General features: G+C 40.3%; 11 protein-coding genes across 20 annotated transcripts in view; 6 read left to right on the plus strand and 5 right to left on the minus strand.

Annotated features, from left to right (window-relative positions):
- med20 (mediator complex subunit 20) overlaps window positions 1-9,336 on the plus strand; it is an 11,820-nt gene extending 2,484 nt beyond the window's left edge. For 2 of the 3 annotated variants that reach the window (XM_037777867.1, XM_037777885.1), the window contains exons 2-4: window positions 6,495-6,640; window positions 8,480-8,733; window positions 8,816-9,336. In XM_037777867.1, the coding sequence (XP_037633795.1) occupies window positions 6,495-6,640; window positions 8,480-8,733; window positions 8,816-9,037 (622 nt within the window). In that variant the 3' untranslated portion in view covers window positions 9,038-9,336. Of the gene's footprint in view, window positions 1-6,077; window positions 6,234-6,494; window positions 6,641-8,479; window positions 8,734-8,815 lie in introns of those variants that run through there. The other variant, XM_037777875.1, reaches the window with a different exon arrangement.
- On the minus strand, window positions 9-5,559 carry bysl (bystin-like). The gene is made up of 7 exons (XM_037777670.1): window positions 5,136-5,559; window positions 4,013-4,172; window positions 3,746-3,884; window positions 3,514-3,647; window positions 3,251-3,411; window positions 929-1,031; window positions 9-753 (listed from the first exon to the last, which is right to left on the minus strand). Exons 1-7 carry the CDS (start codon window positions 5,410-5,412, stop codon window positions 399-401), a joined length of 1,329 nt encoding a protein of 442 aa, XP_037633598.1. The 5' UTR covers window positions 5,413-5,559; the 3' UTR covers window positions 9-398.
- A 1,387-nt stretch (window positions 9,337-10,723) lies between the features above and the next one.
- Window positions 10,724-20,550, plus strand: usp49 (ubiquitin specific peptidase 49). 3 transcript variants are annotated; one of them, XM_037777512.1, is made up of 7 exons: window positions 10,724-10,916; window positions 14,893-15,015; window positions 15,127-16,604; window positions 17,292-17,499; window positions 18,338-18,446; window positions 18,602-18,807; window positions 18,894-20,550. In XM_037777512.1, exons 3-7 carry the CDS (start codon window positions 15,192-15,194, stop codon window positions 18,995-18,997), a joined length of 2,040 nt encoding a protein of 679 aa, XP_037633440.1. In that variant the 5' UTR covers window positions 10,724-10,916; window positions 14,893-15,015; window positions 15,127-15,191; the 3' UTR covers window positions 18,998-20,550. The 3 variants fall into 3 exon arrangements, with proteins under 3 accessions (XP_037633440.1, XP_037633450.1, XP_037633459.1); XM_037777522.1 differs by lacking the exon at window positions 10,724-10,916 and adding an exon at window positions 10,970-11,167; XM_037777531.1 differs by lacking the exon at window positions 10,724-10,916 and adding an exon at window positions 11,351-11,487.
- Window positions 20,551-23,141: 2,591 nt separating this feature from the next.
- Window positions 23,142-31,614, minus strand: tmcc2 (transmembrane and coiled-coil domain family 2). Of its 2 annotated transcripts, none has more exons than XM_037777642.1 (5): window positions 31,370-31,614; window positions 27,756-28,178; window positions 26,852-27,468; window positions 26,094-26,229; window positions 23,142-24,369 (listed from the first exon to the last, which is right to left on the minus strand). In XM_037777642.1, exons 2-5 carry the CDS (start codon window positions 28,047-28,049, stop codon window positions 24,070-24,072), a joined length of 1,347 nt encoding a protein of 448 aa, XP_037633570.1. In that variant the 5' UTR covers window positions 28,050-28,178; window positions 31,370-31,614; the 3' UTR covers window positions 23,142-24,069. The 2 variants fall into 2 exon arrangements, with proteins under 2 accessions (XP_037633570.1, XP_037633561.1); XM_037777633.1 differs by having other exon boundaries at window positions 31,365-31,614.
- A 4,820-nt stretch (window positions 31,615-36,434) lies between these two features.
- cdkn1a (cyclin-dependent kinase inhibitor 1A) lies at window positions 36,435-42,875 on the minus strand. Of its 3 annotated transcripts, XM_037784653.1 has the most exons (4): window positions 42,578-42,875; window positions 42,465-42,518; window positions 38,629-39,085; window positions 36,435-37,923 (listed from the first exon to the last, which is right to left on the minus strand). In XM_037784653.1, the coding sequence occupies exons 3-4, from the start codon at window positions 39,074-39,076 to the stop codon at window positions 37,868-37,870; spliced, it is 504 nt and encodes a 167-aa protein (XP_037640581.1). In that variant the 5' UTR covers window positions 39,077-39,085; window positions 42,465-42,518; window positions 42,578-42,875; the 3' UTR covers window positions 36,435-37,867. The 3 variants fall into 3 exon arrangements, with proteins under 3 accessions (XP_037640581.1, XP_037640591.1, XP_037640573.1); XM_037784663.1 differs by lacking the exon at window positions 42,578-42,875 and having other exon boundaries at window positions 42,465-42,571; XM_037784645.1 differs by lacking the exons at window positions 42,465-42,518; window positions 42,578-42,875 and adding an exon at window positions 39,807-40,323.
- Window positions 42,876-46,648: 3,773 nt separating this feature from the next.
- Window positions 46,649-53,130, minus strand: srsf3b (serine and arginine rich splicing factor 3b). Its single transcript, XM_037778588.1, has 6 exons — window positions 52,981-53,130; window positions 51,500-51,710; window positions 51,260-51,403; window positions 49,296-49,334; window positions 48,792-48,878; window positions 46,649-47,335 (listed from the first exon to the last, which is right to left on the minus strand). Exons 2-6 carry the CDS (start codon window positions 51,700-51,702, stop codon window positions 47,308-47,310), a joined length of 501 nt encoding a protein of 166 aa, XP_037634516.1. The 5' UTR covers window positions 51,703-51,710; window positions 52,981-53,130; the 3' UTR covers window positions 46,649-47,307.
- A 4,507-nt stretch (window positions 53,131-57,637) lies between these two features.
- On the plus strand, window positions 57,638-72,655 carry LOC119491510 (S-adenosylhomocysteine hydrolase-like protein 1). Its single transcript, XM_037775654.1, has 17 exons — window positions 57,638-58,093; window positions 61,299-61,410; window positions 61,918-62,061; window positions 62,959-63,059; window positions 63,446-63,548; window positions 65,079-65,173; window positions 66,516-66,622; window positions 66,732-66,848; window positions 67,662-67,725; window positions 68,796-68,884; window positions 69,154-69,224; window positions 69,432-69,526; window positions 69,680-69,778; window positions 70,313-70,381; window positions 71,462-71,540; window positions 71,669-71,789; window positions 71,872-72,655. Exons 1-17 carry the CDS (start codon window positions 57,914-57,916, stop codon window positions 71,876-71,878), a joined length of 1,653 nt encoding a protein of 550 aa, XP_037631582.1. The 5' UTR covers window positions 57,638-57,913; the 3' UTR covers window positions 71,879-72,655.
- A 3,038-nt stretch (window positions 72,656-75,693) lies between these two features.
- On the plus strand, window positions 75,694-86,949 carry strip1 (striatin interacting protein 1). The gene is made up of 20 exons (XM_037778282.1): window positions 75,694-75,849; window positions 77,956-78,025; window positions 78,137-78,211; window positions 78,341-78,475; window positions 78,600-78,720; window positions 78,974-79,149; window positions 79,244-79,371; window positions 79,457-79,639; window positions 80,778-80,998; window positions 81,097-81,162; window positions 81,265-81,328; window positions 81,451-81,522; window positions 81,949-82,023; window positions 82,488-82,585; window positions 82,835-82,961; window positions 83,749-83,849; window positions 83,961-84,027; window positions 84,122-84,226; window positions 84,335-84,539; window positions 85,613-86,949. Exons 1-20 carry the CDS (start codon window positions 75,739-75,741, stop codon window positions 85,858-85,860), a joined length of 2,448 nt encoding a protein of 815 aa, XP_037634210.1. The 5' UTR covers window positions 75,694-75,738; the 3' UTR covers window positions 85,861-86,949.
- Window positions 86,950-88,137: 1,188 nt separating this feature from the next.
- LOC119495270 (tripartite motif-containing protein 16-like) lies at window positions 88,138-97,776 on the plus strand. 3 transcript variants are annotated; one of them, XM_037781581.1, is made up of 7 exons: window positions 88,138-88,756; window positions 90,079-90,174; window positions 90,264-90,497; window positions 90,575-90,743; window positions 90,846-90,935; window positions 92,994-93,108; window positions 93,281-94,984. In XM_037781581.1, exons 1-7 carry the CDS (start codon window positions 88,235-88,237, stop codon window positions 94,752-94,754), a joined length of 2,700 nt encoding a protein of 899 aa, XP_037637509.1. In that variant the 5' UTR covers window positions 88,138-88,234; the 3' UTR covers window positions 94,755-94,984. The 3 variants fall into 3 exon arrangements, with proteins under 3 accessions (XP_037637509.1, XP_037637520.1, XP_037637531.1); XM_037781592.1 differs by lacking the exons at window positions 92,994-93,108; window positions 93,281-94,984 and adding exons at window positions 96,287-96,352; window positions 96,889-97,776 and having other exon boundaries at window positions 88,235-88,756; XM_037781603.1 differs by lacking the exons at window positions 88,138-88,756; window positions 90,079-90,174; window positions 90,264-90,497; window positions 90,575-90,743; window positions 90,846-90,935 and adding an exon at window positions 91,361-92,883.
- A 5,201-nt stretch (window positions 97,777-102,977) lies between these two features.
- Window positions 102,978-119,936, minus strand: LOC119498546 (sodium-dependent neutral amino acid transporter SLC6A17-like). The gene is made up of 12 exons (XM_037787513.1): window positions 119,613-119,936; window positions 115,307-115,768; window positions 111,288-111,445; window positions 110,283-110,409; window positions 108,743-108,924; window positions 108,541-108,651; window positions 108,211-108,452; window positions 107,096-107,288; window positions 106,812-107,004; window positions 106,431-106,590; window positions 106,112-106,274; window positions 102,978-104,287 (listed from the first exon to the last, which is right to left on the minus strand). The coding sequence occupies exons 2-12, from the start codon at window positions 115,587-115,589 to the stop codon at window positions 103,880-103,882; spliced, it is 2,220 nt and encodes a 739-aa protein (XP_037643441.1). The 5' UTR covers window positions 115,590-115,768; window positions 119,613-119,936; the 3' UTR covers window positions 102,978-103,879.
- Window positions 119,937-131,157: 11,221 nt separating this feature from the next.
- LOC119491671 (RNA-binding protein 15-like) lies at window positions 131,158-135,793 on the plus strand. The gene has a single exon (XM_037775850.1). It carries the CDS (start codon window positions 131,299-131,301, stop codon window positions 133,813-133,815), a length of 2,517 nt encoding a protein of 838 aa, XP_037631778.1. The 5' UTR covers window positions 131,158-131,298; the 3' UTR covers window positions 133,816-135,793.
- Window positions 135,794-138,252: the final 2,459 nt, after the last annotated feature.

Here is a 138,252-nt window from a genome sequence, read left to right on the forward strand (position 1 = left end):
CGACCAACTTTTTAAGGATTCAGTTTGTTTTTAATCCAAAATTGTTGCTTCAAAACAACAAAGTTACTCTTTATCAAATGAACACAAATACCAGTCCTTGTATTCCCAAGCAATCACTGCCCTGCAACTGCGGGAAAATAGCTCAGAGATTCCTGATATGAAATTACAACATCTACATCACTACTGATGTGCATTTTAAATGTGCAAACTCCTCCAAGCAGGGAACAGAATTATGGCTCCTGAGACACTGTAATGAGACACTGCCATCTTTGAAACTGTCCTTTCGTGTGTCAGGAAGAATAATGAAGTTAGATTTAACACAATTTTCTTCATGCTGAAGAAACCATGAATCATTTGCATCAGAGGAGAAGGAGGAAACGCCAGACCAGACTGAACCCTCAGTCCATCTCAACTGTAACAGGGAGCCCGATTTCAAGATCCCTCGACTCCGAGTTTTGCAGTTCTCTGCGAATCTCTGCAGAGATCACAGGGTGTGTTTGTATCTTGAGCAGCTCCAGCAGTGCGGTCTTCTGTTCAGAGGGCAGGTCAGCCTTGTAGCGCTGGGCCATGGTGAGTAAACTCTGATGCCACAGCACAGGAAGCACACGTTTTTCACTGCGGAAGGACAGGAAGTGCGCTACCAAGGCATCTAGGACACGGAAAGGCAGGGCGTATTTCTTGTCCAGCAAGAGGCGGAGGAAAATGCTGTTGGCGCCGTTGTACTCCATCTCTGCCAACTTAAGCATTGCAGCGCTGAAAGATGAGAACGGTTTTGCATGTTATGCGACCTCCTGTGTTATGCAACTTTGACTTTGCTTATCCACACAATATAAAGCATTCAAGAACACCTGGCTGGATCCTACAGCTAACGATACGATGCTGACATCTGTCTGCAGGTGTGTGTGTATCAGAGAAAAGGAAACATTACCTGGAGTGGAGCACAGGGATTGAGCACTTTGTGAGTATGCTACCGATGATGATGGCTTCCCTCAGAGTACACGTCCCAGATTCACAAAGAGGAATCAGGATACCTGTGTGACAGAAGAGGCACAAATATTAAAAGAGTATTCCAGCACTTCCATAAAAGGTGGGGAACCTGCGAAAGACAGATGCAGCACAGGCCGACTCTTAGTCCTTAGTAAAGGGATTAAACTGGTTAAAGGTGCAGTGTGTAGGATTTGGTGGTATCCAGCGGTGAAGTTGCAAATTGCAACCAACTGAAACTTCCATGTGCCAAGCATTTAGGAGAACTACTGACCGACGCGAAAAATGTGAAAATATGAATGGCCCTATCTAGAGCCAGTGTTTGGTTTGTCTGTTCTGGGCTACTGTAGAAACATGGCGGTGCAACATGGCGGACTCCGTGAAGAGGACCCGCTCTCTATGTAGATATGAAGGGCTCATTCAAAGCTAACGAAAACACAACTATTCTTATTTTCAGGTGATTAAACATTACAGAAAACATACTTATTAATTATCTTATATTCCATTTCTGCTAATAGATCCCCCTAAATGTCACATATTGTTCTTTTAATATAAACTTTTACAGGTACTGCAGTCACATATCAATAGCTGTTCTGCTCACAATAAGCTATTCTGATTCAATAGCACACAGTCAAGACTGATACTAATTTGAATACCTGTAGAATTTTTTAATTAACTGAAATAGCTATTCCATTGTGCCATGATGACATTATATTACGTGTGACAATGTATTGCACACAACATATTAAACTTAATAATTGCCCATGGTATAATTCTGTTTGTCAATGATGCAACACATTAATTCAGAGCCTCCAGGTTCATTGATCAAATGGAAAAAAAAAAAAATTAACTCCTGTAATCAATTTCATTAATCACATACTTAATTTGTTCAGTAAATTAAATGAACCTTGGTAATATAAGAATTAATGGAAAATGCTAATCACTAGTGGTCAGTTCTCTCATGTACACTGTGTGTGGTTTACAGTTCAGCGTATTTGTGAGCAACACTGCCACCTAGTGGTGTTGCCTCATACTGGTGGTTTTGTAATTATAGGTCACGGGATGTTTGAACGAAAGTAGTTCCATTAAACTGGGACGGTTTGTAAACACAGGATCGACAGGATGGAAGAAAAAAATCCCTCAACAATCATTGTCTGAATTTGACCCAATTAAATTTGAGTGTGGTAATTACTGAGCTTCCAGAACCAATGGTGTTATTTACCCTGTGGACACCAGCTAATCCTCCGTCAGTGTCCTCAGAATAAAATTTCTAAATTTAGTGCTGAAATTAGAAACGTGACACGTCCCAGAAAGATGGTATTCTCTTCTATGCAACAAACAGTCAAATCCTCTCTTCCATTCACTTTACCCACTTTGTATTTTCAAGGGTCACGTGACGAGAGCTTAGTGCAGCATGAACTGAGCATTTAAAGGACCAGTGTGTAACAATTATGGGGACCTAGTGGCAGAAATGTAATAAAATATTAATAAGTATGTTTTATTTAGGGTATAATCACCTGAAAATAAGAATCGTTTTTGGCCGCCGCTCTCGCTCACTTCACCACTCACTTACCACATACACTAAGCACTCTACTCTTACAACAACTGGCTCTATAGTTTAGTGTTTAGAAAACTGTGAAAAAATGTCCATCACAATATCTTAGAGCCCATGGTGATGTCATCAAGCATCTTTTTTTTAAATTAGGTTCAAAACCCAAAAATATTGAGTTTTTTAAAAAGTATGAAGATGGGTAAGCAAATTTTCATGTTTTAGAAGCTGGAACCAAAAAATTGACGAATAGAAATAGTTGAAAAATAGTTTCCACTAAATTTTCTGACGATCGATAATCAATTAATCCACAATCATTCCAGCTCTGATATCAATCTTCTCCCCTCAGTCTTAAAAAAGAAAATCAATATCCATTACAATGGTCATACCTTGCAGCTTTTCCCCCCGCTCTCTCTCTACTCAGCCTAGACCTATATGACCAAGATGACCCATATACTTTTAGTAATCATTCCACGCTCCATTTTTTGGGTCTCTCTTTATTTTTTGTATCCTTGTTTTCTTAATTGTTTTTAATTTTGTAGTAAATAATTTTACTTATGTTATTCTTGTTTTTCCATTCTCTTTGGTCTTCATGACTAGTTGATAATCCTATATTTTGTCAGGATGCAGGTGTATTGATATTGTATCTTATATCACTGCCCAATGTTATGTTGTGTGTAAGAACATTGAAATAAATAGATCGCAAAATGGTCTCACCTTTAAACCATGCTCCTGGTTTGAACAAGGCCTTCTTCAGAGCGCTATAGAGATGAAAGTTGAGTTTCTTGTACTCCGCAATATCATCCCGTACTCGGGGCAGCAGCACCAAGTTGTAAAACCTCTGGGCCATTCGCTCTTTCAGATTGGACGAGAAGATTCTATAACAAAAGCATGGGAAAAAAAAACTTAAATTGTACCATGTTGAAATATGTGCAGTAAAAACGATAACTCGCTCAGTGTAAAGCCAAACACAAACCAACCTTGTAGCTTGATACATGGCAGCTGCTGTCCAGGTCTCAGGCTCAGTCAAATAAAGAATCTGCTCCCAGTTTGAGAGTGCTGGGACTATTTTAAAAGCCTTTGGCAATTTCCCGCTGCGATACCTTGACAGAACCTGAATCAAAAGAACAGAAATGATCATTTAATGGCTCACTAGGAGAGATCTTCACATTTACTAAATGGACATTTGCCTCATTTTAAGACGTAACTCACCTTATTGACACCTTTGTACACTTCAATTACCCTTGGGTCGAGTTGTGGCATTGGACGCCCTGACACCTCTGACATCACTGTCCCTACCTCAGTCTGCTTCTCTGTAATCTTCTCCATGATAATATCAGCTAAGGTCCGTCTACAAGGAACACAAAGAGAACACACAGGTAAGCACTCAAAGTAGAAATTCAGCTTGTTGTGTGTGTCATTTAAATTCAAACTCCACGGCCACTTTCAAGATAGAGCCAGGATTATGTTGCATCTTGCCTCATCGGAGGGTTTTTATTCATGAACATCTCCATGGCCTTCTCGTCATCAGGGTCAACGGTGACTTCGGTCTCACACACAACATCGCCATCGTCATCAGGACCTGCTGCTCCCAGCGCTGGCCACTCCTCATCGGAGTCTGCATCCTGAGTGTCAGGCCCTAGATTTGATTAACAAGACAAAGATGGTCATTAAGATACTCACTCCAGCAGTGTACTGTTTAAGATATGCACTTCATAGTTAAGTGATGTTGCTTAATGATCTGAAGTAGATTTACACCATCAAACATATTCTATATGTACACTACACAATGGATTTGTGTGATGTAGTGTTGTCAAAAATATCACAGTATCGATTCTGAATATTGGAAATAGTTTCTATACTCATTTTCCGCAGTATCAATACATGGGTACCAGCTGTCTTTCTGCTCTCTCTTCTCTCCAACAGTGAGTCGACACACACACTATTTATCTTTTAATAAAAATCTAAAATGTGATGCCCCCAATGTTGTGTCAATTTTTTCCCGTGGTGTCGAAAATGGTATCATATATCAATATTTTTCAAGGTATTGTATCAAAGTTAGAAATTCCAGTTTTGTGACAACACTAGTTTGATGTGTCAAGGTTTTTCCTTTAATAAAATATTCTTGATTTATTTGTTTCCTTCACCAATTTCATGTAGTATATTTTTTAGTAAGCACTGCGTAATTAATGTTGAACATGTAAAAATACAAATTACTCACAAGAGTGTGTCCCATTAATTAAATCCTCAATAAGTGTGCCTATATGGATGGACACTTTAAAGTAGAGTAGTCCTGTCACACCACAATCTTATTGTTTATATATTTAATATTATGGTGTATATAAAAAATAATATAGAGTATTCTTTATTTAATTTACCTGTGGTCTAGATAGAGCCTTGGTGACACATTCACACATATTGAAAGATTGTTTTCCTCTAATCAAACGAGCATTTAGTGAAATTATTAGCTCAATCACCCAGACTAAGCCTAAAAAATAAAAAAAAACATCAACTGACTAACTGTTAAATACTTGACATTCAAATATCTCTAACTTTAATGCATTCATGTAACTTATTGAGGAGGACAGATCTTCAACATTACCGAGAACAGTGACTGGTGTTTTCTTCTTCTCCGGTGCCAGGCCATATTCCGTCTGAAGCTCCTCTTGCTGAATTCGTGCCTGTTGTAAGATCTTCCTCGACAGACGCTCGTCCACGTAGTTGTCCTCGTTTTCTGGCCGGCTGTCTCTGCTCTTCACCCGGCCTCGGGCTCGCATGGTGTCCGCCTGGAGGATCTGCTCAGCAAGCGGCACGGCCACCGCTCCTCCTCCGCTCGGCTCTCCTCCTCCTCCTCCTTTGGACTTCTTCACTTTCGGCATCGCTGTTTGACGGGAAGATTTAGCTTCAATAGTTGTGTTTTGTTTGGTTGCATGTGCTGCCAAAACGTTTAGATTTAACAAGTACTGTAAACAGTCGCTTGTTCAACACGTGCTGCGGATGTCCATTTCAAAAGAGGAAGTGACGTAATTTACGTCACGTAACTCCTTCATAACCTAGCAAGATTGTAGAGTTATGTTTTTCTTATTCATTTAATTTTAATTCTCGTGAAGTTCCACATTCACAAGTGTAAATTTACCAAAAAAAAAAGCCTAATTTCTTTGTATTTTTGAAAGAAATGGAATTATATCTGTCAACAATTTCTTCCTCACAAAACAAAAAAGCAATGAAAACAATGAATGTATGCAATATCTTTAATGTTTTTAAGGGAAATTATTGTCATACACTTTTTTTATTATTATTATTATTATTTTATTTTTAATGTTGGTTTTGTTTCATTTCTGTTGTCCTTTTATGTTTGGCACAGCTCTTTGTTTATGTTTTCGCTATGCTTCTTCTGTATGTAAATGTTTTTAACGTTTTCTGCTGTTACTATGGATACTGTCATTTTGAAATAATAATTAAAAAAAAAAAAAAAGAATGTAGAGTTACATTAGCTGTTTTTTTTATATATATTAAACTGTTTTATTATCGACGCTATGTGAATATCATGAATTATCAATAATATTTATTTGCAGTTTAAAATCTTAAATACTTTTATTTAACTTTACCGGAAGTCTCACTTTTCACCCGGAAGTAAAAATGCTGCACCGAAAAACAAGAAAACAGTTGGAGGCAAAGCATCATCAATGGGGGTCACTTGGTGAGATGATTACATTATGGTTTTAGCTATATTTAAAATTATAACAATGTTAGGAACACTATTTACTTAATTTACATATATATTAATCTTCTCGCCTCAATCATGGCACGTAATACTTTGTTATAGTTGTTAATATGTTGCATCGCTCACTCTCATCCACACGATGTGTTTCTGATAACCTCACATGCACACAACAGCTAAAAAAGCTGTATATTACGCTGGTGTTTTGTAACATAACGTGGTGCTTTGTGTGTCCTGCAGTGTGTGCCAGGTGCCTGTGACAGAAGGGAAGAGTGTGCAGCAGACAGTGGACGTCCTGCACAGGAAACTGGAGCAGCTGGGTGCTGTGAAGCAGGGCAGCTTCTGTGTAGACTGTGAGACATACCATGCAACAGGAAATATCCCCGGTAATATTTAATCAAATGCCTTTTTTCTTTGAGCATCAGATTTAACGTAATCGTTCTGATAAATTGTCTAAGAACATTAGAAAACAGTACATCTTAATATTACAGTCAGGGAATGAAATTAGCATCTGCCACCTGCCAAATACAGGGTAAAAATTTCAGGTCACCTGCCACCATGGCAGACAGGTTTTCCTTATAATAAGAAATATTATTTTTTAAAAGCAATTCTAAAGCCTAAATTAAATATTAATTTATACTACTTTTATAATATAAGGTTACACGATATATTCCAAAATTCTATGGTCTGGGTACCGCTGACTCAGTGTTTACTATTTTAAAGCGTTCTACCTATATTTCAGAAGTGGCAGACAAAAGAAATTGAGTGGCCGGTAGAAATCTTTAGTGACCTGCCAATGGGGCAGGTGAGGAAAAAGGTTAATTTCAGACCCTGATTACAGTTCAGTGACATTACTCGCACCCTCATGGTACTTAAGAGGGATAGGGAATATTCCTGCGATTAAGTATTGCACTTCCATAAAGTCCAGCCAGCTGAAGCCAAGATATCCTGACTTTGAAGTCCATAATATTGCTCCAAAAACCCTGGAAATCTCACGTCTTTTAAAGTCCTTATCATCAATTTGTAATACAGGGCTTCCCTTACAATTTTTTTAGTCTCAAGTCTAAACCAAGTTGACCCTGATGACATCATCAGGGTTATTTTCTCTTCAGAAAAGCCCCCTCCAGAGCCACAGAGGATGTAAGACAAATGTATAAAATAGATGGTGTGCTAATATCAATACCAAAATGAAATAATAATCCCTTAAATGCGAAGATCCTGAATTCAAGAATTTAACATTGATGGCATATATGTGTAAGAAATAGTTAAAGAATGTTTTTTCACTGTCTTATAGTATTAGTATTGTTGTAACAAATGATTTACTGTAGACTGCTTTAAACAGTAAGTCATTGGTTCTCATTGGTGCCGACCCTGCAGCGTTAATAATCTGCTCCTCATGCTCTTAAAACAAAAACACACACCTAGCTTCCAGAGCAAATACAGGGCGCCGTGGATTCCCTCTTTAATTTGACTTCAGTATTGTTTTTGCGCGTATATTCGGGGGGTCGTGAGGCCTTCTTGATTTTAAGGGGTGTAAGACAACTTTTTTTTTTTTTAATATACTGCCTATATCCAGTGTACGAAACTAATGTTTTTGCCCACCTGCCATTGTGGCAGCCACTCAATAAATTACCATTGTTGTTTTGGCTGGTGAGAGAAGCAAATCTAGCAGCCACATATTTTACCAGCATTTGGCTGTTGGCTTGTGCTAATTTCCAACCCTGCCTATTTCACAGCATTTAATTCATTTCTGTGAAGAAAAATAAATAAAATTGTTATTTTTATACACTGAATTTGTCAACAACAAAAAAAGATGCCTATTAAATATGTATGACTGTTAAAATAATAATAAAAAAATAAACATATTACAGACAGATAATGGTATTAAAAGTTCCTAAAAATAACAGAAAAACTCATCTCTAATGCAATATTTACAGGAAATAATCTGCTCAAAATGTATCCATATTGCTCGTTTTACACAAACTTCTTGCAGTTATTGCGTTCACTATTTGGTTAATTGTACAGTTTATCAGTTGTATTGTACTGTAATGTACTTAGTCAGGGGTCGTTTACTCAATGATAGAAAACGGGTCCCTTAAGGAAAAAGGTTGCAAAGGGAAAATATTTAAGTGTCAATACTTCCAAATTGTACATAAATACAGTACTGGATTGAATAAACTTCTTTACTAGACACCTCTGACAGTAGTGTTTCCCGTCTGTTACAGGTCAGCCCACCAAGCTCTTATACGTGATGCACAACTCTGAAACTCCCCTGAGCTGCATGGGTCTGTTTGAAGGCGGACCCTGCATGGTAGCCGACGCAAACTTTGACGTCCTCATGGTGAAGCTAAAAAGTCACTTCCAAAATGCCAAGGGGCACAAGGTGGAGTGTCGTGGCACTAGATTCCGCTACTGTGACTTCTTGATAAAAGTTGGTACTGTGACAATGGGCTCCAGTGCCAGAGGGATATCAGTAGAGGTATGTAGTTACATGAGTATCGGTGAGAGTGGAAACACATTTCCCCACTGTGACTGCATTAACTCTTTGTGTGTTCCCTCAGGTGGAGTACTGTCCCTGTGTGGTTCCAGGTGACTGCTGGAATCTCACTAAGGAGTTCATGCAGTCCTTTCTTGGCTCCAGCACCCCCGACCTGCCGTCTGTGTTCGCTGCCAAGCCTGAAGGACTCTTCGCACCATCAGACTGCGTTGACACCATGACTCAGTACCTGGAGTTGTTCAACAAACTTCGTAAACAGCAAATCCAAGGAACTAATGTGCGTTGAGTTGTCAGTGGCAATGGAGAGAACTTTTGTATAGATGTCGCTTTAATTCTGGTCCTATGGATCAGCATGTTTTCCAGACATTTTTCAAAGTCTGAGCTTTCAACTTTGCATTACACCTTCCTTTTTGATGAAAGCATCTTGTATTAAAGAGAAACAGATGCTATAATCTGTGTTTCTGACCAATTCTACTGTGATGATCCTTTTATAATCATACACTCATACTTCAAATGTCCTCTTGGTGGGGTTGTAATCTTCTCTAGAGACATTTTTGCTGAAAATAAAATTACACATAATTGATAGTTTCTTATTGGTTTATCTTATTAGATTTCCTATAACGGGTGGTGGCTAAAGGCTTATTATGTTTAATTAGTTGATAAAGTTTTGAACAGGATAAACCTTATTGAAATATGCACAAGGATGTCTCTGTGTATCTGTGCAGAGACCTGCTGATCTCAGTTCACTGATGGTGTATATTCAATAGACTTTTTCATGGTAGGGACTCTGACTTGTAGAAATAAAATACAGGTAACATAAATTAGGTCTCTGTTCAGTTTAAATTGCCTGTTAAGCCATACTAGTGATCAGCATGCACAATACAGAGGTGTTACTAATACCACCAATAATGACTGATGGCGAAATAGAATTGAGCAAACATAAATTTTATTATTTACACTTGTGCTTTTCCTACATGACATCAAAATGTCATTCATGAAAAATAATGAGAAAGATGTTGTCTAATTAGGCAAAATAAATGAAAGCATCTACAGTAAGGGGATGAATCATGGATGTGTAGTAGTAGTAGACCCCCGCATCAGAACCCATGCAGGAAAAGCGCTACCGGAGAGGCCAGACACACCGCCACCCAACGGTAAAGATCAGATTCAACGCTCTGCACATGTTGACTGTAATCTTTCTTGTAAAATGTCCGGTGTAATCGGTAACACCGGTGTTGTCACAAGTTTATTAACTAGTGGGAAAATTTTCCTCACTGTCACATCCCTACCAACGACCATTAAAGGCATCGTACGGTACCTTCGGTACTGTAGGAAAAGAGTACTGTCCCTTTTTTAAATATTGGCATCTACTTGGTACCGAAGTACCGGTTCTCGTGACATAACTACAGACCACCTTTATCCGCCACTGATTGCACTGCCTAGTTCGACCGTTTGATCAGAGTTCGAGAGTGATTGACAGCTGCTCAAAGACGGCAAGGCTCCAGCGCCGCTCTGATTGGTTGCTTTCCTCCGGTCTGTGAAATCTTGCAGATGCCATTAGGAGCACAGAAGGACACCGAGATTGATTACCTGTCTCATGCACTACTGTCAGGATATAGTGACTGTTTTATAAGAAACATAACTTTTTTTTTTAAATCATATTTGCTCCATTTCCACCCACTGCAGCTTTAACTTGAATCACAATCATTTTGCAGCTATAGAGGCCCTAAATCTAGATTATTAATCAAGTCCCTTCCACATGACAGTTTCAGCACCAGAATCAGCTAATACTGCCTTTAAAAGCTCCACATCCACTAATGCACTTTATATCAGACTACCACAAAAACCAGCTGACACACATTGGGACTTTCAGGGGATAACTGGGGTCAGTTGTCCTTCCTCGCCCGTGTCGGTGTGTCTAGCCTCGGTTATTGTTCCATGTGGCCTCTCTGCTGGACGGACGGACGGAGACGGACGGACGGTCCATCCTTGCTGCCTGTTGTTCAGCCACTCCGCCAATGGGAGCCGGGCTGCCGCGGAGTCCCGGTCCAATGAGAGCAGCCGGGTCTGGGCTCGGATCGAGAGTTGGGTTGTTCAATCTGTGAGAGAGGAGGACAACAACCAGCTCTGAGTGTACCGGATGGATGGATGGATTGTTGGCGATGGTAACGTTACCCTTCTGTTATGAGATGTTAACAAATGTACTACCGATAACACCGACAGATGAGGCCCGGTGTTTAACGGTTATTAACCGGCTCTCTGTGATGATGAAAGTCATCGGGGGAGTTTTTAAACGGTTAACGGCGCAGTTCGCTAGCGAGCCGTTAGTACTTAGTTACCGTTAGCAACAACAACCGTTAGGTTAACTTCGATTGTCCTCAGCCGTTAGCCGTGTAGCTAACTGGTAGCCACTATGGTAAGCTAATACAAATAAGCTACTACAAGCGAATCATGTTGTGTTTAATAAAAGTAGATTATTAGATCAGATAAGACAGCAGAAGGCTTTAGGTGAACGCTAACCCAGCGCAGAGCCGCCGTGTAGCTGTAGCAGGTTAGCAGTGTTAGCTAACTTATGGCTGGCTGAGCTGAGCTGCCTCAGACCAACAAAGTTGTCGGATGTTCCTGGAGAGAGTGGCTCCTCTGACTGCTCTTTGTTCTGGCTCAACATGGTGATGGTGGCGTAGCTTAGCATGGCTTAGCACGGTCTGGTCCAAACGACAGGCTTTAACAAACACGGTAACACACACACACAGTTGGGTTATTGTAACATTTGTTAATATCACATGCGTTAATAGACGACACACACAGCGTCAATAAGCACAACACAACATAGCACGGATTGGTTTGATATGCAGCCCAGATAGAGAAACCAGTTGCATCGGCTTTGCAGGGTGCAATGGTGTGTTTTTTCGTTAAGATTGTAGTTTTTAAAAAGTAGTGGATGATTTACACAAAGAGAAATAGCAAGAAGAATGGTGTAGTACAGCGCCGGTACCGGTAATTACATGGATTAACCACATAATGTAAATGGACAGCCATTCTCCTTCAGATCAACCTTTCTGCCTCTAAGTACTATAAGAGCTTTATATATTGTCTCTATGGATTATACATGTGTTTCAATTAGAGGGGCATATTTTCAATGAACATCAGACTTAATCGTTACCAACACATGTATAACAAATAACATAACAGATATACTGTATTTTCACCATAACAACTATACTCTGTTCTAACTCCAAAGGTTGCCAATGATCTCTACTATTAATCTTAGGTAATGTCAGGTCAAGTATTTGTATAGCCTAATATTACAGCTCAATACAGGTCTACAATATCAATGGTGTAGTACATAATTACATGGATTAACCACATAATGTAAATGGACAGCCATTCTCCTTCAGGTACACTTTTCTGCCTCGAAGTACTATAAGATCTTTAAATATTGTGTCTATGGACGTGACCATATATTGTGTTTCAATGAGAGGACTGGACATCAGACTTAATCATTACCAGCACAGGTATAACAAATAACAAAACAAATATACTGTATTTTCACCATAACAACTATACTCTGTTCTAACTCCAAAGGTCGCCAATGACCTCTACTATTAATCCAAGGTAATGTCAGGTCAAGTTTATTTGAATAGCCTAATATTACAGCTCAATACAAATACAACAATACTCTGTTCTAACTCCAAAGGTCGCCAATGATCTCTACTATTAATCCTAGGTAATGTCAGGTCAAGTTTATTTGAATAGCCTAATATTAAAGCACAATACAGGCCTACAATATCAGTGGTGTAGTACAGCGCTGGTACCGGTAAAGTACTTTAATTACATGGATTAACCACATAATGTAAATGGACAGCCATTCTCCTTCAGATCAACCTTTCTGCCTCCAAGTACTATAAGAGCTTTAAATGTTGTCTCTATGGACCATACATGTGTTTCAATTAGAGGGGCATATTTTCAATGAACGTCAGACTTAATCATTAACAGCACATGTATGAGAAATAACATAAATATACTGTATTTAAACCATAACAACTATACTCTGTTCTAACTCCAAAGGTTGCCAATGACCTCTACTATTAATCCTAGGTAATGTCAGGTCAAGTATTTGTAAAGCCTAATATTACAGCTCAATACAGGCCTACAATATCAATGGTGTAGTACAGCGCTGGTACCAGTGAGGTACATAATTACATGGATTAACCAAATAATGTAAATGGAGAACCATTCTCCTCCAGATCAACCTTTTTGCCACCAAGTACTATACGATATTTAAATATTGTCACTAAGAAAATGACCATATATTGTGTTTCAATGAGAGGACTGGACATCAGACTTAATCATTAACAGCACATGTATAACAAATACACTGTATTTTCACTATAACAACTATACTTTGTTCTAACTCCAAAGGTTGCCAATGACCTCTACTATTAATCCTAGGTAATGTCAGGTCAGGTATGTGTATAGCCCAATATTACAACTCAATACAGGCCGACAATATCAATGGTGTAGTACAGGTAGATAATTACACGGATTAACCACATAATTTATATGGACAGCCATTCTCCTTCAGATCAACCTTTTTCTAAGTCTGGCCGTAAAAGATCTTTAAATATTGTCACTAAGAAAATTATCATATATTGTGTTTCAATGAGAGGGGCATATTTTCAATGAACATCAGACTTAATCATTACCAGCACAAATATAACAAATATACTGTATTTTCACCATAAGAACTATACTCTGTTCTGTTTTAACTCCAAAGGTTGCCAATGATCTCTAATAATAATCCTAGGTAATTTTAGGTCAAGTTTATTGTATAGCTCAATATTACAGGTCAACACAGGCCTACAATATCAATGGTGTACCACAGCTCAAACTCTCTGTGAAGTCAAGGAAAACCCTTAAAAAAAACATAAGTGAAGAAAGGCATTTTATGAAATCGTCTGTTCAAAGTCTCGCATTTATCAAGTGTTTTTTATACGTAATGTTTATCCTGTTTTGGATATCACTGCGACATCACAGATGTCAAACTGTGACACCCCATTTTGTGTAGAAGTTTTGCAGTCATGTTAAATTCTCAGGCTCTGGTACTGTTTTTAATAAGTTGTTGAAATGATTAACTGCATGTTCAAGTTATTAAATGTTTTCAAATCCAAAATTCTGGAGAAGTTCACATTAGAGAACCCACATTTTGATAAACATTGTAAACAAACCATTCTTTTCACTATTGCAAATGATCTAATATTATCCCACACTAGTGGATATCTGTGTGTTTCAGTGTGTGTTTTTGAATACTTCTTAAATCCTGGGTATCCTTAAAGGGATAGTTCGGGTGTTTTGGAGTGGGGTTGGAAGAGGTACTTATCCATAGTAGGTGTGATTACTAACAGTAGTTGATGCGCCCCCAGTTTGGAGAAACAGACTGGAGCACAGGAGCAAAGCAACACAGTGCTGTGGGCGGGGACGGCAGAAAAACGGATTTTAGGCATCTAAAAGAGGCTCACTTAAAAAAAAAAAAAAATATCGGTTAAGTGTACACTATATTTAGAATATTTTCCGATGGCGAACTGAACTGAAAGTGATCATCTGAGCCTGCTGGCTTTGAAGATAAGTTTCACTTTAAGTTCAGTTCCCTGTCAGAAAGGAGAAGGAAATGGCTGTCTGACAGCAGGATAAAGTGGTGAAAATATTCTAAATATAGTGTACACTTAAACTGATATACATTTTTTTAGATGAGCTTTTCTTCTAGGTGGCTAAAATATTTTTTTCTGCCGTCCCCGTCCACAGCACTGTATTGCTTTGCTCCAGTGTCGGTACTCCTGTCTGTTTCTCCAAACTGGGGGCGTGCCGACCGTTCTACTGTAAGTAATGCACCTAATATAGACTTCAAACAACCCCACTTCAAAACACCCAAACTATACCTTTAAGGTGCTGAGATAATTACTGGTATGGTGACCAGTCTTCTCAGGAAATACCTTATTTGTATTGTTTTGAACATTGTTATTTTTTGATATTCCTAGTTTTGCTGCATCGTCTCATTATTTAGTTGAAAATCTGTTAATAAAAGAAACAGAAACGTTTACCAGAGTCCTGATGCAACTATGCTCTATTAATTTGGTTTCTCAGATTGTTCTTGTTGGTGCCAGTGGTGATGGTGGACATGGGGGATCAAGCTGAACATTGCTGTTGAGTTCTCTGCAGATGTTGTGATGTATTGTCCCAAACCTGATCAAGCAAACTACTTTTACAGTAAGTAAACCTTGTCATCTGGATGATTCAGACTGATGTGTGTTTATCTGTCCTTTCACTGGATTGTATGGTCAGATCTGAATCTTTTACAATTTTTTTCCTGTACCTCAGAATGAGGTGCTGCTTGGTTACAGGACGTGTGTCCTATCACTGAGGCCACATGTGTATCGGGAGAGATGGATCGTTGTAAGCACGTGGGACGCCTTCGTCTCAGCCACGACCATTCCGTCCTCAATCCACAGAAATGGCACTGTGTGGACTGCAGCACCACCGACTCAGTGTGGGCCTGCCTCAAGTGCTCCCACGTGGCCTGCGGACGTTTCATGGAGGAGCACTCACTCAAACACTTTCAGGAGTCACAACACCCACTGGCTATCGAGGTGCGTGAGCTGGATGTGTTCTGTTTTGCCTGTGGAGACTATGTACTCAATGATAACGCAGAGGGAGACCTCAAACTCCTCAGAGGGGCGCTATCTACTGTTCGCAGCCCAGGTAGACGCTCACTACGCTCCTCCACTGGGGGAGAGTGGGTTGGGGAAGGTGGGCCGCAGCCCGCCATGCAGTTGGCCTCGCGTCACAGGAGGAAAGCACTTCTAGGGAAGATGCTTCGGATGTGGATCGGTAAACATCAGGAGCTGCAGAATAAGCGTGAAGAGGAACTCGAGGAAGCTAGAAGACAAAAAAAAGAGGTAAAAAGGAGACTCATGGAAGAGCTTGGCAATGTCCCTCCTAGAAAGAGTGCTAGGCTTCTTACTCAGGCGCCCCGTTCAACCATCACACTCATTCCTCGCAAATTTCGAGACCCTCCAGAACGCCTACCTCCTCCTCCTCCTCCCAAGAAGCCTTCCCTTCTAACCCTGTCCCGCAAGGCTCCTCAGAATGGCAGAGCTGCTAAACTGAGGAGGTACTACTCCACACAAGCGGTAACCCGCCGGAGACACGCTCCAGGTGTCACTGGTCTGCGCAATTTGGGGAACACATGCTACATGAACTCAATATTGCAAGTGCTGAGCCACCTGCAGAAATTCAGGGAGTGTTTTCTCACTTTGGACCTGTGTGAGACCGAGGAGCTGCTGGCCAAGACCAACCACTCCCAGGGGTTGAAGGGTGTGACAGGAGGTGTAGTCAGCAGTGGTAACACAGCACTGTCAGGGTGCCCTCTTGGACGCATGGGGAAGGCGGGCAGTTGGAATTTGCCCGTGGGCAAAAAAGAAAGTGCCCCGCCTTCCCCGCAGGCTTCGGAGTTGGTCCAGCCAAAGGAGGCTGGACCAACTCGCTGCTCCACCCGCCAGCAGATGTCTCTGTGCCATGAGTTACATACACTTTTCAGGGTCATGTGGTCGGGCCGGTGGTCTTTAGTGTCTCCATTCGCCATGCTGCACTCCGTGTGGAACCTCATCCCGGCTTTCCGTGGTTACGACCAGCAGGACGCCCAGGAGTTCTTGTGTGAGCTGCTGGACAAGGTGCAGCAGGAGCTGGACACGGAGGGGTCCAAACGCAGGATAGTTATCCCCATCACAAAGAGGAAGCTATCCAAGCAAGTGCTAAAGGTTCTCAACACCATCTTTCATGGGCAGTTACTCAGCCAGGTGAGACATCACATATGTGTCCCTATAAACACTTTGTAGTATGATTACCATGTTTACCACCCAAATATGGCTGCAACTAACAATTATTTTCTTTGTCGATTTATCTTTAGATTATTTTCTCAATTATCCATCAGTGTTTCTCAAAGCCCGAGATGACGTCCTCAAATGTTTTGTTTTGTCCACAACTCAAAGATATTCAGTTTACTGTCATAGAGGAGTAAAGAAACCAGAAAATATTCACATTTAAGTTGCTGTAATCAGAGAATTTAGACTTTTTGTTCTTTAAAAAATTACTCAAACCGACTAATCGATTATCAAAATAGTTGGCAATTAATTTAAAAGTTGACAAATAATCGATTAATCGTTGCAGCTCTTGTCCCAAACCTGCCTTTAAACTTGTAATGGCGAGAGAGGGAGGCAAAGTCATTTGAAAAGAATACAGAACAACTCCTCCTTGTAAATGAGATGTGATTGTAGACATAAAAATAGTCATTCTTTTGTTTTTTTATTTTGAATATCACTCAAAAAAGACTTTCAGGATGCTGCATCCCTGATATAAACCTAAGGTAGTGGGATTATCAAATAATGTGTTCCACAGAGATATATTGGTGAATAATATTGTATATTTCTCTGTCCCTACAACAATTATCAACTGCTCATTGATTTTTTTTTGTGTGTGTTTTTTAGGTGACGTGTCTGTCCTGTAAGCACAAGTCTAACACAGTTGAGCCGTTCTGGGATTTGTCTTTGGAGTTTCCAGAGCGATACCACAGCATAGACAAAGGCTCAGGCTCCACAGCTTACCAGCGCAGCTGCACCCTCACTGAGATGCTGTCCAAGTTTACGGAAATGGAGGCTCTCGAAGGCAGCATCTATGCCTGCAACCACTGCAACAGTAAGTACAACGTTTGACATGATGCAAAGCAAAGGCAGCATTTAGCATTTAATTTTGTTATCTGTTAAGATTCGCCCTCTACAGCTGGAGTTGGAGGAATCTGAATTAATTCATGCGCACAATTTAACATTAACATTTTAAAACCTGATTCTTTGAGTCTTTTTAAACCTTGCATACAAATTAAAAAAGAAAATCCATGTTTGACAAACGGCTTTGTTAATAATACTGTGTTCCATATACTTATACAGATATAGCTCCATCACAAAAGGAAATTTAGCTTGAATGACATGAATTTTAAAAACAGACTTTTAAATAAATAAAAGGTACAAAATCGTTAAAAATCAATTCAGTTGTGACTGTGACAGTGGGCCGACACACACTCTGAGAGACTGAGCAGTGAGCGAGGAGTGAGGAGTGTTAGCCCACTGTCGACAGCCCTGGAGGAGTCAGTGACTTGAAAACTAGGCTGGCAGCCTTTATGAAAGCTACACAAAATGTTTATCTGCTCGCAAAGCCTGATATATTGTAATAAAGTGCATCACCTCTGCATTAAAATAAAGCCTCATATCAATGATATGCTTCTGAATAGAGTGCTGAAGGGATGACGTATCTTTGTAGACCAAACAGGAAGTTAGCATCGCCCTGGTTTCCTCGATAAAAAGCAATGGGATTTTTCATTTGGATTATTGCAGAAAATAAGCTCTGTGGCAAACACACGTTTATGATACTTACACATCTGTTCAGCAACTAACTCATTTCTGGGTTTTAGGACTCATTCCTGCACCACTTTATTGATTTGCGGATTAACTTTTCTTCTCATCGTTTTACATTTTTTCAGAAAGAAGACGGAAATCATCCCACAAACCCTTAGTTCTGTCAGAGGCACGTAAGCAGCTTCTGATCTACCGTTTACCTCAGGTTCTACGGCTGCACCTCAAACGCTTCAGGCAAGTTTCTCTACAGACTGATTTTCTTAAAATTGTTTACTGTTAAATAACTTCATTGTTGTTTTTTCCGTAGCTTAAATCAGAGTGTTTAAGTACAGGAGCATTTATGTTTATCACGGTGCTTGTGAGGCTAACTAGTCCCTGTGTTATGGCAGATGGTCGGGGCGGAACCATAGGGAGAAAATCGGCGTCCACGTGGCCTTCGACCAGGTTCTGAACATCAAACCATACTGCTGCACAGGCTCAGGTCACTCTGTCCACAGAGGAGGCTACACCTACGATCTGTCTGCTGTCGTTATGCATCATGGTAAAGGCTTCGGCTCAGGGCACTACACCGCATACTGCTACAACACAGAAGGAGGTGAGGAAAGAGACCGGACTTGATTCACATCAACCTGTGAAGTCCCGTTGTTCTGTTATTAACCTGCTCTGTCTTTGTATCTTCAGGTTTCTGGGTCCACTGTAATGACTCTGACATGAAGGTGTGCAGTGTGGAGGAAGTGTGCAACACTCAGGCCTATATCCTCTTCTATACCCAGAGGTCTGCCTAGGTACCTCTCGCTGTGATGTCGGCCTGTAACGCAGCAACTCGAGGCTGCATTTATGAAAACGTTCTGATGTTTTCCCAGATGTCATTAAAACAATCACTTTGGGATGATTTTACTAAAAAAAGATAGCAACGGGGGCAGTAGGACAGCCACAATCGTAAATCAAGGTGGAAATGTGAGCAGCATAATCCAGATGAGGAAGATGATGATGATGATGATGATGATGATAAGGGTACACATGGCAAGGTAAATTGAAGGAAAATAATTTGGATTTAAATGTTCTAATGGGTGGTTAACTAACTAAAAAAAGAGAAAGAAATCAAAAACCTTTTCATAAATGAGGCCGCAGCTTTCTCGGCCTGTGGGACCAGCATATCGGTTAATGGCCTGAAGACTGTGGGAGCAGGTCCGACTCTGTCCTGCTGAACACCACGTTGTGTGTCCGTCTTTCTAAAAACAATCAGGCTCACGTCTGTTGAGTCTCGATCCAACCAGGCGCTCTCCTGAGACAGCATTTTACATTCAAAAGGCAACACAGATTCTGGATTTTTAGCGCATTTTTAATCCCAATAATGTTGCTTAATGTGCCTTTTATATACATTTGATAGCCAATGCACTACATCTTATAAGAGGTACATCTTTCAACATCATTGTGTAGTTTCCACTTGAATGAAATTAATCTAGCGACTAAAGTCCAGACGCTGTGTCGCCTCCTGTTCAGCTTTTTTAATTATCGTGAAATGGAAACTTTTACTACTCATCCCTGTGTCGTTTGTACTTCATCATGTCCTCTCCTCAATTGTTCTGCTGTGACTGGATACTGTGCGTTAGGCTCGAGGCCCGTGGCTCTCAGTGGACAGGAATAGTTTTTTGTTTTAGTTTATTTTGTAGTCATTCTATGTTTCACTTTCACGGAAACACTTGATTGATGACGAGTGACGGAAAGCTGCACTTTTGAGGAGGGGCTACTATCGTTGGTCCTATCTTTGTGATTGTTCATCTTTTAGCTCCTGTATCTTGTTTAAATGGCAGCTCCCCCTGTGGTGTAACGGTTAGACTAGTCAGAGCCCGGGTCGGAGAACGCTGCGCCTGCGTTTTTAACTGCAGGAGATGAGAAGATGAGTGAAAGGGCAGACTGAGATACAGAAGAATGTGTTGGGGTACTTTATTTTGAGCACCTGAAAGCAATATATTGTACATCTTGCATCTTGACAGGAATTTAAGATAAAATCAGGAATTCTTCTGCTTGTTATACAATGTTTTTTTTCTACTCTGCTGTTTCTATCAAGGTCTTTAGAATTTGCTAGGTAATCAAGAAAAACTGTCGACGTGTTTGATACGAGTCAAACGCAAAAATACATTTGTGAACTCTATGTAAAAGTTGGAACAATCTAATGACGATGAATGTCTTACTTTTCAGCGGTCAGGTGTGGCCATGCCACCGGCTCTGATCCCCTTGAGTTCTGTCTTGTACTGTAAGAATACCTGTCATAAATGTAATGGTCATATGGGTTTTGCCTGATGGTAATTATTAAAAAGACAAAACAAATTTGAAATGTCTCTTGGGCTGTATTCATTTTAGAGGGAATAGTTTCTGCAGTGTGATCATTTCTTGTCTAAATTAAAAGATGGAAGATGGTTCATTCAGGTTATGAGCATGTTGCGTGTAGGTTCACTCATTTAGCCATCATAGTGCCTGATAACAGCATTATAGGAGGATACATACGTGTTCAGAATACATAAATAAATGTCACAACTTTAGCATCATAGTAGAACAGAAATGATCTACAGGATTAGCAGATACACAGCTGATCAGACTTATTAATTATGCTTCTCTAATGCTTTCTTAAAGATTTGAAACCAAGAATAAATATAATCTGGTCCAGACAAAGACACATCTGATGAGAGGGAATACATGTAAATAATCTTTGAAGCTTATTGATCTTCTTAGCAGTGAACTGGTCCCCTATCCTATTAATTTCACTAATGTACCATAATTAGTTTTTTACCCATCAAATAAATCCTGAATGCATTTGATTGAACTCACATAAATCACACAACTGGGAATTGTTTGAAAGCGTACCAAACTAGCCGCTATAGGCAGGTGTTATGCAAATGTGATACTTGGTGACATCACCGTGTTACGGAAAAAAAGGCGGGACTTCAAGCAAGGTGTTTCAGGCAGTTCAGGAGCAGTGTTTCTGTGGGGGAGAGTAACTCCCTTTGGCGTGGACTTTGGGCTTTATAACTTTGCAGACCTTTTATATGCACAAAAAAACGATATAACACACTAAAGGAAAGGGGAAAAGCACAAAAGCATAATATGTCCTCTTTAATTACTTCTGTTGGGGAACTATAAGACTGCTGTTGTCTTTAAAGCAAGTGTTAGAAGGTGCTCTCCTGTCCGCCTTTATCCTGATGAGCTCAATCAGGATGTATTCAGGGCTCCTATAAGGAGAGGAGAACATTTCTCTGTTTGCCCCGCTACCAGCCAGACCTGATCCCCTGCCTTCAAGTGCATCTTCTAAAATACACCACACTTGATGAGGTTAAAGGGGAAACCCATCTGAAATAAAGTCCCTTTTTGGTGGAATTTCTTGTCTCTCTCTCCCTGATTCCGGTTGCCTCACATCTGTTGTCTAAATGTCCAGAGTCTCCAGCCCTCGCCACTTTGGTCTCCTCAACAATGGTCCTTCAAGCCGGATCATTATAAAGGCCACAGGAGTAGGCTTTGATAAGAAGACCAAAGTAGCGAGGGCTGGAGACTCTGGACATTTAAGCAATGGACGTGAGGCAACCAGAATAAGGGAGAGAGAGAGAGACAGGAAATTCCACATAAAAGTGACTTTATTTCAGATTTCCCCTTTAACCTCATCAAGTGGTTTATCTGCATTAAATACACAAACAAAGGATGCATGACATAACAGCATTGAGCATGCATTTACTTTACAATGTAATCATAATTAACTGAAGGCCAGATAATATCTAACCACAAACATATTTCCAGTTTAACCTATGAATTGAGTCATAAAGTGAACACAAAGGCATGAAAAGGAACAACTCACTTTAGAAGACGCACTTGAAGACAGGGGATCAGGTCTGGCTGGTAGCATTCAGGGCAAACAGAGAAATGTTCTTCTCCTCTCCTACTTATAGGAGCATTGATTGTGTGCTCATTGGGCTCACCTGTGCCTATAAATCAGAGTCAACGAGGCACAGGTGAGCCTCATTCAGATGTAGGCAGACCTGATACAGTTTCTAACAGCGAGACTGTGAACTTTGGAGAGAATAAATAACACTTTCTTCCTCTTACAATTCAAATGTCTTCATTAGCAGTCAAATACACCGTTGCTCATTTGAATACACTGCTGGGGTTTTGGTCTGGTATGACCTGCAGCTTATGTCGGCTAATGTGATCAAACAAAAGTAATATAATAAATATTGCTGTATAACAATTGTCCAAAAAAAATATATAAATTCACTGACTTCTCTAAATGCTAATAAGAAGATTAGCATTTAACTATACAGCTGTATAGTTATTGTATTCATTATCAGTTATTCATTTTATATTATTAAATGAATATGCTCAGAATTTCAGCTTCTAAACTATTACATTAATTCAGTACCACTATCTTATAATAAACCCCTTATCAAGGCTTTATTAGTGGTAAATAAATCATTTACTAATGCTTTATAGAGCAGCAATAACACATTGATAAAAAAAAGAAAAGTGGGTTGCCAGGTTGGGAAAAATCCCTTTGACAGGTGTTTGTCCTTTCTATTAGGTAATAACGCAGTTATCAATGTTTGTAGTCCATAAATAAATGCTTAATAAGTTGTTTTATTAAATGGATTTTGCTTGAGCCCTTTTTCAATAGGTAAGGGTCCATACGGTCTTAACAGTCTCAAAGGGATTTTTCACAAACTGGCAAACCAAAAGTTGCCAGTTTTGGCTTGAAACAGATTTATATAGCTTTAGAAAATATTTTATGAACTTTTAATAAAACCATTGGTTATAAAAGATGCCTAATTAGAAGGTGGTACCATTACTTCAGTATCTTAAGTGATGAAGATGTTGCTCTCTAGCCCAACATAACAACATTTCAGGCAAAAAGTTAAGTCTCTGCAAAAGGATGATAAGGATATATTCAAGTCTAATATATGAAATCATTTATTTCTTACATTGTTTAATAAAACAGCAGTAGTACTTATTTTTTGCAAACTGGATATAAACTTTGATACAATTTGACATGCCAGTTAATTTGACACCGTGGACATTAGCAGTTCTACAATAGTGGTTATGAAATAGCATTTATGGACAGAACAGATTTCACATGATTGAATTATTAAGGTGAAATTGTCGCAGATATCAGCGTGTTTTTTCTTTTTTAAACAGTTCATTCGACTTCTAGAAAAAGACAAAAAGAGAGAAACGCATCTAAAAGCACTGCTTCAACACCAGAACAGGATGTGAAACAAACCAGGAGTGATACAACATATCTGCACTGTATTTCTGACAACAAAACGGCAGTTATAGAAGATTAATTTAATGAAATGTTAACTCATGCCAGCTAGATGCATCTTAGTGCACATATGAGGACATGCATGAGCACATAACATTCATGAAAAAAAACCTTTTTCCTCTCAAATATACTATAGCTTCAACATGAAGGTTACGGCGAACATGATCAGCATTTTAAAGTCATTATTTAGTTGCTCTAGTCTTTGTAATTCATGTATCATAAATAACTAGAAAAAAGATGATCCAAAGATTTCTTGCAGTTTTTGGTGACAGCAATGCAATCGATGATTGGTCATCAACACCAATAGATTTGATGAGATGATGTCTTTTGTCGCTTGGCAAGCAGAGAATTTTTGTTCTTTTCGACTGTAAACACCTCTCAACACTCTCTGCAGGCCGGATCTCGTCCAATCCTCCACTCAAAGTGCCATGTTTTGTCCTCAGATGCTCCACCTTCACAAGCGCAGAGGCCCTCGTTCTATTTCAGTCTCTGAATCCTTCAGTGGTGGTGACGGAGTTTGTGACACCCCCACTGGAGTCTCTCTCAGGGAGCTCAGCTGGGCAGCAGCCACGGCTCCACAAAGTCCCACTGCTTCCACAGCACGAACAGCAGCAAGGTCAGCAGGACGGTGGCGGCCACCCGGGCTCGGGTCTTCATCAGCGGCGTGATGAAGTTGGCCAAGGTGGAGACGAAGACCAGCAGCACGGCCATGAGCGCCAGGATGACGTTGATGAGTTTGCCCAGCAGAGCTCGAGCGTTGGCGTTCTCCACTCCCTCCAACTGGACAACCTGCTGCTGTTGCTGCTGCAGCTCCAGCTTGGTGATGCGGGTCAGGCACGACTCCACGGCCTCCTGGATGTACACACAGAGGAACCACATTTGTATTAAAACTTATTTTCTCAATCAGCTTCTACTATGACTGACAAGGACCTACATGAACACACAATTTACGGTTCTGGTTATCTCACGTGAGAGGTTTCTGCTTTTGTGTTTGTTTTTCTGTGCACTTCTTGGGGGGCGGGGCTCAGTTGGAACGGTGTGATGTCACAGTGCACCAATCCAGCCCTGTCTCCTAAAAATTACGGTCCCATTTAGGCTGTCAAAGTTAACACAATAATAACGCGTTGATGCAAAATCGTTTTAACGCCACTAATTTCTTTAACGCATTAACGCATCGATCTTTCGGAGGTTGTAGCGGGCTCAGTTTTAAAGCTAAAGTGAAGATACTGGTATCGTTTGAAAATACAACCTAAGGAATCCATTGGTGCCAACCATGTCGTACTAGCTTGTAAGGAAGGAGGTTAAATAACACTCCAAACTTGAACTACATTTTATCGAGGAAAAACTGGCATTGCCATTTCCAAAGGGGTCCCTTGACCTCTGACCTCAAGACATGTGGATAAAAATGGGTTCTATGGGTACCCACGAGTCTCCCCTTTACAGACATGCCCACTTTATGATAATCACATGCAGTTTGGGGCAAGTCATAGTCAAGACAGCACACTGACACACTGACAGTTTTTGTTGCCTGTTGGGCTGCAGTTTGCCATGTTATGATTTGAGCATATTTTTTATGCTAAATGCAGTACCTGTGAGGGTTTCTGGACAATATTTGTTATTGATTTGTGTTGTTAATTGATTTCCATTAATAAATATATACATACATTTGCATAAAGCAGCATATTTGCCCACTCCCATGTTGATAAGAGTATTAAATACTTGACAAATCTTCCTTTAAGGTACATTTTGAACAGATAAAAAATGTGCAATTAATTTGCGATTAATCGCAATTAATCATGGGCAATCATACGATTAATCATAATTAAATATTTAAATTGATTGACAGCCCTAGTTCCAATACAACTAAACTGCATTCTCAATTACGTTTGGAAGGAATCACATTTTATCACGTTAGTTTGTGATGTATCACAAATGTGTTTGAAAGTCCGCGGACGGCCACATCAAGTGATGTAGCACAACGAGCGACACGCAGAGCAGGTGACTCTATTGATCGACCGTTAATGAAAGTTACGAGGAATAATAACGTTGTTGAAGGATACGTGGTATGATAATGAGTATAACAAGCGAGAAAGCTCACTACAGGCAGGTGGGAGCGGTGGTGGAAGGGTCAAATTAACACCGGACTTTCCCCCTGGAGATCTCTGTTTGTGTACCGTGTGATACATAGGCTAATCATTTCAAGCCAAACCATGATGTCTTTTTACTAAACCTAACAAAGTAGTATTGCGTTTTTTTTGTTTCAATTTACAACGATAACCACGTATATAAAACTGGACAGTAATCCGGGAAAAAATATATTTCCATCAAACCGTTATTGAGAATGCAGTTTAGTTGTGGGAACATAATTTTGTAGGAGACAGGAAAGACCAATCAGGATTCATCTAACTTTGAATCAGATTTAGTGACAAATGGTACATTATTGGTACTGTATCACTATCAATAAGTTTTCAGTGTTTTACTCTAAAATAAGAACAACTAAGGATATTTAATATTACAGAAAAACACCAAGTTTTAAGTGGTGGTTTAAATGTCCACAACAATGTGGCAGATTTTACCTGAATGTCTCTTGCTCTCTCGTAGGACTGGTAGGCGACTTTCTCCTCCATGCTGGCGAGCTCCTGTTTAAGGTTAGTCATCTCGTTCTGGTGCAGCTCTGTTAAGTCATTCAGCTGCTCTTCAAGTCGCTCATACCTGAATACACATTACAAAACACACACAAGGATGCTCAAAGATCATGAAAAAGATCATGAAAAATTTAAACTTTTAAATGGTTTCCAATGTCCTGTATCGTCTTTCTATCCAAAGCCTGATGCAGCTCATTCCTCTGTGCCGTAGAGCGCCATTGTTGACCAAAAACACATCAAACTGTTGCACTGGCTGACATGTTCCTTCATTACGATGAATATAGGCACTGTAGTTTATTTAAGTTGATCCGACATTCGCCCTGCTGCAGTACATACTTGCTAGCGCACCAAATGTGTATTCATCCACGGATGAAAATAGTTCCCAAAAAAATCACTATTTACCCGTTTGAGTAACATTTGCTAAAAAAACACAGTGCCCAGCTACGAAAGAAAATGATTTAGTATTTTTTTAATGAAAGTGTATATTTATGACTCTTTTTAAAGCTGAATATCTTTAGTAGGAGCAAAGGGGCTAAGTCACAGGGTATGGAAGTGCTGCGAGATGTGCTTTTTGTTTTGGTCTTTTCATGGGATTTATTATGATGTATGCTGATATTGCCAGCCTTATCTTTCAGGTGAACTACACTGTGAAGACTGTATTGAAGACACCGGAGTTCATAAGGGTGTACCTGTATCGCTCTTCTTGCAGGCACTGTGTCATGTAGGAGTAGTCACTCTGCAGTTGGCCCTTCATGTCCTCGATGGCGTCCTCCATGTGCGCCTGGCTGGCTTTGATCTCCTGCAGGCCCTCGAGTAGCGAGTCCCAGGAGCTGTGCATGTGATGGTGGTGGTGGTGGTGCCCGTCCAGTCTGGGGCTCCCCATGGTTGGTCCTAACAGTCCCCCTCCTCCACCTGCACCACCGGAATTACTGCCTGCTCCGGAGCCCGACGTGGCGCTTGAGCACTCGTCGTCGCTGCCGTACTTTGGGCTGGACACCAGAGTGGCACTTCCACTCAGTGCACGAGGTGTCGGGGCGTCGTCCGAGTGGCCCCCGACTCCGTCCTCAAGTGAGTCTTTTAGGTGAGAAATGTTATCTGCGCTGCCAAACTTGTTCCTGATAAGACTGGCGAACTCTCTGGGCTTGGAGACCACGGCCGTGTGACTGAAGGCAGACACTCCACCTTTGACCCCTTCGACTACTCCGCCTCCGAAACCACTTATCCCAGCACGAACGTTGGCCCCGACGTCCTTCAGTCCCTGCTGCATGTCCCGCAGGACATCCTTAGGCTGCCGGGCCGGTCCATTCTGTAGAGAGGGAAGAAAAATGAGGAAGCAGAGAAGTGGAGGATCTCAAAGGTGGGAGAGATTAGGTTAAGGGAGAGAACTGTAGGAAGATAGAAGAGGAAAGCAGGCCCTGTAGAGAGTTAGGTGAGACACAGGATGATGCATTGGTTTAGGAGATCATCAGTCTATATTTGGACACAACTGTCCTCACAAAGTTCAACACTTGTTTGAGTCAGCCACAGGATAATTATTCACAACAGCCACGAAGCAGCTACACATAAAGATGTTCACACACAAACTGCACCTACCTGTTCTATCCCCTTTAGCTTCTTGTGATAGTGCTCTAGTTTCTTGTGCAAGTGTGCGATGGTCTGGGCTGACTTCTGGTTCTTCTTCTCAAACACTTGCTTGATCCTGGACGCCTGCTGTTTGTCTGCGTTGTGGGCCAACTTCAGGTACTCGGCGACGTTGTCGTCACGGGCCTCCTGCTCTATGCGAATCTGCTCGGTGACCTTCAGGACCTTCTGCTGCAGATGCTCCAACGCAGCACGGGTCCGTTGCGGCTCGCCAACTCCAAAACCTTCTGCGCCCCCGCAGGCCATGACCCCAGACACTGCTGCTGTTGTTGCCGCCGCTGCCGCCGCCGCTCCGTCCGTGCTGATGTTACTGTCAGAGCCTCCATGGCTGGTGGTGGAGGGTAGGCCTAGAGTTGCCACTTCGCTCTTGTCCAGCTGAGGGGACGAGAGGGCAGGGGAGGTAATCAGGGATGGAGAGAGTACCACAACTACTACAGAGGAAATACTATCCACAGAACTTTACTTAAGTTGAAGGAACAGCACATGTATTGAAATCTACTCAAGTCAAAGTACAAAGGATGATAATTCCGATTAGAGTGTTATCAGGCCCCTAATGACCCACATCTATGGTGCTTATAGAGACCAATAATGTCTATTTAATGGCCTGACAACAGTTTAGCAACTGGCACAGTGTTGACTCCTGATTGTAATTACTTGTCCTTTCTTTTTTCCTGCATGGGAAAAGAAGTTAATGTCGATTGGGATATCCATCTGATGGTGCCAAAACAGACAAACTGTGGGTTCCTTAGTAGTTTTTGGCTTTCCAAAAATAGATCGTCTTTCATTTACGGGTCCGTTATTACTCAGTCATTTCCTAGAAGTAATTATAGGGAAAATGCTGTAGACAAAGTGTTCAATAGAGCGCTCCAGGGATGACGTATTTTTTCTGGCCAACCAGGAAGTTAGCATCGCCCTGGTTTCCTCGACAAAAAGCCAACAGGATTTTTCCATTGGGTTTTGGATTATTGCAGAAAATAAACTCTGTGTCAACATGTTTTGTTCAAGATAATATTCATAAATGAACACCACTTTTATGATTTTTGTAAATGCAATAGCCAGAAGTAAAACGCTAACGTTAGGCTGTAAATGAACTACACCATGGTCGCATGAGCACGAGTGTACACAACGAGGCTGTAACGGCAGACGAGTCGGCGTGATGACGTTTAATAGTCTCATTTAGCCACTTATTAGCAACCGCCTTTTTTAACACACATAAAGTGCGGTATTTATTGATATATTTTATATCGCAGAACAAAACGTTAAAATCTCTTGAGCTTGTGTGAACCACAGATCTTATTTCAGGCATCTAAATAAAAACCCGTTCAAAACACCCATTGACTCCCAGACGAGGGAACCTGATGTGCTAAGATGCTAACTCATTTCTGAGTTTTAGCACTCATTCCTTTAGCACTTTATTGGTACACTTTTAATTAATTAGTTTCAACTGTGATATTACACCTGAACCATACACTGCCATTCTGGGTGTCTCCCAACATTTATTAACTCTATTCCATTTGCAACATAAGACATACAATATGACATGGTTATTGCAAAAAGGAATATCTTAGCCCTTTGGGAAAATGAGGATGTGCCTTCTTTTAAAACCTGGCGAGCAGAAATCACCAAGTCGTTACACATGATGTTTCTCTCAGCTCTGCAACCTTTGATAAAATGTGGCAACCTTTTCTGTCTTATTTATTGAGGATGGCCGAAGGTGTTTCCATTTATGTGCATTTGGGTGTGTACATACTGTATAGATGTACTGCATATGTGCTGCGTATAGTATATACATATTCCTCTTGGTCAAAGACACACATTGTAGATATCCATTCAAAGGCTGATACTGATTGTTTTGCTAATCATATTGCCTTTTATCCTATATGAGTATGTTCTTATTAATAATTAATTAATAATGGGCTGCAGTGTCTAGCACTGTCACCTCACAGCAAGAAGGGTCGCAGGTTCAAACCCGGCTTGGGGCCCTTCTGTGAGGAGTTTGCGAGTTCTCCCCGTGTTAGCGTGGGTTTTCTCCGGGTTCTCCGGTTTCCTCCTACAGTCCAAAGACATACAGGTTAATTGTTGACTCTAAATTGCCCGTATAGGTGTGAACGTGAGTGTGAATGGTTGTCTGTCTCTATGTGTCAGCCCTGTGATAGTCTGGTGACCTGTCCAGGGTGTACCCAGCCCCTGAATAGGATAAGCGCTTACAGATAATGGATGGATGGATGGATAATAATAATAATAATAATAATAACAATATTAATTTGTTTCAGTTTCAGAGTGTTTAAGTCAGGCACAGCAGGTCAACTAAACATGCAAAATGTCACATTTATCTACAGACAAACATGCGATTTAACATATATGAGGATTAAAGTTTCCAGTAATGAGTGAATAATGAATTTGAGCATTTTTTCCCCAAGTAAATGCATTTGGAAAAATCAACAAATGCTGATAACCTCAACTGACAAATTAACTCCGTCCCAATTTCTCTAAATTATCACCAAATTGACTGAATATCACAGTCTCTTAAAATAAATATCTGTTAATCACTTTGGCTTCTGCGAGGAGAGTCAGTCAGTTATGTCCATAATTGATTTTGGTGGAGGCATCAAGAGAGTACACAGAAAGGCCATCATGCATTAATTAGATGATACATAATTAGTCTGCAAGCTTCCTGCTCTGCACAGCCTCAGAAACCAAGTTACACCTCTATTCTAAAAAAAGGCATCAGGTACACACACGAGGAAAGGTAAAAGCATGTGATAGTGTTGAATAATGGTGATGAAATGCATGCTATTTTTAACTGCTCTCTGCAGACACCTAATAGATCCATGAGGAGATTCCCTGTCTATGTATATGTCTATATATGTATTATATCTATTTGTGTATCCTGGCAGATGGTGGGATTGTTTAATGACCCTCTGCCTGACGTCAAAACAGTGTAATCAGAGCCTGCAAACATGAGCTCAGGGCAGACACATGACACCAAACATCTCATAGCGATGCTCTAGTTTCTGCAGGCTGGGACGATGCAACGGATTTATTATGTGGTTTATTTTGCGTGATGTGATGATGCAAACGCACGCTCCTCCAGCTATCATAGTGCTGCAGAGAAGCGATGCAATGCTTGTTTATCTACATATATAGACAAAGTGCATCGCAATGGAGGGAAAAACCGGATGATGATGAGTCCCTGGTGGTTAATCGGTAGCTGATGTTGTCACATAAGAGTGAAAGCAATGGAGGAGGATGCAGATGTGGGTGAAAACAGACACAACAACACATCTGCAGCAGATGCTCGACTCTGTGGTGGTGATGGAGCAGAAAACGGCTCCATGATGAGGATACTGTGATGAGGATGGAGATGACAGAAAACAAGCCTTCCTCCCCCCTATATATTCCTCCCTCTCTCTCTTTTTTTACTCGACAGGAGGAGGAGAGGACACACTGTGCCTGTGATGAGAGATGGACGTCAACAAGCGTGCATGGATATTAATGCGCACACATGAGGATGAGAGACACATTAAGCAGCACAGCAATAAATTAAATTAGAAACGTTACCATACTGCTTTAATCCAATTTTTGCAGTGCCATTGCAAGTCTGTGTTCGAGGCCCATCCTCCTCCTCCTCCTCCTCCTCCCACCTCCTCAAATAGCTTCACCCCTCAGCCGTGTTGTATATGGCTGACTATCACCTCTCTGGATCCTAACCCTCCATTGTTAAAGCCACCGATATCTGCAGCCTCCCTCTCTCTCTCCCTCTCTCTCTAATGCTCCGATCTATCCCTCTCTCCCTCTCTCTCTCCCTCTCTCTCCTTTGTGTCATATGCTCCCTCCCTCCCTCTCTCTTACCTCTCTCTCTTTCAGTCCAAATGCAAATGCTAGCTGTGCTGCCCTGTAATGGATGTGGGAGCTAGGGGACAGATGATGGAGGAGAGATGGGCGGGGGGATGGGAGCTTTGCGCAGGCGTACAGGTGGAGAGGAGGAGGAGGAGGGAGAGGAGGAGGAGGAGGAGGAGGGAGGAGGAGGAGGAGGAGGAGGATGGAGAGGAGGAGGATGAGGGAGGAGGAGGATGAAGAGGAGGAGGAGGGAGGAGGAAGGAGGAGCAGGTGGAAGAGCCAGAGGACGAGGAGGGATGGGAGCTTAGCGCAGGCATGCAGGTGGGAGGAGGCCAGAGGAGGAAGAGGAGTAGGAGGGGGAGGGAGGAGGAGTCGGAGGATGAAGATGAGGTGGAGAGGGAGGAGGGAGGAGGAGGAAGAGGAAGAGGAGGGAGGAGAGAGGAGAGAGGAGAGAGGAGGAGGAGGGAGGAGAGAGGAGGAGGAGGGAGCAGGGAGGAGGGATGGGAGCTTAGCGCAGGCGTACAGGTACCTCTGAGGCCAGAAGAGGGATGAGGGGGAGGAGGAAGAGGAGGAGAAGGAGGAGGAGGAGGAGGAGGAGGAGGAGGAGGAGAAGGAGGGAGGCCCTTCCATCCCCCTAAACCCTCCTCCTCCTCCTCCTCCTCCTCTTCTTCCTCCTCCCTCCTCCTCCTCTTCCTCCTCCTCCTCCTCTTCCTCCTCCCGCCTCCTCCTCCCTCTCCTCCTCTTCCTTCTCCTCCTCCTCTTCCTCCTCCTCCTCCTCCTCTTCCTCCTCCTCCTCCTTCTCCCTCCAGTTTGGGTCCATGTTTTCTTCCTGTCAGATGATGTTATTTACATACACTACAACAGGAAATAAACTGGGACACATTGAGAATGTTTACATTTAAAACAGTGTAATGGTCTAAATATTGTATATTTGTGACATCACAAATGGACAGAAATCCTAACGGCTTGTTTCAAAAGCACAATTTCTGAATACGGGCTGTGTGTTTTTCTCCGTATATTGAACATTTTGATAGTTTAACAGTATTTATGTAGCACTCAAACCTGTTTTATAATGTAAAAGACATGAAAATCTCACTCTTTACAATATGGGACCTTTAAGTACATATTGCTGATAATGCTTGTGCATAATTTACTTTTAATGCATAACTTTGACTGCTATGTACACTGTGATATTGCTACTTTCACCAAAGTAAAACATCTGAATTCTTGTTTGAGTGTCTGGATTTTATGCCACACTTTGTCTATTGATGAAGGGGTTTGTTTTTTCCTCTTTGAAATGTTTTTGTTTTTAAAATAGTGATCATCCTCCTCCCTCCTCCTCCTCCTCCTCCCTCCTCCTCCTCCCTCCTCCTCCGTCCTCTTCCTCCTCCTTCCGGCCTACTCCGGGCCTTTCCATCCCCCTAAACCCTCAAAACAAACACTATGTGGGGCTGCAAGTGATGTGGAGCCAAAGTACACAGTGTCCGCCTGAGCAGTGACTCACTCTCTTAATTTACCTCCTTCACAAAGGAGGAAAAACGTGTGTGTTGTTACAGCAACAGATGCCTGTTTGAGCTGCTTGAAGTTTGTAATCAACTTCAAACGTGTCTCTGTGTGTTGGCATGTGTGTTTCTGTGGAGGATACCCACTACAAATAAACAAGCTATCACCATCATCACCATCTTAGAAACAAAAACATTTCAAAGAGGAAAAAAAACCTTTATCAATAGACAAAGTGTGGCATAAAACCCTCACAACACTCAAGCGCAGTGGTGGAGGAAGAATTCAGATGTTTTACTTTGGTGAAAGTAGCAATATCACAGTGTACATAGTAGTCAAAGTTATGCATTCAAAGTAAATGTGCACAAGCATTATCAGCTAAATGTACTTAAAGGTGCCATATTGTAAAAAGTGAGATTTTCATGTCTTTTACATTATAAAACAGGTTTAAACTATCAAAACGCTCAATATACGGAGAAATACACACAGCCTGTATTCAGAAATTGTGCATTTGAAACAAGCCGTTAGGATTTCTGTCCATTTGGGATGTCACAAATATACAATATTTAGACCATTACGCTGTTTTAAATGTAAACATTCTCAATGTGTTCCAGTTTATTTCCTGTTGCAGTGTATTTAAATAGCATCAGCTGACAGGAAGTAAACATGGACCCAAACCGTTGCCTAGCAACGCAATTCCGTTGCAATTCCATTGCAATTCCGTTGAAATGTACTAAAACAGAGCGTTTCAGACAGAGGGTAAATACAGGTATATTCAGGCAGTCAACTAATATAACAAAAACATTTTCCAACCATGCTTATAACCTGGGGGGGTGGGCGGAGAATCGGAGGGGGGGTGCTACGCTCTGTCAGGACGGCGTTATCAGCTGTAACCGCCGTATCAGAGCAGTGCAGAGCGGCGGCCGTGAGCTAGCCAGTGGGGCACGCTAACATGCACAACCATGCACTATAGCACGTGCAGCCGGCCCGACTATGTCAACAAAGCACAGAGAAGTTCTGATTACAACACACACAGAGGGAGAGAGACTTCATTCTCTGCTCAGGTAGACATTACCCCTCTATATCTTTAATAGGTGTTTTACATTAATACTCTGGATATTGAATAGAGAACCTTTAAAGTATCAAAAGTAAAAGTACTTGGGCCCCTGTATTGCTATATTTATTATTATTGATGCATTAAAAGTACATGTAGCATTGTACTGATGCTGCTGGAGCTAATTTTAACTACATTATGTTTAATCTATAACAATGTGTTATATTTTATAAGATGATCATAAATTGTGTATGTTCATCAGCAGATTAACAGCAGCTGTCAAATAAATGTAGTGAAGTGAAAAGTACACTCACTCAAGTTAAGTGAAAGAACCTCAACAGTACTTTAGTGCATGTGGCCTACTTGTTGTATTCCATCACTGCTCAAGTCGATGTTTAAGAATAACAATAATCAATACACCATAAATACATCAATGCAATGGTGTATATTGATGTAATATTATTATATATTTATGAATAATTGCTTTTAAATGTTAACAACCCACCTGATTGGCTGGAATTATTTTTATTTATTTAAAGCTGAAGTAGGCGAGATTGGAGCAAATATCATTAAAAAAAAGTTATTTTTATAAAAATGATCACTATATCCTGACAGTATTACATGAAACAGGTAACCTGAAAAAAATCACATGTGCCTCTGTGTCCTCCGGTGCTCCTAACGTCAGCTGCAAGATTTCACAGCACCGGAGGAAAACAACCAATCAGAGCCGAGCTGAGATCTGCTGTCCAGCTGCTGTCTATGAGAGCCGGCTGTCAATCACTTACAAACTCCGATCAAATGGTCAATCTAGGTAGCTCTGATCAAATATGAAACAATATTATGTTACGTTAATGCCTATTTCTCTCCTCAAATGTTTTCAGAAACATCTTGTAGTGTACTGTTTAGCTGTAAAAATTAGAAAGTTTGTGACCTGGCAGCCATGTTGAGATCTCTTGAGGGAATACCACGCACCGCTCACATGATGACTGGAGCACAGCCAATAGGAACGCTCTCTCTCTGAAATGACCTGTGATTGGTCAAAGTCTCCCGTCACAGACTAGATTTTTTAAAGCCTGAAAACAGAGCCATGAGGAGGTGCAGAAGTCTAGTTTTCTCTCAGAACACTTGAATTACAAAAAGCTGAAAGGTTATTATGGAATGTTTGCCCAATGATGCCAAACAAATGGTTGCCTACTGGAGCTTTAAGGCATATTTTTCCTTTTAAAAATCGTTTCCCCCTTCAAGAGCACTATAGGGGGCAGCACAAACACTTCATTTTCTTCAGCCCTGAAATAAAGTTGAAAAGAAAGAATAAATAAAACTGGCATATTCATCCATTTATAAATTAGACACTCTGGAAAGCAGCTAGTTAATCCATTTATACGCAGCCATTTTACTTTATGTGATTTGAAAATGTAGCAAGCCATGTTGGCAGATTCTTCTTACAGCATCTGCTAAAGGTATATCTACAAGAACCATACACTCACACAGCGGTACAGACATAATGATGTTCACACTGGTGGTCCCAACAGAAACACTGAATACCAGAGGTGAGGAAAGTATTAAATACAGGAATACCACCATGTACAAATATTATGTTTTAAAGTTCCAAATCTTACCTATACCTCTATTTAATATAATTAAAGTATCAAAAGTACTCATTATGCATAAAAGTGTCCCCAGTGTATATTTTTTTGAATCATGCTTTTTATTGTTTCCTAAAATAAATAAATAAATTCGTAAAATAAATTCACACACCAGATTCCCAACACTTACTTATAACCCTGTTGTCCCGCCACCACATTAATGCACCCACACAGGATAGATACAGTGTAGATATACTCTGTGTTTAAGGCACGTTTACAAAAGAGTAAATAAAACAGAATATAAAAATACATAAGTAATACAAATTAAAATAAAATACCCAGTGTGTATTATTATTATTGATGCATTTATGTGTGATGAATATCATTGCACTGCTGTAGTTGGTTGAGGTGGAGTTAATTTTAACTTCTTTATACACTATAAAAGTACATCATAATTGATGAACTGATCTGATTATGTTGTATGTATCTTTACTTGAATACAGGATCTGAATACTCTATAAAAACCCACTTTCACATTTACATTTAGACATGATGGCACTCATCTTTTTTAACATGAAAAGGGCTTTTTTTAAAAGTGAGAAGCAGAAAATAAGGATCAAACAAAGACCAAAAAAAAACAAACATTCGCAATAAGTTTCATTTGAACATTTTTATTGGAATTCTCACAATAATTAAACAAGAACTAAATTAACATGAGGAACAATATCTCACAATAAATAAGGATAGATCTTTTCATTTGTGGCTTTTAACATAAAACAATATGTAGGGGACGTGTGCACAAGCGTCTACAAAACAGAAATGCATTCATTGTTTGGGGTAATGCTGTTGTTCGCTTAGCTTGGTACATGTCTAAGCTGTCAGTTGGTACGGATTAGCATTACAGCGACCTTGTTTGACACCGATTCAGATTAACCATAGCAGCAGGATCTGCCAACATAGACATACATAAGGGTCAAGAACGAACATTTGTTTTGAGGCAGATAATAACACATTGTATGTTATAATTGCACTCTAACTTCAAAATAGAAAAAGCACTTTAGCTTAGTCAATAATACAGAACACTTTTTTGTTCTGATTGTCCATTATGGAGCTTCAAACACCATAAAGGCACTTGATACTGGGTGCACCACCTATCAGATGTGCAATACTGAGTGTGCTACTTACCAGTGCTGCATTAAACTCTATAGATAAATCTCTGATATATAACTAAATATACGTGTTTTAAAGACATGGTGCTATGCTCCTAACCTATAATATGTGGTGCTGTACACATGTCAGAGTCCGGAGAGGAGATCTGCTTTGAAAATCAAGTCGACATACAGCAGACAGAAAGAACAGAAGAGGACATGATTGTACTTCTGTCATTAACAATCCAAAGCAAACTGCATGTACAGGATATCAAAACTCTTCAAGCATTTTCCTATGAGCACATGATGGTAGAAAATAAACAGACTGTGCGTCCGGATATATAAAAACGACTCCTAGCCCTCATGATTCACATAAAGAATAAACATCGTAAAAAACAATAGTGGATTTGAACAAAAGGAGCCAAAGGGCTTTATCCATTCTCTACCATTTTCACTCATTCTGCAGTTTTGTCACAGCCACTCCTTAATGATTATAACCAACATCTGGTTCAAGTGTATGCAGCAATAATGTGGTCATCCATCACACCTCCGTATTGCTAGAGGTCTCTACGAAGCAGAGGCATTACAGCATTTTCAGCCCCGTGGAATGTACAGTAGGAAATGTCAGTCAACACTTTGGCTTCCCTCTGATCCAAATGGGTACAAATCCACTGATTTGAGAGATTACCGTTAATCTTCTCTGCTCAAATGTCCCGTTCTTTCCAATGGGAATAACACCAACCCCCCTCAGAGTGAATACAGTACCCTAATTAACCTTATAGTTATATATATATATGATGCATAGCTGAGGTCCCTTGTGTTGTCGGATGATTCATCAGTCCAACACCTCCTGGTGAGTGACTGTACAGAGTCTGTGCAGATTTCCTGAGAGTAGTACTGTTTGTGAGGTTCTCTTGGGACGTTGTTACCTCTGCATCACTCGCCAGATTTGCGCGGCATCCCGACTACTCTTCTCTTAGCCTGATAGAAATCTGTTGGGATGAAGAACAGGAAATTCAGCTCATGCAAATCCACATGAAATCACAAAGTCATTCACACTTGGGATATCTATAGGGCTGTCCCGAAAAACACTTTTTGGGGCTTCGAAGCTTCGGCGAGAAATATTCGAAGCAGCACAGTACGACGGCTGACATGGGCTTCTGTATGTCTCATCTTCCCGTTCAAGTGCTGCATTGTTGTGAAAGAAAGCCTGCATCAGGGTGCGGCCTCGCCCTGAAGGGGTTGATTTCCCAACAATGACCCGCTAGCTGCACATTATCCCGCCTACTACACGGCTACTTACTTAAGAGATCAATAATTTGACACAAAAACGGTCCGACATCAGAACTGTACGTATAGAAATGGTCTGCTATAAAGAAATAACAGACCGTAGGACGCCGGGATTGACCAGAATTGACCAATTGATTGATTAGAATCGAGTATTCAACAAAGCTGTGTAATAAACAGCAATATCCGCCTGAGAATAACCAATAATAATTAAGGTTGAATATAAATAATGAATAATGTTGTGGGATTATTCCTTATTTCACGAGGTATTTTAGGAATTATACATTCTTATATATATATATATATAAAAAAAAAACAAAAAAAAAACATTTGAATAGTGATTTGGAGGTCAAATACCATGGCAACGGTCGAAGCTTCGAAGCATTAGAGGTAGATATCTAAAAATGTACCTGTGATGTTTGTCTGTTTCCTCTTCAGCCCTGTGTTCTCTCTGCTCTCTGGTGTTTTCTCCAGGTCGAGTACACATCTCTGTGGCGAACACGGGATGTTCTCCTTCACACTCTGTATCAGCCCCACCCTTCCTCCTCCTCCTCCTCCTCCATCATTGGGCTCTGCCTCTGCCAACCTCTGACCTCCTGCATGTCCCAGACCAAGCAAACAGGACCTGTAGAGCAGCGGCATCTTGGTGTCTGGGACGCTTTCCCACTGGAAATCGCTGCTCTCCAGAGGCGTATCCGAGATGAAGTCGAAGCCCCATCGCTGGCAAGTGTCTTCCAGGTCTTTCTGCAGGGCAGCCTGGTACTCCACCTGCAGCTGCTCTCTGTCGACTGGGCCGAACAGGTTTCGTCTGGTTGGGCCGTTACCCTTGGCGCTCGGGCTTCGCTTGTGAGTGGCCATCCTTCTGCACTGCAGGAAACAGAGAAAACAGCACGGGTTAGTTGAAAAAGTTGCTGCTGGACATCACCAATTATCAGCTGAGACAGTGATGATGAGCTGCATCACTCTCTCTCTAACGTTTCTCTTCATTATCAATCAATATTGCCAATATGTAGGGCTGTGTATTGGCAAGAATCTGGCGATACGATACATATCATGATACAGGGGTTACAATTCGATATATTGCGATACTGTAAGCAAGACGATATGTCACGATAAAAATCGAATTTAAGGAAAACTGTCAAAGTATAAACAACTACATGCACTATATGCATAAAATCTGAGTAAAAAAACACATCATAGCACTACTCTGAGAGGACACATCTCTTTACAAATGAGTGCATCTTTGCATGTAAATTATTAAGTAAAAATAGATAATCTTTGAGAATCAATACAGTATCACAAAACATAATATCGCGATACTCAATATATTTAAGTTACCAATATGCCAAACTATTTATCCATTAATCAACTAATGGCTGCAACTCTAATTCACAAGACACATGATACAATTTTTCACAGTCAGAAGATGCATTGATTTCTCCCAAGTGAATAAAAAGCTTAATTTTGACACCAATCTAATTCTAAAATAAATCTAATCCATGCTAAAAATCCATCCTGAATTCAACAAAACATAAAACAAGTTATTTTTTTTAACTATCTCAGTTTTATAAGTATAAATCAGGCTTACCATTGCTGCTCTACTCCGTTAAAGTGTCCTCACTGTGAACTACAGAGCATCTCTGACTGGTGATACTGGGCAGCTCTTTATAGGAACTGAGTGACTCATTGAGCCCTCCTGAGTGAATCACTGGTACATGCCTGGACATAATCTCAGACAGACATGTAAAGACATATCCTCACTGCAGACCCATACAGTCACCACTAGGTGGCGGTATCAACAACTTCTACAGACAGTCAGCTGTCTACTGAACATATATAAATGTCAATAAGCAGTAATGAGGATCATAGAAGAGGTTAGATTAATGAATCTTGTCAGATCAGTGCTTTCCACATCTGTATTTACACAGCACTCATACAAACTACTCCAAGTCTAAGGGTTGAATGGTCACTTTCCTGGAAGAGCAACAGGAAGGAAGCAGCTGTGTCTCAGGAGAATAAGAAGTCATTACAGTGATCCGGGAAGGGCTGGACAGGATCCCCATTTCAGAGAACAATCAAGAGAAACCCGTCCCGGTCCACCCTAATTATCCAGATAAAGCTCTGTAGGGGAGGAGAGGTCATTGTAATTATAATGACATGGGAGACACTAATGAAGTTCACTGTCGCTGATTAAATAGATTATCTAAGAACAGAAACTGCCCTGGTTTTTATACGGACGATGGGTTGAGATGTATGAACCAGTATTTATACACAACCAGACACAATAACTCTAGTTTGACTTGGACTGACAGCTACTTTAAAGCCTATCTGAGATTTAAACAAAGCAGATATGTACCGCAAAATTCCAATGCCAAATTGTTTAATAAAATATATATATAAATGAGTAGAGGTCTGGTAGAACATTAGCTGTCATCTGACTTGTCTGCAGCCACACAGCACAGCAGTGCTGAGGTCATGTAATTATGGCTTTTTTCCAGGAACTTCAGTTCATTCAAGTTCAGTCTGCCACAATCTAAGAAACAAAACACTGAAATCTAAACCTAAAACTTCCAGATTAACCGAAACACACCTACATTTCCCAAAGACAGCTGTGGCATTGATTGAAATTAATATTTTTCACATTTTAGTAATTAGATGTAAAAATTTCACATGAGGGAAGCAAATGCATCTTTTATCTGTTCGTCATTATTTTGTGTCTTAACATGACACAGACAAACAGTAAATGGTAAATTAATATTATTCTTATGGGGTTGTTACTATTTATTACATGAATTAATAAACGTAAGAAGTCTAGTAGTCTCACAAAAGTTCAGTTAAAATGTTCAACTAAATGTTTTACAGTCAGGGTCAGAGTCACAGACATCACTATGATGATTGAAGAGTCTGGCAGCAGTTTACTATAGGGGCCTTCTGGGGCTCTAGTGGGACCTATTTGGTAAATACCAGGGCGGGTTAAGGCATAGGCTATATAGGCGGTCGCATAGGGAACCACCATAGGTCGCCCTCTAAAAAAAGAAAAAGAAAAATGCTGGTGGGTGCCCTTCCTCATTTTCTGCATTGAGGTAACAAATTAACTAATGAATAAATGAAGAAAGAAAGAACTACACTTTTCACCCCCTGTAACTCTCTGTCTCACACCAACAATATCAGGGACCAATTGTTTATTTATGTTATAACAGTCAACTGTCAAACCTGTTGCATCGCTATATAAACAAGCACTGAAAATAATGGATCAAAAACAAATTAAATGGCACCACTGTATAATTCTGAAAAAGTATAAGCTGCTCAGTTTTGATAGTTTTATCAAGTTTTCTTTTAACAAATTGACTTTTTTTTTAAATGTGTGAACAATCTTGCCCCAGCTGTAATTTGTCCATATGTCACTAAAATGAATACCAATAGAATAGCCACTAGGGGATCATCAATAGTAACTGCAGAGTGGCACAGAGCAGAACTACCTTCAGTCAGTCATCTGTTTCAGTAAGAGGAACACATTTCTGGAGTACGGAGGGGGCGTGGCGGAGTGACTCAAGAATGTGGCGGGAAAACTACATGTGGGTTGGAGGCTCACCGGCTCGAGCTGAGAGACCCGCCCAGTTTACTACACACAGTTTACTACACACTACTCCACGTGAGGCTGAGGCTAATGTCGGCCAGACAGACCATGAGTCAACCTGGGCTGTCACCTGGACCTCCCTCACCATACATACACACATATATATACTATATATACATATAGTATATATATATATATATATACTATGACAAGAAGCCTGTATGTGAGAGTTTTGGTCAAGTTTTAAGTGATAATGAAACACTGAACACCCTTTATGTAGATAAAAACCCATATAACTAACTTAAGGTCATATGAGTAGAGGAAGATATTAGTCATGCGAACATATAATTTGCAAAAAATATATACATATAATATAAAAATGGACAATATATGAACTATATATGTCATAAAAGTAGACTAGCTACATAATATATATCATGTAGCTAGTCTACTTTTATGACCATTATATGGATAATATATGTCCATATATTGTCCATTATATGTCCATTATATGTCCATATATGGACATAAAAGTAGACTATAGCTACATGATATAAACCTGTTTCTAGTGTTGTTTACAGCTAACAAACACAAACAATCACCTCAGGAAATGCTTAAAAACAACAAACAAACAAACAAACAAAGCATTAGTTCAGTCATTTCACTTACATGATCAGTCGACTGCAGTCCAGTCCAGATAAAATCCGTTAGTATTTCAGACTTGAATGAATGAATGAATGAATGAATGAATGAATGAATGAATGAATGAATGAATGAATGAATGAATGAATGAATGAATGAATGAATGAATGAATGAAGCTGGCTGAATGAAGTCTGTTTATCTGTTTAGCTCAACAATTGAAGCTAGCAGTTAGCAGTACCGTTATCCTCCTCCTTGGTAACTTCTCTCAGTATTCTCACAGACTCTCTGGCCTCGGGCTAAACCTTTATGATCTCCGGTGGACCGGAGACCCTCCTCTCTCCTCCCGTTACTGGGGCGGTGCTCTGCCGGCACACCCACACGTGGGATTTATCCGGTAAAACACATGAAAACACGCGAGAGTTTGTGTCTGGAGTCTGCTCAGGACGAGACGACCCATCACCACGGCAACACGGCAACACGTCACGAGCGCCTCTCTCTGCCCCCCAGTGCGCATGTGCAGAGTTGACCGTGCAGTATCCCGGATGTATCTGTTTTTTTTTTTCCTTCTTTAATTAGAAAGTTCAATAAAGTAGTTACATTAACATATTCATAAAAAAATCAGCAAATATATTTCACAGTATAAAAATAATAAAAAAAAATATATTTATTTTACAACAAATAAAATGTAAGGAAAAAAAAAATGTTTAAAAAGAAAAAAAGAAAAGAAATCAGGGTTTGTTAAACAATTGGAATAAATTTTAAATGTCTAAATAATCTAATAGTTTTTGCCAATTTAGAATTTTTGAGTTTTAAGTTTTCAATTGTAGTTAAATATGTTTTAAAATCAGTATCTTTAGGAGGGTCTTCTTTTAAGCCATATCATTTTATGGATATAATATTTTGCTAAGATATTAATCAAATTAATTATGTAAATGTCATCTACAGAAAAACTGGCTTCAATACAGTAGTTACATAAACATGTTCGGTAAATATATTTCACAGTATAAAAATAAATAAAAATAAAATAAAATAAATAAGTACAATATTACTCAAAATTGTACATGTCCAGGCAGCTAAAAACAAACACCCCTCTACTCTTTTATGGACATTTTAATGATTTTTCACAACAAACATTTAACAAAGTTTTAAAACAATTTAGAATTTTGTGGTAAAAAGATAAATAATAAAGTCTTACAAGGAGTGATGACAGTACGTCAGTTCCGGGCCTTTTGGTTTAAACATTTATGAGCAATTTAACCTGCAGTTTTCTAAGTTACCTCCTATTGAGGTCAAAGTAACCGAACTCTCTGGGCTCTTAACATGCCTGCTACGAGTCTATATAACCTCCACATTTATTACATACTGTACTCAAAAGTCTGTTTGACCCAGACCTCCTGTCGGTGAAGCCAGGCTTGTTTATCTTGGCAACAGGTCAGCCAAGAGACGCCTCACGCTTCCCATCAGCCTAGTTCCCAGCACCTCAACAACAAGAGCTCTAACTGTAGGATTCATAAAGGCCCATCTGATCTGACACCACAGTGAGTCCTTTGTTGACGGGACACGAGAAAAACACACTACACATCTACAGTACAGTTATATTCAGTGGTGGTATGTAGTGAAGTTTAAACTAAGATACAATGAGCGCATACTGTTTGTTGCTGAGCAGCAGCTGTGTGACTCTACATTTGTACAGCTGAGTGGACACTTTATTATCTCTTAGCTCACAGGCAGCTGCACGGTGCAGAAGGTCTGCAAGCCCCATCAAATTATCTTTATTCATTATGTGCTTCATCTTATTCAGGCCTTTGTTCTGCACTGTGAAACGATTGATGAGATAAATGGCACCAAATGAAGCACATAGAGCCTATACTGTATATGCATGGCCAATGACCACTTAGTTTACTATTTATTGAGGTCGTCAAGGGACTTCTGCTCTTTGCAACTTAATTACCTGCCACTTTGACGTAACCTTAAATACTTGACTCAAACTACCTGATGCTTTTGCGAGCAAAATCATTACAAAAAAATGTATTTCATTTTAAATGATCCCAGAGGCTGGACTATTCTCATGTACTTTAATAAGAATTGATTCAACCTATTTGTTTTACATAAATAAAGTGTATTGATTTTCATTCATACAACCAATCAGTGTTGAATTTTGATCATGTGCAAAATCAAGCATAAACAGGACGTGTAAAAACACAGAACTATCGTTATTCCACAATACAGCAGCGCCTCATTTTAAGACAATAAGTAGAGCGTTACTACATTCATATGACGTGCAAATAAGAGCTGATATTACAGCACTTTAACACCAGCTTTCAGAAATGACTTGAGCCTTGCGTGAAAAAACGCAGGTCATCCAGCAAAAAAGTTTAAAGGAACAGTGTGAAACATTTCAGAGTATCTATTTTCCGATCCAATAGAAGAGCTACTGTAGCTCAAATGGCTGAAAAAGTTAATGCTGGTTCTGATAGAAAGGTGTCAGAACACACAGTGCATCGCAGTTTGTTGCGTATGGGAGTGCGTAGCCGCAGACCGGTCAGGGTGCCCATGCTGTCCTAATGTTATGGCTGATCAGTGTATACATTAGTAAAGTGTGCAAGTTACAGTGTTGTGTTCTTCAATAAAAGAATTGAGGTAGTAAATAACTATGTGCAAGATTACTACAGGACTAAAACAGGATGGAGTGTGGTTGTTACAGAAACTATATAGCTGAGAGTCCTCTGTTAGACAGAGGTGAGGTGTTGCAGAGTGTTACTGCTTTTCCTGTCTTGGTTAGATTGGATAGATCAAATTAACTCTTAGTGTGACCAAATCTAAATTTAGCCCCAACAAGCTGCACCTTTATGTCTCTCAGACCAGCCATTACTCATGTTACAGTGCTCCGTGGGCGACACATCTATAGGCAGCCTGTTACAAAACAGTGGGTGGGAACAAATACCACAGACATTCTGAGTGGATTCCCGGGAGCTCCTTCAATGTGGAGACCCGTCTCCTTGGATACCATGAGTCATTGCTTATGTGACCTCATCAGGGCTCCAGGAACACGTGGGAAAAAGCGCGTAGATTTAAGAAACTTGTCTGTGTGTTGTGTCCTTATGTGGATTGTATGCGTTACCAGGGAGCCGTGGGCTTGTAAGGGGTGTGACCAAGAAACAATACTGGGCAGTGGGAGAGGAACTGGTGAGACAACATGTCTGTGGGAACCAGAAAAGACCCCACAGCTGTAAATGTAGATATAGCAACTGTTCTGTTCATAATGAACAATAAAAACATTATTAAGTCTCACCAGACAGTCAAAAATATGAACTCTCTTTATGGAATATGAGGTGAATAATGTCTCATTCTCACTACTGGAAATAGTTGAGTATTTATCACTTAATCGGCTCCTCCACACACACTCTCCAGTGGCTTCAGATACACAATACACCATGGTAATTTACAGTACAATTTGATAAAAATACACACAGCTGTGGTTTGCTTTTAGACAGCACTTAACCTTTGTTGTAAAGGACTTTATATCTGGAATTAATTTGATTTCAGTTGGTAATGTGTCCCAGAGTTGACCGTCCTTTATGGAGAAAGCTGATTGTCCAAACTTAGTTTTACAAAGTGGTGTTTTACAGTTACTATTCACCATGCTCCTAGTTACTCTATTACTGTCTTGTCTTTGGATATATCTGGAACAGGGCTCTCCAATATATCTAAAATATTTTGTATATCTATACCTAAGATACTACAGTAGTACAAATACATATGAGAGAAAATGCAAATACAGATATTGAGATTTGGAACTGACTGAGTGAAAATTCCCTCATCTACCATTTCATTTGTTTAGTGAATTATTACAATCACCTTATAAATGGATTATATCAAATGTTAAAATAGATTATAATTAAGCCAATATACAAGCACCATCATGTAATGTTGACATGGATCACCTACAAGGAAAAAAAGAACTGCAAAACATCAATAGAAACTGGTGTATAAAAAGAAAAGCAGTGCAGCTCAAACCAAACAAATTGCAGTCTACACCAATAGGCTTCAGAGGCTTCAACTAACACCACTTTTACTTTACCAATGTCACCTATAAGTGACTGACGTGCACCATGGTTCCTGTAGGAGTGCCCTCTTGTGGAAAAGAATAATACAGTATCTTGGCAAAAAAAAGGCAAGAGAGGAAAAAAATACATACAAACAACGGAGATCTTTTGTAATCAACCGGTATCTTTAATTGAGAGACCATTTCACATTGTATCAAACAAAAGAAAAATAATGGAAAATTTCGTAGACAAAAATCAGTCTTGTGTTCATCACACCTTTTTTTTCCGTAACTATGCCATAGTTTTGAAGCTTGAATGTGGGAGTGCGTTTATTACAAACAACCAACCATTAACAGGTGGAAACCTTCAGTGTGAAGTAAGAAAGTTGAAAATAGGTTGGCTTTACAGACAATCAAAAGGAGGGACTCTCTTAGAAATCTTCCCAATCCTTACTTAAAAAAAAAGAAATGCTTGCGTTGAAAAAGAGGAAAACTACTCACACTATGTCAAACTACACAGTACATTCATTGACAAAAAACAAAACGCCTCAGAGACTAATGGGTGAACTGGAATGCTGGGTGGCACGATTGTTTCAGGACCCATAGGATGAACTTAGGTGAGGCAACACACCTGTACACACCCACTCAATGTCTGTGAAAATTACCATAACAAGTAAAGGGGAGGGACACTAAAACGCTTGATTGTTTAAAAAACTCAACACAAAAATGGCCACACGGCCATGTTGAATTCCATCATCTGAAACGGTCAAGCCTGTACAACCGCTCATCTTCCGCTCCCTGACAGACGCCTGACAGACGTTCCACTACTTTCTGTCGTTCGACCTGGAGCGGCTGTGGAGAAGGAAATAAACAAACTGTTAGAGCTAGAATGAATTACTAACCAAACTGTAACTCTCACAGTGTTCATTTTGGCAGCTATTTTATATTTTGTTTTAGTCTCAAAGGGACTGTTTGTAAGAACAAGAAACTGCTTGTTAACAGCGACACATGTGGCCGTTAAGTCAACGAAAGTCAGCGTCCTGTTGCTCGTGCTCGCTCTACATAGACATGAACGAGCATCTGTCAAAACAGTGAGGCGACACACGTCAGCTAAAAGCACAGTATCACTCTATATTTCACCTGCTTGGTAGTAATGTTAGCTGACCAGACGAAGGTCTCTCCATGAATCAATGCTGATACTGTGTTGTCCTGCTTCAGACTCCAGTATTCTGACGTGTGTAGTGTGCGCGTATGCACGTGAGAGGTGGAACGAGTGAGAACGAGCCAGGTGTGTGAGTAAAGGCAAGAAGGCAGGCAGAGGAGCAGAGGATCAGAGGAGCAGAGCAACATCGACTTCGACCCTGGAGACCAATGCTACGGTCTCCCCTGTGTCTTCTGGCCGTGGTCGGGGGGTTGGAGCAGGAAGAGTTGACACTGTTTGCAAGACGGGCTTCCCTAGATATAACTTTGCAGTTTTGGTGCTTCCATGTAGTTTGCGTTGGAACAGCATAGCCAATTTATACCCTATTTATACGTGTAAGAAGTTACAAACAGTACCTTTAAGATGAAAACGCTTATTAGTTTTAGTCACATTTTTGTCACTTGTCCTTCAAAGTTTTAGTCGACGACAACTCAAAATGTTTTCGTCTACTTTAAGTCGCCGAAAAATCATTCATTTGTAGTCAAATTGTTTTCTCTGTTAATTGATTATAATGAACATATCAGTCAATCTATTCTAGCCAAAACCAATAATTTTGTAATTTTAGCAAAAGTTATTTCACATGATTTTATCTTATAATTATCTGATGAACAACACAGGTTGAATGACTAAGATTGCAGCTTTACTACAAGAGAGGGGATGAGATGGTGGAAGGTGCCGAAAAACAGAGATTTTGGTTTGTATTTTTTAAACTACATTTTAGTCTTGTGTTTTTTCATCAACGATATTGCACGTTTGATATCGTCACCGTTAGTGTTTAATGCCGGTGGTGCTGTCTCGTCATCATCTCGTCTTAGTCATGGAAATAAGGGTCGTTGACGAGCTTATTTTGTTATAGTTTTAGTTAACAAAATTAACACTGCACTCTCAGCAGAACCACACTCAAAAAAAAACAAACACATTACCAAAAGACACCTTGGTTTGTATGCTGCTTAGCCATATATGAGTGTTATTCTCAGTGGTGCGGTGTCCTCTAGAGAAAACCCAAAGAGATCTACAGTAATTTCAATAGCTGAGTCACACTTTTACGCTTCACATTAAGGACACAAGACAGAAATTATCTTCAGATAGCTCAAAAGATATCAGTACCTTCTTGATCGCGAGAACGACCTTGAAGGTTTATGGTTCCTGTCCCGGGAGAGGGACCTCTCCCTCCTCCTGTCTCTGGAGAAAGACCTGCAAAAGCCAAACCATCCCATTAAGTAAACAGTCAGCACGTTTTCTACATATCAATCATACTTGCCTGTCATGTTAAGTGCATGACGATTAGGGTTGGGTTGCATTTTGGATTTGGTTTCCAGTTGGCAAAATGCCCGGATGCACATCAAATCAATACTTTGAGCTCATCAACTTTATGAATCAGGAACCCTCACAAACCCCATTAGGTTCACTTCATTGCATTCTATAAAATGACTACAGTAAATTTCATGAAGAAATGAAATATCTATTCTTTAGATACGTTGAAAGAAAATATATCTTGAGAATATAGAAAAATAGTCTACATATAGGGAAATATAATTATGAAAATTCATATAAGATTCAAGCTTTTGTTTAACTCGGTGGGAATACATGACATCCTGAAAGCGGACATACCTGCTTCGACTGCGGCTGAAGCTCCTCCTGCGTGGGGATCTGCACAGGGAAAATAAAATGGTGTTAAGAACAAACACAGATGCATCGATCCCCCGTAGAGCTCCACACTATTTCAATCATTTGTTTCTTACATGGGCCTCCTTCAACACAGCCCTTTGTCTATCTCAGTAACTCAAAATGGAAATAAAAGACTTGTTTCCAGGAACACAATTATCTAAATCAGAAAATATAACTCACTGACAATGGACTTAGTGCATAAAGATGGCAGGGGCTTACAAATGATCTGTCACCTATCCCACAGTGCGTTGTGCATCTTTTAAATCAACAATGTGAATTATATACCAGTTTGTAACTTGAAGTGGTAGAGTAGGAAATGTCCTACGATTAATATATATTTTTTCATGTCGTCTGAGCCTCAAAGCTTATTACAAAATCAAAGTGAGCTATATAGCAACATTTGCTCTATCAGAAGATTTAACGCTGCACTGTGGACTGGCCATGGTGTGGAGATAAAACGACACACACAGAGGCCACCATCTATATGAAACTGGTCCACTGCACCTCAAGGGAGAATATTAGGAATTAGAAGCTAGTAACAAAAACAATATACTGGTCACTGGGAATAAGCCATGAGAAGCAACCAGGCTAAGATCTGCTAAAACCCAACCATACAGCACAAACAAAACCTCTTTATATTCATTGGGGGGTTGAGGAGAGTTTTGATTCGTGTGACTTCATAATTCTGCTCAGAGCCCCAAGACATACCAGATGTTTGTCTATAATCTCTGGAAATGTGAAGCTCCAGACTTATGATTCAAATCATTAAAAAAAAGTACAACCTTTTCAAACCAGCTGTCTCTTCACTTTCAAAACTGTAATCAGCAGTGTACTGAATGAAGCAGGAAAACTTACTAGTATTTTTGGTTTTCAACAAGCTAGATATGACGAAAGGGAGGCAGACTGCCGGCCGGGTAGGTAGGTAGATTTGGCTGATTAGGACTGGCCAGATGCTGCAAGGTGATTAGGTGGCAGGCAGATGGGGGCTGGCTGTGGCTTTTTTCCTGCTTTAATTGGTTAGCCGAAGGCTGCTGTTGGTAGGTTGTAGACATTTGGGAACGTAATACGCTGATTGGTCGGGAATGTGAGGTGGGCTGCTGCCGTTTGGATTAAGGTTGAAGGAGGAGGAGGTTGAGAACGGCATGCTGAGGAACCAATGGGTTGGTGCAACTTGACGACTGGCCATGCCTGGGTCATGTGACAGCACCAGCCAAGCTGATTGGTGCACGATGGTCAGCAGTCACATGATGCTGAAAGAGGACTAGTTGATTGACTCAGAGGATGGTGAGAGGAGGCATGGTGAAGGCTCTGCAACGGGTTTCATTCTTATTAATATAGATGAAAAATAAAAAGCATCCTCAAACAAAAGGAAAAAATGCATCACATTTGGCACTTTTATCCCCCCAAAATTTTAAACAGATTATACTTTTTCTAACATAGGAATGATCTGAACCTATTTTGCCATTTTAAAGTAGTTAATAGACTTTCTACAGCTAACTTTTTGAGAGTGCACAAAAGTATGTACACTTCAAAAGAAACATTAGTACCTAAAGCAGAAGTAAAGTTTTGTAGGCCAGATTTTAAGATGCATTTTGCAATAGAAAGACTTTACTACATGACCTAGTATAATGTCCTATTCCCATGTCATACTTCATTATTTAGTTATGAATTGCTATCTGTTCAGCTCCCTACATAAAATGACCAATAATATCAATGAAGATGAAACTATCACAAATGTATAATCAGCAGAAAAGATTACAAACACTAGTAATGCCCAGACTGGAAAAACATAAGCAATTACCAGGAAATATACTGTGGGTAAGAGAGTGGAATCAAAGCAGGATTTAAGTACAAAATAGACCATATACTGTCTCTGCTTGCCACTGTCAAATAACAACATGGGTCACCTTCGCCTGGGTGGTGGGCTACGACGCCCCCTGTAGTCGTCTCGGTCTCGAGGACGCCTGCTCCATGGTGGGGGAGCACCACGGGTGCGACTGCGCTTCTCCCCATTGGACAGCTCTACTCGCACCCGGCAACCACACAACGTCCTGCAAAACAACCAGTCATCGTTAACCACCGTAGCTGCCAGATCCGATCCAATATCGGTACATCCCTACCCAAAATGAGTTTAGGTCGCTGCCTACCTTCCGTCAAGCTCACGCACTGCATCAGTAGCATCTCTGGGATCTTCAAATTCTACAAAGGCGAAGCCTGGAGGGTTCCTGGCCACCCAAACGCTGCGGAGAGGACCATAGTAGCCAAATGACCTCTCCAACTCTGTCTTGTTTCCATTGTTGCCTAAATTTCCAACATAGACCTTGCAGTCTAGAGGGCAGTCACGATGCATGACTGGATCTGAAAAATAAATCAACAAAGACAAGGAATTAGTTATTTGCTTCTCCTTTAAAACAGAACCATACTCAAAGTACTGGCTCTTTACATCTTTATATAACACAAGACAAGATAAGATATTCCTTTATCAGTCCTGCAGTGGGGAAATTTGCAGTGAACAGCCGCAAAGGGGATAGTGCAAAAAAACAAGCTGCATCAGCTAACACAGTAAAAAAGAGCTAAACAAAGTGTAACAAAATATGAACCATTTAAATAGAAGGAAGTATAAAAATAGGAGCAGTATATACAGTATCGACAATAAACAGGCTATTAACAAAATTGCACAAGTGAAAAATGATATTGCACAGTGAGAATGAATGAAACTCCACCTGAAATATCGGGTTATTGTCAGTTTTCACAACCTGATGAGACAAAGACAGAGCTACCTCCCTGCATCATACAGGACCCATAACAAGGCTCCTGGTGTTGCTGCAGCAGATACAGCTGTTATACTATGAGAAAGGCTCAAACTAGTAGATAAATCCGAGCTAAACGAGCGTGTGATGTGAAAAATAAACGTTAATGCCCCACAGATATATCTATGTATACCTCCATCCCCTTAATGTTAACATGCTCTTTGCTTTCTCCAGTAAGTCTTCCAGAATAACGTCCACTAATGTAACCTTATGTGGTGTAATGTCTATAACTATTTACTGACTTAACGTGACATGAACAACACACTGCATTTATCCAATAAGACATCATTTAACATGTTTAGAAACTGAGTCCACCGTTATGCTAACATTAGCTTAAGACACTCTTCATGGCAGTTCAGCTGAAACTGACCTCTAAATATGATAAAGTAACTTTCTCTTTAGCTCAACTGAACGGCGAACCTTACACTGTTATATGCGGTACACCTTTAAAATACGTTATTTGACATTAGATGATGTTTGGACGCTTTGAAGCTCAAGCTAGCTAACGGCTACTTAGCTTAGCTTAGCTAAGATGTCTGTCGCCTGTCTGAGAGGCCTGGTGCTAACTGTTAGCATCATGCTAACAGTTAGCATAATGCTAACAGTTAGCATCATGCTAACAGTTAGCATCATGCTAACAGTTAGCATAATGCTAACAGTTAGCATAATGCTAACAGTTAGCATAATGCTAACAATCACAGAGCTCAGACAACAACATTAGATGACATGTATACAGCGATAAGATTAACCAAACAAAACCGTGGCATTTTTTAAGGTTTTAGCGCAACACACAACCAATGATTTAGTTTATATTCTACCTTTTATCGTCGCAATTCTCAGTCCGGTGATCAGCGCTGCTCCGGCAGGTTTGTTCCTTTCGGTCGATGATGGAAAATGGAGTAACGGAACATCCGTCCTCCAGTCAGGACGGTGGGATTACTACCTTCTCACTACACGAATTAAAATAAACTATCTCTTAATGCATGATTATTGATATTGCAAAGAAGTTTTATTATTTGATTCGGTCATTTTTTTTTTTTATATATATATATATATATATATATATATATATATATTTAGGCATTTTAGTCACGAAAGTACATTTTAAAGCTGCAATACCATTTTTGACCACTGCGTGGGAGTCTATTTGGTTGTGGCGCTGTTCTCACATTTTCTTCTTCTCATGGCAAACCATTTTAGAGGTGGATTACAGCCACCATCTGGACTGGAGTGTGGAACAGGAGATTGTGCAGAAACAAAATAAAAAAAATAAAAAAAATAAAATAATAATAAAAAAATAAAATAAAATAATAATGAAAAAATAAATAAATAAAAATAATAATAATAATAAAAAAAATAATAATAATGAGGAAAACTCTAGATTCGTTTAACTAAATCAGTGTCTCTTAAAAACTGAATAATTTCACAGTATATATGTTATCTGCTGTATTCCCCAATAGACCTGACAATGAAAAGTCCTGATGTTTTGCATTCCTTAGTGACTGTAAAAGGTGATACTGTAATTCCTGCAATGTATCAGTACATGTTCAACAGTTTCTGGTTGATTACAATATGTGCATTTCCCAGTTGGGTGCTTGCCTATTCTATATAATGTGTTGTTAAGACCTCTATGTACGATTCTCAGTCGAGTGTTTTCCCATTTTTGGCTAGCGATCCACAGTAGTTATGTTTTTTCCCCCATAAAAACTTTATTTAAAAAAATAAAGTACAATGTACAGAGTATAAAGAAACAGTAACAAATAAATAACATATGTCCTGAGTTCATCCATCTCCCCGATCCTCAGAAAATACCATACTTATGTGGGGAGAAAAATCAGTGTGCAACATTAGCTGCAAAATATGTTGACTGTTGCCATACAATAAGAGGTACTACAAGCTCCCAACATGTTTCTGATTAACTACATCTGTAAAAGATTGTATATTTAAGATGTATTTGGTATTTTGTGACTGTGATTATTTTGTGATTATTTCTTGTGATTGTGATTATTTCTTGTGAAATGTATATTCATTAATATGTAATTTCGCTTTGGCAATAATGTAACCTGAACATTCATGCCAATAAAGCTTATTTGAATTTGAAACAGTAAGAACGTTCAAATATATCAATAAGCACAATGAATAAATGATAAAATAACACAAATTAAAAGAAACGTAAACTAAACTGTACAAGAAATATGGTCTTTTACAATCCTTACAGTTTTCACATTAAAGGTCCCATATTATAAAAAAGTGAGATTTTCATGTTTTCTTTTTATTATAAAGCAGGCTTAAGTCTTATATAAATACTGTGAAAAGTTGCACCCAGCTCAGTCTCATGAAAGCCTTATACCACCAACCATTACCAAGCTTCTATCTAAACTGAACCAACTCAAGGTTACAGTATTATTATTATATTATTATATTATTTATTTAAACCCAATTGTCTGGTTTTGGACCAGCAGCAGTTCTGCTCATAGTCGGTTCCATAATGTTGCACAAGAGAGAAATTAGAGGCTGAATTTGTGGAAATGATGCAACATGCCATATACGTATTATTACTCAACTTTATTTTGACATTCAACTTTATTATGCCATTTCCTGAATCTGAATTTGAATCTGTTCGCTGGTCCTTTGCTCTTCCTGTATTCCGGAAATCTGACTATGCAGGTATGGAAAATAAAGTTATGTAATGTAGCATCTAAATCCTGTCTTTGCACACCTCCTCTGTATTGCCCAGGATGTGAAATGCATCAAAGAGCACCAATACAGGCACACCATACAGTGTTGTTAATGCAAATTTACCTCTTTATGTCCTCACCTCATTTTGCAACTTGTATTGTGCAAGGTTGAGTGCATCACAGAGTTGAGTGGTTGCCAGTTAAGCAGGATGAAGGACCATCGTTGTGACTTCTCATCCTATCACAGCCTGAATTTCACTTGCCGGCTATCTTGGTCAGTCAAACTCTTTTTCACTTTTGGGTTCTTGAGTTTTAGGTTTTCTTTTGTCAGGTTTCTGCACCATGCAACAATCTTACAGCACATTTTACACATGCACCTCATACATAACTGAAGTTGCTCACTAAACAGACATACCTGCTTTGTTTTCATCTTGTTTTCAGGTAGTTTAGATCAGTTCATCCATTTTCTATACCTGCTCATCCTGCTCATGGGGGTCTTGAGCCTTTCCCAACATGCATTACGCTCTTTTCAGTCAGGTTTTATACCATACAGATGGTGGCACACCATGATCTTTGTTCCTTCTAAGGTCTGCAGAGATGTTTTGGAGGCTCAGTGAGGATGAGTGGAGATTGTAATCTCACTGGACGGAAACCATGTGTGAATGTCACTGAAATAAGGTTATTCATGCAGGAATAAAACATTGTAATATTGTATAATGTAACTAACTGATAGGATGTCAGGATTCTGAATATGCTGATATGAGGTAGAACATGGACTGTACGCCTATATTAAAATGTGTAGGCTACTGTATATATGTATATGTATATACTGTATATGCAGTCTATGGGGTAGACTGGCACAGAGCAAATATAGTGAGAACAAGCAGTTTCAGACGGTTATTATTTGAATACACGTGCAAATGCTACTTCCACTGCCACACCGTGTCGTGACTTATATTGTGATAGTAGTTTATGTTGTGCAATCTCAGGGAGCATGCGTAGTGATCGAGGATTCTTATGAGCTTAATGCAGCATTTACAGTAACTGGGAATTAGCTGCTTCTACTCAGTGCCAGTGTTACTCCTAACAGTTTATGAGCATTACACTCAAAAAGTTGTGAGTTTGCAAAATAGATATCGATAGATTCGCGAGTGACCTGTTAATGGACGAATTAGGATGTAAATAAAGTCAAATAATTCAAAATAAAATGGTGTCTTTGGAAAATATATTTTGCTTTCTCTTTATGATCTCAAATTTTAAACTTGTTAGTATTTCCAAATTTATAGTTTGACCAGTTGATAAACATATTTCACGATCACATTTTTGTATAAAACAGTTATTACTACTCTACTAACTGCCAAAACAGCACATTATGCTAATTAGTACAGGTTGTATACTTCATAGACATTTCATGTTAGATTGAGCTGAAGCACAGACAGTTATATTAGGGCTGTCAAAGTTAATGCGATAATAACACCTTAACACAAATTCGTTTTAAAGACACTAATTTCTTTAACGCAAACGATCTTTCGGAGTTTGTAGGGGGCTCAGTTTTAAAGCTAGTGAGGATACAGGTATCATATGAAACTAGAAAACCTAAGGAATCAATTGGTACCAACCATGTCATACTACATTTTTGAAAGAGGTTAAATAACGCTCCAAACTTGCGCTCAATTTTTGGCGAGGAAACACTGTCATGGCCATTTTCAAAGGGGTCCCTTGATCTCTGACCTCAAGATATGTGAATGTAAATGGATTCTATGGGTACCCACCAGTCTCAACTTTAGGATGGCAGTAGCTCAGTCCATAGGGACTTGGCTTGGGAACCGCAGGTTTGCCGGTTCAAGTACTGGACCAAGTACTGAGTGTGAACTGGTAGCTGGAGAGATGCCAGTTTGCCTCTTGGGCACGGCACCTAACCCCCAACTGCTCGGGGCGCCTGTCAGGGGCAGCCCCTTTGCTCTGACATCTCTCCATTAATACATGTAGGTCCTGTGTGTGTATTTCGGGCCTGTGTGTACTGTGTAAATAACAGTGAAAAAATGTAATTTCCCCTCTGGGATTAATAAAGTGCTTTTCTTCTTCTTCTTTACAGACATGCCCACTTTATGATAATCGCATGCAGTTTGGGGCAAATCATAGTCAAGTCAGCACGCTGACACACTGACAGCTGTTGTTGCCTGTTGCACTTTTAAAGCTAGAGTGAAGATACTGGCATCATATGAAACTATTAAAAACCTAAGGAATCCATCAGTACCAACCGTGTCATATTGGCTTGTTGGGAAGGAGGTTAAATAACGCTCCAAACTTTGGTGAGGAAAAACTGCCATGGCCATTTTCAAAGGGGTCACTTGACCTCTGACCTCAAGACATGTGAATGAAATTAGGTTTTATGGGTACCCAGGAGTCTCCCCTTTACAGACATATATGTCACAGATGCAGTGGCACAAAATCAAGCAATTTTTGAAACAAGCAAAAGTTTGTGGTGAGGAAATATGACCCTGAATACTTTGGATTCATAATGTCAGGCAGTGATGGGTGAGGGTAAGCTGAATATCTATGTGGGTCATTACACCTGACAGTGGCATAACACATATTTTATAGCCCAGTTTGTCATTTATTTGGGAAGGTGGTCCTCAGAAATGTTTTAACAATCGGAAGTTCGCCTGGAGTTACAAAAGGTTGAGAATCCCTGTACTAAACCCCATAATAATGCACCGTTACGTTCAGTGTTGTCCCACTACCCCTGAACGCATCTCTATAAATACCCCGCCCCCTCAGTCTGCTGGTTGCCGAGGTTACCGCCCACAAAGTTACTCAGCCAGCTGACAGCTGAGCCAGCGAGGACTCAACACGGCTTCACTGTACCACAACACAGCGAGTCTGACCTGTCAGCGCCTAATCAAAGCTGGAGGACACACATCACACTCCATTGTAGCTTTTACTTTCTGTTGTACGTCATTAGTTAAGCCGATCTCTTCCTCTAACCTAGTTGTTAGCTAGCAGCGTTAGCTCCTCTGACGTTACTACAGTACTGTACCAGAGAGGACCAGAGACAAGACAGACCGTCAACATGTCGGACCCGGCCGGGGAGGCGAAGCTGGAGCTGAAACAGGCAAGCAAAGAGGTGAAGGAGAGCGAAAACGTGGCGGAGAAATACTCAGCCATGACCGTCAGCAAGAACAGCGAGCTGAACATGGGAGAGCTGTCGTCCGCCTTCAGCGCGGTGCCCACTCACAAACCTGTCAAGAAGGTAAGACTGGTACAGACAAGACACCTGCTGGGTCTAGTCTGGATCATATATACAGTATATACAGTATACAAATACTGTAGTGCACCTCATTAGTCTGTGGTAATCATTTGGGTGCATGGGGGTCAGTTGTACCTCTACAAGAGGTCACAACAGGTCATACTACCTGCCCACAGTATACTGAGTAACTACTACACTGTTAAGAACTCCCAGTAAAATAACAGTTAAGAACTGGCAGCAGGGTTGCCTTTATGTTACTGTAAAATTAACATTATTATACTGTCGCTGAAATTTACAGCTTTGTACTGTTAATGAAAAATACAGTTTGAACTGTGTTTTTTTTATTAATTTCACAGTATTTTACAGTTAATTTACAGTTTAAAGATACATTATATAGCTGTTTTTCACCTTTCTTTTACATTATCTTACTGTATTGTTTTAATGCACTATTTAGGTTGTATTTTTTTACATACATTTTAATAAACATAATTTTTTGCCTAGATGAATAGACTTAGCAGGTTACAGACATAGGAATAGTCACACTAAATACAATTAAAGGCACTTGTTAGGAAAAAGGCTATAATAGACTTGTTGACACTTTTCCCAAAATGTATGTCTATAGCTGGCTACAAGCACAGAATGCAAACCATAACAACATGTGAGTGAAGAACAATAAAGCTAATTCACTGATTTTACAATCATGCACAATGTACAAGCCTCACATGTGCAGATCAGGTCCCAGAATTAAAAAAATACTGCATGAAACTGTTACTGATGATACTTTAGACTGTTGATCAGCAGTAAAGTGAGGTTTTTTAAGAATGCATTATAGTTCAGTTAAAAAACGAACTATAATAATAAATGTCGGTATCGGGACTGAAAAAGTAAACAACTGAATGATTCGCTCCATGTAGCACTCACTAATGAAGGATGTTACCTGACACTTTTAAGGAACAAGGAAGAGTTGCACTGTGAATTCTTGGGGCTTTAGAGTGGAAAGTATTTGCACACCTCATTTAAATAAACAATCTATTGTCCCTTTTTTTAAATTGAGCAAACATATACGTAACACATATAACTGAACTGTGACCAGGAATCTGTCAAAGACTCAACACACAAGATTGATTAGTCAGCCTGGCAGCCTCGCTATAGAGGTGTTTCACATCCTCATTCTCTCTCTGGGAGGAACTGAATAATCACAGCAATCATTAGCTGCCAAATTCGTAGATCTCAAGTAGAACAGATTGTGATTTTCTTTTATTTGGTTGAAGAGTTTATGGTTTTACTGTTGGAATGAAATCAGTAACTTGGTAGTTGTGGCCTTTTGGGAAAGTTTAACACAAGAGGCATCTTCCGGTGCCAAATAATTAAACAGAAATTGACAAAATTAGGTGACAGCTGTTTCCATCTGTCGCGGCAGCCCCGGCCCATGTTAGTAAAGGGGTAGAGAAGAGGAGTGTTTACTCTGTCCATGTTGTTTATGCACTCAGTGATCCAGGGTCAAAGCCCAGTGGAAGACCTTTATTTTGACACAGAGATGGTTAGCTTATGTTTAGGTGTTATGTTACAGATGTTTAGTATGTTCTGTAGTTAATATTTAGGTATTGGTGGTTAAGTTAAGTTGCAAGCTTATAAATGATTATATGTATGTAAATGAGGTTGGAGATTAGTCGACTTCAACTTTCTCTTTCAGCCAGGTGACACAGAAAACACACCAACTTTATTTTAGGTTTAGGTACATTAGGTTCATTAAAACATAATATAAATACATAAAACACACACCAACGTAAACATAAGGTACATTGAACATAATGAAATAGAACATGTAGTAAAAGTATGTAAAACAAATGCTTAAAGGGATAGTTTGGGTGTTTTGAAGTGGGGTTGTATGAGGTTCTTATCTATGGTCAGTGTAATACCTACAATAGATGACAATAACTTCTGTGTTCTGTGAGGTAAAATACAACAGCTTCAGTTCCCCATTGGAAAGGGCTGTCTCACGGCAAGGTAAACTGGAGAAAACATTATAAATATAGCGTACACTTAAACTGATTTTGTTTTTTTTTAAGTGGGCCTTTCTTTTAGGTGGCTAAAATATGTTTTTCTGCCGCCCCCATCCACGGCAGTACATTGCTTTGCTCCCGTGTGGTAACTCCTGTCTGTTTCTCCAAACTGGGTGCGTGCCGACCGTTATCTACTGTAGGTAATACACTGACTATGGATAAGTACCTCATACAACCCCACTTCAAAACACCCAAACTATCCCTTTAAACCAGCTCACATAAAATAATGTACATCAAGCGACAGCATAACACAAAACCTGGAGTACATCCAGCCATCACATTAAACTCAATCATCAGTGGTTATGACAACATCACCACCATCGCTTGGCATTAATCCTGGACTCTATGAGAAGTACTCTGTGATGCAGTGAAAACATAAAATCTTTAATGTGGTTCAATCAGATCTGAGGGAACCAGTCAGTCAGTACCAGTAAGGCTTTGGCACCATGCAACCCACACCATCCTGTCCAGGGGGAAATATGCGGTGTCTTGTCACCTTAATCTCAAGAAAACAGCTTCACATTGTTCTTTGTAGCCATGTTCTTTTCTCTGGTATGTGGAGGCTTTTCAGTACCAGCACTAAACCTAGAAACTAGAGACTGACCCTATCAGGGTGAAGAACCTGACTCTCATTCAGTGATGAAGACAATGAGGCCTGGTTCACACTGTAGGCTGATTTATTAACTTAATCTCCCCATGCTCTGATTCTTTATGTCTCTCTTATTTATGTAACAAAAAAAGGGTTTAAAATCTCACCTAGCACGATGAATTAAAAAACATTCCAGAAACTGCTGAGGTAGACCTGCCCGCCGACTTCTCCATACATGCACTAGAGATAACGATTTGTTTCCTCGTAATCTCATGTTGCTTCGATGCATGCAAAATCCCTGTCAACAAAATAATTAGCTGACAAGGCATAAAGCGAGGCACCCACAACAAAAACACCAGTTCCTTCCTTTAACACACAGAAGTACTGGTTGCACTGTTTTAAACTCTACACCTAGCCTACAGCTGACCCATAATATGAGCTTTTAGATTGCTGACAGCTTTGTTGAATGACTAGATTTGTGTCCATTTGAAATCGCTTCTGTTTAAACCATCTATGAAAGCATTTACAGTGTGACCTTTTTTCAATTATATATCAGCAAATCCAGTTTGTGGAGGACAAGCAGGAGTTCAGCAGGTTCCCCACCAAGGCAGGCCGTCGCTCCCTGTCCCGTTCCATCTCCCAGTCATCCACAGACAGCTACGGCTCTGGTAAGAAGGAGAGACAGACACATACATGTGGGCACCACTGTTCAATTTGTCTGCACCATAATATTTTGCATGAATTTATGAATGTCTTTGATAGAAGAAACTAGGGCTGCCCCCTCTTTAGTCGACTAATCTGTCGTTTTGGTCTTAGTCGACTAAGATTTCTTTAGTCGATTAGTCATTTTTTATGGTTTTTCATGCTGAATGAGTTATTTCCAAGAAACTTATGAGCACATCTCTGGTAAACACAAGATTTAAAGTGGTGCTTTTGTGTGATTCTTTGTGGAGAAACTCAGTTTTACACTTTACGGATCTGTCAATTGAATCAATTAATTGTTAAGTAAACAAAATCATGAGTGTTAGTCGACTATGAATTTCTTTGGTCAAGGACAGCCCTAAAAATCCCTCTTATTATATATTTTAACTGAACTTTAAAGTGGTAAAAGGAGCTCTTTATGTCTTCGTGGCTTTAATTTGGTGACTTCTTTTAAATCCTTGTTTCCTTTACAGCTGCGTCCTATACGGACAGCTCTGACGATGAGACGTCACCACGGGACAAAACTCAGGTCAACTCCAAGGGCAGCAGCGACTTCTGTGTCAAGAGCATCAAACAGGCTGAATTTGGCAGACGTGAGATTGAGATCGCAGAACAAGGTCAGACACAGCAAGGAATAAGTCACTTCACAATTTTTTCTAATTAATCTAAAAGACATCTGTCATAATATCTTATATTTAAACCAATCATTATTCAGATTTTAGAAAATATCTGTAATCAGTCTATTGAGTAATTACTGCTTTTTTAGCTAATGCCCCTTAAAGGGACGGTTTGTAGGATTTGGCGACATCTAGTGGTGTGGTTGCAGCTGAAATCAACTGAATACCCCTCTGCTCACTCCTCCTCGCTCAGAGGCCGTCCTTACCATAATAACACTACTTTAGGAGCAACAGAAGTCAGATGGCGCCTGGCGGTACCACGGTTTTGCACTCTGCGGCTCACGTTACCGCAGTTTCACAAGCGTGTCAAAGGACTACGGTAGCCTTCAGGTAACGTAAAACGTTAAAGGCTCTCTCTAGAGCCAGCGTTTGGTTTGTCAATTCTGGGCTACTGTAGAAACATGGCGGAGCAGCATGGCGGACTCAGTGAAGAGGACCCGCTCCCTTTGTAGATATGAAGGGCTCATTCTAAGCTAACGAAAACACAACATCTCAGGTGATTATACACTAATGAAAACATAGTTGTGAATATTATATTCCATTTCTGCTAATAGATCCTCTGAAATGCTACACACTGTTCCTTTAAGGTTTTCTGATCTGACTGATTTTAATTTGATCTAATTAAATAGATCAACCAAGACTTTGACCACATAACCACACATTTAGAAAAATGAACAATTTAAAATAACTGTATAATAAAGAGAAGGCAAAAAGACTTTCTTATAGAGTGCTTTTATCCAGCTGTATATTCTAAACTGGAGAGTGGGTTTTGTGAGATTCTTCTGCATCGTCTGCTGTTTTTCTCACTCATCCCTTTTCATGTTCTCTCGTTCTCAGATATGTCGGCGCTGATCTCACTCAGGAAGAGAGCGCAGAGTGAGAAACCGTTGGCAGGTGCCAAAATTGTGGGCTGCACTCACATCACTGCCCAGACTGCAGTAAGATTCCTCTCTGACTTTGAGCATCAATGACACCCAAGCAAAGGCTGCAGTGTGTAATAGTGCCTCTTAATCACGATAGAGTTTTAGGTCAACACTTTTCACAATTTTTGCTCTACTGACTGTCTAGAAAACAGGAAGTTTTAAAAACATTATGCCAACTCTTCTATTACTTGAGTCTCGAATGATTAAAGTGCTGTGGAATTGTCTGGATTTCTATAAAATACACAATTGGCTTTGTTTCATGGACAACTCATCATGTAACGGGACGATCAAACCGTGTTGCAGACATGATACAGACCTGGTTCATTGTAACCTTCAGTGTTGACCGGTGAATAGCTCTGTCTCATTGGACCATTTTCTTGTGCTTCTCTCTGTGTTTTCAGGTGCTGATTGAGACTCTAGTGGCTCTCGGGGCTCAGTGCCGCTGGACTGCATGTAACATATACTCTACACAGAATGAAGTGGCTGCTGCTCTGTCAGAGACTGGTAAGGTGTAGAGCTCAAACACCCACAACTCACGATCATTTCTTGTATTTCTGTGAGCTCACACACCACGAGCCGCTGAGCTCGAGTCCGCTTGTCTCAGACCTCAGTCCTGACATTTATTATGCTACTATAATGCATAAAGTCGGCGGTTTGCGGGTCGGGTCAGGTTCAGTGGGGGTGATTAATGCTTATTTTTGCGAGTCGGAAGGTGCTGATAGACTCCCATAACGAGTCGGGTGGGTTTGGGTTATAAAAAACTCTGACCTGTGCATCACTAGTGGACGCTGTTTTTTGCCCCTTGCGAACATCAAGGTGTGGAAATTATACATATTTTAATTGCACTTGATTACGAACAATAACATGTTTATAACCGACCATATCATTAGTATAAGGTGTTTCTTATGAGCAGTGGTGTGCTTTGCCATGTGAGCATCTCATGTCTTTCAGAACCAAGGATACTGTTTGGAAATGTTTAATAAACTCTTGAAAATTTAGCCCTGCAGAGATAATGGGAACACATAAGATTTGCCATTTAGTGAACAAGCTGCATTACTTCAGCCTTTTATCTGCGGTTGCTATGTGACGGTTTAAGTATGTACTAAATTTCCACAGTAGACCTTTCATGATTTGACAAGCTGAGGGGGTTTCAACAGATTTAGGAGTCACTCAGAGGAGATCATGCTTCTTTTGGGGGGGTTTGAGTTTGTGTGGTTGTTGAGCATAGTCTACTGCATGCTGAGCTGTTGTATGTTGAAAAAACATACATTTCATTAAACTATAGTGATGTGTGCCACTGTTCTCCAGCTTTCTCTTACACCCAATAATGAGATTCACACGTTCCCAAATATGTAATGTAGAATTATGAAGTGCTATTTTGCACCAGATTGGTCTGTTTTTCTAAAAATAATTCACCGTCACAGTGTCAATAACTTTTCCCTCACTCACTGTCATATCAATCAATCAATCAAACAATCAAACTATATTTGTAAAGCACCTTTCATACAGGTTAGTGCAATTTAAAGTGCTACACAGATGACTGACAAGCTGAAAATAAGACAGAACAAGTGTGAGCTGTGAAAACAACAGAAAAGACAAAAACAATTCAGCAATTTAACAATTTGATAATTTGAGACCAATGCATGCAATACAATAAATATATAAAAAGTGAATAAAATAGAATTCAAAGCTATAATAACAGTAATAGTAGTAACAGTGTGAAGTAAAAACTAGATTAATAAACTAGAATAAAATGGTACAACTTAAATACAATAAAATAGGTGAATAAATATCGTAAAAAATGTCTATAAATCATTCTTAATCAAAGGCTTGGCTGAGTAGATCAGATCCTAAGGCAGACTGATCCAGCGGCTCGGAGCATAGCAGCTTAAAGCTGCCAGGTTTTAGTTCAGCACGTTGGAACGACTGACAGACTCGTGCCAGAGGACCTGGCAGAGGATGGCAGCTTATAGACAAACACGGGACTGTTGATGTAAGATTTATTCAAGATAATACCCATCTGCTTTGTTTCAGGTGTGGCTGTGTATGCCTGGAAAGGCGAGTCTGAGGATGATTTCTGGTGGTGCATCGACCGCTGTGTCAACAACGAGGGTTGGCAGCCGAACATGGTACGTGGAAAAGTTTGTTGTTCTACCTTTTGTGAAGGGAAAGTTAATGTATCAATTGAGTGTGATATGTGAATCATATAGACAAACAAATGCCTCAAATAGCCATTAAGAACACCAGAGGAGCAGCTATTCTTTTCAAATTATTTAAATTTATATGTAAATGTTTGTCTCGCAATTAAATAATCGGAGTGTCTATTTGCACCCGGGTGAGAAGAGTCACACGGCAGCTAGTTGGCTATTTACACCCGACCAAGTTGAATATGCTACTTAATTTAACAATAGTTAGCTAGTTGAAGGGTTTTCTGCTAGAAAGCCCTTTCTAGCAGAAAGTTTTAATAGTAGTAGTAGTAGTAGTAGTAATAATACAAGTAGTAATATAAAGAGCAACAAAGTATGTTTAAATCTGACCCGCTGCCCTTTGCTGCATGTCATCCCCTCTCTCTCCCCCTTTCATAACTATCTATGTCACTATCAAATGAAAAGGCAAAAAGCCCCAAAAAATAATCTTGTAGGTTGTGATAGATGAAACTCAGGGCTTTCACCAGTCACTGACAAATTTCACAAAAAACTCTGAGAATGGCCTTCCACCGGCTTATAAGTACTTATAAGTAGTTTCACAGTCTTTGTTGTAGCTGCTCTTCCTTTTCTTTGTGGTAGTTTCCATCATATTCCGCCTAAATCTGCATAACTTGTGACTTTGCGGTGACTCGCAATTTTCCCCGTTGGGCATAGCGTAGCAAAGACGGTGAAATGTTAACCTTCACTTGACCCACGTGTGCGCAGTTTGACAGCAAACACAGCGCCGTGATGACAGCCTTCCCTGCTTTCTTCACAGCCATTGGATAAAAGACTTATTTTAAAAAAAGCGTCTGTCCTGCAGTGGTTTGACTTTTGAAAACTAGAGCCAATGGAAATGTGGGACATCGTTTTAATATATGGGATGTGGGATAAGGGATGAAAATGCTGTGCTGTCCCTCATAAAGTGGGACACCTGGTCACCCTACTTAGATGACTTCATTTTTTTCTTTTTTTTTTTTTTAATTATTATTTTCAGTTTTCAGTCGCAGTTTAGTTAGGCAACAGAACTACTTGGTTAGGGTTTAGGAAAAATATACATACTGTACATATACACACACAGTATCTAATGCGTGGCCGGGACTGGGTGCAAATAGCATTGTATGCTACGGACACTTAGGTGCTTGTCTCTGCCGTGCTATATGCACCCGGGTGTAAATAGCCACATTGGCTATTCCGCCTCGGGTGCAAATAGTATTGTTGGCTACTTACACCTGTGTGCTAATAGCATCTGCCTTAATTAATTTGGCTTCCTCTTATCTGTCAGATCCTTGATGATGGAGGAGACTTGACACACTGGATGTACAAGAAATACCCCAATGTATTCAAGAAGATCAGGGGTATTGTAGAGGAGAGTGTCACTGGGGTTCACAGGTGATTGACAGCTTAATAGATATACGCTTCCTACAAAATATTTAGTGACTCACCCACATCAGCACGCACCAACATGAAGTGTCTACCTTACTCTTGTGTCTCTCTCTAGGTTGTATCAGCTGTCTAAAGCTGGGAAACTGTGTGTACCGGCGATGAATGTAAATGACTCTGTGACAAAGCAGAAGTTTGACAACCTGTACTGCTGCAGAGAGTCCATCCTAGACGGGTGAGTAGGCGAGTTGTTTGAGGCTATTGGAAGGCTGGCACAATAACAGAGTCGAACTGATGTTGAAACATGAGTACAGTTTGTTTATCAGACAGCTTGATAGTGACTAATAGTGTTTTTTTTCCCCAAGTGATAAATGAGAAAAGCTCATAATTTCACAGCGATTACTTGATTAGATCAGCACAGCGAATTTTATCAACATGCAAAATAATTAAGATTCGCGATCCATAGTCTAGTTCAGCTGTCATGTTACTTTCCCTTCACTCCTGACTGGGTCATCAGCTGCCACATGCCTAACATCTGACCTTTGTTAACACTGGAGTGACATCAAGGACACATTGCTGCCGTCACAGGACACATTGTCCACCTTTTATAAAGCCCTTGTAATGCTTTCCTGCTGTGCACACTCTGCAGAAGACCACTATTACATTTATTACCCTCCTGTTAATTATCACCACGGCAGCATATTAATAGTCTAGTACTCTTTAACAGGGCCTGCACATCTCAGTGCTCTCTACACTCACCGCTCATCATTTATTGCTGTTCCTCCTGATTAATAATCTGCTAGGTGCACTGATGGAGGTGTTCCATTAGGAGTTATGACACTTAATATCGGCATCATCAGACCTTTAGATTTATTGCACTGTTAAGGAAAATAATGATCAAACAGACTCGTTATATTATCCAGAACTCTCACAGAACTTTTACTGTACTTTAGTATAAAGATGCCAGATTTTGGAGTTGTACAGATACAGACTGGCGGTTTCTCACTTCCATATAAAAGAGCTAATTCTATGCCTCAACCCTCTCTAGCTTGAAGAGAACCACAGATGTCATGTTCGGAGGCAAACAGGTGGTCGTATGTGGGTACGGCGAGGTGAGATACTTCTTTTAATGTTAACATGCCACGTTATTCTTCATCATGAAGCTGTGAAAACATTCATGATGATGATGACGCAGACAGCTGTCATCACATTTAATTGGACAATATTTACAGTGTCTGACCGTTGAGTCCAGATGATGTTAAATAATCAAAGTCTGCAGGACTAGGAGATTAGTAGACCTGTCATGTTAAATACCCAGAGCCTTGATGGGTTTGTATTAAGATGGCTTGTGTTTAAATACTGATAAGTGTCATTTCTAGGGCTGTCAATCAATTAAATTATTTAATCGTGATTAATTGCATGATTTCCATAGTTAAAGCTGAAGTAGGCAGATTGAAGCAAATATGATTAAAAGAAGTTAATTTTATAAAACGGTCGCTATATCCTGACAGTAGTGCATGAAACAGGTAACCTGAAAAAAAACATGTGCCTCGGTGTCCTCCGGTGTCCTCCGGTGCTCGTAACGGCATCTGCAAGATTTCACAGACTGGAGGAAAACAAGCAGTCAGAGCTGATCTGGGATCTGCTGTCCATGAGAGCCAGCTGTCAATTACTCGCAAACTAGGCAGCGCTGATCAAATATTAATCAATATTCTGTTACGTTAATGCCTATTTCTCGCCTCAAATGTTTTCAGAATCATCTTGTAGTATACGATTTAGCTGTAAAATGAGAAAGTTTGTGACCCGGCATCCATGTTGAGATCAGGTTGAGATGGCTTGAAGTAACGTCAAGTTCCGGTCTCTCTCTCTCTGAAATGACCTTTGATTGGTCAAAGTCCCCCGTCACGGGCTAGATTTTTTAAAGCCTGAAAACAGAGACACGAGGAGGTGCAGAGGTCTAGTTATCTCACAAAACACTGGAATTATAATATGCTGAAAGGTTATTATGGAATTTTTGCCGAATGATGCCAAAAATATACTGCCTACTGCCACTTTAATTGCAAATTAACTTAACTTAACGTTAACGTTGACAGCAGTAGTAAATTCTTCATTAAGGTCAGGGCAATAACTGCCAATTACTGTAACTCTGCTGGTCCCACAGTATGTCATCTTGTCTTTGCAGGTTGGAAAAGGTTGTTGTTCCGCTCTGAAAGCTCTGGGAGCCGTCGTCTACATTACAGAGATTGATCCCATCTGTGGCCTGCAGGGCTGGTGAGGAAGTGGGATGATGATCCAAGCTGAATGTGTTGAATATCAAAAAATATATGAGCAGGACAGATCACAGTATGGATAACATGATAGCGAGCTAACTGTGTTTTGTTAATTATTTGACAAACATTGTGAGACAACTAATGTTTAGTTTACGCTACATTGACCCAACAGGGACTCCAGCCCTTCAGCTGAATTGCTTGTCAATAAATAATAGATAGTTTCCTATTTGTGACTGAGGCTGAATGCTGAACCTCTTCTCTCTATGACAGCATGGACGGATTCAGGGTGGTCAAGCTGAATGAGATCATTCGTCAGGTTGACGTCATCATCACATGCACTGGTAACTCCACTTCACACAGTGCAGGTGTTAACTACTCAGGGGGATGCACTGCATTCTTTATAGCCTTTCAATCTATACCTGTCTGACATAATAAACGCCTTTTAGTTCACGGCCCTTTGCACTGTTCCCTAGGGCTCTATGCTAATTATGTCCTGCGGGGCAGATGATGTCCACTCATTGAAGGTGAATGATTGTGTCTTTCTGTAGGGAACAAGAATGTGGTGACCAGAGACCAGCTGGACCGAATGAAAAATGGCTCAATTGTCTGCAACATGGGCCACTCCAATACTGAGATTGATGTGGTAAATTGTGCTTACGATGGAAGAATTCAAAGTTAAATCTATCCTACAGACTGGGTTAATGTATATTTAAACAGTGTGCATAAGAGAGGTCAGTCACATTGTGTTGAATTATCATAAAGAACTGATATTGACTGATATTCTCTTCTCTTGCAGGCAAGTCTTCGGACCCCCGAGCTCACCTGGGAGAGGGTGCGCTCTCAGGTGGATCACGTCATTTGGCCTGATGGCAAGAGAGTCATCCTTCTGGCTGAGGTAACTGGCTGCGTCTGTACGCCTTGCAACCACATGTGATAGATACATACAGATGTTGAGCATGTGATGAATGTGATTTCTTAAACTTCCTTATTAATCTGTGCTAGTCTCATTTGTGTTGAACAAATAATATTAGCTGACTTGACTTGCTGGCAATTTTAAGCCACTGAAACACAAACACAACAATGAATATAGCACAAAACTTATGATATACACAGAACTGCTTTATATGAACATACAGTGACCCAGCAATCAATTCTCCCTTTCTGAACTGTTGTATGAAATAATTTGCTCTCAAGCAGTGGATCTTGGATACTTTGTTATAAATCATTGATAAGATCACAATACTGCCTTTACGTCCTTTAATCAATTTGATGGTGCTGAGTAAAAACAGTCTATTTGTAGAAAATGTTCCAAGGACCCAGCCTGACACGTCTCAATTTCTGGCTTGTGAGCAACACAGCAACATGTTGATATGGAAAGTTTCATAACGTTGGAACAGCGATACTTAAATGTGATTGTTTTCTTCCACAGGGACGTCTCCTGAACCTCAGCTGCTCCACTGTCCCTACCTTTGTCTTGTCCATCACAGCCACCACTCAGGTAACTATTGATACTACAAGACAGCCCTGAAATAAGCTTTACTGTACTGTACAGCAGCTAAAGACACACAGTAGTTATTGCTCCCATCAACAGCAGATAGTATACATAAGGTTCTTCAATAAGATAAAACAGATGGAGGACATAATAACATTACATAGTATACACTTCAGTACAGCAACAACAACCATCTCTTTCAGACTCTGCCATCTGGCAGGAGGTTAAGGTCTATCAGGACCAAAACCTCACGCCACAAAAACATTTTTTTCCCCATGGCAGTGGGGCTCCCCCCCCCGACACTGACTCTCCCCCTCTCTCATACACTCTTAATACCACCCCCTACAGTATCCCTCTCTCTCCCTCTCTCTCCCTTTCTCTCCCTCTGATACCTGATTGTTTTGTTTGCACACCGGCAATATTTGCACTATCTGTTTATATCATGTTTATTTTTGTTTATAGCTTATTTTGTAAATTGTACATTTTTATTCTTATTTTATTCTAACGTTTTATCTATTCTTTTGTTATTATACTGTCTGACTTGCACCAACAAAACCAAAGAAAATTCCTAGTGTATACCTCTTACACCTGGCAATAAACACCATTCTGATTCTGATTCTGACAACAACATGCTGCTTCTCTACATAGATCTGTCATTATTGCTCTGTAATTAGTCAGTTCATAGTTACATTTATATGGAGCTAATTTCCTGCCAAAACCTAAACAAACAAATCATGTTTTACAAATGATCCACGATTCACTAACAATCACAGTGTGGTTTGCAAATACAAAACATCATTAACAAACTAATGCATTTTGTTTTGCAAATACAAAACATACCTATAAAAAAAATACATCATATTCAGTGCTTCAGAAACAAATATGTCTTACAAGTACAAAAAAATGAGATCCTACGAGTACAAAAAAATGAGATCGTTAAAGTACAAAACAATATATATATTTCAAGTACAATAATATATCCTATAAGTACAGTTTTTTGTACTTATCGACATATTTAATGCTCTTCATTCTATCCACAATGTGCATCCCTTTTCAACAGTGTTATTAACCCATGTTTGTGTTCAGGCCCTGGCCCTGATAGAGTTGTACAACGCTCCTGAGGGACGATACAAGCAGGATGTGTACTTGCTTCCCAAGAAGATGGGTGAGGATATATAGATATACTTAACCTTGACCTGCGCTGTGACCTTTCAGTACAGTTCTATCCAGGAGACATGTTTTGAGCGTATGTGTATGTATCTCTTTATTTTAAACCATATCTGTGTATTTCAGATGAATATGTCGCCAGTCTGCATCTGACCACATTTGATGCCCACCTGACGGAGCTTTCTGATGAGCAGGCAAAATACCTGGGCCTGAATAAGAACGGCCCCTTTAAACCCAACTACTACAGGTACAGTTCTGCAACACTATGAAACTAAAAGCTATACAATAAAGAAGCATTTCCTAACTAAAGTTGTTCTTGGTATTCACAGGTATTAGTCTGCAAGGGAACCACAGCTCAGCACACCTAAATGTGAACGCTACCACCAGACATCACCCATCCCTAAAACAAAAGAAAGATTTATGTAAATTATATTTTATACTCTTCACAGCTTATATTTAGTTGTATATTTTACCGACCACAGCAAGTTTTGCTTCACTTGCTGCTTCCTACAGAACGGCACATGGCACCCGGCTGGCTGTGAAACGTCAGCGTAACAACAGCACTTATATCTGCTGTTTAGTCAGATTTTTATTCACTGGTTTCACCTGCTGGCTCCGAGGTTATTATCTGATAGATATTGAATAATGTATCAATATAGTGTTCCAAATGACTGTGACTGGGAAGGGTTACAGTTGTGAAATGTTAATGGTTAGTTGTGAAAACAGTTAAACCTGCACTAATCGATACTTTTGATATAAACATATTAAACTTCTCCACTTAATGCTTGAAATTCCAAACTCACGAAAACTAAATCTCACTGAGCTTTTTAGCCGATGTTAGCTCTTTGTTTTGGCAGCCAAGAAGAAAGTCAAGCTCCAGTTGTATTTCTCAGAAGCAGGTGAACAAAATCACCTTAAATTTGTCAGGTGGCGAGACTCTAATTAGGTGTTGCTGTGTGTCTGCTGGATGTTTAAGTAGGCAATTATTTGCTGACAAATGAGCCATAACAGCCTGATGATCTGACTGTAAATCAGCTCTGTGTTTCTGTGAGTTTGTTTCTGCCCCCCAGTGGTTAAAAAAATGACTTCATGCAGTTTTAAAGTTTTCTTTCTGCTTACTTCATACATTCCACCCCCAACACAGAGAATACATGTTCTCTGTAGTATCCTCCACATTACTGCTAACCATCAGCACATCTGGGCAACAAAGTAACTTTTTGACAACATAAGAAGAGAGTTATTTTCTTGAAAATGTGTCCATTTATGAGGTTTTGATGTCTGGTAAGAATAGTATCTGCACCTCAGGGCATTCAAATATCTCAAATTATTTGTAAATATATTTTTACCAGATCAGTACGTTGTGTCCACGTTCAGTCTCGCTGTCATTCTCATGAAATGATTACTTGCAGTAGAACTGTAAAATATTATTAGAGGTTTTGATACTCTACGATCTCTGTCACCTGTCCAGAGTTAATTGACTACTGCAGCTATGTATATTCTGTGTAAAGTGTGTTTATGCTGTATATGCATTATGGTATTTGCTGAACATTGAGTTTATTGCTAGATTTGTCACAGGACTCTGATCTTGTGTTAACTACTAGAGGATGCCTGTTTTTCTGTTGAAGAAAGTCAACTTAAATAGAAAAAGACAAGCTTTGTTGTCAGCACATTTGCCTAGACACACGTGTTAGCTTTACCTTCTGTGTTATCTCGCGGTATTGCACCATTATTATAGTTATTCTAATAACACAATATTTAGTTTGGTTTCGTGATGCTTTTTATCGATCAAAAGGCTTAAGCACAGTTTTGTGAGGCTTGTTAAATGCACAAACTTTTACTTCTCTATATTCACTATTTTTTGAGTGTGTGTGGCCACATTGGTTGACTTAGTTGAGTGATTATTTTTTGATTCAAACTATATAGTGTGCAGGTAGTAGTTGTGTCTTGCTGAATTTAAAGCTTTCCAACACATTTTATCATGCTGTATATCACGCTGGTGGATAGTTGACAGTATGACTGTCCCTGCCGAGGGTTCGCCACCTTGTTACCTTGTTAAAGTGTAGTTCCACATGTATTTACTCAGTATACTGTTTCATCAACCTTCACAAAACTTCATCCACAGAGTTACAGGTAATTCCTCTATTTCGTTTTTGCTGTAATTTCTTTTTTTTTTTAAGGAGTTGATATTTGTCACTTACTCCTGCTGTTTGATTGTCTAGTAGCCCGCAGGATGCTACTATGAAGTGCTTTCATCTTTGCACTAAGAGCTTTAAAGGCATCAGAGCCAAGGACATTCAGTGAGGACATCATTGCCAGCGAGATGAGCGCTGTAACCATGGTTACTGGTCAGTTGACAGTGCCTTGTGACTCACTTAATAATTTATATTAACATGTACAACTGTATTTTTCTCCCAGGATTGTAACGTGCCCAACATGGTTGTTATTCTGCAATATACAGTGATAGCTATGCAGCGAAACATACTCCGTTTACTTCTGTATTTTACTTCATGCATTACTGTGAGATGAATAACAATTTTAATTTTTTTTCTGTTGATGATTTTAATGTATATGTTTCATCCCAGTTTCACTTATTGTAACAATCTGACATTTAAATTACTTACATTGGTCTTTTCATAGCACTTTAAAGATGCCTTTTACAATGAATTCCTTTTTTTTAGCAAATAATCAGTCATTTTACCCTTGTTTTAACTCTATTATAGAGACCAATGAATGTGTTATTATTACTGAAGCAAACAGCTTGACTCTCATCATATTGAAATAAATAAGCATACCACTGTGATTTGACAGTTGTACACTGTTGCTGGTTGAAGTTTCTGAAGTGGAGAGGAAGTTCTGTAAATGATTACATATGAAGTAGGCCTATATTTTCAACACTATCTGTAGTTTAGATTGAAGAACATAATTTCGGCAGTGTAGGCTACACACCCTGTTAAATTTCTGTGCACAGATCCCTTTAATAAACTGCTGTTTAAATTTGAAAGTGGCTCAGATGCATCATTTATATAACTTTTAGTCACATTGAGAATAAAACCTCTTTTACAAGCTAGACCTAGCCGAGACAGGGTCAAATAGCAGCATCCAACACATAACCAGACAACAACATTGAACCACGGCAGCAACAATAGGTACGACAAAATACATTACATCATACAGTGCATTAACAGGGCAGCATGTTGGTCATGTGTTGCAGTGACCACTTCCTTTATTCTATATTTAAAATCATTTAAAGAGACAAGGGTCTCAAGTTTAAGCTTGGCCTGCAGATCGTTCCACAACCAGGACCAGGACTGTAGTGGATCAGGCTTGTTTTGCCAGCTTCTTTACTGATAGAAGGCACTTTAAATTGAAACTATTTATGTGACCATTGTGATCATTTCACAGACACAATTAGGCCATACCAATTTGGCAAATGTATTGCCTACATGTCACAAGTATAGATAAGTATTAGAGACAGTCATGGCTGGATTAACAGTGGGGCAATGTGGGCTACTGCCCCAAAACCTGATATTCACTATTTGGCAATTGGTACATAAAACGGAAAAATACCAACATATGATAGAAAAACCCCCAATATATATATATATATAAAAATATATATATATATAACATATATATATATATATATAAAATATATAAAAATAAATATATATTTATTTTTTCATTTTATATATATATATATATATATATATATATATATATATATAAATGATATATATATATATATGTATATATATGTAATATACAAGGTAAGCATTGGTATTATCTATCATATTGCTATCACTCACTAGTTTACATGCCAAGTTTTTTTAATTTTTTAATAATATTTTATTTCAAAAGTTCAATACAATATAATTGCATGTTCAGATGCTTCATTACAGTTCTGCAAAAATACCTTACAGTATAAAAATAATAAAAAAAAAAATTATAAAATATACAACAAATAAACTGTAAAGAAAGGAAAAGATGAATAAAAACAAAACAAAATAAAAAAAACAAACAAAAAACATTCAGGGTCTGATAAACAATTGGAATACATTAGAAATGTCTAAACAATTGAATAGTTTTGTTCAATTTATATACATGGCAAGTAAATATCCACTTAGATATGACCTGACAGAAACAGTCCAACTCTCGCACACCAACTCTCGCGAGAGGACACTGCGCCCATAAAGACTATGGACGTCGGTGGTAACGGTGGTGGGCTTCCTGTAAACAATAAACAGAGAGCTATGCTACCTAACAAAACCAGGGGCGAGTTCACCCGCAACACGAGGAAAGATTCAGAGGTACGTACACATTAGTTTGTTATTCATTTAACAGCTGACTGATCATAAAGACACGAGGCCTTTCTGCTGCTGTAACTCACAGTAGCCATGGCTACCGACTAGCTCTGTCAGCTAGCTCTAACTAGTATTACATGACTCTGTGAGATAGACTAACCACAGAAACTCATGCTGGTGGAAGAGTTGAAGTAATGCATCTATATTTGTGCAGTGTTTCCTTTCTAGTTCAGTTGTTTCATGTTGAACAGTCAGTGTAGTTTAGCAGAGGCTGGCTAGCTGATGCTAGCTAGTCACAGGCCAGACTGAGCTGTCTGTCTGCGACCTGTTGAACACTGTCTCCTAAATCCTGTCTGCTGCTTCTCTCTAATGCATTGGGTTAGGGTGTTAATGTTCCTTTATTATATAGTTATATATATGTACACCATGGAGCCCTCATAAAACCTATAAAGAAAACAAAGTGAGTGCTTTCTGTCATGACTCAGTGGGAGGTTTCTGCTGAATATATAATAAATAATCAGACAATAACATAAGATATTACAGATAAAACCAGTGGAAATGTGATTCAGAGGGATTTCTCCATTTGCCATAAACTGATGCATGATCAACAGTCTTGTAAATGACGTCTTACAGTGTTGGAGGAAGTTAAAATGGAAACACTACAATGTAAAATACACTCTTTTGCATTCAAAATGTTACTTAGGTAAAAGTTCATTAGAGCTGGGCAATATATCGATGTTATATCGATATCGTGATATGAGACTACTAGATAGCTAGTTGATGTTAGCTAGTCACAGGCCAGATTGAGCTGTCTGTCTGTCAGGAGTCCAGCTGAGACCTGTTGAACACACAGTCTCCTAAATCCTTTTAGTTTGCTTCTTCTCTCTAGTGCATTGCTCTGGAGTGTTTCATAATATAGTTATATATATGTACACCATGGAGCCCTCATAAAACCTATAAAGAAAGCAAAGTGAGTCAGGGCTTTCTATCATGACTCAGTGGGAGGTTCCTGCTGAATTCATATAATTCAATAAAATCACCTCCAGAATTCATGTTTTCATGCTTTGACCTCTTGTAATCTTTTGAATAATCAGACAATAACATATTAGAGATATTAGAATCACAGCTAAAACCAGTGGAAATGTAATTCAGAGGGATTTCTCCATTTGCCATAAACTGATGCTGATTTTGTTAATAGTCTGTTTATTGTCAATACTGTATATACTGCTCCTATTTTTATACTTCCTTCTATTTAAATGGTTCATATTTTGAAACACTTTGTTTAGCTCTTTTTTACTGTGTTAGCTGATGCATCTTGTTTTTTACACTATTCCCTTTGCTGTTGTACACTGCACATTTCCCCACTGCGGGACTAATAAAGGAATATCTTATCTTATCTTATCTTTAAAATGTTACTTAGGTAGAAAAACATTAGAGCAGGGCAATATATCGATATCGTGATATGAGACTAGATATCATCTCAGATTTCGGGTATGTAATATAGTAATATGGCAAAAGTAAGTGTTGTCCTTTCCTGGTTTTAAAGGCTACTTTACAGTAAAGCGATGTAATTTTTTTAACTTACATGTTCCATTATTTCCCTTTACCCACTTAGTCATTATATCGACATTACTGATGATTATTTATCAAAAATCTCATGGAGTAAATATTTTGTGAAAGCACCAATGGTCGACCCTACAATATCGTTGCAATGATATTTGATTTTCTCCTTATCGCCCAGCCCTAAAGTACATACATTTCTATCAGCAAAACTAGTATTGAAAGTTAAAAGTAGTCATAATACCTACGACTGGCCCCTTTCATTGTTTTTTGTTATTATGCATATTCTAGTTTTGGATTATTATTAATGTTACCTTAAGGTATAAGCAGGTTTTTAATGGCGCAGCTGGTCCTGGTGGCGTTGATTTTAACTGCAACCTAACCTATAATGTTGCATTATATTGTATATAACGATCATATATTTATATATATATGTGGTTGGTTTATAATGGTAGCTATCTGTCAAAACAATGCAGTTTGTAGTCACTAGTACTCTAAAGTACTAATTTCTTTAATCATAAGGGCATAAAATGTGTCATGTGTTGTGCACAGGGGCTGTGTGAGTCTCCAGACCTCGAGTTTGAGTATGCTGATACAGACAAGTGGGCTGCCGAGTTGTCAGGTGTGTGCGGTCATCATGGACACTGAGACTCCTTTTTGTTCCCCTGAATTTTATTCTTTCAACATATAGTGTGTGTTCAGATTATTTATATATTTATTATGTATGTTTCAGAGCTGTACAGTTATACTGAAGGACCAGAGTTTACTACCAATAGGAAGTGCTTTGAGGTCGAATTCAAAACACATGGTATGTAGTTCACCTTACATGTACTCAGTCATATTTATTACATCTAAGATGAAGAAGGTATATATATGTATATATATATGTGTATATATATATATTACATTAATGATCTCCACCTCTTTTGTGTCTTAGTTTCTGAAAAGAAGTGGACAGAGCTGGATGATGCTCAGCACAGAGCTCACGCCATGCGCCTGTTGGACGGTCTGGAGATGATTGCGCGGGAGAAGAGGCTGAAGGTTGCCAGAGCCATTCTTTACATGGCCCAGGGTCAGTCCACATCATTTTAAACTGGTTTAGCATGAATTGATTTTGTAGAGAGTGAAATCTTGCCATGAGGGGCATTGATCAAGGAGGCTCTCTTTGGTTTCCTCTCTGTATTGTTTCTCTCCAGGAACCTTTGCAGAGTGCAGCTCTGAGGCTGAAGTGCAGTACTGGATGAGGTACAATATCTTTCTACTGCTGGATGTGGGGACCTTCTCTGCTCTGGTGGAGCTGCTCAACATGGAGATTGAGTATGTACTCCATCAGTTTTCTAGACACGTAGAAGCCATCCTAAATTGATTATTTACAAGATGTTAGTCGGGAAAACAATCTACTTACATTCAAAAGTGATGCTAAAATCAACTTTAGCGTTGTCAGACCACAGAGATCAAAAAAAAAATTGTAGGTTGGCTTTGCAAGGCTACAAGTTAATACATTTTCTGATGTAAAATAATCTGTCTGGAGAAAAGCATACGAGTATTTACAGTATATTCTCCCCTTCAGCAACAGTGCTGCCTGCAGTAGTGCTGTCAGGAAACCAGCCATCTCCCTCGCAGACAGCACAGATCTCAGAGTGCTGCTCAACATCATGTACCTGATGGTGGAAACGATACAACAGGACGACCCGGCTGACAAACCTGAATGGAAAGTCATCAGGGAAACCTTCAGAGCAGAACTGGGTACGTTTTTATCAGTGTCAAAAGCTGCAGTCATGCCACCGACATAAACAAACCTTGCAAGGTGAACTAATTCCACTCCACCTCTCTAATCCAGGATCTCCTATGTTCAACAACGAGCCCATCTCCGTCATGCTCTTCGGCATGGTTACCAAGTTCTGCAGCGGTCACGCCCCTCACTTCCCAATGAAGAAGGTGTTGCTGCTGTTGTGGAAGAGCGTACTGGTGAGACACATTCACATGATCTCACAACAACAGAAAGTATAATCTGAAGTTAAGAGACAAATTAAAATGCTATCTTCTGTTTCAGTTCACACTCGGAGGGTTTGAGCAGCTCCAAAGCATAAAGGTTCATAAGCGTGACGAGCTGAGTCTCCCCCCGCTCCCAGAGGACAGCATTCGAGTCATTCGCAGCATGAGGGCTGCTTCTCCTCCTGCGTCTGCGTCCGACCTCATCGAGCAGCAGCAGAAACGGGCGCGCCGCGAACACAAGGTAGACATTACTGCTGCTCCCTGCTCTCTAACCAAACACAGTGTACGTTAAAGAATCATTGCCTTGACTGTAGATCAACCCCTGTCTGCCAGTGGTGCAAAATTATGACAGTTTATTGAGTGTATTATTATTAACCCAGTTAGGATCAGAGGTGTGGACTTGAGTCACAGTACTGAAACTCAACTTGCAACTCCAGTGACTCGTGACTTCACTTGGACTTGAGCCTTTTGACTTGAAAATACTAGATACCTTTCCCCAAACCCAAAGATTAAAAAGTATGTCACAGTGTTCAAGCTAGTTAGTTAGTTAAACTATGACTATCAGAGAAAGAAACCTCTCCAAGCGTGGCGTTTTTACTAAATTTGCATAAAGTTTGCCACAAAGATTTAGCACCGTAGCAACATGACACATCTTCAGTCGATATTTGGCTATGCTCCATCCATAGTAGGGAAAGAGTAATGTGAACTGAACAGCTCTAAGAGACATTTACGACCATTTAAAACAGATTCTGAATACTGTTATTTTTCATTAGGGCAGTTGTCAGATTATTGCAGTTCCAAAACTGCTACATTTTGTCCATGTCAGTATTTATTTGTTTGCACTATTTGCATTGTTTACAACACTTGACTTCTATATATATGTTTTATTTATTATTTTATTGTTGGTCATTGGTGCTTTTTATATATATATATTTATATAATATTTATTTATACACCTATTTTTTTTACATACTTGTGTACATAACAGTCCTGTCTATTCTTTACCCTTATTGATCCAGCTTTGTTGTCCTTGTTCTTAGCTGTTATTTCTATTTCTGTGTAAGTACATTGAAAGAGATGCAAAAAGTCAAATTCCTTGTATATGCACAAGTACTTGGTAAATAAATCTGATTCTGATTTAGACATGAGTTGATATAATAATCTGTACATAATGCATCTTACCAGATTTTAGTAATAATACCTTCATGCTGCCTTCTTCGTGCCATTAAGTGCCTGTGTTTGTGAGCACACATGTTGATCACTTTTCCACATTCAGTGGCTCCTGGATACAGTGTGATATTATATTTTCTACCTGTTGCCCCTTCATAGATCTGCTCCACTCACAGTGTGTCTTCACCATTTCCTCGTTTCTCACACAGGCGTTGATCAAACAGGACAATCTCGACGCGTTCAACGAAAAGGATCCATACAAGGCCGACGACTCCCGCGAGGATGAGGACGACAACGATGACAATGACAACTCTATAGAGGTGGAGACTTTCCCTATGGAGAGGGACGAGGTGATGCCTCCGCCTATTCCTCAGCCTCCGTCAGAGAGGGTGTCCTTCCCCAAAGGACTGCCGTGGGCTCCTAAAGTCAGGTATTTATCGATTCCTTCCTCGTGTACACAAATCTAGAAAGAAACTCATGAAGATTGGGGTCTGTTTTGTTTTGACATTATTGTTTTTACTCCAACAGGGAAAAGGACATTGAAAACTTCTTGGAATCAAGTAGAAGTAAATTTATCGGTTACACACTTGGAAAGTAAGTTTTCTCCCCGTTTGCTTTGAATAAAAAGATGAGACTGACGTTTTATACTACGACTGCGTTGTTTGTACTGATGTTATTCTTGTGCATGTCCCGCAGTGACACAGACACAGTTGTTGGCTTGCCCCGGCCAATTCACGAGAGCATAAAGACGTTAAAGCAGGTACTGCATTTGCCGTCCACTATATTTAATAAATTATGTTTTTCACCTAGAGGATATTCTAAATGGCAACAGTGCTGCCAGATTTACACATAATACATGATAAGTTTTCATCTTTTTTTCAGCACAAGTACGTCTCCATCGCTGAGATACAGATTTCAAAGGAGGATGATTTTCAGAAAACCCCTCTGTCTGGGGTAAGTGGGACCAAATACATTAATAATTCACATATATATATAACCTGTTGGCCTGGAATTATTATTATATCTGAAGATAGAAGACATCTTGATTTGTTAACTCTTCCAGCCTCAACCTGCCCAACTAACAAAAGAATATAAAATGTTTTTTTGCTATCATGCTCTTAAAAGTAGTCTTAAGTTTTAACTATAAAGTGTACATTACTCTTGCTCTCCAACATCTTGGCATTATGCAGTAGTTAAGATCCTTTCCCATGTGTTTCTAAATGAGCAATACAATGCACTGACTTCACACATTAGAGGATGAGGTTAAGTCTTTACTCTTTCTTCTGGTTCAGGACAGCAGAAGTTTTAAGACCAAACTGTCTTGGGGTGTCACGGTGATGTTGTTTTGTCTCTTGTTTTCTCACTCCTCCTCGTCATCAGGGTGAAGAGGATGTGGAGATGTCCTCCGTTGAGCTGCTCTATCAGGGAATTCTGCCCAGTTTGCCTCAATACATGGTTAGTGCTGTTTGGGCTCGGGTATACTTTACACTGTGGTACTGTGGATCATATCACATGACTCAATGCATTTCGCTTAACACAGCATTTATTATTTACGCTTTCATATGTTTTATAGGGCTAAATGTTTCTGTTTTTAGGACCATACAATTAATCTATTGAAATCTTAATATTGTGCCTACTGCAATTTTCGTACAGCGAGCTGGTCATTGTTGTGAAATAAACCCCTTCAAGGCGTCAGTGGACCCCGCCTGTTTGGGTTTATTTTCACAACAATGACTGGCTCGCTGTACATTATCCCTTACTTAACCTATCCCTCTAGCCTCTCAAACCCAGAGATGCTCACAAGTCCTTTTTTCAAGTCCAAATCAAGCCTCAAGTCATTGTGTGTGCGACTTAAGCGTGACTCGAGTCCCATCTCTGTCAGACTGTAACTAACTCCGTGGTGTCTCTCTGAATGTCAGATCGCTCTGCTGAAGATCCTGCTCGCAGCAGCTCCGACCTCCAAAGCCAAGACGGACTCCATCAACATCCTTGCAGACGTGCTGCCGGAGGAAATGCCGTAAGTGATACAGGGCAGCTTTGCCAGTTTCTTCTACAGTGCAACATCATGTTCTGAACTTTAGTAACAATTTTAGATTTATGTCTGAATTACTTTTTAATGGAGATATACAGATTTAAGATTGCATAGCCACAGGTCTGGTTAGCAGGCTTGAGAAGATTTTAAATTCAATTTGAACATAATAGAAATCAAAGGTTGTCTGACCTGAATAAACCACATCAGAGTAAACTGACTGTGTGACGCTTGCAGGACCACGGTGTTGCAAAGCATGAAACTTGGTGTTGATGTCAATCGACACAAAGAGATCATCGTGAAGGCCATCTCTGCCATCCTGCTGCTGCTCCTGAAACACTTCAAACTGAACCACATCTACCAGGTATGGACGCCACACACTTGTTATTTCGCAAGTCACAATTACGTTTAACTGTATAAGATATTTCCCTTAATATTTTAAAAAGATTAAGGGCGCTTTCATATTAGGTACGATTGATCCGTACCGTGCCAGAGTACGATTGTCCCCCCCTCTCTGCTCAGCTTTCATATTAGTAAAGTTGTTCCATACCCGAGTACACTTGCGTCATCATCCACGTGTATTTGTTCATGTTGAAATCAGCTCTTCTAGTAGTTATAAAAAAACATTGCCCGATGCCAATGCCTACTATAGTTTATATTTTAAGGATCCTCTGGCCGGCCTTCCTGCTTTATCACCCATGGCCGTGCACTTCAGAGGATGAGATCGGCGCATGCTGCGAGCATATACAGATATAGATATGAAACAGTTTTATATCTATGTATACAGATTTCAGAGTAGAAAAAAGCCTGCCCTTTCAAAACTACTCGCTGACTGCTAACGTTACTCATGTTAAATAGCGGTCCACTTCTGTGTTTCGGTACAGTTGGCTTTCACACCTGATGCGAACCGTACCCAAGTACACATGATCCGTGTCCGAGACCACCTTTTCAAGTAGACTCGAGTACGGATTGTCGAACCGTGCTCGAGTACGGTACGGAGCGTTCACACTAATCAAACGAACTGGACTTTGGGGACGAGTATACTCGGATCTGGGCCCGGGTCCCTGATGTGAAAGCATCCTAAAGCAACTCTTGATCTCATTCTAAATATCCTTCTTAACTGAACGTGTCTTTGTATGCTTATCTCATAGTTTGAGTACATGGCTCAACACCTGGTGTTCGCCAACTGCATCCCGCTCATTCTCAAGTTCTTCAACCAGAACATCATGTCTTACATCACAGCTAAAAACAGGTACTTTCAGGGCCTCTTTAAATAACAAAAAACATGACTCTCATTTGCAATAAACATCAGTGAAGTGTACTTAAATTGCCTTTATTTCTCTCAATTTTCTTTCCCTGATAGCATCTCAGTACTTGACTTTCCATATTGTGTGGTGCATGAGCTCCCGGAGTTAACCGCAGAGAGTTTGGTGAGTGTTCAGTTGTTTTATAGTTGTCACCATCTGATTAAGCAGACGCGGAATTTAAGTATATTTTTGAATGTGGATATTTTGTCTGTTACAGGAAGCAGGAGACACCAATCAGTTTTGCTGGAGGAATCTGTTCTCCTGTATTAACCTGCTGAGGATCCTCAACAAGCTGACCAAGTGGAAGCACTCCAGAACAATGGTGAGGGCAAGTCTCATCAAGTAACATTTATCGTGATGGATCGTATCACGTTTCCTCGAGTGAAAAATATAATGTTTGAGTTTTCAACGCTCATCTCTTCCCTCACAGATGCTGGTGGTGTTTAAGTCCGCTCCCATCCTGAAGAGGGCGCTGAAGGTCAAGCAGGCCATGATGCAGCTTTACGTCCTCAAGCTGCTCAAAGTGCAGACCAAATACCTGGGACGTCAGTGGAGGAAGAGCAACATGAAGACCATGTCTGCCATTTATCAGAAGGTCCGACATCGGCTCAACGACGACTGGGCCTACGGGAACGGTGAGTGGAAACACAAACAAATGATTCAATGGTATTGGAAGCTTTGGCTGGAGAAGGAAGGAGAATAAAATAAAAGCTGTGATGAATATATTTTTCATTGCATTGTAGTGTGTGTATATTATTGATGTGCAGTACATTTCCTGTTGTTCGCAGTGATATGTATTTGGTCCTAATTAGAGCTGACACAATTAGGAGATTAATCGATCAGTCGACTGACAGGAAATTAATCAGCACCTATTCTGATAGGATGGCGAAAAATTCACAGGTTACAGCCTCTTAAATGTGAATATTTCTGGTTTTCTTTGGGCTTTGGACTGTTGGTCAGACAAAACAAGCTGTTTACCTATTTCAGCTTGGGTTTAGGGAATTATGTTGGTATTTTTCACTGACATTTTATAGGCCAAACAATTGAAGAGATGAGCATCAGATTAATCGGTAATGAAAATAATTGTTAGTTGCCGTCCAAATCAAGGTCAGACATGTTGGAAACACTCACTGAGTTGTATTTCCACTCAGAGCAGGTTAAAGTGCAGTCATTTATTTATTTTCTTCTATTTTTATTTTTAATTTTATGTAGTATTTATACATATTTTTTTCTTTATGATTTTATTTATTTATTTATTGTTATATTTTTCTCTCTCTTTTTTTTCATTATACACCGGTGTGTATATATATATATATATATATATATATATATATATATATATATATATATATATATATATATATATTTAACTTTTCCATATTTCTGTTTTTTTGTTTTGTTTTAGTTGTTTTTAAATATTATTTTATTGTCTTTTTTCTTTTTGGGGGATTATTGTACCCATGTGCGACTGGCAAATAAGAGCCCGTTTTTGGGCAGATATGCGTGAATTATATACGTGGATTTAAAAAAAAAAAAAAGAATACCATGTTTGTATCCTTATGTTAGAATGATCCGTGTCCAGTATTACAGATTTATGTAAATGCTGATTTGCCGTCATAGTCAATCTAACCCCCAGTATTAAAGAATATAAATTTAATCCCATAAAAAGTGCACTGAATATGAACCGCTGTTTGTCGTCCTGGAGCAGATCTGGACGCTCGTCCCTGGGACTTCCAGGCCGAGGAGTGTGCTCTGCGGGCCAACATCGAACGCTTCAACAGCCGCCGCTACGACAAGAGCCACATTAACCCGGACTTCCTGCCTGTGGACAACTGTCTGCAGAGCGTCCTGGGACAACGGGTGGACCTGCCCGAGGACTTCCAAATGAACTACGACCTTTGGCTGGAGCGGGAGGTCTTCTCCAAACCTATTTCCTGGGAAGAACTGCTACAGTGAGAATCAACGACTTTTATAATAAAATTGTTCAATCAGGAGTTCAGACCAACACCAACGGTGCTCTCAGCATTATGTTACATGTTCTGATGGATGGATTTCATGCTCTAAAGGTTACAATCATCATGTTTTACAGTTTGATCGCCGCTCCAAACACGTGACGAACTATTGAGACACACTAATGCCACCCAGTTGTATTTTTTTAATGAAACCGTGCTGAATCTTGCTCCACATGTGGACTGAAACCCAACCCGTACCTTTACATATACAGGTGTTTGCTCCGTGTGCCTCTTAACTGGAGGTCAGTGAGTTTTAACTTGAAGCACTACATGACAGTTTGTTCTTACTTTTAAAGAGATTTATTTGGAGTAAATTTTATGTATTAACTGGTAAGACTTTAACAAAGGTGTGTTGAGGCAGCATATTTAAGATGTTAATAAACATATAACATTCCCTGGTACATCTCATGTCTTCAGAAAGATGAGAGGAACGGGGTTGGGGGGCTTTTTAGTCTGTATGTACAAATAAAGATGTGTATTACATTTTAATAGTTATCACCTGACGGGGACAAACTTCTGTTCACCTGACTTAACCTTTGTTGTTCTGCTGCATTTGCAAATTATTTAAATTTTATTTGCATTATTCTGAGTGCTGCCTACACAGCTTTACTCTGGGACCATGGAGGTGACGATTCAGACCTGAATGGACGTGACAATACAGCCTTGATTTTCTTTTCTTTTTTTAAACTAAAGTAACTCATTAGTATCTTAATTTGCTTTGTTGTGTGGAAAAATGGTTGCACATGTTCACATAATGTGGTTGTGTGTGAGAGAAAAGAGAAACATTAAAGTTTCTGGTTTGGGATCAGTGGTTTCTGAGCTTCACTCATCTGACAGCTGTTCTGAACGGGATCATTTCCAGTTACAGAACCAGTTTCCTGTCTTTTTCTACTTTCCAGCTTTGTTTTTGTTGTTTTATTATAAAGCTTAAGGAAATGAGAATACATGTAAATTGTGAAACTTATTTATCATGGGTTTGTCTTTGTTTTACATGGACTTAAATACTGTAATAAAATTATACTGTCATTAATTTATTGCATGGCATTTATTTTCCTTTTTTTAAAGATAATTATTTTGCCTTTTTTTGATAGTGGCAGTAGAGATACAGACGGGAAATGTGGAGGATTGTTAAAGTCTGTTAAATTGAGTTTCTCGGCTGTTCTCAACATGAACGTCAATGACTGTAAGACAGACTTAACCACTTGAACGCCACGCATATCATGTACACGACTTCCCAACTCGTAAACACAAACATGACCCCATTTGAAGGCACCAGTTGAAACAGGAAATACAGAAAGTTTACCTTACAGGAAGTAAACTTGGACCAAAGCTGTTGCCCTAGCAACATAATGCCAATGAAAAGGTCTAGTATATAACAAAAGTCTAATAACAAAGTCTATACCATAGATATAAAACAGACATTTTCATTGGCATTCTGTTGCTAGGGCAACAGCTTTGGTCCAAGTTTACTTCCTGTCAGCTACTAATCATTGAAACAGGAAATACAAAAGGTGTAGATGACAGGAAGTAATCTTGGACCAAAGCTGTTGCCGTAGTAACATAATGCCAATGAAAAGGTCTACAGTAGGCCTGTAACAAAAATCTAATAACCGTCTGTTGACTGTTTCAATGGAATGGCGTTGCTAGGCAACAGCTTGGGTTTATTATTATTCACTTCCTGTCAGCTGATGTCATTCACATTCACGGTAACAGGAAATAAACACATTTGAACTGTGAAATGGTCAACATTATAAAAAAAAGAAAACTATGGACCAGCAAAGATATATTTATTTTAATATTAGTTTATTTTTACACCAATTTTGGCTATAGACTTATGTATATATACAGTATATACGTATATATATGTGTATATATACATATATATATATATATATATATATATATATGTATATATATGTATGTATACATACATATATGTATATATATATACATATATATATATATACACATTTATATATACATATATATATACATGAATAAATATACACAGAAGTATATGTATATATACACATATATATGTATATATACACACATATATATACATATATATATAGAGACACACACATACTGTATATATATGTATATATATATATATATATATATATATATATATATGTATATATATATATATGTGTGGGCACACACAGTGTAGCCCTTTGTGTGTGCCCACCATCTGAGTTGTAGTTTTAGTCACACCCCTCTCTCTCTCCTCTCAGGAAACACCCAGAGAGCAGAGAAGCACAGAAACAAGCAGAAACAAGCAGAAGTGAAACTTAACCTCCTTCCTGCTCTCAGACATGGCGGAGCCTCGGATGAGACTGAACCTCCTCGTCTGTCGGGTCTGTGTTCAGCTCCTCAGAGATCCTGCGACTCTTCCCTGCGGACACAACTTCTGCCTGCGGTGCATCCAGGACCGCCTGGACCGGGACCAGAGGAAGAACCGGACCTGCAGCTGTCCTCAGTGCGGACACAAGTTTCCCTCCAGACCTCAGCCGATCAAAAACACAACTCTGGCTGAGTTGGTGAGGGATGCGGAGGAGGAAGAGGAGGAAGAGGAGGGTGATGCTGCTGCTGCTATCAGCGAGAAGAGGAAACACCCAGCAGCGTCCATGCAGGCCCTGAAGAGACCGGCACTATGGAGCTGTAGACCAGGACCAGGAGGACCGTCATCAGGAGGACGCAGTCTGTGTGAGAGACACGGCAGGCCGCTGGACATCTACTGCTGCACCGACCAGCAGATCATCTGTGCGGGCTGTGATTCAACCGAGCACACCGGACACACCGTCGGGTCTGTGAGGGAGGAGCGGAGGAGGAAACAGGTAAAACACACACTAACACATCAAGAATAGAGATAAAACACACACTAACACATCAAGAATAGAGCAAAACACACACTAACACATCAAGAATAGAGCAAAACACACACTAACACATCAAGAATAGAGCAAAACACACACAAAAACATGAAGAATAGAGCAAAACACACACTAACACATCAAGAATAGAGCAAAACACACACAAAAACATGAAGAATAGAGCAAAACACACACTAACACATCAAGAATAGAGCAAAACACACACTAACACATCAAGAATAGAGCAAAACACACACTAACACATCAAGAATAGAGCAAAACACACACAAAAACATGAAGAATAGAGCAAAACACACACTAACACATCAAGAATAGAGCAAAACACACACTAACACATCAAGAATAGTGCAAATATCCGTCTCAGACAGGAACTCTTGGAGGTACTTTCATCAAAGTTGGCACAAACATCCACTTTAACCAGTGGGCAACTCTGAAAAGTGAAGCTATAATCAAGGCCTATGGAAAGGAGGCTGGGTCTTGGGGTATGGGGTATATTCAAATATTCAAATTCAAGTAAGCTTTATTGGCATGAATATTCAGGTTACATAATTGCCAAAGCTAAATTACATATTAATGAATAATTACATTTCACAAAAAATAATCACAATCGCAATATACCAAATATATTTGAAATATACATTCTTTTACAGATGTAATCAATCAGAAACATGTTCAGAGCTTGTGTCACCTCTTATTCTACGGCAACAGTCAACATATTCTGCAGCTAATATTGCACACTGATTTTTGCAACTATCACAAAAAACATCAAGAATATATATCTCAGACAGGAAGGCTTGGAGGTACTTTCATCAAAGTTGGCACAAACATTCACTTTAAAGGCCGTGTAAAGGAAATTTAGAGTTTTGTTTCTAAACACATTATTATGGAAGGCCTTGGCTATAATCAAGGCCTATAGAACTACATCAGTTGCAGTTTAACATTTTCTAAAGAAGTTGCTTGAAAAATTAATTTATATGAGATGTAGTGTCGCTTTACTCCAAACTTCCAACCCACTTACCTTTCTAATACACTCGGGCAGATGGCGGTAATCAGTTACCTCTGAATGCACCTTGACGGCCAGTTTGCAGACAAACAAATGTGAAAGGATCAGATTTCTCATAGAGATAAAGCCACCAAACGACGACCAGGTCAGTCGTCGGTCAGCAGGCACAAAAAGGATGCCATATTGACAAGCCTTATCATACCAACACCAGTTTCATAAAACTAAACAAATAATGTGTATTTCTGTCCAACACACACTGAAGGAGGAGCTGAAGAACATGCAAACAAAAACCAAGCAGATTCTCCAGAAACAAGAAAAGAAATGTGAGAACATGGGGAAGACTCTGGAGCAGATTCAGGTGAGGAGAACATGTGACGTCACACTGTATGTACTCTGTATGGATAGATACAGGACTGCTCTGATCCCACACACTGCTGTATAAAACAGGAGGAGGCGAGGGAAACTCAGGACTACTGTGAAAGCATCCTGGCCGGCATCGTCGACTCCCTCCAGAGACATTACATGTCGGTGAGGGAGCTGATCAGAGGTCAGGAGGAGGAGGCAGCAGCTCCGGTTCAGATGTCCCTACAGACCCTGCTTGTGAAGATGGAGGAAATGAGGAAGAGAGACGCTGAGCTGGATCATTTGGCGCAGACTGACGACGACGTCCATTTCTTGCAGGTACTGTGATCACATCTCTGGAAACTAATTACCTGAATCTGTATAGTAGATGATGCTCCGATCCTCTCTCTTCACAGAAATGGACGCCTCTGTGGCGCCTCTGTGAAGACGATCATCTCCCTCCTCTCGTTGAGGTCTCAGAGGGTCCACTTCTCCCCTTTGAGTTCACAAAGAGAGCCGTCGATCAGATCGGGAAGCAACTGGAGGAATTATGTGACAAAGAATTTGCCTCAATCTCTCAAACTGGTATGTGTCTTTATACATCTTTTAATATCAATCTGATTTTATATATATATATATATATATGTAATGACATTTTGGCTTTTATTCACTATTTATTGAATATAGCTGACGATGGAGAGCAGCAGGAATCAGGAGGAGAGTCAGAGGAGGACGACATGCAGCAAAGATGTGAAGCCAGCACCTCACAGTCCCATGGTACGTACTTATAAGTGCTAGGCTAACACAATTATTATTAGTACTAGTATTATTAGTATTATTATTATAACTTCAGAGGAAGGTTTTCAACCTCTTCTGTGGATTAAGGTGAGACACTACAGACAAAGCATTGTTTTTTAATGCACTGGCTATTTTGATTCTACATTTCAGACTAGTGGAAATAAAAACATCCAAAATACACATTTAGGTGTTTATATCACTACCTTGTCTATTTGCGCCTGTAGATTTCTCCTAAATTCACCGAAAGTTATCATTAGATAATGTCTCATTTGCATATTCAAACATAACATTTCAGAAAACTTGTAATATAAAAAGAATTGTGTTAATGTGAGTAATCTCCACTTCAGTAGCAGTTGCATTCACCAAACTTCCCAGTTTCATTCCTATAGCTGTTGACAGTATTTTCTGATTTACGGAGTGATAAAACAAACATTCCCTCTGTAAAAACTTTGACTCTAATATGTCAACAAAATGAAACAAGAATTTTGAACCTGGCTTTATCCAATGTTCAGATTTCTGTTCTGGACATTTATGCAAATTAACACATATTTCATGAGATAATTAATCATTTGCATATTTAAGCATATTTTATCACGGCATGCAGATAGTTTTGTTTTTCCAGGGTTTGAGACTGTCACAGTTTTTATTGAAACTACTATCCCATTCCTCTCTCAAAACCTGGACAAGTAAAATCATAATTATGAGCTGAATTTACTTTTTGTTGTTGTTGTTTTTTTTGTAATTTGGTTGAAATGACCCTTTATGGTGTAGACTTTTAATGTGGCAGAAAGTCCGACGTTTTAGAGAAGTGTTATTGATAACATTAAATGTCATGGTGTGATAGAAATCTTGTGAGCAATTAATTGGAGACTGAAGAAGCAACCTGACAGCCAAGAATGTCTTAAGCTGGAGGTTTATTGCAGCTTGAATTCAAGGAGAACCGGGCGACAGCAGTACAAGTGATAAGCAGGTAGTTACAAGTGTGCCGCCACATCAATTCTGAAGGACGCAGCTGGTCAGCGGGATATTTATCTTGCGCGCTGCACGGAAACAGGATAACCCAAATACTGTCTCATCTCTGCAAAACAACATATGTGCCAGATCGTATGTACGTAAAAGTGTGTAGTGGAGAGTGGGGTAAGATGAGCCAGTGGGTGAGTTGACCCACCCCCTGTATCTAGGCAACTGTGCATATGTTTTGTCATGTGACCATAAATTCAGGAAGTACCCATCATTTCTATCTTGCTGTGATGAAGTGAAGCACATGGGAGAAGTGGTAAGTACTCTTTTACACCAAAACCTTTTTTTTTCCCATGAAAGTAAATTGTCTGCATGTCTGGAATAATGACTGTTAGTTCAAAGCACATTTATCCAGATCTAAAAAAATACATTATACCTGTTGGTGATTTACTAACGTATAAAATCATGTGAATCACTTCGCTAAAGATTAGCCTGAATTTCTAAGCTAGGCCATTTTTTTCCAAAATGGTAGCTATGGGGCAAAGTGAGCCAAAGGCCACTGGCTCAACTTATCCCACCATAAGGCATTTAAGTTCAGTTAAGTCTCTGAAGTATAAAAGGGTATTACAGTTGAGTGTTACACAACTTGGCTTGATGGAGAGAGCAGCCGCTGATGTCAAGGGTGGAAAATTCATCAGATCAGTGGCAGAAGACAGAAATATTGACAGGTCAACACTGCAGAGGTACATAAAAAAGAAGGGAGATAAAGGAAGTAAAAACAGGTTGGTTACAGTGGAACAGCAGAGGCAAAGAAGGTCTTCACAGAGGAGGTAGAGAAGGAGCTTGCAGACCATATCAAGTCTTTTCCATGGCCTTACTCCAAAGAAATGCTGTGAACTGGCATTGGAATTGGCAAAAAGAAATAACATTCCTGTCCCCAAGAACTGGAAAGAGAAGGGTTTAACAGGTATACCTAGGTTGTGCAGCAAATTATATCACTCAGTAGGTTAGTACAGACAAACTTATCTTATGTAGTACAGTGACATGATAAAATGAATAATAGCCCACTTTTCTTAGGTCGAGATTGGTTCTCCTGCCGTATGCCTGAAGCGACATCTTTGGAAAGGGCTACAGCCTTCAATAAGACTACAGTCGGGGAGTTCTTTGACAATCTGACTAAAGTGATGGACAGGTGACAGAATTCATTGCATTAATAACTATGACAACTACATACAACAGTTAAGTACACTTACAACAAACTGGCAAGAGTTTACTCGGGTATCTACAAAGTATAAAGACTGTTTACTTACTATATAAGGTTTAACTATTCTGATTCTCATCATTGTTTTCTTCTTGTTTTACAGGCATAAATTCCCCCCAAACATGATTTATAATGTCGATGAAACAGGTGTGACTACGGTGCAGACACCAAAGCAGGTAGTGGCAGAAAAAGGAAAGAAGCAAGTGGGCGCCATCACGTCTGCTGAAAGAGGAGAGCTTGTTACTGTGGTCTGTGCAGTCAGTGCAACTGGGAATGCAGTCCCTCCCATGTTTATCTTCCCAAGGGTTAGATACAAAGACCACTTCATTACAGGAGCACCTCCAGGATCAATTGGTACCTCCACCAGATCTGGCTGGATCAATGAAGACACCTTTGTTGAGTTCCTTGAACATCTGATTGACCACATCAAGTGCTCCCCTGAGCAGCCGGTGCTGCTAATCCTTGATAACCATGAGGCCCACGTTTCACTGAGGGCACTGGATATAGCAAAAAGAAAGGGCATTGTTATGCTCACAATTCCACCCCACACATCCCATCGCCTGCAACCTTTAGACCAGACTGTTTATGGTCCATTTAAGACCTATTACAACAGAGCTCTTGATGGTTGGATGAGATCCAACCCAGGCAAAACAGCCAGCATATATGAAATCCCTGGCTGTGTGAATGAGGCGTTCATGTCAGCAATGATGCCACGGAACATCTGTTCCGGATTCAGGTCCACAGGGATTTTCCCTTTCAACAGAGATATTTTCTCTGATGCGGAGTTTGAGCCATCCATGGTGTCTGACAGGCCCAACCCTGAGCTGCAGCCTGCAGCTCCAGATGATGCATCAACCTCCATCCCTGCTGAGCTGACCAGACCATGCCTCACACATGCATTTGCTTCACCAAGTGACACAGATTCACACCCCAACCACACTGGATATGTGTCTCCTACTGAAATTCTACCCTTACCCAAAATTCAGCAGCCCAGGAGACGATCAAACCGAAAGCGTGTGAAGACAAGAATCCTGACCGATATACCTGAAAAGCAGGCAATTGAAAGGGCTCATGAAGAGCGGAAAAATAAACAGAGAGGGAAAAAGGAAAGTACCATCCAAGAACAAGGAAAGCCGAAGAGGAAAAAAAACAAACAAACCAATTGTTCAATTTGTTCAACCAACAAACCAATCACAGCGTACAGCAGTTCTGAGGAGAGTGATGTTCCCATCCCATTTGATGACACTTCTGAGCATGAGAGTGAATCAGACATCCCCGATCTGTTAGTTGGTGACTTCGTCATAGTAAACTTTGCATCTAAAGGCAGGAGCTACCTTTACATTGGCTTGGTTGAGAGCCTGGAGGGCAACGAAGTGAGTGCAAGATTTCTCAGAAGAATCCGGGGGAGCACTGGACGTGAGAAGCCCACCTTTGTATTCAAGGAAAAGGATGAGGCATCTTTTCCACTGAGTGATGTGCTGACAAAGCTACCTCAACCTCAAAAGGCTGGAGGAACTGCAAGGAGGGAGCAACAGTTCATATTCCCCTGCAACCTTGACGACTGGCATATTGAATGAGTGTTTTGATTGTTCAATGGTCTTGAAACTCACATGTGGTTTGTTCTCACAAGTTCATAACTGTGAAACTATTTGTTAACGCACTTATGCTAAGGTTTAAACTTAAAAACTCAGATGTTCAGTTTTACCCCACAATGGCTCAACTTACCCACTGACTCGGATCAACTTACCCCTTACCTGGGGCACGTTGAGCCACAGGTGTATGAATAAAGGTTCATGTTTTCATTGTACTTCTGTCTCATTTTTCCTAACCTCGAGGATAGCATAAGGACAGAGATACAGATAGGCTGCTATCAGCGGCCTTGGACCCGTTAGACCTGAAGCAGAAGGTGTCAAAGCAAAGTGTTTCAGACCTTGGGCCAAAGATGTCTGGAAACCTTGATCAACTTTTCTACAAAAATCAATGTTCAGGATGTCAAAAAAGTCAACACAGGATACTCAAATAACTCTCTGGAGATGGTTCAAGTCTGGTGCAAAAGCAGAGTTTTTATTGTGTTCTATTGAGACAGCAACACAACCAAAACCCGAGCCTGGTTCCGAGCAGACTAAAAACAGGGTTCTGGAGTACAACTTTGAGGAACGTGCCCCTCCTTTTTGAGCATAATCCAGAGTCGTGTCGGTTCTTCTGGTGTCAGGTGTTATGAGGTCATAGCTCTTAAACTCAAGAGACAATCGGTCACCTAATTTGCCTCCGGTATTTTCGGGATGTTAAAGTGTCTGTTTTTTAAAATAACTGTTACCTGATGTCTGTCACCTGACTAACCGGCTCCTGATGTCTGGTGCCTGACGTCTGGTACCTGATGTCTGGTACCTGACGTCTGTACATTTGACAATCAGCTGGGTTTAAAGAAGGTCTCTATTCATTCCACAGTCTGCTTAGAGAAGCTTGCAGTCTTATGAAATTATGCTGTAGCTTATTCAAATCACCTCGGGATGGGTGTTTTTTGTGAATATGTGAACACCCCAAAAGAACTCAGACCCCTCTGAAGCGAACCATACTCAGACCTCCTCGGGAGGTGGTCTGAGTATGGTTCGCTTCAAGTCCTTGTTGCAGTTCGCATAACCTGTACATTGTGAACACAAAGGTTCGCTTTAGGGATGTCACGAGAATCGATACTGCGGAACAAAGTCGATGCAAAAATTCTGAAGAGATGGCGGTACTCGTTTTTCTTGGCTTGAGACTAATGGTGTCCCGTCGTCCTGGGGACAAAAGAAAATGTGCAAGAAACTTGAATAAATACAGTTTGAAGGAGATGTTTTTACAGTTTTTACAATATAAAATAGAGACACTATGCACATACATTTTATGACCACCGCTTGAGGGTAGAGAGACGTACCTTTCTGTCTGTATCAGTCCTGCTCCCAAATGCAGAACTGAGACCTCTTTCATATGAACTGACAATGTGAATGCAAAAAGAAGCGAGTCCCTTTTCTGTTGGTCCCCTTTTTGGTCCACTGAGGACTGAGTTTGGTTCATTTAAAAAGGACTATATGTGAAAACACCCTTACTGACGCTCTAAATGGTCTCATAGGTCTCTCTGGAGTCAACAACGCTGAACAGGACAAGGAGCCTAAAACCAGAGCAGAGTTCCTGCAGTGTGAGTCTATCTTCTTATCAGCTCTTTGGTCTACACACCTTAACCTCACATGTTGACAGTGGTGGAAAGTAAATAAGTACATTTACTCAAGTACTGTACTTAAGTACAATTTTCAGGTACTCGTACTTTACTTGAGTGTTTGTAGTTTATATTACTTTATACTTCTACTCCACTACATTTCAGAGGGAAATATAATATATTAACTAAACTTATGACAGCTGTAGTTACTTTGCAATTTAAGATTTTACCTAAAAAAAACACACAACAAGCTCATAGAATACAACATATTGTTAAAGATGAAACCAGTGGTTCCCAAGCTTTTTGTTTTTTAATCCTACAAAAGAAGTTTCCCTTCTCATTTACATATCATGAAAACAACAAATAGAGCCAGTGTTTGGTTTGTCCACTACTGTAGAAACGTGGCGGCCGGCCGCCAAGTGATTATACACTAAAGAAAACATACTTATTAATATTATATTCCATTTCTGCCAATTCTCAAAGTGCTAATTGTATCTTCACATTTTTCTTCATCTCAGATGCATGTGGCCTCAGCCTGGACCCAACCACAGCTCACGAGGACCTGGTGATTTCTGCAGGAGACAAAGAAGTGAGACTGAGCCCTCTCAAGTGTAAAACCCCGGCTGTTCGTTCCCCGGAGAGGTTCAGCCACCGACGGCAGCTGCTGTGCAGGGAGGGACTGCAGGCCGAGCGCTGCTACTATGAGATAGAGGTGGAAGGAGACAAGGCTGAGATCGCCCTCGCCTACAAAGGAATAGACAGAAGATCTCGCACTAGACTCTCAGCTTTCGGGGGCAATGCAAATTCCTGGAGTCTTGATCGCTCCACAAGCTACTCTGTGAGCCACAGAGCTGACAGCATCCAGCTCACAACGTACCCGTGTAATCACAGGCTCGGCATTTATCTGAAGTGTAAAGAGGGAACTCTGTCGTTCTACGAGGTGTCAGACAGTATGACGTTTCTTTACAAGGTGGAAGCTGAATTCACAGAGCCTCTGTATCCGGGCTTCTGGCTCGGAGACAAATGTTGCATCAGGATCTGTGATTTGAGACCAGACCGACCGTGAACTACGTGAAAGGTTCGTAGACGGGACCATTTGGATTGCTTTCTGAAGCTTCGTTGTCTTCTACATGTGGAGTTGCCAAATATAAAGTAGCCACCAAAAAATTAATTACACAGTAGATCCTTTTGAGCCCTCTGGAGCCAAATTATTGTTATAATGAAATGGACATCTTAACCGTCCTCATACAAAATCTCTTCGTGCCTTTTTATTGTGAAATAACTGAAATGAATTTAAACTATATCTCAGTTTTAAGGGGGCCCCCCTTGGATTACCTCAAGGACCTCTGCAGGTACCTGGACCACATTTTGAAGAACCAGCTTTTTCTCGATAAATCAAACTCAACTGAACAGATGATTTAACAAACATAAACACAGTATTTTCTTACATGTAGTACACCTTTTTTAACTTTTAAGAACTATATATTTTTTTCATGTAATAGTCTGCTTCCTGTTTTTTATGTCACTATAATACTTCATGTTTTTTAAAACTCATAAAAACTCTTACAAACTGAAACTACACGTGCAGGTGTTTTTATTCTGAAAAAATCAGTAACTACAGAAGATAACATGTGTAACTAATTATTATCTGTCTTTATTCTATTCTGTATTATTTTAAGAAACAGGAATTTAGTTAATAGATATATAGAAAGAGTTGTTAAACAAGAGCCTACAGCCACGCTCACTCATATGACTATGCTAACAATACAATACTGACTACACACAGAACACAGCAGGGGATGGAACATAAATGGATGTGTTTAGAGCAGCTAGTTTACAATACACAGAGCCCTGTGAAAACAGATCTACACCATAGACTGTAGATGGACGACATGACAGCTCAACAAAAGTGAAGCCAAAACATCTCGATCGCCCCCTGGTGGCTGGCTGCAGTATAGCTCATAAACTCCGCCCCCCTCCATGTTAGCGGATGGGCCAAACTAAAAAGTCAAAGTACACGTCAAATCAAATTTTCCAAAAGATGGTTTCTGTCATTTTAGGTAGTTCTCATCACGTTGATGTATGTTCAAGTGTTAATTTTTCTGATAAGTTTGGTTTTAATTAGTTATTTGATGCTATAAAAAAGGTTGAGACGTCATGATTGACAGCTGCTCTGAGTGAAGTAGTCGCACAGCTGGAGGCTCAGGAAATGTACGAGAGAGATGTAACTTTAACTTTCCATAACCGTTACGAGTCTTTGTGATGGAACATTTAATCATAAATGTCAATTTGATCATAAATGTAGTTATAAAGATATTAGTTGTTGTGTCTTTAGCTAGCGTGGTGCTAACGTAGCAGCTAGGAGGCTCACGCTAACAAGCTGTGGACGTGCTCAGCTCATGAGTGGCTCGGGCGGGTGTGTGGGCGGGACTTCGATACCGCGGCTCCAGCCCCCCCGATCACTACTGCGTAGACTCTCAAGATGGCAGCTCCCACTTTTCTTGTTTTTTTCCTGCTTTCAAAACTTCCTTTATTCAAAACAAATATTTTGGCTTCACTTTTGTACAGTGGGAGAAATTGGAGACGCGTCGTCCATCTATAGAGTATATACAGTCTACAGTTTAGTAACATTCCTGACGATGCCACACATTATAAATTCACTTTTTCACTTTGACTCAATTTCAAACCAGAAAAGAAATAATCCAGAAATCCGACAGCAGCTTGTTCACTCTTTATTATTAATATTTTTGGTGATGTTCACAATTTTTTACAATAATTGTCAGTATCATACAATCATAACATGACTGAGGAAAGAGAGAGAAAGAAGCTGTAAAGGGACATTTATAAACGTGTCTCCTGTACAGACAGTGCTTGAAACGTGTGCTCAGTAAGGCCCTGCACCAACAGGTAATAAGAAGGAATCTACACACCTATATATAGTTCACACACACACGCACGCGCACACACACGTATTATATTTACAAACGCACACACACACTTCAGCACTTGTAAGGAAGAGTCGTAACATCCCTTTGGCTGTAAGGGGCAGCTCTAATCATTGCTATTAACACTAATGTGTCAATCTTATATTATTCTGCATCTTTTATAACTTCGTATTGCTTTTACACTATGAGGACAACAAAATAAACGCTAACTTTTTTTTGCAGTCCCAGTGAAAAAAAGTGCATTAATCACATTCATTATTACTTTATGTTGCATTTACTGCTAAAACAGTTACTTTTTAAGACATACTTCACACGGATAAAATCTATCTTCAGAATAGCTCGATTACACAAGATTATTTACAGAGTTGAACAACAGAGAGATCTCTACACTCTCAGCAGGAAGTGTCTGACTCACACGGACTAAAACAAGACGAGAGATGAAACAAGACTTTAAGTTTAGAGCCACACTAGCGGTCCTGCTAGACAGCGATGCTCTTAACACACAGAAAACAAAATTGTTTTGAATTTTGGAGACAGTGTGATTACATACAATTCATGGAAAAGTGTGAGCGTGCGAATTTGAACTGCAAAAAAACACTTTAACATTCAATTTTGTGTATGTAAATTTGTGACTATTTGCTTCATATTCAGTCTGAATGCGCTCCTTCTGATGTGGCTCATCAGTCTCAGCTGTAGTTAGGCGCAGCTGTGCTTTTTGCCGCGTTCATGTCATATAATTTAGACCGTAATAACAAGCAACTTGGTTGGAAAACAATGTTAATGTCATTCTCTGAGTTGTAATTGCAAATCTGGGAATAGGTCCTTTTCCCAGCAGCCATTTTGACATTTGTTATTTTACATTTTTTTTGACAATTATAGTAAATAAAGGTAATTGTAGGTAATTATGGTTCCGTAGTATTTTGTGTGCCACAGCCGTTCCAGAGAGCCAGCATTCAATACCCGGTCCCTGGCACTCCTCAGTGAGTCAGGACCATAATTAATGTTATTTATAACACCTGTGTTTACCCCGCTAGGACATGTCACAACGGCTGCTGTGAAAAGGGCGTATAGTGATGGCAGCAAGCCTCGCTGGCAGTTATATCTAAATCAAATCCAATATTAACATCACTAGAATATATTCAGCTGACTCAAAAGGAGCTATAGGCCGACACTGTTAGTGTCTGATTTGACTTGTTAATTAACCACTTCAAATACGCAACACTGTAAAAGAAGCTAATTTAGGATGCTTAAATGACTATAAAGCAAATAGTTGGGTTGGTAGCAGGGTAGCAAGGTAGCATGACAACATGCCAATGTTTAGCGTATAATTTTCAGCACGTTAGTGTGATTTCATAATTAGCAGGACAAGCTGCTAACATTTAGCCTGTTAGCATGCTATCTTAGCATTCATCTCAAGGAGCTGAGAGCCAGACTGGAATTATTTTGAAAGATGACCTGTCATGAATTTAGGTCGGAGCATTAGGGCCACATTGAGGGGGAAAAAAATCAAGAATAAAGTTGGTAATATTACGAGAATAGTCATAACTTTACGAGAAAAAACGTAATTTCCTCCTCCACAAAAGAGGCAATTTCCCCCCCGGTCCGTGTGGTTCTTTCTTCGGAATAAACGCAGTTTCTTACACAATCTTTTCAAGGTCCTGATACTTATAATAATGTGGTGCTAATGTGCCAAAAGATTAATTATTTCATTATTTGTGAAACATATACTAAAGTATAACTTCACAAGATGCAAGAAACTTCTGACTTTATTCTTATAATATTACAACTATTTTTCTTGTAACCTTATGACTTTATTCTCGAAATCTCAGATTTCTTTTTTCCCCTCAATGTGGCCCTAATACTGTGAACTGAAATGTTGGACAAGAGGAAAGTTTGACCTGCTAGATGGTGTTAGATGGTAAACGGAGGTGGTGCTAGTGTGGCTGAAAACCATAGCAGACCAGTACAGCTACAGTGTGGGGACAGGTGAGTAGACATCACCAGGTGCAGCCAGAAGAACACACAGAGAACCAGCTGCTGCCCAAACAAGACTACATACACATCACCTCCACGTCCCAGCAGCGTTTTCACACGTCCCACAACAAGAATTAGCTACACAAACTACAAAATAGATACGTCTTTAGATATACAATTTAAATAAGCATCACAGAAGATGAAAATATATCTATATATACTGGTCACTTTTAAAAGATAAATCTTTGTTGTTCATCACACCTACATACAATGCAAATATACAGGAATATAAATATAGTCCATTTAATCCTTAACACCATGGCTTTGAATACTGTGATAGAAAAATAAATAAAGGTATCCTCTTCCATGTGACAGGAACTTGAATGTGCTCAGGTTGAACTTGTAGACAGTTTTGTAGACAACTATTCACTAAAATGAATCCGTTCAACCAGAAATCAGAGATCTTCATCACAAAGGAACCGTGTGGTGTTTGTCTGTTTCAATAACACTTCATGAGGTTTATTACTCCACATAGATACAGAAACAGTGTGCATTTGAGCATATGTGTGCATGTATGTTTTGTTTGTGCATGAATATACAGTATGTTCAAGGCCTACAGATATTCATACTATCTGATGAGTTTAATATTTCATTATTTGGATTTCGTTCGTTAATCGTTTGGTCCATTGCTGATTTTTCTATTTCATATTCATTATGTTTTTGGTCCATAGTGAACATAGTTTGTGCTCCAATCTAAATATATATTGCTTATTCATTGTGTGACAGCAATTATTTTAATTCCACGCGTGCATAAATCTTCAAAACAATGCGTCAACAATTAGAGTTAGTAATTCACTTGTGCACAATAATTGTGTAAAATCTCTTTTGTGCCTTCATAGCATTGTAACCGCATTAAGCGAGGACATTTGTTTCAAATTCACATAAACAAGCTGTCACTGAAGAATATGAGTGCCTTTGTGTTTCAGTCTTATGTGCTCTTTGTAGTTCACTTCCAACAACTAAATATGTAGATTTCAAGTGTTTTATTGTCGACTTTTTTACTCTTTGGTGGAGAAACTGAAATGAGGGATTTTCACGAGTTATAATGTGTGTGTAACGCGGACGATGAGACTGAAATCATATTATCCTATATCATATTACTATACTGCATACCACTGTTTACAGAGAGAACAATACTGGCTACACACAGAACACAGCAAGAGATGGGGATGGAAAATAAATGTATGTCTTTAGAGCAGCTAGTTTACAATACACAGAGCCCTGTGAAAACAGATCTACACCATAGACTGTGTATAACGATGGACGATATGACAGCTCCCCAAAAGTGAAGCCAAAACATCTCAATCGCCCCCTGGTGGCTGGCTGCAGTATAGCTCATAAACTCCGCCCCCTCCATGTTAGCGGATGGACATGGGCCAAACTAAAAAGTCAAAGTACACGTCAAATACATTTTTCCCAAAGATGGTTTCTGTCATTTTAGGTAGTTGTTATCACGCTGATGTATGTTCAAGTGTTAATTTTTCTGATAAATTTGGTTTTAATTAGTTATTTGATGCTATAAAAAGGGGGTGAGATGTCTGATGACTGACAGCTGCTCTGAGTGAAGTAGTCGCGCAGCCGTAGGCTCAGGAATTGTACGAGAGAGATGTAATTTAAACTTTCCATAACCGTCACCAGTCTGTGTAATAGAACGTGTCAGTTTGATCATAGATGTAGTTATAGAGATATTATGGTTAGTTGTTGCGTCCTTCGAGCCAAACAGGTAACAAGCAGCCATGCTCGGCTCGTGATTGGCTCAGGCGATACCGTGGCTCCAGTCCTGCGATCACTACTACGCAGACTCGGACTCCAAATATATTTTGGTTTCACTTTGGTACAGTGGGAGGAAGTGGAAACGCGTCGTCCATCTATATATAGAGTCTATGGTGTAGACATACCGTATGTACTCACTGAAATCACTGTGATTTAATAGAAAAAAACTTGGACTGTGTGGCTTTGACACACAGTACCACTACTGAGGACAGGTTTTAACCCTTAAAATAATTAAACTCACATTCATCTTGGCTCTCTGTGCCAGTGTACTGGGTGAAAACCAGTTCAACCAGCAGGACCACACTGGCTGCACTACATTCATTCGTTCAGATCCCCTGCACTGTGCAGACAGGGATGTGCATTAAACTGTGAGAGGGGGGCGGGGGGGAGGCTGTGTCTGCTGAGGATCCTTATACTAAGGCAAAGAAAAGCAGATCACAGAACTTCATCCTAAGCACATAAACCCTGTGATGTTATATACAGAATAGATACAGATGGACAGTGTGTCACTGTCAATCTCGCCCTGATTTCACTGTTTATCTACTGTTTATTTTCCTCCTGCTGCAGGAGGTTCCTTGGTGTTATTTAGGGAAGAGTGTGTTCAGATAAATTGGGCGGCTACATACAGTTTGGTGGCGTTAGCAGGGCAGTGGTGTGGATTCTCAGCGCTGCAGTGACCCCCGGTGGAGACTTCATGGCTGGAAGGTAAACTTGTGCAACAGGACTGGGTGTCAGAGGGTTGTTGTTTGGACAGCAGTCAAGAGTCAGACTCTGGCGTGGCGGGCGTGGTCGGTGTGGTCGGCGTGGTGGGGCTGATGGCAGCGTTCTGGTAGCTTGTACCGTAGCAGATGTTTGGAGACAGGGAGTTGGTGTCCAGGGGTTTGGTCCCTCCTGGAGTCAGGAAGGGCCTGCGTGCCGGCGCTGATGGCGGCGCCTCTCCGGGCTTGGCGCCGAGGATGAATCTGGACTCGTCCTGCTCCTCCAGGTTGGATATATCCTTCATCATGGTTTTACGGTAGGAGACGGACAGCTTGTTGGAGCCGTCTGACATCAGATTGAAGCGACGGGCGAGGTAGACAACAGGGAGAGGAAGCATGGCCACGATGATGAGAGCGAAGCACATGGCCAGCGCCCAGGGAGGATAGCTCTCGAAGCGTTCCTGAGCCTGCAGACAAACACACACACACACACACACACACACACACACACACACACACACACACACACAGGGGGTATTTAGTGGTTATGTGTAATCCAAAGACTTTTTTTCTCTAAATGGAGAGGCATATAAAAAAATCTTAAAAAATCTTTACCTGTAAGTATAAACTGTAAGAGATCAGCAGGTTGTTTTGTGTGTGATGGAGAATAATAGTGTTTTTTAAGCTGCGCTAGCTGGTAGGTCGGCCCACAACTTTGGTTCAGACTGAAATATCTCAACAACTAATGGATGGATTGCCATACAATTTTATAAAGACATTCAATGTTCCCAGAGGATAAATCTGGCTGACTTTGGTGATCCCTGACGTTACCTCTATCGTTCAAATTTGTTCACTTTTCAGCATTGCCAGATGTACGATAATTAGTCTGCGCTGTCTCATCTTAATTACCAGCACCAGTAAGCCCAGTTATTTATTTAGTTAGCTGATGGCCTTAACTGTTTTACTGCAGAATATGAACAGTCCCCCAGTCTTGTCATTTAATTTTGTAACAGCAGGCTATTACAAAAAGTGTCAGACTGGTGGATTTATGGACACATATCCATACATTATAGCTTCGTCAGCTTGCTTTAAAAAAAACAAAAAAACGATGTGGTTAGATTTTGTAGGCGCATCAAAAAGTCATGTGTTTTGTAAAATTACACAAAAACGCCTATTTGTTCTTGTGGTTATGACTCTCGTACAATCATTTTCCTCAAAATACCATCATTTTAAGCCTCTGGTACGATAATTTAACATTTCTCATCTGGCAGCTCTGTTACTTTTGGATGGATTGCCATGACGTTCAGTACTCACATCCATTTTCCTCTCAGGATGAAGTGTAATAACTTTAGTGACCATTACAAGTTTTCGTCTGGCGCCATCATCAGGTCAAAATCTTAATTTGTCCAATACTTTAGACAAATTAAAATCACATTCCCATCATCTTCAGCTGTACTTTGTGTTTAGTCAATTAGCACATTCGGTCTGAACACCTGCTTTGTGTTATTACCTTACATACATGCAATGAGACAAACCTATTGTCTTAAATACCAGTGTTCTTTTTGGGGACACATGTTTGTCTATGAGACTTTAGTACTAATTCCGGTAACACTTCATTTTACAGGTCTGCAAATTTCATGGTAATTAGGTGATACTTAGTAAGTAACCTATTTGACATTTCTTTGGAATTACTGCCAATTACCCCAAAATTTACCTCAAAATCTATCGAAAATTAATATTAACTTAATTGATGTGCTTTATTTCCATGTCTGCTGGTAAATAGATAATAATTAGCAAATTACTTCTTTGAAATTTCTTAAAAAAACTCCCTGAATCATTACATTAGCTACCAGGTTACATTTGTGTAGACAATAAGTCACAAAATGGTGAGATTTGTGTCTGATCAGAAGTGTCTTCTGTTAGTTTTGGTTTTCCACCTCCGATGAAGAGCAGCGCACAGCCGCTTCTCAAGCCTAAGGGCCCTATTTGAATGATTATATGCTATTTCAGCATATAATTATTAAATAATTTTTATACTAAAGTAATTTTCGATGAATTTTGAACTAAATATTGGGGTAAATTGGCAGTAATTCCAAAGAAATTTCAAGTAGGTTACTTCTAATTATCACCGAATTACCATGAAATTTGAGGACGTGTAACATGAAGTGTTACCCTAATTCCTTATTTCCTTATTGAACCCTCTGACTCCAGACCTGATGGAAGGAAAAACCCTTTAACAGGCAAATATAACAAATAAAAGAAAGCTCAAACATAAATGAAGACAGACTGACCAGCTCTTCGACCCAGGCGTTGTATCCTGGTGGGCTGATGGCCATCTCTATGACAGTGGCTGAGATGAGCACAATGAGACAGAAAGGGGAGACGTACTTCCACAGGTAGAAATAGATCTTACATGGTCGAAAACCCAACATGTCCTCCAGATCCTGCATGAACCTGACGGAGAAAGAACAACAAAAACATAGCAGTAATGAGAAATGTCCCTTTGTACAATTCTACGCTTATTTAACTCTCCTCCGTTCCAGTTTTATTTCTATATTTCAAATTTGAGCGTGATGAATTGCAGACACACAAACCTATAGCCAGCTGTACCTTTTTGTGCCATAAACCCAAGCGACAGACAGATTCTCCAGAATCACCACAACTGTGAGAGGCAATCCCGCAGAGTAATCGTCAAACATGGTGACGTAGTAATTCCCTGAGCGTTGAACGAACAACAGGCCACAGAAGAAGGCCACAATGCAGCAACACACTGAAACAAACCAGAGAAGAAGAAAGATTAGCGCTCCTTCAGGGGAAAAGAGGAGACAATGGAAAATAGAACAGTTTTGTTTACTGTGAGTGTTTTGCAGTCAGTACACTCGGAGCAATAATAGAAAGCTTAATGCATCCCAAATGTGCTTTAATGCGGTGCCGAGTCAGGGGTTTCAACTACTAATAGCATACAGTGTCCAGTCAGTGGGGAATCACTACCTGTGAAAAGCTCCTTCTGGACCTTGTAGGTGTCGAGGACCGGTGTGGTGATGCCGGTCATGGTGCCGATCATGCTGCCCAGACCGAGGTTAATGAGCATGAAGAAGAACATGACCGACCAGAACGGAGACCACGGGAAATGAGTCATGGCCTCTGTGAAGGCGATGAAGGCCAGGCCGGTGCCCTGGACAGACTGCAGAGAGACGGTCAGAGGACTGAAGTCAAGAAACAGACTGACAGGTGTAAAAAGAGTCTAATATACAGAACCTGTGCCAAAGACTCGCCTTGTTGAGCTCGTCCTCCAGGACACAGGGATCCAGACCCAGCTCGGTGAAGCTGCCCTCTTTCACCGCCTTGATGACCCCGTACATCTCAGCGTAGTCTTCTGTGGAGAGATGGGAGAAGTTCAAATGCGGAGGGATGAGATCGTGGCTCAGGACGTTAGAGTTGAGGTATCCCAGGATCTTCTCTGCATTCCTACAGAGATAAAAGAATCAGATTAGAACTTTATTGGTCAAGTACACACATTTAGAGGATGATACAGATATACAGCTAAACAAAGATATCAAGCAAAGTTAAACATGTACATGTTATATACAGACAAGGGTTGGACCCCATTACAGTTATTTACAAGTCAGATTGTTATGTACTGTATATACAGAATAAATACTGTGTGAGTTACGCTACTTACAGAAGTGGTTTTATGTGCATGTATTGAGAGTGTATATACAGGATATAGTCTGCTTTGACTTGAGTACGAAACCGACAAGATAATATGTACATATCATTAGGGCTGCAACTAATGATTATTTTCATTATCGATTAATTTCCTGATTATTTTCTCGATTAATTGTGGTCTATAAAATGTTAAAAAAAAACAGTGAAAATTGTCCTTTCCAGTTTCTCAAATTTTTAAGGTGATGTCTTTAAATGTCTTGTTTTGTCAGTCCAATTCCCCGAAGATATTCACTTTAATATGATATAAAACAGAGAAAAGCAGAAAATCTCCATATTTGAGAGGCTGAAAACAGGATGTTCAACGATTGGTTGATTATCACAATAGTCGTCGATTTGTTCTCTGTCGATCTGACTAATGGATGAGTTGACTAATCGTTGTATTACACTGTAATATATACGATATGTATGTACAGAAAGAGGATTTCATTAACATCTTTACTGTCATGATGTTGTGTTGTTTATTATTTCCTTTATGTCGTGAAAATTCAGGCTATAATTTTTGTTTTATGTACAGTATGCGACAGGAAATTAACTATTTCACGTGAAACAAACAAGTGTCTGAGATGGTCAAGCTCTTTTTTATTGCTTTTGTTTAAATTTTTTGGCTTTAAAGATTTGAATGGTACATAACGATCAACAGCTTCTGCAGGTGTGAACTTACTCTACGACACATTTTTCATTCATGATGTTGGCCTTGAAGCCCAGCACGGCAAACACTACCAGCGTGGCCAGAATGGAAGTGGCAAAGTTGATGACAGAGACGAGCACGGCGTCGAAATGACAGTTGTTGTCGATCTTATTGTAGCTGGAGAAGGCTATGACTCCTCCGAACCCCAGACCCAGGGCGAAGAACACCTGGGTGGCTGCCTCCCTCCACACCTGCGGCTCCAGCATCTTCTCCAACTGTGAGAGAGATGGAGAGAGAAAGTCAGATCGTTGAGCAGTTTTTCAGTGTGGCTGATTAAAAATACTGGGAGGAAGAAAGTCTCACCTTGGGAGTGAACATGTGAGCGATGCCGTCTATTGATCCCTTCAGCATTAAACCTCTGACCAGGAAACAGAACAGCACCACGTAGGGGAACAGAGAGCTGAAGTACATCACCTGTGAAAGTGAAAAACACACACAATCAAGTAAGGAAAAACATATTTTTCTCTCATCACATCATCCATTTCTGCCTCATCCTCTCCACTACCTTCCCAGAGGAGGCGATCCCCTTGATGACAGCGAGGCAGACGATGATCCACGCCACCAGCAGAGACAGGGTCATCTTCACGTTGAGGCCGCCGCTCTCTGCGATGGTGCTGGTGGTGTTCAGAGTCTGACGGTACCAGAAGTAGGTCGTGGCCGAGCTTTTTTCACACTCCGGCTCCACAACTGTATGTTTTGCATAAAGAAGAGCTTTAAGTTTGGGCGATAATGAGTATGAAGGAAGAGAAACAGGTGTGAAGATGCGGCGGGGAGGTTTGGATGTCGTGGAGAAGGAGAAATATAATGAGTGTTTGCTCTGGGTCAATATCTCATTTCCCGGCTGGTTTACACATATCTCGGACGTAAAGGGAGCTAAACAAGGTCGACTGTGTGCTTAGTATGCAAAGCATGAACCTCCAATTCACAACACAGTATATTCTTACCTTGGAGAAATTATAGTATTATATATATACTGTGTGTGAGAGTGTAGAGTCAGCAGTGTTGCAGGATGGTGCAGATTCATGTATGTGGATGCACACAGACAGACACATATACACATCCAGGTGCAGGGAAAGCTCTTTATAGATGTATGATGATCTAATTCTGATGAAATCAAGACGGCTTCTGCTAAATGAATTACTGTCTGGTCACACTGGATATATGAGAAGCACACACACAGTGACATGTTTACATTCTGCTGCTGTCCTTCAGCGTTAGCGTCCTTCAGTCTGAATCTCCTTGTCTTCCTGCCAGCAGCCTCGCTGAGTCACACACATGCTGAGTGTTTATATTATTATCGCCTCTATAATCAAATGAACTCCAGAGGGTTTTAATCTGGATTACGTCCGTGAAGTCGTGACAGATAGTTGTAAGGAAGTTAACACAATTTGTCTAACCTGACTGCTGCAGGTGTGTCGATAGGCTGAGGCCGCAAATTTAATCCTAAAGCTTGTTGTACCATGGCAGCCCATTGAAGAATTATTGTGAGAAGAACCACGCACATCCATTACATAATCCTGAAAATGTACGCACTCTTGATATTAGGCGATGAAGCATTAATCTATTGTAATGGCATTTGGCTCAACAGGTCGATTTGAAACAACAAACACAAACTGGTCAGTATTATAAACCACTTAATGGCCAGAATACATATTTTATATCCATGAAGAATAAACCCGGGGATTGAGACTGCATTTAGTTGGCATGCTGTTCAGTAAAAACTCTCCTGTGTTCCTGTGCCTTTGATTGATTACAATTTCATCATAGCACTTATATTACGTAATCCAGGGAGGCAAAGTGTTTCTGCACTGACATCGTATTACTTGTCTATGATTTCTAGCAGCATGGCTTTAATGGCAATGTAGTTCTGTGTATATAAGAAGTGGACGTAATGTCACCCGTTGGTTTGTGGACTACCGTTTTGAAGCCTTGAGTTCAGCATTTTGTGCCGTCGCAATGTTGTTTTTTTTGTGTGTGACACGAGAGGGTGGAGCTAAGTACAACCAAACACAGAAAACTGTTAGTTTGTATTTAACGTCACTCACTGGCAAGTGTCCCATTCCTTCTGATTGGACATTCGGCCCACGGAAGAGGATACTGAAAGGACTGGAAGAAATAGAAGATGCTCCAGCCGATGATCACATTGTAGTAGAGACCCACAAAGCCACACACCTGGATGGATAGATTGGTAGACAGACAGACAGATCTGTTTATTTACATTTTCCAGTATAAGGTGTAAAATTTCATATCTCCACTAAACTGTATAATAAGATCTGTAGAGTGTGATGGAAGTATGTAAATGAGGCAGCGTGCTTTGTGCATGTTCCATGTTGCTGTCAGTCTTCTGATGAGTCTTGCCAGCCAGGACATTCACAAGCTAAATAAGGTTGAGGAAAGCATGAATAATTAAAGTGCTCTCTTTTCAACACTGATCTTCTGCGAGTTATTTATAGCTGCTTCTGCGCCAGCCGTGCAACTCCAAAGAAAGGCTACCTTTCACTCCCGAGCACATCAATACCTCCCATAATCCCAAGAAAGCCTGAGGCGGTGTGAAGGTTGTTGTGGTGACTCCAGATGTTCCTGTAACTTTATCCTGCTCTTTGCCATATCAGTTTCATGGTTGTGGCATGCTATACACATGCACGAGGCACACAAAGCCATACTTCCTTTAAATTAGGGATCAAATTGTCCCTCAGATAGATAGATATTCAAAGAGTCTGCTCATGCAGACAAAAGACATAATATTATAAATTACCACATAGACATAACTGTGGCTTTTTCCCCCCTAATACTGGTGCACATTCAGCAGATGTGCGTCTGTTTAACTGCAGGCTTTTGACAGCTCTTCCTCCATCACAACCTCCCTGATTCTTATCAGAGGACCCACGCCTTTTCTCTCCACCTCACTGCTGTCAAGCTGCTTTTCTGAGGTGCCATAAAGCCTTTAACAACTACAGCACACTAAAGAAATGAAGTGCATGTTTTAGGCTTCCTGCTTTAGAGATGATAGATAATTCTGAAAATAAAATATCTGTGCTTTTTCCCCTCACCATCAGACTGGACATCCCTATCCCACCTAGACTGGGACAGATGTAGTTCCAGACGCCGATGCTCCCACGTCGGACCTTCTGACCCACAGCCAGCTCCAAGAAGAAGAGTGGGATGCCGATGATGAGGAGGAGGATGAAGTAGGGAACCAGGTAGGCACCTGGAAAACAGGAAGGCTTGTTGAGCTTAAACTGCACGTTGTATGAAGCATTTCAGGGCAAATTAGTCAATTTGTACAGTTTAAACAAAAATGGAAGGGAAGTCAAACACCAACACAGAAAAACAAGAGTGATGTCCATCCTTAATTTTGATGTCTTTTGTTTAGGGCTGAACTAACGATTATTTTCATTATCGATTAATCGATTAGATGTTTGGTCTATAAAATGTCAGAAAATGGTGAAAAATGTCGATCAGAGTTTCCCAAAGCCAAAGATGACGTCCTCAACTGTCTTGTTTTGTCCACAACTCAAAGATATTCAGTTTACTGTCACAGAGGAGTAAAGAAACAAGAAAATATTCACATTTAAGAAGCTGGAATCAGAGAATTTAGACTTTTTTTTACTCAAAAATACTCAAACCAATTAATCATTTATCAAAATAGTTGACAACTAATCAATTAATCGTTGCAACTCTACTTTTATTGTTGTATTTTTCTGACAATTGCCACAGACACAAAAGTATTCCCCTAAAGAATAACACAAAACAAACTAATATAGGAATTAAAGAATATCATTTTTCCAGACTATGTAGGAGTTGACTTTTCCTTACAGATTTAATATTTTACTTTAAATAACGTATACTTTACATCCAACCACTTTTCACAGTGTGCAATATTGCTGCAAAATTCTGCTTTGGTTTTTGTTGACACCAGTACCTTCCTTGGTTGCTCATAAATTACAGTAAATCATATGTTTTGAGGCTGCTGTTGTATTAGACTGCATTCAGTTTTTAATATTTTTTCTTTCTAGTAAAAGTATTAGAAACTTTCAGTATAATGTAATCCAACAGAAACATCACAAACAGTCTCAAAAATGACCACAGAAATGAATCAGCACCTTTTTGAAACAGCTGTTGTATTTTTAAAGGACAGTAAACTGTTTTTAAATATATTTATTCCGGTCATTCTATGAGTGATTTGTAATAAATAGACTAAAACATGCAAATATACTGGAATTGTTCTTTAACAATGTGAGTATAAACGTCGCTGTTTTAACACCAGTGTCATTTGTACAGTAATTCAGCAACTTTGGTATAAGTTTAACTGTTAAAAAAATGTGATCCAGTGAGATATATTTACCGAACTCCCTCCCCCACCCGGCTCCTCTCAAACGTAAGGTCCTCGACTCCACTGACGAACATCCTTTGAATTTCATTTTAATTTTGATGTAAGTCTAAATTTGTCTCTTTGCAGCTTAATCCAGTGGAGGCGTAATCAGGATGCAGCTATGTGAAGGGTGATTCATCATCTGGGATTTATAGCAGGCAAACACGTATTACTATTAATACATAGTACAAAGTAGGAATTACATACAGAGACACAAACATTTGACGGTGGGCGGAGTAAAGAGGCAAAGAGAGAGGAGAGGAGGCGAAAGGCTAAATCAAGAAAGATGAAATAGAGAGAAGAGTGAGGGTAAATGTGAGGAGTTTTGGGCCTTTGCCAGGATTTGCTCCATCACAGATTATATAATGTGATATATATAAAGATGTGACAATGGAGGGAGGAATGATAGAGGATGTTAAAGGGTGAAGAGAAACAACATAAACGAGAGAGAAGCCCACACAGCGATAACTCCCAAACAACACAGACCTTTAATGTGTCTGTAATTGGCTGCCAGACGGACAATTACGGAGTGAAAAATGGCCGCTTGTCCGGTCACATAACGTGCCTGGTCTGAGAGTCTACCGACAGTAAATCCTCCATATAAGCAATAAATCCTGCCTGTGTGCAGTAAATCAGACACAGGCAGTAAAGCAGCAAACACAACAACGTTAAAGACTTGGAGCGATGTGAGCAGCAGCACGTCTTATCAGTCCATGATGACAAGATGTTTCTCCCGCTATAGTGAACTCAGGTTTTCACTGTGTGCGCCTCCGGTTACACGCTCCAAACCCTCATCACTATACAGTTACATTTTTTATCGAGCCCTTTTCTGTTTACCAGAGTATCAGCGGAGCCCAGACTGTCCTGTCGGCAGTAGTAATCAATAACGCAGTTATATTTAGACTGGGCTGTTTTCTGCACAATACAGCTGCTCTCTTGGCACTTCTGTCCTGAATGGAAGCTGCATGTAGTTTGTGATGGTCGCTGGTAACTGACCTAGTGAAGGTGACACGCTAAACAAGAAGCTGAGCAGATGTTGACTTTATATATGTGAAAGATTTCAACAACAGATCACTTGTGTCAAATGGGACTAGGCAATCAATCAAATCAATATCACAGTGTTAAAGGAACAGTGTGAAACATTTCGGGGGATCTATTAGCAGAAATGGAATATAATATTCATAGCGAAGTTTTCATTAGTGTTTAATCACCTGAAACTAATAATTATTGTGTTTTCGTTAGCTTAGAATGAGCCTTTATATCTACATAGGGAGCTGGTCCTCTTCACAGAGTCCGCCATGTTTCTACAGTAGCCCAGAACGGACAAACCAAGCACTGGCTCTAGAGAGAGACTTTTACGTTTTTATGTTACCTGAAGGCCACCGTAGTTTTCCGACACACTTGTGAAACTGCGATAACGTGAGTCGCAGAGTGTAAAACCGTGGTTGCAGGCGTTTGGTCATAAACCAAAGTATTGGACAAATTAAAACGTTGATCCCGATGACTGTGCCAAAGTCAGGGGATCAAATTATCCTGATGGGGATCATAAATAGCTGAACCCCTTTTTTTAATTTTGAAAATCACATTTATTACACGTTACGCTTCATGGAAAACATACGTAAAGTTGCTATGTTTATAACTTTTGTGATTATATCATCTTTTAAACAGTCAGATGGCATTAGTGTTTATTAGTAGAAAAATACAACATCACAGTGAAAATTGGAGCACTCTGTTTATTCCACTATACAATAACTATAAAATATGGACGTAGTCTCCGTGACGTTACCCATAGGTTTGTGAAGAGCCGTTGTTAAGCTCAAAGTGGGTGGCTCCAGCCGTTGCCATCTTAGCAGTGACTACACCGCCAACCAACTCACGGCTAATCCAAAATGGGCAAAGAGGTGGCTCGTCGGTGGAGATGAGGTGACGCAGGAGAACAGACAGCTAGCAGCTAGCGACCTGCTAGGGCACCCACCTGTCACTTAAAGCTTAATTATTCCGAACTTTAAGCCTTAATATAAGTCAAACGGGTGAGTTATATAAAAATTAACACCCCACGCAGTTGTCATGAATGGGGAAATTAGCTATAAAACCAAAACCGTTTTTTGTACCAGGCTGTAAACATGTTTATTTCTGCTGTAAAGTTGGGCATATGGGGGTTTACGGGGAATGACTCGATTTTGGAGCCAGCCTCAAGTGGTCATTTGAGGAACTGCAGTTTTTGGCACTTCCGCGTTGGCTTCATTTCTCAGCAGGTTGCCGCTTGCTTTATTCTCAGTGTCCCTGGGTTGGAGACACTATCAACGTATATTACTGTCTGTCATATTGTCTCTTTTTTTTTATATCTCAAAGGGTCAAGGTAACAACAGTCTGAAGAAGAGCATCTGCTTGAAACGTCACTTGAGGATGTGCTAATAAATTGCATTTAAGGGAGCTACAGTGTATGGACCTTTTATTTATATTTTCATTGCTGTCTTCTACTGGTCCAGCACCTGCCGACAACGGTTTTGGATGTGCGTAACCACTTCACATTGTTTGTCATGGTAACATCCTCCCACTGTGGGCCTTAAAGTTAAGATGAAGTTACTGATTTCAGTTACTGAAAAAGTAGAAGGAACTCTGTAGTGAATGTGATAGGTCACTTGGTTGACTGTGCCTTTCTGCAACGCTGCAGCTTGGACTAATGCAGTGACTCACCTCCTCCATTCTTCTGGCACAAATAAGGGAAGCGCCACACGTTCCCCAGGCCCACAGAGAAGCCCACCTGGGCCAGGATGTACTGCAGTTTGCTGTTCCAGGCAGGGCGTCCATCGTTTTCGGGCACCTCTATCTGCGGGACCTTTTTCCCAGCGGCCCCTCCGACGTTCAGGGAGCTGTTCTTGTAGTCCAGCGGCTCCTCGTGTGCGAGCAGGTCAGCCACCGACTCCGTGACGTGCTCATGGCTCTGCTCGCGCTGCGTCACCTTGCTGTTCTTAGGCATCGGGGAGGCTGAGGGTCGGAAAGGGGGGTGGGGGTGGAGAGAGAGAGAAAGAGAGAGATGGAGTCTGGTGGGAACAGAGAAAGGTGATAAAGGCAGAGTGGAGAAGAGGTGGATATATATAGCTGGTGGGGAGATGCTGAGGAGTGACAGCAGCTGGAGTTTAGGTCTGGGCCTCAGTCCTGCATCAGAAAAACACAAAGGTCAAATAGAAAATTATGTTTCAAGGACATCATCAAAAATTAAAATGTAATACTCTTCTATTATTGGACTAAAATCCCATAAATAGTCTCCATTTTAAATAAAAGATTGCCAGGTTGGTGCCCTTGTCAAGGCTCATTTATTGTACAGTCATTTCAAGCTTCCTTTTCCTGGCTGTGATCCTTAAATAACACTTCACACAGTCGCTGACACAATTATTCCTCCATTTAGTGCTTGGTTAGGTTCGTAATGAGACAATGGATTGTAAGACATGGTTATGCTTCTCCAGAGCCATGAAGGATGTCAACATAAAGACAGGAGACCATCCGTCACACCTGTGTGTGTCAATTTAACCCCATTCTTTCAACACAAACTCAGCAGGGACTTGAACAGACATTTTTTTTACACCACAGCTCTTTGTCTCTCACGCAGTGTTTTTGGTCCCAAAAAAATTCCCAATCCTGCAAATTGTTCTATTTAATTTCCCTGTTCTGCAAAGCTTAACTTTAGTGGAGCTTTTTTTCCCCCCCTGTAAATCCCCATAATCCTCTGAAGCCTCACTGCAACATCCAGCCTCACCCCTCTCTCAGGGAGTGGTTGGTTCGACCCAAAACGTAATGGAGGAAGTGAACATGATGCTTTGGATGAAGTGCCGTCATGTGTTCTCTTGATCCACATCACGAGCCCTGGTGCAGGCTCATTACTTATTGAGTGACTCATTTCTCCATTATGAAAAAAATCTGCTGTCCAGTGACGTGCAAAACTGCGAATCTTCGGTTATCTGAACACCGTCAGAGGAAAAGATGAATAAAACTCACAACTGGCTATGAATGCAGATGATTCTCTGTGTTGCTTGTGACTGATCAAATAATCAAAGTCCTGTCAAAGCAGAAGGAAAATGTACGGCTAAATGAAGATGCTGCACCTCGAGTGTGATGCAACAGCAATGATGCACACAAGGCTTCGTCGTCACTGCTTACATCAGCCTGAAACAAACTCTGTTACTACCAGCAGATTCACCACACAATCACTCTCAGAGCTCCTCTCAGTGACAACAATGATACAAACACTCCAGAAACTCAACTTAATACGTCCTCAGAATGTGCATTTGCTTTAACTCGTTTATGCATTTTTCATCCCACAACAGATTTCCTCCTCTGTGCATGTCAAGATGAGCCTGTGATGCAATAATCCAGAGGCCATTCACAAGTCTTTATAATCCTGTGTGCATTAACTGTAAAGCCCCCAGCGCCGCTGCCTCTCTGCCTGTCTTGTCATTCAATCCCATCCTACAGCATACAAGACACGTAATATCAATCAGAGGCTGCATCATGAAGCCAGCAGTGGGAAATGAAAACACACGACGAATAATCCTGCTGGAAAAACCCAACCAACACACAGTTTAGATGACCTCAACTGATACTAACAGCCTGACTGTGTGGAATCATTTCATACCACAATAAAGAGATGTTCTCCCTCCATGACTTTATAATGTCTCTGATCTTTGTATATTTAGTCTTCATAACAAGGGAAAGCATGCATATATGCAGGGTATTTCTTCACTACCACATCCTGTACATCACTTCTACTAAATTACTTACTCATGCTCATTCTGATGAAATGTCACATCAACACCAGAGGGTGCAATATACAGTCATTTTCTGTACATTACAGCAGACAATGAGCAGGATGGCGGGTTGTCATATGTGTGTGCAACTGTCTTCTGTTGTGACTCTAACAAATGGATGTACCGTATATATTTTCATTGTTGATTAATCTGCAGATTATTTTCTTGATTCATATATAAAACGTCAGAAAAAAAAGTAAAAAACTAAATGTCTGTCACAAATAAGGCTGAACAGTTTTGAAAAAAGATCTAATTGTGATTATTTTGGTTGATACTGCAACAGCAAAAGTCTTTAGAAGATGACGTGTAGGCCAGAACATCTCTGCAGCACCATAATATTTAATTTAAAATGGTATTTTGACACGCATTTTGCCATTTTTTACACAAATATTGCAGCCAAATTTAGATTAATTGTGCAGCCAAAGTTACAAATTCCTAAAGCCAAAGTTGATGTCTTCAAATGGCTTGATTCGTCCAAAACCCAAAGATATCCTGTCACATAATGACAAAGAAAAGCAACAAATCCTCACAAATGAGAGGCTGGAATAAGGAAATGGTTGTTTTTTTTTTGTTTAAAATAATCACGGAAATTCTTACTCAATCATCAAAAATAGCTCTCTGTCAATCAACTAATCATTAATTGACTTGTCGCCTCAGCTTTAAGCAACTGTGATTCCAAAATGATCACAGTTTATTAAAAACAACACATCTGAATAACTATAAATAATACTGAGGGCCTATTGTAGCACTTCAGAAATCCCTGTTAAGAAATCACACTTTTAAAAAAAAAAATTCACTAATAAGTTGAGCCCTCTAACTGTGAACACACTCTCTCACACGTCACTGTTTTCACTGTCAGACAAGTTATATTTGAATAGATAATGAGGTTTCCAACCACTTCCAGTAACATAATATAACACATAGCTAACAGGAGGAAAACAGCAGGTATATCAGCTTCAATAGTCAGTCCTGTTTAAAGTCCTCGCCTATAGTTCATGAATCCTTATTGATCGATTACCAGCCTCTTTTACAAATCCAAACCTGCAGTTAGTGGTTTATCAGCTGTTTCACACTGGAAATTACAAAGTATTGAATGCCTGAAGCCTTTAACAACTAACTCATTCACTTTATTTTACTTAACTTTACTGGAAACAGCCCATTAGATCTCAGAACTTTAAGAAATGAATGACCAGTTTGGAAAATTCAGTTTTCATAGGATTTGTTTTATAACCAGAGCAAATCCAAATGATAGTTTTGCTGCTGTACAGTTCATAGAGGAGTGATGAACTAGGTGATTATAAGGGATAGATCAGAGTTTATGACTAATGTTCTCTGTGAAATGTTGTTCTAAGTGCCCTTAAAACATGACAAATTTGCTTTTTCCAATCTAAAGACACAGATTTGTACTTTTTTTTAATCTGTAAAATATAATCTAGTTGAAGAGAGCAGCTAAACCTCGTGGATGCCCTCCTCACTATAATCAACACCACAGCTCAGATATCACTCATTGTGAACACCATGGTGACACATACTGGTGCTGATGCTGATAGCCCAGATGTTTCCACCTCTGGCTTCACTGCTAATCACGAGGGATGCGACGACTTTTAAAAAACGCAACACAATCAAGGTCAAAGACGATTATTGTCTGACCTCTGTGCGTAAAGAAACAGAACACATTTTCCATCACGATGCAAAATTGTACACGAACTTCAACAGGACTCAAAATAAAGCTGTGTCTTTATAAAGACATAAAATTAAACTATTTTGCAGCTGTATGTGAACTTTCTTTTGAGGTGATAGAATAAAATAGAAAAGCTTTATTGTCATTGTATTAAATACAACGAGATTCACAGTTTACCACTTCTGGTCATGTGCTTTAAAACAAATACTTGACAAGACTAAACGAGGCAGATAAAACATAAAACAGGTAAAAACACACAGAGTTATAAAGCAAATAAAAACAGGTAAAGTAGATGTAACAAATAAACATAAACAGAGGTATTACACTAGAAGTATAAAATATAAAAATGAATGTAAACAGAGGTAATTGCACTTGTAAAACAGGTAGGGTAGATGTAATAAATAAATAAATGTAAACAAAGGTAGTTGCACTTGAGGTGTATATTGCATCAAGGATATTTGGGAAGAGAGAGAGATGCACATGTGGAGGGGTGTTAGGAAAACAAAATCTTTCTCACCTGGAGTCTTTAGCAGCAATCAACAATATCCAGGGTTTTTATTATGAACGCAGAATAAAGTGTCCTGAATAGATCCTCCGTGCAGCACTAGTGTGTCGGTGTCGGTGTGGTGGCTGGATGACTACTGGCGGACTGGAGGATCACATGCTGCTCTGCTGCCCATTAACATGCAGGCTGGAGAGTCCGGGACGCACCGTGACGCACAAAGTGCTGCTCATTAACAACTATGACAAATATCACCTGCCACTCACTCTCTTGTTGTTGGACCATCACAGCATCATCTGTGCATGGCAAGGTGGGATGCTGCTGGGAGAGAGAGAGAGAGAGAGAGAGAGAGAAAAGGATGGTTTGTCAAGGTTATCCACTCCTACCTGAGGAAGTGATGGTCTGACGCAGCTGTCGTCATTTTCAATTGATAAAACATTTAAGTCTTTCAACACTAGCCTGTCAGCAAGAGGCAGAAATAACCTACAACAGGGTTTATTCTGAAGGTGACAAAAATATACTGTTAGCATCCCAAAAACACAGTTGTAGCCTCAAACAGTGAGATTGTTGGGACGAGAAACACATGTCTTTTCCCAATGAGCATGAATAAATGAATAAAACTCATAATAGATATATGAACTATTATGCAGTCTTATAATTTCTTTATATTAATCTTGTCTCTAGGTGGAGGCTTCAGATAAGCCCAGTGTTTTTTTTTTTTTGCCTCTTCCTGCACTTTATATTATTCCAATAATAATAATAAATATAATATATTATATTATTTTTTTGTTATGTTGTTGTTCTTAAATTATGCAAAATAAATAAACAAACAAAATAAACCAAATGATGAATTAACAGTGACAGAGAGAAATGAAGGACATTTTGCAATTGAAGAGGAGCAAATACTTTATTTTACCAGTGATGTAAAATGTAACTCTACACCTATGAATAAACCTTAATATAAATAAATCATAAACTAATGGTGCTAAATTCAAAATTCAGAGCATTCAGAGCTCCAAACATCTCGCAACATGGCCACGACTGAGCCTGAACCCCAAAGATATGACCATTTAATGAAACATGACATCTCCTCTTTTTACCTTCCTTGTTTAACAGTGCTTGTATCTAATGGTGCTAGTTGCTAATGTTGCTAGCAGCTATTGGTGCTAGGTGCTAGTAGTGGTCAAGGCCTATTGAAAGAGGCATGGACATGGTTTTGAACTCTGGGGTATAATAACACATGGGCAGTGTAACTGAAGCTGCGGTCATGCGTTGCTATTGGCTCAATTTCAGCGAGTGGCATGTGTTGTACCCCAAATATATGACATGTGACATCTCCTCTTTTTACCCTCCTTGCTAACGGTGCTAGGAGCTACCAGTGCTATAACAGCTAACGGTGCTAGTAGCTAATGGTGCTATGGCAGCTAACGGTGTTAGGAGCTAACGGTGTTAGGAGCTAACGGTGCTATAGCAGCTAAAGGTGCTAGGAGCTAATGGTGCTATAGCAGCTAACGGTGTTAGGAGCTAACGGTGCTATAGCAGCTAAAGGTGCTAGGAGCTAATGGTGCTATAGCAGCTAACGGTGCTATAACAGCTAACGTTGCTAGTAGCTAATGGTGCTATAGCAGCTAACGGTGCTATAGCAGCTAACGGTGCTAGTAGCTAATGGTGCTATAACAGCTAACGGTGCTAGTAGCTAATGGTGCTATAACAGCTAACGGTGCTAGTAGCTAATGGTGCTATAGCAGCTAACGGTGCTAGGAGCTAACAGTGCTATAGCAGCTAACGGTGTTAGGAGCTAACGGTGCTATAGCAGCTAACGGTGCTAGGAGCTAACGGTGCTATAGCAGCTAATGGTGCTAGGAGCTAACGGTGCTATAGCAGCTAATGGTGCTAGGAGCTGACGGTGCTATAGCAGCTAACGTTCAAGCTTCGAGCTATGGGGTATGACACATGCACAGTGTAACTGAAGCTGCGGTCATGCGTTGCTATTGGCTCAATTTCGGCGAGTGCATTTGATCTCTGCGCATGTGTTGTATCCCAAAGACATGACCATTTAATAAAACATGACATCTCCTCTTTTTACCTTCGTTGGTTAACGATTCTAGCAGCTAATGGTGCTAGAAAACAACAAGTGCAAACAAGGCCAACAGTGCTGACAGAGCTAACAGTGTTTATCTGAGGGGGCCGGAGGGTGGGTGCTACTCTTCTGCAAAGAAGCTGTCAGCAGGTACGAAGTTATCAGCTGTAACCGCCATATGAGCGGCGGCCACGAACTAGCCAGAGGGGCACGCTCACATGCACTAAAGTAAGTAAAGTGTGGCAGGCCCGGCTATGTCAACAAAGCACAGAGAAACTGGGATTACAACACACACAGAGGGAGAGCGACTTCATCCTCTGTTCAGGTAGACATTAGGCTATTCCAATATATCTTTACATTGCAAACATTTGTTTGATGCTACATTAATACTATGGATATCGTATAGAGATCTTAGAAAGTAATGCTTAACTAATACTTATGATGATTTAATGCATGAATCAATTAGCTGACAGAAAGAGAATATATATTTCATAGATGACTACACTCTAGTAATCTTTGGCTAACAGCTTTATCTCTCTGATCAAACATTGGACTGGGTGGTCGTTTCTCTATTAGACATCGGACGTGCGACACGACTGCAGCAGACACAGTCACCCTGGGGATCATAAATCACGCTCCATCCACCAGAATATTCTCTAACGCCACCGAGATGGGGGAGGAAGATATTATCGAGGGGCCATTTTTCATCCTGATCCAATGGATTTATTTTATCCTCCTTGTTCCGACATGTCTGAATCCTTGGTCGTCTTAATCAGATGTGTTTGTCCTCAGTTGCTTCTTGATATTTCTCTTCATCTGCATCATTATTAAATACATGTGATCATAAAGAACATAGGAAGTGGCTTTAAACTCAGTTTGATTAATAAGCATTAATACAGTTTGAACTCCAAATAAGACATGACCTCTACAGTACTTTTGAATCACAACTCTTCTCTCTGTATTTGTGATGCCTTGCAGTATAATTCAAACTCTCTTTAGGTTAAACTAAAACCCACACCAGAGTGTAGCATCCAACACGAGCTCAGGTTCTGATCAGTTATTAGTATTTCTACAGCTGGTCCTCACTCGGTGACGCTTTTGACGCACCTTGTTCGAGCTGACTGCTGGAAGCGGTTGCCACAGCAACCCTCAGGATCATATGACTGACTTTTATCTCATCTCTGCACCCTCATTTTTGCACTCCATAAATTGCTTCATCCTATAGTTGGAAACCAAAAAAATGCATTTGAAACATCCACACATATGCGTGACCTAAAGTTAAACTATGGTCTCTGAAGTTTCTGTGTCATCCTAAAGGTGACAGACGGAGGATCATATTTAATAGAAATACTTTAATTAGTTGTACTATACCGATGTCTCCTCCCACTGTGTTTCCTCTCTTTCCTCAGCTCTACTTTCCTCTTGTTTTAACATGTTTTTTAAGTGTACAGTGGATTAGAGATGATCATCTGTAGTATTTTCTCACACCACTTTTTCTTTCACAACCTTTTTGTCACCTCGGCTGATTGGACCAAGTCACACCATCTTCTTCCATAAAAACTAATACTGAGGTGCTCTTGATTAACCCACTAGCCTCAGCTGCTGCAGGGCATCTGCTAAGCGGTCAGCTGTGTGTCACTCAGTGATGCACTGGCATCATTTTTCAGGGGTTTTATTAAGCCTGCATCAGCAGCCTCGTAGGCCTGTGGGACTGTGGGACTGTGGGCACCGCGCCGCTGCTGCCCTCTCTGGTTAGCAAATGACCGAACAGTCCCATCTGGGTTGGAGAAGCTGCAGCTTTGTTCGGCCTTCACTACATCTCATAACCTTTTACTCATACCTGCATTTATTGTGCATACTTTTAAACCTTTTTTTCCCCCAACTTCACTCCCACTGTTATAATCTGCAGAGTTGTGTGGTTTATGGTAAAACCCCAGAGATCTGTTCTTGGTTCTTGTTCATTCAGCATCAGATATAAACAGCCATGCTATAGCAGCTCTGTGAGGTTGTTTACTGTAGGCACAGAGGTGCTTGAGCTAACATGCAGTATGGGACAACACATTCACTTTATTATATTTATCATATATACATGGTACACGCATGAAATTTGACTTCTGCATTCTGCACCCATCCTGAGCAGTAGGGCTGCTTTGAAGCGCCTGGGGAGCAACTTGGGGATTAGTGTCTTGCTCAAGGACACTTGGACATGCAGACAGGGGATCACCAGAGTTATTACAATTCATCCTGAAACACAAAGCTTTCACCTATAGGAGGCCGCTGCTTATGTCCCGTTCGCCATGTTACAATCAGTTCTTCGTTTGTGTCCCGTGTACATAACGTTCAGTGTCATTTTCACTGTACAAACGTAGTGGTTTTTAACTTTTATTGCCTGAACCTAAAGTGTTTTTTGTTTAATTCGCAACATTAAGCACGTGTTTTCTGCGACAGTGTATGGCGAGTTGCGATGAGAACGTGCTGGTTGTTGAGATATATCACTCAAAACTATTAATGTCAACCTCATGGTGGCACTAGAAGAAAAGTCATGGGATCATCAAAGTCAGTAGGATTCATCCTCTGGGAACCATGAATGACTGTACAAAATAATGACAATCCAGTAGTTGTAGAGATATTTCAGTCTGAACCAAAGTGGGAGCCCAGTCAGAGTTGAATTCACAGTCTTTAACATTTCTCTTTGGCAGGGCTGAGTGTTACAGTTATTCTTTTATCTTAGATTATTCTTAAGTTTATATTTATCATCAGCATCCTTTTCTCTGCTCTGTCTCAGTCCCTGCAGTGTCCTTCCTCTTATTATGAAGAATTTCTCTCTAGAATCTTTTCCTCAAATATCCTCTATGATTTTTATTGTATCTCGTGGTCCTCGGTTTCTGACGTCAGCACCATTTCACAGCACATTTCCACTCCTCTCTGCTGTTCACCTTCAGTCGCCTCGAACTTCACATTGTCTCCCCGCCGCTTTGCAGCACCCGCTTCCTTTTGTGCTCACCGCCACGCCCACTTCCAGTGCACGTGCGCTCATGCATTCTGCATCTGCACCGCCACATCCGCCCAGTACTTTTCCTTCACTCCGTCTCATTTATATTCCTCCCTCCCCATCCCTTTGCTCCCCTCCTCCTCCCTCCTTCTCGTTTCTCCCCTTGTGTTTTTTGTGCTGTCTGGGTCACTCTCTGCTCCTAAAAAAAGATTCACTCGGCACTGGGTATCGCTTATCTAGTCCATTATTCTGAGTACAAGCACTTGAACAAACATAATTACATCAACACTGCAAAAGCATGTGAATGTACATACTTTTGACAGGTGTGAACGGAGGAGTCAAAGCAATCCATGTCTATATTTGTCAGCCCACGTGCGTGACATTGCTCTCTGTGATCAAAGCACTGATAATTCATACTGCTTCATCAGCATCATGCAAAACCTGTGCATACAAACACACTATTTGAAGAAGTTTTATTGTATTGTACAGCATTCCCTAAGACGAGGAAATGAACAAAAGGCTCTTTAAGTCATGCATAACTTGGCTTTCTGCTTTATCTGTCAATGCATTCTCACAGTGTTGTAACATTTCCTGCTTTTCCCAGAGTGCATCGGTGCACAGGCTGGTGTTGTGCAGGTGTTCAGACTGTGGAGAAAGTGGGTCATGTCGGGCTCTGAGAGACACACTGCAGTGCTCCACCATATGGCATTACAAGACTGTAGGTTGTAATCAGTAACTATTGTTCTGTATGAGGAGCCTTGTCATTAAATGACGATACCATGAGAAACATAACAGATTTTAAAAACCAGTTTGGTGCTATGATACATGTGGTGATGAGACACAGTAGGCGTCTCTCATTTTTCACACACATGATGGGAAATTCATGGAGGACCGGTTCAGGTGAGACAGGTGAAGGATTGGGTGTTCTCTGGTTGGCAGAAACGCCCAAACAGATCTGTTACTGAGCATCTGTCTCACATGGATGCCAGGGTGTAGTTGGTCAGGCCACGCTGTTCACCTTAATGCACAAAAATAGAAACTCATTTAAAGCTGTTTTTTTCGTCACTAATCCTTTGCAGACTTCCCCTTTGATAGCTCATTAAGAAAAACCCTCAGCTGCATGCCATTCTGTTTTTTGACGGATATTATTAGATGAAACGCAGATCTGTTGCAGTATATTCAACGTTTCATATTTCAGCGAGTTCATAGCAGCAGCCTTGGTGAATTTGAGATTAATCTTTTTTTTTGAACATGTTATTTTAAAGTCTGAAAACATTACTGTGTGTAGGTTTGCTTCCTGATCTACTGGTGTGAACAAGCACAGCAGCAAGTTTGCCACCATTTGATATGTAAGCACACTTCACTGATGGATGAATGCTTTGATTGAGGACAAACAACTGACCTGGATATTGGATTTAAAGCAGGAACAAATTTCCCCCTCTCATACTACCTTTATACACACACACACTTAAACCCATTTTAATACTGGGTGGCAGATTGCCTTGCTGGGCCTGCGCGGGGACATGTGGCGGTCTATAGAGGAAGTTCACCAGATGGTCTCTCAAAGAGGGGCCAGTCCAGTTCACGGGGTTGAAGGCAACGCTTCTGTCCCCATTTTATTATTTTTTTTTTTACAACATAATCCTTTAAAAATACCCTTGCAGCAAATCACACTGCATTCTTTTCGGTAAGTATTGTTGATGCAACAAGGTTGATGCAACAAATAATACGATCAGTGAGACAAAAAGGGATTCAGATTGTTCCAGAAGAATTTGAATAAATGTGACACAATTTGAAACCAGATGGGTGATTAAGTCCTTTTTGTTAAAAATGATCAAGATATATGTTTTGATTTGTAAAGGCGATCTTTGCTGTAAATTAATGTGTATTCTGTGATAGCATGGGCAAACGAAACAACATTTATTCAGGAAGGCTTTATTTTTTTTAAGAATCTCAGCAAGCTCAGATGAAGAAATTCAACAGAAGAAACATTTGCATGTGTACATTTTTGCATGTGTGTCACAAAATGTATTAAATTGTCAGTTTTTCTGTCCATAAAGCAACACAGTCTAATAATTGGACATCCACCTCTACCCCTGCTGTCGCTCAGGCTGTAATCCTACGCGTGGGTGCGCCCTACATACTGTACATGCCTCAGCATTTTATTTTCTGTGTATTATCAATTATAATTAAAAGTGCCCACACATCCAAAAATACCCCTACTGACACAGACTGGTGTAGTGTGGATGGTGGCTCAGGCTGTAACACAGCTTGGGTTGGTGTAATTACTGTAAGAAATACAAGAGCAAAAAGGTTAATTGAAATGGAGGCAAACTCAAGGTCGCCTCTTAAATTCATTGAAATGGTCTGAGGGGCAGGTCGTCATGTGACTGAATGGGGCCTTAGGACGTTCATTAAATATGTTCTTGAACAGATGTTGTGAGGGGATGTTTGAGAAATAAGGACTTTGTATAGATATTATAAAAGGAAATTAAATAGATTTCACTTTTACTGTATATGATATGGGAAGATTAGCTGCCAGTGAGTAAAGCTTTTAAGATTTGTGTATAGTAGTTGCAATATACTACAAGTAGTAATGTATATATTTGATGTTTTTGTATCTTTGGCTTTGTTCCGTTTCTTATTTTGATCATAACAGAATTCCTTTTTATAATACAAATTATTTAATAAAATATAAACCCACAGAAAAAAAACAGCACAATTTCAATAAAGTCAGTGTGTAAAAGTGTAAAGGATTCTAATATGTGATAAGAAAATGTGTTTAATTTGGACAATTTTCATAACAAATAACCTTTTTTAAGCATACTAACTGAAGTTAAACCGAGTTCAACTCATTTTTGTTTGTTTTGAACTGCATAAGATGTTTTATTTTTAAGTTATATAGTGGTTTCTTCATGTTTTATTCAGAGTAGTGATGTTACAATACTCAATACAAGTCTTCCAGGAGATAGACTGGACTTCTAAGAGGTTTTTAATTGAACAGTTTCACTCCACTTGTCCACTACCTGGCAGCCGCTGAGGAGACTTCAAGTCAATACTCAGGATACTAAAGTCTTTCTGTCAGTCTAGACAGTTAGTGCTTTACCTTGATGTTTCAGTGGTAAACTGCAGCTGATGTGTTTGTTAGGAGGAACTTCTCTGCCCCCTACTGGTGCAAATTTGGTAAAAACATGTTTGTTCAGTGTCCAGTAGGATGACAGGAGCACAGCTGGTAAACATACACACTTACATGGATGCTGGAGTTTGATCTTGTGTAGTCATCGTAAAATAATTAAGTTCAACCTATAATAATCAGTGGGACATATAATACATGAGAAATATACATGTTGTGACATTAAATAGCAGCATATACCCCACTTATTTCTTTCTTTTGCATCCTTGCCACTCCTTAACACAAGTATAGAAATATATAATATTAACAACCACAACGCCTGAACGATTTCTTTAATTGGAAGAAAGATAAAAGCGTGAAAACCTACAGTATACAGTGTACGTTTTTTATCTAGTTATCCACCCCATAACTAAAGCCACGCAGTATTAACACTGTCTGTGTGACTTGCTTGGATAATACAGTGTAATACTGAGAAAGGGTATGATGTACACTTTCCTGCATTAGATGTAAAGATCTAAAGAGTTCACAGCACTTTTGTTTCATGAATCTTGTTCTATCCGATGCAGACGCAATATAAACATGTATTATTTTTATTACAAGCATACTTGGTGATGTGCTATTGTGTGTAGCTGTGTATTGTGCGTTTTGCATGTTCTTTCTTGTGTGACTACAGTGTGTTTCTTTGTCTTGATCTGCCAAGGGACTACAGATGTGAATTAGTTTAAAGCTATAATCTGGTACGGTGCATCGAATGGTGATATTTATGTTTTAAACTGTACATGGTCCCTTTTAAATAAAATAATAAATATTATACACAGCTGGTCCCTGACGAGGCCCTGGCCGGCTACACTTCCTGCACAAATGGACACAAATGCAAACAGCTTGTTAGATCTTTGCTCGACATATGCCTGCCCCTCCTCCACTGTGAATGAAGTGTTGTTTCCTGCCAAGTATTACTCAATACACTGTCAGTGTCCTTACTTCAAGGTCACCATGCATGCCTGTACCAATTATGTTATTCTAACTCTGTAACGCTGTACCTAAATGTAGGCTAAATAGATATATAGATCGATAGTAACTTCATTGATCCCGAGGGAAATTCAAGTTTCCAGCATCCCAGTTCCATAGTGCAAAACATGTTAGTAAAAAGGCAGTAAAAAAGTTATTAGTGCAAAGTACAAAGTACAAAAAAAATATACCAGAGATAAAATTACAAGGAGATGAAGAAAACTGTTAAAACTGAATATAGTGCAGGGTAAAAGCTGTGATACACGACTATTGAAAAAGTGAATATAGTGCAGAAGAGACTGTTAAAACTGAATATAGTGCAGGGTAACTCATACTGTATTTATATGAATTAATTCAAGATGTTGTGCAAAATGTTTTTGCTGCTGCTCTAGTGTGTCACAATAATTATATTCCATCACAATCTGCCTTCAGGGCTGTAATCTGTACTCTGGCCCCACAGCAGAGCCGCACCCTTGTTTATAATAGGCGAGAGAACTTCCTGTTCACATGAGTGACAGCCCGCTCAGCCAATCAGCTTCTTCTACAGGCGCGTACTAGTGATGGGAATTCCGGATCGTTTTAGTGAGCCAGATCATTTGAGCTCAGCTCACCAAGAAGAGCCGGCTCTTTCGGCTCCCAAACGGCTTTTCGTTTTACCACTTCTGCCTTTTTTAGTTCAGCCAAATTTAGCGCTGTTTTGACCTATGATTAGTATGTGTGCACATATATCATTTAAATTATTCAATGTAATTATACTAAACCTTATAATTTCCAGAATATCATAATTTTACATGCTGCTTCATTTCCGACTGTCACTCATCTTGTCTGCTATTCGCGCACCGCACTCCTCTCTCTCTTTCTCTCCTCCTCTCCCTCCTGCTCTGTACCTGTAGACCGTCAGCGCGACGCGCAACCCCGCCCCTCCCTGCTTGATGGTATGATCCTTGTCTGTCATCACCTGATTGGTCACACGGACGTCATTAACACAACATTCAGTCACAGTGTGTGTTCCAATCCACGTACTTCCTGAAGTACAGTTCAATGTAGTGCACTGTGTGCACTCTGTACTTATTTGAGTAGTGCGTAAATTTCAGTGGGGTAGGGTCATCTCAATTCGAGTACTCTGCGGCGCACTGACCGGAAATGACGATCGCAACATTTCACCGCGGCTCGCTACCTGCCAAAATATCTTCTTCTTCTTCGGGGTTTTACGGCAGCTGGTATCCTTTGTGTTGCACTGCTGCCTCCTTCAGGTTTTACCCGTCCACTACCCGCCAGAATATCTGCCTGCTTTGTTAAAGAAAAAAATTAAAGCAGAGTGGAAATTACGTTTCCAACGTCGTCGCCTACGATGTGTCCTCCTGTTGGCTGAAAATGCACCGGTATGTTTACGTATTGTATTGTTTTATTCTGTTATCTACTCATGTTTGAATAGTGGTTGTGGTCCTGCCCCTTCCGCTACGTATCCAAGATGGCGACAATTAAGTGTGAAAAGTGTCCAGCGTTTCACACTCAACGATTTGACCGTTGTGAGTACAACATCTGGGTACTTTGAGTGCACTGCATTTTGCCATACTTCACAGTGCGAACGCACTTATGGACTCAAAAAAGTGTAAGTACAGAAGTAGGCGGACTGGAACACACTCACAGTCAGTGCATGGAGTGCCCGTGGCGCGAAGAAGATCGTCCTGTCATTCTGCCTTGAATTAATTAAAAAAAACAAAAAAAAGTCTCTCGGATGGGAGCCGACTCTTATGGTACGTGTCCACAGGGGCGTTTTTTATCGCGAGGGGACGCGACGCTTCCCAACATTGGACGCTTGGTGGGCTGCCCTAGAAACAAGGCACTCGGCTCCTGATTGGACGAACGCTTTCCCGCTGTTGGCTGCTGCTCTCAAACCGGAACCAGTATGGAGGCTCATTTGGAAACTTTCTTCTCTTATTTCACGTAAATAGTTCACTGAAATGTGTTTCTGAAAACATTTGAGGCGAGAAATAACCCATGCAGTTGCCGAATCTGTCTTTATTTTGGCTCGACAACGTTTAGTTTAAAAGATTATCGGGAGTTTCGAGAGGCGGCGAGTCGCGTCGGACGCCCGTGATTTGCATAAAGTAGCCAGGACCTCAACTTCATGCAAATGAGGAGCGGGCTTCCTGCACGCGTAGTCTCTCGAATCGCGACGCCACGCTACCGGAATGCATTGCGCGGCTTCTTGCATAGACAATGAATGGGGAGCGTGGAAAGCACGGAGCCTGTGGACACGTACCGTTAACGTTCACTTAAAAGAGCCGGCTCTTTGAACCGGCTCGTTCTTGAACCCACACATCACTACCATCACGAGGCGGGACTTCCCGTTACAGTAGTAGCAAAGTATTTCCATCATGGCGATCATGTCGCTCGCCTGAGAGTGTCGTGGAAACTAAATTAAGAGAGTTAAGCTGTATTTCAGATTACATAGACCAGCGTGTGTGTCCAGGCTGCATTTGAGATGAAGGGTAAAGAGCGGTCGCCGGTGAAGAAGCGCTCGCGGGCTCCAGAAGACGGTCGAGAGCAGAGAGGAGGAGGAAGCAAGAAGCCCGGAGCCCTGGCGACGGTTGCTGGCAGCAACAACGGCTCCTCTTCATCCAGGAGAAGTTTACACGGTGACAAAAGAGACATGAGGGATTCAGACGGACATAACTCATCCAGTCGGACTAGCAGCGGCTACGACTACGGAGCAGTTCCCGGTAACAAGCCGTACAACGCTGCTGCTGCTGACATGGACGCGGAAACAGCCAACAACAGGTCCGGCTCGTCACGCAGCGAGCCGCGGCCTCCTCCTCCTCCGACGTCCACCCCGGAAAACGAGTACAAGACGCTCAAGATCAGCGAACTGGGCAACCAGCTGAACGACGAGGAGATAGAGGACGGGCTGTTTCACGAGTTCAAGAGGTTTGGAGACGTGAGTGTGAAGATTAGTCGAGAGAAAAACGACGACAGGGTGGCGTATGTGAACTTCAGGAGGCCGGATGACGCCCGGTCCGCCAAACACGCCCGAGGAAAGCTGGTGCTGTACGACCGGCCTCTGAAGATAGAGACTGTTTACACCAACAGGATCAGGAGCCGGTCACCTGTTACAAAGGACACTTTCTCACCAGGAGGACACAGACATCTCCACTCTCAGAGGCCTCTGTCACCCACTGGTATGGGCTACAGAGACTACAGGTTACAGCAGCTGGCTCTGGGGCGTCTTCCTGCTCCTCCTCCTCCTCCTCCACCTCCTCCACCACCTCACATAAGAGATCTGGAGAGAGACAGAGACTTTTCAGTGTACGATTCCAGGAATAGACCCCAATTCATTGCTGAGTGTGCTGTTTTCCGTGAGGATGACCTCATGACCCCTGAGGATGACCAGAGGGCAAACAGGACTTTGTTTCTGGGCAACCTGGACGTCAGCGTGACAGAGAGCGATTTGAGGAGGGCGTTTGACCGGTTTGGCGTGATAACAGAGGTGGACATAAAGCGGGCGGTGCGAGGCCAGAGCAACACCTATGGGTTCATCAAGTTTGAGAATCTGGACATGGCTCATCGTGCCAAAGTGGCGATGTCAGGGAAAGTGGTGGGCCACAACCCGATTAAGATTGGCTATGGGAAACCCACGCCCACGACCAGGCTGTGGGTGGGGGGCCTCGGACCTTGGGTGCCACTAGCTGCACTGGCCAAGGAGTTTGACCGCTTTGGCACCATCAGGACTATAGACTACAGGAAAGGCGAGGTGTGGGCTTATATCCAGTATGAAAGCTTGGACGCTGCTCAGGCCGCATGTACTCACATGAGAGGCTTCCCTCTCGGTGGCCCTGACAGGAGACTCCGGGTGGACTTTGCAGACACAGAGCACCGCTACCAGCAGCAGTACGTGCAGCTCCCCCTCCCTCTGCCGCACTATAACTTTGTTCCTGAGCCCTTCGCCCACCGCATTACAGACTCGGTGAGAGTGAGGGAGAGGTCCCCTCCGCTTCCTGCTCGCTTCAGAGAAAGGGGCATGTACTCCAGTGCTGAATGGTCTGGCATGGGTGTCCACGACAGGATGCGAGGAGCAGGCTTTGATCCCATGGATCGTCTGGACAGGCGTCCCCACGAGACCTGGTCAATAGACCGAGATTTGCAAGGCAGAGAACTAAGCCGCAAAAGGAGACTGGATCATTCGCCTGACAAAAGTGACTTTGGTCTGCGCCGTCGTGGCAACTCATTAGAGCGCAGCCCTGGTGGGATCAGTCGAGACGGGGGACGCTACAGTGACCCCTGCCTGCCTCGCTCTGGAACGTCCCCTGTTAGAGATCGCCAGACCACTGCCTTTGGAGACAAGAGAAGAAAGACACTCAGCCCATCTGCACCAGGCACTGAGAAGGACCGCAAACACAAAGCCAGTGACTTATCCAAGAGCCCGGCGAGGAAAGAGGATCCTTCGTCCTCAAAGTCTGGCCAGCAGTCTAAGCCGGCAGCTGGAGGACAGAAGCTGAGTCAGGTCTGGCAGGGCGTCCTCCTGCTGAAGAACAGCAGCTTTCCCACATCACTGCACCTGCTGGAGGGGGACATGGCTGTGGCTACCGGTCTGCTGCTGCCGGGCTCCGCCGGGGGTCAAGCGTCCCAGCTGAAGATCAGCCAGCGCCTGCGCCTGGACCAGCCCAAACTGGACGAAGTTTCCCGTCGCATCAAGGCCGCCGGCTCCAGCGGATACGCAATCCTCATGGCCGTGCCCGGGAAATCTGAAGACGGAGGGACCCAGGACGTCAGCAGCTCCGCCGAGAGGCCGCTGAAGAACCTGGTGTCCTACCTGAAGCAGAAGGAGGCGGCCGGCATCATCAGCCTCCCTGTGGGGGGCGGCCGTGACAAGGACCACGCAGGAGTCCTTCACGCTTTCCCCCCATGCGAGTTCTCACAGCAGTTCGTGGATGCCTCTGCCAAAGCCTTTGCCAAGTCAGAGGACGACTACATGGTGATGGTCATTATCAGAGGAGCGTCATGAAAAAAAAAAAAAAATCTAAATGTCTCTTTTCACTCTCATGGACTGTTTAACTGTGAGTTGTAAAAACAGGGAGAAGTAAAAACAGGAAGTGTTAGGGGTCTGATTTTAAGTTCCCTAACCTGCATGGTAGCTTGCATCTCATCCCGTTGAAGGTTTATAGAAATGAAAGGAGCATTGAATTGAATATGTTTTGATGAATTTGATTATTAACGCAGGTGACATGCTGCTTTCCGCTATATTTAGTTACCAGATAAATGTACATTACTTGAAGGGTACTCTGCTTAAAGTAATTCAGAACAAGCTACAGTTCTGTGAATCAATACTATATGTTGCCTTATCTCATTTAAAAAGAAACATAACTCCTTTACATTTCATACGGTGCATGCCGATAACACAAAACAGAATTTAAGATCCAAAACAGAGCTTTCATTTTTATCTGTACTCAGCATAGATTTAACCGGCCAGTGTCAACACAGTCATGTTTGTACAGCCAGCCTATGAAAGAATTTAGTCATGTACATATGGTTTTTGAAATATATCTATTTGCGCTAAAGCTTTACCCATTGCTCATTAATAGGCATATTCCAGATGTGCATCTGTATTACTTTTTGCTGACTAAGTAAACCTTTTTGATTCAAAGTTTCATTATAACAGCTCTTCTATTTTTGTCAGTTTTGGCCAGTCCAGCTTAAAGCTAAAGGAAATTTGTGGAAAGAAATTGTGTAAAAATGTAGAAGGGCATTATGGGGTATAGTAGAATAGATGACATTTGCTATTAATGCTCCTTTCTGAGCCACATCTGGAGGTTTATGTGACATTACAAGGGGAAATGAATGCAGTTTTTACTGTCTACTTTTCACACTTTTCACTAAGCACTGGCATGTAGGGGTGGACACAAGCAGCAATCACATTATGATGTAGTTCAATACAATAATAACCTTGCAAAGAATACTGCCTTTATGAAGCTACTTATGTTTAATTTGTTGAAGTTATGTTAGAGAGCACATTTAAGCTCTGTTTATTTCTAAACCCAAGGTGTTGTATTGAACTGCATTGTTATAAGCTAATATTAAGGGCTGGAACTAGTGATTACTTTCATTGTTCATTAACCTACTGGTTCTTTTATTGATTAATTGATTAATTATTTGATCTACAAAACATAAAAAATAGGGACATTTTCCTAAGGTGATGTTTTCATGTCTTTAAATAGCCTTTTATGGTCCTACCAAAAGTCCCAAAACTCAAAGTTATAATAATATATAACTGATTGATTGACCAGTTATCCAAATTGTTGCAGATAATCTATTAATTGGCTAATCATTTCAGCTTTAAATATATTATTACCATGGAGTGTCTCAACAGAACTGGATGTTACAATCTGTGCAGAGTTAATAGATCTGTTGTTTTGAGTGGGATTATATTATACAGAGTTGCTTTTGTGTCCACCCCTTTAATATTGTACTTTTATTGGCATCATATTCAATTTGGTTGAACAGTAATTGGTTGATTTAAATTCTCCACTTTTCTTATGTAATAACTAAATTACAATTACTACCCCAGCAAAGCATGTACTGTTTGAGGAAATGATGATGTAACCTATAAATGAAGAGCTCTATATATATGCCATGCACATCTCTAATGATCAGGAGGCTAGAGGTGGAAAATTTTTGCTATACTTTCAGTGGACTTCTGAATGAATGAGAGGAGACAAGGCTGACCTCCAGTGGCCTTACACACCTTCCTCTGAAAGGACTGTTAATGATTATTTTTCATGCTTTGATTTGTGTTTCAAATGGAGAGAAAAAAAAGAAAAGAAATGATTTGTGCTGTATACTCAGGATATCTGGAGAGAGAAATGGAGAGAACATCAGTGCTCATGGGCCTAAGAAGTATACCTAACTGTCAAAGTGCGACATGCACTTGATAGATTTTGTCTCAATAAATTTACTCTTTCGTGGGAAACACGAGTGCTTCGGAAGACAACTTTTGTGACCTTTTCTGTTCTTGGAATTGTCTATCAAACTCAAAAGGCGTTATCACTTTGACAGCCGGAGCCTTCCCAGCAGAAAGGAGAGGAAGTGTGGGAGGTCAGCCTCTCGGTTCTGTGTTTTCATTTCGTTGATCGTCATTTGTTGAATGACCTCTTTTGTGAAGAGCTTCGTTCAAATTGAAATTTGGCCATCAAACTAGAATACTTTTTTCAGCCCGTCTGTGAAGGCATATCTAGAGTCACTGTGTCTCTTCAGATGTGTGGCTTATTCTTCAGTCGCCTCTGGCCCGTTTGTACGGAGGTGTGGCTGAGAACCATCTGGTTTATTGCTCGCCAAGTTTTGCCACGCGTCCATCAGATGGCCTCTCAGCGGGGAGCACGGCAGCGTTCGACAGGCCTTTCCTTCTCATCTGGTTCCAGCAGCACGGCAGAGTATCGTTTCAGCGTCTGCAGCAGCAGCTCGAGAGAAAGGAGCAGAGTTCATTTGTGTAGTTGCTTATTGGAGTTTTGAAGAAGATCTCTGTGCTAGGGCCAGACGTCGAACGCGTCTCATCCCGTGTTCGGAGGAGAGGTCGAGACAGTGACGCATCATCTGCTTTATTTGCCTTAAAATGGAAAGGAAACACAACAGAGGAGAAAAGATTGCCTGTGCAGGGAATCATAATCTTTAGTTGATATGTTGATCTGATTTACACACTTTTAACTGCATATGAAAGCAAAGTGAAGAGTATCCTGCTATCATTGAGTCAGGATGTGTATCATCAAGACAGCGCTGTTCCTGCTCATCATCGCTGCTTCATCGCCAAACGAAACGGACCAGAGCAGCTTCAAGTGTCCACACGGCGGGTGCCACGGCCAGGATTCAAGGTTTCCTGGAGCTGGAAAAGGTTTGACTCTCACCCCGGCTGTTTCTGTTCCTGCTCCTGTTCCACAGGTAAAGTATCAAGATGGCCTGAACTACTGACTTGGGTATGTATTAAAATGTGTAAGACTAAACACACTAGGCCCTATTTAAACGCTGGTTAGAGGGTGAAAAGATATCCAAAATGTGTAATATTCCTGAAGTAAATACCAAAGTAATGCCCACAATTCACAGCTTTTATGTTAAGCAAATATCCCGTCAGTCAGTACTGGTGAGGGTCTACTTAGGACTTCTTTTACTTTTTACTAATATAACTTTCTTTGGTACATTTTGTCATGGTTTTGAACCATTTTCTATTTGTCAAATTACAAATAATTTTGCAGCGTTGGTCACAAATGCACCAGCAATTTTAAGTAAGTCATAGTCGGTGGAGGAAGAAGTACTCAGATCCTTAACTCAAGTATTCAGAGGAAACTATATTTTATTAGGCAATCATATGTTTTGTATAATCATATAATCTGCAAAATAACCAGAAACGACATCTATCTGATTAGATATTTGCAATTTTACAGCAGCAAAAGGGGACTGTGCAAACAACCAGAGGCATCAGTAAAAAACAGAACAAGATCTAATAAATAACTAAACTAACAAGATGAATAAGTAAACATTAAAAAACAAAATATAAAATATATTAAATATAATAGTAGACAGACTGAATGGTTGAATTCACGTTATTCCACATATGAAATGTGGATATTGCACAGAATATTGATGTATTCATATGATATATTAAAATGTAGTTACCTCCCACCACTGGTCATAGCTGAATGTCAATAAGTAGCAGTATAAGGAAACGTATAGACACAAGAGGCCAAATAGTCTCTGCTTTAGTTGCTGACACATTACTGCAAAGTAATAGAAGTATAGACAACTATGGTTTTATATGCAAAACTTGGGAAAACTGCATTAGTAAACGGGAAGAAATATGGAGTATTTCTTAAAACATTCTGAGCTTCATCTATTCTTTACTTTATCCAACTCATGTAGCTTTCTTTAAATTGATAGTTTGCGTAAGCTATTTCAATTTATCAGAATACATTTTTAAGAAATAATTTTAAAGCTTTCCGGGCAGAAAAGGTTTAGATGAGCTTTAATCTCTCATCAGTAGGAGCACACGATGAGAACAAACTGAGTCATCACTGGTTATGATGGGTGTTGTCCTCCTCTGGGACAATGAGAGTGGTGTAATTCATCATCCAGTGTGCTGTCAGCAGCGGTACGTCAGATAATGTAAACCACATAGAATAGTGCCAGAGTGTAATTAGTTTGATTGGAGATGTTAGGAGGCTGATATAAATAGTAGGGCTGTGTTTACTGTATGTGCGGGTTACACAGTAAATGTGCATTACCCTGCCTGAAACTAGGAACTGGAGAGCTAACACATGAGTTAGGGTTGGATAACTGGGAAATCAGTAGTGTTGTACAAAACAGTTCTTTTCAACGTACTGAACCACTTGAATCAGTTCAGTAAAAAGATTCCTTCGCTGAATCGTTCAGTGCTCGGCCGGTGCTCCGACTCACTGAA

The sequence above is a fragment of the Sebastes umbrosus genome, chromosome 1, assembly GCF_015220745.1.
Source record: "Sebastes umbrosus isolate fSebUmb1 chromosome 1, fSebUmb1.pri, whole genome shotgun sequence".
NCBI classification, from domain to species: domain Eukaryota; kingdom Metazoa; phylum Chordata; class Actinopteri; order Perciformes; family Sebastidae; genus Sebastes; species Sebastes umbrosus.

Bases quoted from the DNA above. Each gene is read 5' to 3' on its own strand.
- bysl (XM_037777670.1), bottom strand. From the start codon at position 5,412: ATGCCGAAAGTGAAGAAGTCCAAAGGAGGAGGAGGAGGAGAGCCGAGC. The intron at 4,173-5,135 runs GTAATGTTGAAG...AATCAAATCTAG, and splicing joins AACACCAGTCACTGTTCTCG to GGCCTGACACTCAGGATGCA. The intron at 3,885-4,012 runs GCAAGATGCAAC...TGTTCCTTGTAG, and splicing joins AATAAAAACCCTCCGATGAG to ACGGACCTTAGCTGATATTA.
- usp49 (XM_037777512.1), top strand. From the start codon at position 15,192: ATGGATCGTTGTAAGCACGTGGGACGCCTTCGTCTCAGCCACGACCAT. The intron at 17,500-18,337 runs GTAAGTACAACG...ACATTTTTTCAG, and splicing joins TGCCTGCAACCACTGCAACA to AAAGAAGACGGAAATCATCC. The intron at 18,447-18,601 runs GCAAGTTTCTCT...GTGTTATGGCAG, and splicing joins CTGCACCTCAAACGCTTCAG to ATGGTCGGGGCGGAACCATA.
- tmcc2 (XM_037777633.1), bottom strand. The intron at 27,469-27,755 runs GTAGGTGCAGTT...CCCTCTCTACAG, and splicing joins AGCTAAAGGGGATAGAACAG to AATGGACCGGCCCGGCAGCC. The intron at 26,230-26,851 runs GTACACCCTTAT...ATGTGTATTCAG, and splicing joins CTGCAAGAAGAGCGATACAG to GTATGAGCGACTTGAAGAGC.
- cdkn1a (XM_037784645.1), bottom strand. The intron at 37,924-38,628 runs GTACATTTTTAG...TCATCCCAACAG, and splicing joins GAAACAGACAAACATCACAG to ATTTCTATCAGGCTAAGAGA.
- srsf3b (XM_037778588.1), bottom strand. From the start codon at position 51,702: ATGCATCGTGACTGCCCTCTAGACTGCAAGGTCTATGTTGGAAATTTA. The intron at 51,404-51,499 runs GTAGGCAGCGAC...GTTGTTTTGCAG, and splicing joins GTGCGTGAGCTTGACGGAAG to GACGTTGTGTGGTTGCCGGG. The intron at 49,335-51,259 runs GTGACCCATGTT...TTCCCTGTGCAG, and splicing joins AGCCCACCACCCAGGCGAAG to ATCCCCACGCAGGAGGAGCT.
- LOC119491510 (XM_037775654.1), top strand. From the start codon at position 57,914: ATGTCGGACCCGGCCGGGGAGGCGAAGCTGGAGCTGAAACAGGCAAGC. The intron at 63,060-63,445 runs GTAAGATTCCTC...CTGTGTTTTCAG, and splicing joins ACATCACTGCCCAGACTGCA to GTGCTGATTGAGACTCTAGT. The intron at 67,726-68,795 runs GTGAGATACTTC...TTGTCTTTGCAG, and splicing joins TCGTATGTGGGTACGGCGAG to GTTGGAAAAGGTTGTTGTTC.
- strip1 (XM_037778282.1), top strand. From the start codon at position 75,739: ATGGACGTCGGTGGTAACGGTGGTGGGCTTCCTGTAAACAATAAACAG. The intron at 78,721-78,973 runs GTATGTACTCCA...TCTCCCCTTCAG, and splicing joins CTGCTCAACATGGAGATTGA to CAACAGTGCTGCCTGCAGTA. The intron at 84,028-84,121 runs GTGAGTGTTCAG...TGTCTGTTACAG, and splicing joins AGTTAACCGCAGAGAGTTTG to GAAGCAGGAGACACCAATCA.
- LOC119495270 (XM_037781581.1), top strand. From the start codon at position 88,235: ATGGCGGAGCCTCGGATGAGACTGAACCTCCTCGTCTGTCGGGTCTGT. The intron at 88,757-90,078 runs GTAAAACACACA...CACACACTGAAG, and splicing joins AGGAGCGGAGGAGGAAACAG to GAGGAGCTGAAGAACATGCA. The intron at 90,744-90,845 runs GTATGTGTCTTT...TATTGAATATAG, and splicing joins TGCCTCAATCTCTCAAACTG to CTGACGATGGAGAGCAGCAG.
- LOC119498546 (XM_037787513.1), bottom strand. From the start codon at position 115,589: ATGCCTAAGAACAGCAAGGTGACGCAGCGCGAGCAGAGCCATGAGCAC. The intron at 108,925-110,282 runs GTGAGTGACGTT...CAAAACATACAG, and splicing joins AAGGAATGGGACACTTGCCA to TTGTGGAGCCGGAGTGTGAA. The intron at 108,652-108,742 runs GTAGTGGAGAGG...TCACTTTCACAG, and splicing joins GGATCGCCTCCTCTGGGAAG to GTGATGTACTTCAGCTCTCT.
- LOC119491671 (XM_037775850.1), top strand. From the start codon at position 131,299: ATGAAGGGTAAAGAGCGGTCGCCGGTGAAGAAGCGCTCGCGGGCTCCA.